The sequence below is a fragment of the Podarcis pityusensis genome (assembly GCF_964106645.2).
Source record: "Podarcis pityusensis genome assembly, chromosome: 6".
Lineage (NCBI taxonomy): Eukaryota > Metazoa > Chordata > Lepidosauria > Squamata > Lacertidae > Podarcis > Podarcis pityusensis.
This window is the reverse complement of record NC_138030.1, coordinates 47,946,129-48,063,781: the sequence shown is the minus strand read 5'-3', so window position 1 is coordinate 48,063,781 and position 117,653 is coordinate 47,946,129. Positions and strand designations below refer to the sequence as shown.

Genomic DNA, 117,653 nt, shown 5'->3' with positions numbered 1-117,653 from the left:
CGGTGGGTTCTGGCAAGATCTCGAAGGAGCACTGCAGGTACCCCACCTACCCACTGCTGCTACTGCAGAATTGCGAAGTGGCGGGTTTGGGGTTCCAGTGAGATCTCACAAACAGTCCTGTGAAATCTTGCCGGAACATGTAAGTCACTGTGCAACCCCAGTAAGCAAGGCTTCAGTGGCGTTGCGTGTGCAGGCTGGTCCTTCCCTTTTTCGTCTCTGACAATAAAATGGAATAGGCAACCCCTGTCTGTCTCTCTGGTTTCTAGCACTGCCTTTCCTGCCCTGGCTATGGATGGGAAAAGCAGAGGCAATGAGAAGACTGTCTTGCCACCTTATGCTTGGCTGTCCTTCACTCGAACAGCTACCCTGTTGGAGATATTGCAGTTCTCTTTCCCATGTGAACAGCCTGCAGTGTTTCATCTGCATTACAATTTCCCAGATAGTTCTAGAGGTTGGAAGGTGTGTGTGTTTGACCATTCAGCCCTGGGTATATCTCTAGGCTGTGCTTTTGAACCTTGCAGAGTTTCATTTTCCCTTACTCTACAACCTGTTTTAGTAAGATGATCTGCCATGAAATTATTTTCTTGGGCGTAAAGTAAAAGCTGCTGCTGACCATTTCAATGGCAAAGCTTTGGAATCTGTAGACTCTTCCACAGTAAGGGCTGGCAACATCGATTCAAAGCATAACTCCATGTTTTCCTACACAGATAGGAGGGCTAAGAAAAGACTCTGGTACTTTCTCTCCCCCCGCCCCAGACACCCACTTCCCACACCCAGCACAGGCACCTGTGAATTCCTGGCATCAGATGCACCTTAAGGGCATGGCATGCCCTTAATTTACCTCAAGACCCTAACCTATTTCTGCAGTAGCACAGCAGTTGCTTGTACTGTGCTAAGAATATGTTTGCTGGTATACAGAGTATTAAGAATGAATCAGAAAGTGGCAAATGAGGAACTGGGGACCTGGGCTGCTGCTTTTCAATGTAAAGAGAAGCAGTGGAGAAAGGGTGACACATCCTGGGGATATTGTTCATCTCCCCACCCCACCCAGTCAGGGTTCTTAGAGGTGTGCATGCCACAAATCAAGTACGTGGGGAAGATTTTTAATTCCTTCCGCAGCTGCTACTTTTCCCTTGCAAGTTAGGCCTCCCCAAGGATTCCAGACCCATATTTGCTGCTTAATGTCTTATCTCATTCTGAGGATCAAGCCACACAACCACTCGCCAGTCCCCACTTTTTATGTGCTGTTTTTGTTTTATTCTTGGCTCTGATTTTTCTTATCTCTCTGGTGTTCTTCCTCGCCACCCCCCCATCTTCATTTTGTGCTGTATGTACAAAATAGATATTTTTTGTGTGGCTGAAACTTAGACCTAATTTTTATTTATATTTATATCTGCCTGCCTATTATCTGTCTGTCTGTCTATGTATCTAAACTAAACTATGTATCTGTCTGTCTATGTATCTAAACTATATAGCACACACACACACCCTGCCTGGATAGTTTGTTTGAAACAAACTTGTACACTTCACTAGGAGAGTGAAGTTAGCATAACAAGTTTACCTTTGCTCAGAGCATGCCATGTGCGGGGGGGGGGGGGAGCAAAAGGTGTGAGCCTTGAAGACATCCGCTCTGAAACAACAACAGGCAGCAAGACCTTCATTAGCATCTCTCCAGTGGTTGGAACAGGCTGGGTCATGTCACGAGTTGCTTTCCACCTGCCAGCCCTCCAAGACATCTTTTGACTAATAATGTCAAAAACTGTGTGACTTGAAATATAATACAGAAATAGATCTACTTGAAAAATGGAAGAGTAATTTGAGAACGTCTCCTTTAAAATCTTGTGGCCCATGTGGGGTCAAGACTTGGGGACCCATCACAAGCATTCTCATAATCCTTTGACTGCACATGCACTGTAAATGTTTGATAGGCAAACATTTAAACAGAATACAGCTGGTCAGTGCTACTTTTCTAGAAAAAGAGGTGCTGGAACTCACCATGAACACCTCCCTTGTTCTCTTGTAATGGCAATGGGGGCCACCTGAGAGGTGCCGGAACTGAGTTCTGGCAAGTTCTGGCTGAAAAAAATGCTATGCAACTGGTCCATATTAAGGGGAGGGGAAAAGATTGAGCGGCTTTTTGCAATGCCTCTTCCATCCCCTAACTCACTCTTCTATTGCAACAGTGCAAGTTTGCTTCCTGCAATCTGCCTGTTGTTTTCCACTTTAAAAGGATGCCCTTTTCAGAGTTTCTTTTTATTCTAAAGGACAGAATATGGCACCAAAAGAATGAATGGGAAATTGCTCATGTGTACTGCAATGGATATGAGTTACGTCACACAGCCCTACCAATGACCTTCTTTTCCATAAGGAAAAATGAAGTACACCCCAAAGTATAGCACCTCTTTTTGCCACACACACTCCCCCCCCTTTAAAAGTGGACACTGTTGAATTAACAAATGCCAGATCCAAACTATAAGGATGAGCTCATTGGCTACACAGGATCAAGTGTGATTAAACCATTTGGGGGGCTCTAATCCCCAAACCCACATTGCCACTTGTTTTTCCAGTACTTTCTTGTGTTGTGAGTTGTTCTACGTAACCACTGCATTTCTGTACTATCCTGTACTAAGTTCTTCTGTACAAAGAACTAATGGCAGCTTACATGTGGTTATTCCATCAACTATATGTATATAAAAAAATATACATACCTGAAGGCTCTGAATTTAATATTTTTTCCAGCTACTTCCCCCATTCCTAGATGCCTTTAAATGCTTGGTGATGGTGCATGTCTGCTCAGCAGAAGCCCCTGAACCCTCGCCCTTTTATCAATCTGTTCCCAAAGGGATGGTCCCTAAACTAATTCTAATAGTAATAGTTCACTTTCAAGAAGTTAAGTTTTGCCAGCAGAGATGGAGGGGTAGAATGGCTCACTCCATCTTAGGTTGATTTCTGCTCCAATATGATAAGGCAAATGATTCTCTCTGAGTGAGCTGGCTGCCTTTGGTGCTCAGATGAAAGAGTGCTGATAGGCAGGTCTTCTTTAGTGGCAGCATCAGTAAGAGAGCATCCGAACCACTTGGGGTGTATGTGTTTGTGTACCTAAGTCAGTCTGCAGAGGTTCTGAAAAGAGACGGAAGACAAGGCAAAAGGAAAATGCTCCAGACTCCAGCGTAATTTACACATCCATTTGCTTTGTTCTCTAAGTGGTATCCGGTTCAGACATCAACAGTGAGGTATGATCCTTTGCTTCCACAGATCCTCTCATTGTTAAATCCTTAGTTTTAAAGTTTCCCTTCCGGATTGTTGAACTTGTCCCTCCATCCTAAACATGTTAAACAGTAGAGATCAGATGCATTGTTCACACTGGGCCATTTCATATGTGTCCTACAGAGGATGCATTTCTTTGTGGGAAAGAAAGAAGATGATCTCAACATGCTATTGGTGACACAGAAATGAATCTGATATATTATAAAAAAATCTGTTGGATTTGAAAATCTGTTGGACAGAGATTGGGTCCAGGTTCTTGCACTTTCAAAGTATGATGATGCAGGAGTCTGTTTTTGAAGGGGAGGGCAGTTATAATCTGAGCATTTTATATATTTATTTTTCACATTTCTATAGAATCCAGTAATGAAAGTCCTTTGCACACTTTACAATAAATTACAAAGATCTCAGTGAAACCCCCTGTTCTGTATCTTACTACATGGATAAAAATTCAAGTAAAGACTGTATGGAGGCTCTGTTGTGAAACTAAAGTCTCTTCTGAGAACTAGCCTTACAAGCTTCAGGCATAGCAAATAGCTCCTCTGTCCCTAGAATACACAGTCCTGGTATGTTTTGTTGAACCTGTATCTAGACTACTTCTTGTGATCCTTTCCTGCAAGACCCACATGATTCTTCATTTCACTTTTCATGTAAATTCTTTATGGGTGTATTTCCATGGAGGAAAGCACTTATACTGGGTCACTGCTAGCAATGCAGGTGTCTGGTGATCTAAAAGAAACTTGAGTAGGAGCTCATTTATCCATGTTTGTTATTCTGGCCCCTAAACCAGACCTTGGGGTGTGAATCCTAGTGCACTTTTCACTGCAGGCTATACACTGAAGTAGACGTGCACCATAGTCCTCCTAGGACACTGTCCTTTGCACAATCATAAATTCTGGGTTGTAGTTAAAGCCGCTTTTTCCCCCTTGTGCAATGGAAATAGCATCTTCCTGCACACACACAAAGTAATACAAAACAATCCTGAGACAACAACAACAACAACCCAAGAAAACCAATTAAATTTTACATTGGGGTGCTTTTTTGTCCTAGCCAATGTAACAGGATGGAGTAAAACATTTCCAGCAAAAACTGATCCACTGAAGTGGGCATATGTGCCAAGACAGAATTTTCTGTTTGAAAACAAACAAAAGAGCCTATGGAAAAATACACACCATGCAATCTATTGATTTATTTTGGTCCCTGTGGTACTTGTTTCTTTGTCCCATCTAATGTTAATGTATTGAAATTAAAAATGCTCTGTGCCTTGTTCAAACACAAAGGAAGCAGACTTAAATGCCCCTCTGACAAACAGAAACCCCGGGAGAAGCCCATTTGCTTGGGGGGGGGTGTGCTGTGGTCAGCTGTGCATGCTGCATGGTTTATATATTGCAGTGAATGCCTCCCTATGTGTAAAAGACACACAATACACATAACTTTGGAGGAGACAGACTGTGTGTGTGTGTGTGTGTGTGTGTGTGTGTGTATCCCTTTGGTCAAGTACAGTTGACAAGCAAGACTCCCACCATAAATCTGAACTCTGCTGAGCACTTTAAATAAGGAACACTGGGCAGAGACGAAGTACAAATGGAAAGACTCTGTTGGCACACACTGACATTCAAATAATTCATGCAGACTTTCTTCCTTCTTCCTGTGCAAGCCGTAAGTAGAAAGTCAGGTTTCTCCTATCACCTTCCTTGCCCCTTCCTCATTCTTAATAGTGCCGATTGCTTTGAACAAGACTATCATTTCCATGATTATCCCAAATGCTGCATTTCAGAGTGCATTGAAAGTCATATCTTTGTTTCCAGGGAACAGAAGAAAGACTGGCAGACTGCTAGAAAATTCTATGGCACAGACTAAATAAGTAACTGACACTACCATGGACTCCAATTCCAGTGCAGGGAATGTCACCAGCTCTGGCTTAAGCGACCTTTTCCTCCTTTATAGCAGAAATGTGTTTGCTGTCCTCTATGTCTTCCTCTTCCTCCTGGGCATGCCCGGAAACGGCTTGCTGCTCTGGATCCTTTTCCGAGGTCTCCAAAGAAAGAGCGGCAGCCACATCTCACGCCTGACGGAGCCTCTCTTCCTCAACATTGTGGTCCTGGACCTCCTCTTCCTCCTCTACAATGCCCCTGTGATGTTTGGCAACATCCTTTTCAGGGACTGGCGCCTGGGCCGCCTGCTGTGCGTCACCAACCACAGCTTCTCCATGTGGGTCTCCTTTGCTGCCTTCTACAGCATGCTGGCCACCGCGCTGCTTCGCTATACGGCGATCCTCCACCCCATGAGAGTGATGCCCATTTCCCAAAAGCAGATAGTTATCGCTTGCGGGCTCATCTGGGTGACCTGCCTTATATTCTCCACTCCGCTCTGGATTAATTATGAGATCATTCACGTGGAGGGGCAGACGTATTGCGTGAACCAAATGGCAAGGAAGGAAGTTAACCTTTACCTGCAGCTCCTGGGAGGGGTGGGCTTCCTGCCTCCCACACTGCTGATGGTTTTCTGCTACTTGAGGATCATCTGTACCCTCAAGGTTAGGAGAGGGCTCTCTATGCACACAGCCTCCAGCCTGCAAGTGAACTGGCGAGCTTCAGTGATGGCTTTGGTTACCATGGTGACCCTGGTGGTCATGTGGCTCCCCTATTGGCTGGTGATTTTCTTTATCAAGTACGACCAGTTGCTAACCACAGCCCCTATGTACTTGGCTTATCACCTGACTTCTCTCCTGGCCTTTGCCAACCGCTGCATTAACCCCATGATCTGCTTCTGCCTTTCTTTCCAGTTCCAGGCCAGGCTGAGGAACCTCTTTAGGAGGGTAGGAAAGGGAATTCGTCAAGTAGGTCCTATCCATTTGGGTAAGATAGAAGTGTTAGGTAGCACGTGACTAAGGTGTACAATACGCTTTGCTAAAGTTGTGTGGAACAAGAATTTATTATTTCCTGTCCTGTAGCCTGCCTGAGGGATCCCCGATTCCCTGTCCCTGCTTTATGTGACATACACAGAGCCCATAAGGAGAAAATCATATGTGGGAACTTAATTAGTTGCACTCGTTTAAAATATTTGAATCTACTTCTGGGGGAAAAATGGTAACCCCAGGAGAACTTTAGTTTATGTTAAATCCTGTCTAGGGGCTTCATTTCCTAAAATGCCTTATGAAGGCATTTTTGATGTTGCATTATTGATTCACATTATTGATCAGTTCCTTTCTGCCAATAATATATTGTAACTATAACTTGAAGCTGATACTCAGCTCGTATCCATGCAGAGAAGAGCTGCCTTCTGCTTGGACTACCAAACGACACCTTTGAATTGGTGATTTCTGACTTGTTTGTGCCTTTAATTGGACACAGATTCATTCCCAAGGAATACTGCATGTTCGTTTACCTGAAATGGTTCTAGTAGCAGCAACAGACAGGGGTCACTGGAGAGAACATTAATTGTGCTGAAGCTTCCGGGCTGGGAATTAAGAGTCCCTGAAATAACCTTTAATATTTGAGCTGAGAAATCTATTGACTTGTAGAATAGGCTAATGAGGTCTCGGTGAGAAACAAGAGTGTGGTTCATTTTTCCTCTACCATTAACAGCCAAATTATCCTATACAGCATAATTACCTGAAGCTCCCTAATGTGAAGAAGATATAGCTCTTTTTCTTCCCACACCAAGCTTCTCTTAAAACTTATCATTATTCTTTTTTCCATTGCCTTTATATCCCACCTTTTTCTTCGCAGAGAACAAGGTGGCATACATGGTTGTCCCAGGGGCTTTTTTCAGCCAAAACTCACTGGAACTCAGTTCCGACACCCCTCAGGTGGGTGCCATTGCCATTATACAAAGGAGGCATTTATGGTGAGTTCTGGCACCTCTTTTTCTAGAAAAAAACCACTGATTCTCCCCAACCTCATTGAATCCTTACAACAACCCTGTGAGGTAGGTTAGGCTCAGAGGCTGTGACTGGCCCAAGGTCAACCAGTGAGTTTCATGGCTGAGTGGGGATTAGAACCCTGGTCTCCAAGGTCCTAGTCCAACACTCTAACAACCACACCACACTACATTGTCTCTCTTCTGCACTATATGCCAGAATATGGCATATCCTATGACAATTCAACAATGATTGTCTTCTTGGTGTTACGGAGAAATTAAAAATGCCTGTACCCTATTCAATACAATACAAAGTAAAAAGGTAAAGGTACCCCTGCCCGTACGGGCCAGTCTTGCCAGACTCTAGGGTTGTGCGCCCATCTCACTTATGAGGCCGGGAGCCAGCGCTGTCCGCAGACACTTCCGGGTCACGTGGCCAGCGTGACGAAGCTGCATCTGGCGAGCCAGCACAGCACACGGAATGCCGTTTACCTTCCCGCTGGTAAGCGGTCCCTATTTATCTACTTGCACCCGGGGGTGCTTTCGAACTGCTAGGTTGGCAGGCGCTGGGACCGAACGACGGGAGCGCACCCCGCCGCGGGGATTCGAACCGCCGACCATGCGATCGGCAAGTCCTAGGCGCTGAGGTTTTACCCACAGCACCACCCGCGTCCCTTACAATACAAAGTATCAAATGGTTATACCTTCTATCCAAGCCTTCCTCAACCTGGTGCCCTCCAGATTTTGTTGGACTACAGTTCCCATTATCTCTAACCATTGGACGTGATGGGTGGAGCTGTAGTTCAACAACATCTGGAGGGCACCAGTTTGGGGAAGGCTGTTCTATGCTGTAATGGATTTCATGTATAGGCAGAGCTTGGAAAGAAATTGCTTGTGTGTGGGTAGACTACAATTTTGCATTTCAAACCTGTCATTGCTTCTAGCTATGAACTCTGGATACCTTGATTCTGTAAGGGCATAACAGGCATTTAAGGAAGATGATCGGCATCCTCACAAAGCAACAATCTGCACAATTAGTTTTACAATTCTTCTGTTAAAAATTCCAGACAAATGCAATAGTAAATACATCAATGAGAACTAACTAATCAGACTCTGAACTAACACAAAAGTCCTACAAAGGTTGCTAACCAATTCTATATTTCTCACAAAAAAATGGGGGAAAGGGAATCATGTTTTTAAAACATATTTCTGCTTGCTGTCTCTTAGGCAGATATGTTTCGATTGCATTCTTATACACACTTAACCAGGGAGTAATCCCCACTGAACTCGGTGAGACTTACTTTTGAGAAGACTGCCATAGAAGTTCTTCAGCTTGGAGCATAGAGCTGGTGTGGGCAGGAACCAAACTCAACACAATTGAAATTGCTGTTCATGGGACAAGTGAATAGCCATTTCTTTTCAGTGAGCTTCCCTGGAGAGAGGAACAACCCCTCTTCGTAAGATTTCATGCTGAAGTTTGTGGAAGAAGAGACCTCCCGGAATTATCTCAGAAGAGTATTGGGAGTTGTTAGGAAACCCCTCAAAGGACTGCATTTCCCAGCACCCTTAACTTCTTAAGTTCCCAGGATTCTTTGGGAGAAGCCGTGACTGCTAACGTGGTATAAGAGTTCTTTTAATATATGGTGTGTGTTGCAACCAAAAACTCTCTGATCATCACTTGACCCAAAAATTGTGTCTACACAATTTAATGGGGCTGTCAAACCCATTAAAGATATTTATATCTGATTATCTGCCTAGCTCTGTCCAATTATTTATCCAATGATGTATCATGTTCACATATCACAACATTGAATAAAAATGCTCTTTTGGAAGAGTCTTCAGTGGAATCGACAGTTTCTGTGAAGTATGAGGACTTTGAAAATCAAAGGCTGCAATCAAAGGAAGGGATAAGTTAATGTTTTCAGTTGATTCACTCCCACACTCTTTTGGTTTGCAAATTTAGCTAGTGGTTACTGCAACAAGTGAAATAGTCACTGCTGTAGTCTCCCAATCAGTCTCTGAGTCCTCCTACCCAGGACCAGCTCATGACATTTTGCTGCCTGAAGCACAGGACAGTATTTATTTATTTATATATCTCACCTTCCCTGTTTTAGCTTCACAACAACCCTGCAAGGCTGGTTAGGGTAAGAGATACTGACTTGCCCAAGGTCACCCAAGTGATATTCCTGGTTAAGTGGGCACTTGAAACCTGGTTTCCCAGTTCCTAGTCCGAAACTCTCTAACCACTACACCTGGCACTTCTCCCAATCCCATGTACAACAGCTACCCAGATCACCAGGTTTTTGTGTTTTTTACTTCAAAGCTAGTAACAGGAAAGCATCCTCCATTGCATCTGAGGGCAGAAGGCTAGGTTAGGGGACACAGAGCAGGCTGCATGGTACACACAGATCGGTCTGTTACCTCCTTCTGTCTAATGGTAGGGCCGGCCTTGCTTACCTAACATTGACAAAGCTGAGAGATGTGTATGCCTCTTTCACAGTGTAAGTACAAGATCATGAAGCACTCTTCCACATGCCTGGGATATGGCTTCCACATTCCTTTATTTGAGCACTTTATTATTATTCAAGATCTCCTTAAAGCAGGTTCAGTTCCTAGGTAACTTGTTTAGAGAGTACTCAGGTTAATTGCTATGATTCACTCACAATGTAAAAATCGTGTATCTGGGCGTTAGGGATGCCCTATTGTCAAGTGCTCTACTCTTAGGGTTTGTGGGGGGGGGGGGGAGAAACCCTGAGGGAACAAGAGTGCCCACAGGTGACATGTTAGTAACCCTTGTGTCCTCTAGATGTCATTGGACTGCAACTCCCATCATTCCTGACCATTGGCCATGTAGGCTGGGGCTGATGGAAGTTGTAGTGCAACACCATGTGGCGACCATTGACTACACTAGGGTCTACCTACAGCATTTCCACCACCCAGGAAGACCAGGGATAGTCACGGAACATGCAAACATATACTGTGGGTAAAGAGAAGTACAGGAGACCTACGCTTATCTCCTGAACGTGGGTTTGTCTTGGCTGTAGCTTTAATATCCACCTCCCTTGCAGACCATACCGGAGAGATATCTAAGGACCATGCATCTTCACAGGGGATAGATTTCTGTGTATTGCCGGAGAGCTTAAAATATCTTCGTTGTTTCCCTCCCTCTTTACCCATAGATCACCCACATGCTGCGACATGTGAATATTGTGTCTCTGTTCTGCAAGCCCCGCCTCCTTCTCCACAATGACTACAAGGGAGGGGGAGAGAGAACACATCTTATCCCCACAAGCCAGGCAAAGTAATATAAGTCACCATCTGCTGGGAACAGATATGGGGAATTGCAGAACTGATCTCTATCTCAACCCAGCTGCAATGATTTACAAGTGAATTGGTGCCCTCTCTGATGTCTGTCCATAAAACACAATGGCTTGGTAAGCTTTCACCCTTTAGCAATTGCAGCTGAATACTGTACCTAGAGCCTTGTTAAATGAACTGGGAGGAACATTTTACTCAAGGGGAAAGCTGTTTCCTTTTGCTTTGTGGTGGTAGTGGGGAGGGATTAATCTTTTGGTTCGGCAGTGACTGGTGTCAAAGCTAACTTTCTGCTGTCCCTTTGCAGTGCAAACCATGGGTTAAGCTGGTGAGTGGAGACATGTGGTGACCCTTATGATCACAATGGATTGTAGGAGATGTGCCCTTATGCTGGCTCATGTTTGGAAGGAAGTCTCTACCCTGTCCACACTCCCAACACTTCTTCTGAGATGCTCAGATTCAGCGGAGTATGGGGATGCTGACCCACTCAGGGGCATGAATGGAAAGCAGGGCTTGAACAGAGACTCATGGACTTGTAAGGGCACTTCATCTCATACAACTGCCTGCTCGGTGCAGAATCTAAAACATACATCTGAAAGCCTATCATTTTTGTTATTATTGCTGTGATTTGTGTTTAATGCATTAATATGGCAAATTTTAATATACATATACACATTACTCAGGGGCCAGGACAATGATATGTTGTTGTTGTTGTTGTTGTTGTTGTTGTTGTTGTTGTTGTTGATTCATATTTTCTCAGTTTCATCCTCACACTGGAATAATGGAGCTCACAACAACCAGCAAAGATTTCTTTCATGCTTCCAACAAGACTTTCAACGCCTCTTCTCATGGGACAGACGACAGCTTTGGTGGCCTGACAGTGACACAGCTGAGATACATATTTGCTTCTTTCTGTGGCCTCATCTTGTTGGTTGGCTTTGCTGGCAACCTCTTCATGCTGCTGGTCCTGATTGAGGGCTTCAGGAGCAGCAGGAGCACCAACTCCATCTCTGCCATGACCAACACTCTCATGGTCAACATCACCATCTCTGACCTGATCTTCCTCCTCTACAATGTCACCGTGCTGCTGCTCACATTTGTCTATGAGGACTGGGAGATGGGCTTGGCTGTCTGTGTCAGCAGCCAGAGCTTTTCCATGTGGACCATGTTCTGCAGCTTCTATAGCATGGTGGTCACCTCCATCCTGAGATACCTGGCAGTTGTTCATCCCACCTGCTCCTTCCCAGCAAATTGGCTCCAGAGGTTTCTTCTCTGCATGGTCATGTGGCTCATGGGCTTCACTGTGTCTGTCCCCAACTGGATACACCAAGGAGTCGTCGTGCTTGAAGATGCTCGATACTGTACGCTTTTGATGACGCCGAGGCAAACATACCTGTATTTTGTTCTCTTTGGTGGGGTTGCCTTCTTCCCCTTTGTGCTTCTCTTGGTCCTGTGCTATTCCAGAATCGTCCATTCCCTCTGGTTCAGGAAGATGGTGGTGGTCCACTCATCCTCAAGCATTCGGCTCAACAGGAAAGCAACTGTCATGATCCTGACCGTATTGGCGGTTTTCATCCTGATGTGGATACCATGCTCAGTGGTGATATACCTCTCGGCCACCCACAGCCTCCCGCAAACTCCTGCAGGATTTGTAGCCTCCGGCTTATCTAGCATTCTGGCTTATTCGAACTGCTCCGTAAGCCCCCTCATTTGCTTTTCCCTTTCAGATCAGTTTCAGGCTAGCCTGAAAAAGTTGCTTTGCCGACGAGGTCCCAGGTAACCCCAGGACCACGGGCAGAGTTGATTGGACCCAAATAACTACGTCAACAGCCTCTAAGAGGGAGCTAGAGGCAAACTTAGGCTACTCAATCAGACCAAGCACTTTGTCATTTCAAAACAAAACAAAACACCAATGTGGACTCACTGTGCTTTGAAGAACAGCACTGATGACATGCATTATATGCTACTCTGTAGAACAAGTATAAGAACCCTAATTGCAAATCATAGAATTGCAGAGTTGGAAGGGACCCAATGGCTTATCTAGCGCAACCCCTTGCAATACAAGAATCACAGCTCCAGAATCCATGACAGATGGCCATCCAACCTCTGCTTAAAAACCCCCAAGGAAGAAGAGGTGGTCTTTTCCACTGCTGAACAGCTCTTGCCATCAGAAAGTGCTTCCTAATGTTTAGTCAGAATCTCCTATGTAATCTTGCTTAGCTTTATCATCCATTATAATAGATCTGTAAAAACAACCAATAATAAACAAATAGCATAACATTTTATTATTATGGGACAGCCATACCGTTTGGTCCCTTAATAGGAATCGGCAGCAATCCACTGAGTCACCTGTTCGTGAGTCTCTACTGAAAGACCCACAGGGCTTTTGCGTGCTATCAGGGGTTCTCCCTGGGGCTGAAAAACATGGTGCTGAGTCAGTCTCTGTCCCGTAGATGTCGCTGTTGCATTTTTAAAATTCCTTCGCGAGCTCATTGCTGTAAATGGAAAACAGTTATGGAAATGCAGAGGAAGTCCAAGCACAAAGCAGCACTTTCACTGTAGATTTATTTTATTTTATCGCACCTCTTTCCAGTAGCTTTTCATCTTTTCCTGCTTTTAAATGGGCACAGGGCTGCTAGCATTTAAATATATAAATCCCCAGCCATGTTTTCCTTCCTTTCCGAAGCAGTGCTTTTTGCAACCTGCCCCAGGGGCTGCCTCAATACTCCTAATCACCAAGAGAATCTAATAATGAAGCAATAACTACAAAGCAATTTCTCCAGCAAGTTGAATTGTTCTGATCCAATCCCCATTGTTCGGCGTAAATAATAAATCAGAACGCCACAAAGCAGAGCAGCAGAGGGGCCATTTTTAAGAAACGCTGCAGGAATCTGCTTGACGTAAGCAAGCGGCACGCCAACATGATTTTGATTGACTTTTCATCATTTCCCATCTCGCTTCGGAAGGAAAGGAAAGGAAAGGCACATTTGCGCATTCAGTGATGCTTCTTGCACCACTCAGAACATAAGAGCCAAAGAGCTGTGACAATACTCTGCTGATATCATTTACTACCAGATTTAGCAAGATCAGAGTGGGTGGTGGCAGTGGTTGGATTGCTGTACCTCCAACACTTCTCAGATGAAAATAAGGATGTTTCTCACACCCTGCGACTGACCCTCCTCAACCCCCAATTTTTGGTCCTCCCCTCCTGCAGAAGGGCAAGTGCCACCACCAATGGGTCGCAGCACACATGCCCTCCACTGTCCTGAGAAAACCCCTTAATCCTTATTTGATTTTATTCTTTGGCAGATTTATAAAAAGAAAAGCACACATCAGTATTTTTTAAATATATATAGAAAGGGTCAAGATTAGATGCGGATGCACAAACCATAAAAAAAAGGACTGGGTGAAAAGCCATTGGAGCCTGCATTCTGGAAGTGGGTGTGGCCAGTCTCAAAAATAAGCATATTGGTGAGGGAGGAGGTGTGGCCTAGCTTGGCATCTGCTTCCACTGTCAGACTGCCAAGACTGCTGCCTGTTCTTCAGATGTGTCTTGGGCAGCCTGCATGTTCCCCTCTTCAGCTGGCAGATGGAGGCTGAGGTCAGAAAAATGTGACCCATCCTAGCATGTCCAGAGATTTAGTCTCTTTACATTAGATTTCTATGAAATAAGGACCCACCTTGTTCTGGGATTGTAAATACTGTTTTTTTAGCATTGTTTATAATGGTTGGGACCTCAGGATGAAGGGATGCTGACCCACTGTTGCGTCTTCTATGCTCAGGGAAGAGATATCTGTTTCCTGGGACTTGGAGGACATCCAGCTGAAGAGAAGAGTTTCTCCAAGCTACAATTCCTAACCAGCTCTCTTGGTTGTGGGCTCCTCTGTTAAGGACCACCATGTAGGTCGACTTTTAAAAAATCATCATCATCATTACTATCATATTAATCTTTACGCCTTTGAAAGCTGAGGATGGAACCAGCTTTATATAATCACAGTTGGTGAGATTAAGGCTGCAAACCTACACGCACTTTACTTGGGAGCCTGCCTCGCTGAAGTCAGTGGGGTTTGCTTTCAGCCGCACATCCACTTCACCTTGATTTTAAATGTTTCTGTTTATAGTGAAAGGCTTCAGCTCTGCCAGCCTTCTGTTGACCTACAATTTCAATGGGAACCAAACCTGGAAGAAGATGCCTGCAACATGTTGCTTAAGGCAAGGAAATCCTCGTTCTGTGAATCCACTCTAATTGGTCCTTCATTACTAAGGGACAACTATTTTCCTGCCACTTGGTTAAAGGCTGGGCTCTACTGAACTCTCTGATTTAGTTTTCTTCTGCAAGAGCTACTTACACAGCACTCCCTGAATTTTGGAGAAGTGGACTGCTTTTCTGGTGACGCACAGATGCACTAAGCTCCCCATGGAACCCCGTGGATTGGGACCAATTAAAGGGTCATGATGTTTCCAGCAGATCATACTTGATCTGGCACATAATGACATTATGCTGTGGTTGGAAGCAATCCTTGATCTTTCTGAATGCTCATTAAATAAATCATGCAAGACCTGAAATATTAAGTTCCTATTAGTATGTGTTTAGGAATCCCCAGTTCTCTACTGGGAGAAGAACAGTGGATGGTATTTTGAATGCCAAGAAAAGGACTTTGCTTCAGATATTAGCTGACAATGATTGCCCTTATCGATTGTTTCCTATCCTTTCCATGCTCCCATGGGCTGCAGGAGCTCAGCATCTTCCCTCCCAGTACTATAATGGGGTGTACACTTCTTATGGCATGAATTAGCATTCTGCAAAGACAGAACAGAGAGAAAAATAGATGACTTTTTATGCACGACAAGGAACAGTATTTGGAACACAACACTTTGCCAGCAGCCACAGGCCTTTTGAATGTTAATTACACATTTGCCTGTGTGAATTCAATATAGTGTCAGTTGTCTTAGGCATGCCACACTAATCACAAAAACCACCGATGGCTTTCAATTTCATAGTGAAAGACCCCAAAGCATTTAAATGCTTAGCTATAGTGTACAAACAAATTTGGTGCATCAATTTTTAAAGCAGTATGGTTCCACCATGTAAACTTTGCTTGGGGGTGGATGCCCAAAGCATTTCTATCGCCTCACCCTTTTCAGTTTATGAACCACTCTAAGTATCCATACTAGGATGAAGGGCAGGATTCCTCTCCACATATTTGCAGGTTATATTCCCACTTTTTGTCTGCATATGAAAAAGAATTCACCTATTGGTCAATTTTTGAAAATCAGTATGCTTATCACGAATAAGCATATATGAGCTGGAACAACTGACTAGCCTCACAACAGACATTTGGATTGTCTTCTGATGAATGAAGGAATCAAGTTTTTAAATTATTTTGAGCGCTTATGTTGCAACTTCTGTTTTCAGTTTGATAATTAGTGCACTAAGGAGCTGTGGTATTGTTGCATGACATCCATGGGCATAGCCAGGATTTTTGTTGGGGGTTGGGCAGAACCTCAGTTTGCTATGTATTTTTAGTGATTTTTATTGATTGGGGGGGTAGCTGCCCCTTCCTGCCCCCCCCCTGGCTACACCCATGACACCACCTCAATCTCTGATCTGTTCGAGTTTCCAAGGGCTCTAGGCACTTACCCAGAGTTCAGGTTTCCTCTGGAATAAGGGAGCGGTGATATCTTTATGATACATGATTTATTTGCACATACAACCTGAGCCTATGATGGAGCATGAAGGTCTTGCTTCCCCCATAGCCACAGCTTTGGATTCCAGCAGAAATCAGGCATGGCTGTCTCCCTCTGCTTTCCCAGCTTCCTGATTCTAGCTTCTAGCTTCCAGCTCAATTCTCCCCTCTCAACTCTGGCTTTTTTTTCTTTTTAAACTAACTACCAGTGAGTCAAGGGAGGGGACCCCATCCATTTGGTATCTGGCACAGAGCCACCTCCTTTGTTCCCTCAATGGTCTAGGCTATCGCCTCACTAGGAAGCAAGCCTAGCTATTCCAGGAATTTGAATCCTTGTTTAAAATTTGGCACCTTCCGGACCCAGAACGTAGAAGGGTCTCAGCATACAACCTACTTCCCTCCCCAAACTCATCACAGTATTGTGCAATTAAAAGGAGATGAGGACTTGAAAGGGTTTTTATTGTACTTTGCACACTTGGACTGACATGTGTACAATTTCACAGGCTGTTTCTGTAGTGAATGATAATAGAATCTGAAGTTTTTGTGATGATCAGATTTTTATAGCAAAGCTTCTCCCCCTTTTTTGTGTCTTCTATCTTCTCCACATTTTCTTAATCTTGAGAACTCTGCCAAAAGCAAGTTCTTGTAGGAAATTATTCTGGAATGCAATGAATTTGAAATTTAGATACCAAGGCTGCAATCCTAAGCACACAATCCTAAGTCCCAGTAGGATCTATTTCTGAGTAGACCTTCATAGGATGTTCATACTCAATGAAATCTGAGTAGGAAGGTGCTGGGACTGCTACATCTGTCTAAATCACGCCAGTAGTCCCTACCCCTTCTTGTGGTTCTTGTAAAAATGCTGCTAAGGGTTTTTTGATTTTAGGATTTTGATTCAAGATCTGCTTGAATGCACTTCTGTAATGATGTAGCCTGTACTTGCTTTTTGTAACCTTTATGTAGCTTAGTGCGTTTAATGAGTGCATGTATTTTGTACCAATTACTGCTAAGTTACAAGTTGTGTGGGTATATATATATAAATTATACAACCCAGTCACTCACATAGGGAAAGAGAATACAATGTTTCATCGGTAAAGATTTTGTTTCTAAAAGTTTCCATTACTTTATTCCTTTTTCAGCATATATGTAACAACATTACAGTCTACATTTCTCCGTCCTGAGAGTGATTTTTCCCCCCTAGGTTGTCCTCCTAATTTAGGGACATCAGATAATAGCCTGAATAAATCATTTGTGCCACGAGATAAAAGCTCACACAGTGCTTTAATAAAAGGAATCATTTATTTCAGTTTAAGGCAGTCCAATAGGAACTATATTACATCAGACATTCAACGCAGGAAACGGTAGCATAAAAGAGAGAAAGCCCATTGCCATGCAAATAAAAAACAGTCGTGAAGGGAGGAGGGGAAATGGAACATGCTGGATGGCTGTAAGAAACTCCAGAAGCCAGAGAAAATTTGGATTTGGGAATAGACTGTACATACAGCAGGCTTCAAACTAGGTCACCTGGAGAATTCCTGCTGTTTCCACCACCTAAGACCTAGTCAATGGGCCTGGGATTCAACAGGTATGCCCAACCCACTACCTGATCTTTAAATGTGTTTGTGCCCAAGATGTTCGCCAGCCCTTTCCATCCGTAGGCACACATTTGCAAGCTGTATATACATCGTGCTGATCCACTCATATAAACTTGGGAACAGGGCAGTTTCAGCGCCATGCTTCACCCAACGGGTGGGCAGAGATATGGTGCACAAATCCATAGCTTATGTAGCACTTCCCCAGTCACTCTTGGGATGATGTGACAATTTACAGACAGATGGGGTACAAATTAGCACAGGCAAACACTGCTCAGTGGTACCTCTGCTCCTGCAGAACTAGACAGCGTATTAGATGTGCCTCCCACTGTCTTCCGCTTCCGCTTCTGGGGTAAATGTATTAATACTGCTAAGACAAAAGAGGCAGAGAAACAGTATTCTCACTCGCTTACTTCTTTTGGAAATTGGAAGACAATACGCTCTTCGAGGTTGCAGTTTTAGAGTATAATCCACATCCCAAAGCAAAGGCAATGGCAAAGCTCCCATTGATCATCACCAGTGCAGGATTGCCCCGAGTCTGTGCTATTCATCATGTGGGAAAAGTAATTTAATACAGCAACGCCATCCCCAAAACTGATCATTTCTGGTTGAGTTATAGGTGATGCTGACCCTGCATTAGCACAGGATCTGTCCCAGAGAGGGAGACTAAGTGTCACTTACTAACAACTGGCAAAACTGAAGTTCCTCAAAGACCAACAGAAATCCACCACTGAGCTCTGGTGAGTATTATAAAACTTGCTGGCTGACTAGCTCTGTAACAGTTTACGAGCCAAGCCAGCCAACCAAGACTTCATCTTAAAAGTAGCTATAAGTGACCACTTAGACAGAATCCAATGTAGCTAAAGTGGTGAGGAAGAAGACGACAACTTTGTAGGGGTTGTATTTAGCTAAGTTTTACTCAGGCTAAACCCACTGAGGTCAATGGACCTAAGTTTGTCATGTTCATTAATTTCAATGGGCCTACTATGCATAGGACTATCACTGAGCACAACCCTAAGCCCCATGAAGTGTTTAAGGTGCCCTAAAGGTAAATAATGAATCATTCTTTGCTCTCATACATAAATTTATCCTTCCATTCCAGTCACCAAACTGACCTGAATCTTGTCCCAATTTTGCCTGATAGTTACAAAGGTGGGTTAGAGAGCCACTTGGAGGAAATACTATACTATACAGCACCTTGGTTTTTAAAAGTGTACTGCAGGATCCCAGTGGTGTGTCTGTTTAGAGTGGAAATTTTCCCCTTATTTCACTTGGAATATTTTCAACATGTGAGCCTAGGTTTGGCAAGCAGTCATTGACCAGCTGTCCAGAATCTTGTTGACTTATATTGTGTAGTCAGCTGTTAGTCTAGGAAAGGGGAAGGTGATAGGGAACATAAAATCTAAGGATCTCACATAAGCAATGTGCTTCCTTTCACATCATGCTACCGCCAGCATTTATCTATTCTAAATAAGAAGAATAATTTGGAAAGTGCTTAGGAAGTGCCTAGTATGCTCCCCAACAACTTAGAATCATAGAATCATAGAGTTGGAAGAGACCACAAGGGCCATCGAGTCCAACCCCCTGCCAAGCAGGAAACACCATCAGAGCACTCCTGACATATGGTTGTCAAGCCTCTGCTTAAAGACCTCCAAAGAAGGAGACTCCACCACACTCCTTGGCAGCAAATTCCACTGTCGAACAGCTCTTACAGTCAGGAAGTTCTTCCTAATGTTTAGGTGGAATCTTCTTTCTTGTAGTTTGGATCCATTGCTCCGTGTCCGCTTCTCTGGAGCAGCAGAAAACAACCTTTCTCCCTCCTCTATGTGACATCCTTTTATATATTTGAACATGGCTATCATATCACCCCTTAACCTCCTCTTCTCCAGGCTAAACATGCCCAGCTCCCTTAGCCGTTCCTCATAAGGCATCGTTTCCAGGCCTTTGACCATTTTGGTTGCCCTCCTCTAGACACGTTCCAGTTTGTCAGTGTCCTTCTTGAGTAGGGAGGGGAGAGTACTAGCTACGCTACTTCTAAGTGCATCTTTCATCATTATTCCAGTTAGCAAAAGAGCTGTCCAGCCCCAGAGCCCCAGAGCAGAGCAGATCCCTAATAGCTAAGAAAGGTTTGGGGATCTGGCTCCCTGTGAGTTAAGACATCCCTGGAACACCTCAAGCAACCAGCTAAAGGGGGGGGGGGAAGGTGGGAAAGCAGTTTGTGATTTTACAAATGCATGAAACCCGTGGTTAAAAAACCTTGCCAAATAAGGATTGAAACTTGAAAATGGAAGCTGGAGCATATTTTTGTTGGCCTACATAAAAAAAGCCCTTCGAATCCTTAAGAGCTTCAGCTTAATAAACAAGAACAGCTCAGTGAGTAGAGCATGAGGCTCTTAATCTCAGGTTTGTGGGTTTGAGCCCCACATTGGGCAAAAGATTCCTGCATTGCAGGGGGTTGGACTAGATGACCCTTGGGGTCCCTTTGAAGTCTACAGTTCTATGATTCAGCAGTTAGCCTTGGAAGCAGGATCTCACTGGCCATCAATCTTCTTCCCCAGCACCTTTCTTTCTCCAGAGGCAGGGAACCAGGGGGCCTCTAAATGGCCAGTGGTGAAGCACGATGGTAGCTGTAGCCTAACAACATCTGGAGGGCCACAGGTTCCCCATTTTTGCCCTCGAGATTTGTGAATAGCTTCCAGGAGCTCCTTACCTATCATCACATAGGGGTGGCAGCTACCTGACATACCCTTGAGAATCAGTGCTGCTCTGGAAGGTGGATATGCGAGAGAGAATGAAATACCCTGGTAGTACAGTTGGTTAGTGACTGGGGAAAGGGAATTGGATCTGGAATACTGAGAGACAATACAGGTGAAGGGGTGGTGGAATAAGAAGGAAGTGGCAAAGGGCAATAGGCCAGCAACACACTGATGACACACAGCTCTACTTCTCTTTGACGTCTGCAGGTGGGGCAGTTGATGGGCTGGACTAATATCTTGCCTTCGTGTGCCTCTTCCACATGAGGCCCAGAGTGTGGCAACACGAGAACCAGCTTTTCTGCAGTGGCTCCCCATTTATGGAATGCTCTCCCCAGGGAGGTTCTCCTGGTACCTTCATTATATACTTTAGGGCACCAGGCAAAAACATTTATCTTCAACCAGACCTTTGACTGATTGGTATTCTACAGCTTTTTAAATGTGTTAAATGGGAAAGGGGAAGCGTTATTTTGTTTTTGTTTTAATTATTTACTTGTATTTTTATTCTGCGACCTGCCCTGAGATCTTGTGGTGAAGGGAGGTATACAAATTAATTAAATAAATAAATTAAATAAATTAAAGAAAGAAAGCATGAATAAATAAATAAATAAATAAATAAATAAATGAGTGAGTGAGTGAGTGAGTGAGTGAGGGCTTCATTCATGAGTGAATCAGAAAAGGGCACTTGTCTAGAATTTCTGGTTTTAAAAGGGATATGATTGAAAGACCTGCTTGGCTTAATGAGAGGTACTTTTAAATTCAGCTAAATTGCCCTGAGTTGAGGACGGGGTATAAACTGAAATAAATATGTACAAAAACAATTTTTTAAATACACACAAAACTCCGCTAACCTTTCCAGGGGCTTTCCAGGGGAGAGTTTGGAAAATTCTAGGAGTCTGAGTATGGTTTTGTGTCAGAGCACAGCAGGAGACCTTGTGGTCCTCCAGATCATGTTGGACTCCAACTCCTGTCAGCCCCAGTCATCATGGTCAGGGATGATGGGAGCTGAGTCCAGCAACATCTGGTAGGTCACCACTGCTTTAGAACAGCCTCCCCCAACTTGCTGCCTGCCAGATGTTTTGAGTTACAAGCCTCATTGGGTGCTGCCTGGAGCTGATGGGAATTGCAGCTCAAAACATCTGGAGAGCGCCAGGTGGGGAGAGCCGCTTTCAGAGCTATATGCAGCTTTTCTGATCCATGCCAAGCTGGAGTTTTTATACAGCAGGTCCAAGTTCTGCAAAGGCTGAAATGAAGAAAGGACATACCGAAGTGCAACACAGGGAGAGTGGAAAGAGCTATGCCCATTCATACATAACCCTGGGAAGTAACTTTTCCTGTTACTCTATGAACACACTCTATGAAGCCCAAACTTCAAGATCATCCTGACTGAGGATACCACTTGTAAGTTATCACTCTGATGGGCAGAAGTGCGAAGAGGTCAAAAATAAGGCCCATTTATTCTCTCTCTCTCTCTCTCTCTCTCTCTCTCTCTCTCATGCCCTGCACAATAATACCTTCTCAGATATCAAATCTAGACAGCAATTTGCTGAAAACCAGGGGTTAAAAAATGCAAAAGGGACTTAACAGAGTCACAAAAACCAAACAAGCAAGGGAACAAACAATCCAGGCCTGCACAAATATTTGTCAAAGTAGATTTACAAAGAATAAGGGGGGGGGGGTGTTAAGCAATTTAGGGACTGGATGCAGTACAAAGAACAGCAGCAACACCAGCAGCATTAAGAGACGACATCACACGGTCACTTGATCACAATATTCAGCCTGCCAGGTCAATCCATAAGCTGAGCCATTACAAAGCGAGGAAGAAGTGTCAGAAGACTTGAGGTGGCAGCTGGACTATACATGGGCTTAAAAAAGAAGACCCCAAATCATTCAGCTGTAAGGGGTGGGGCAAGGGAAGATGCATGGAAAAAAGGGCTGCTTCATCACACAAACCATAGAGAAATGAATGATCTGTGCCTCCTTATGAGGCCTACCAAGACAGGCTGGCCTTCTCTCACCATGGTGATCTCCCCAAATAGGAAACGAGGAAACTTGCCAACAACAGGGCTTGTCCTTTAACAAAATGAAATTAAATTAAAACCCTTATTTCCCCCCAGGTTTCACGGCTGGTCCGTCCTTCCAACGATGCACATTGGTGTGCCAGAATGGCAGCAATAAACCAGCTCTCAGAGAGGATTATTATTATTTTTTTGCAGAAAAGAGTACACTGTAGATTTTCATTTTGTGGTGTGATCACTGCCCGGATGTCAGTCTGCCCGCAGAAAGTTGAGAGCTGATCCAAGAGAGTGGCCTGTGCTTTGTAGGCACCTGCCCTCAAGTGCCGCGTTCCTCTCCTGGCGTTCAGATTTCTGTCTGAAGGGTGTGGCCTGTGGGGGTGTATGGAGGTGGAGCTGGGCTGGGCTTGATGCCGCGTCCCTTCATGTAGGAGATGAACTGGTCGGGAATCTCAGCAAGAACGTCCTTAGCCAGCCGAGCCATGCTCAGGACGTGGTTTCCTGTGCGGTCAATGTAATCTCGGAATGGGACAAACTGGGAGAGAGAACAGTATATCGAAGGCATGAAAGGCAAATCATTCAAAAGGCAATATATAGCCTTACAACAGAGACTTCCCTGATCCAGGAAGGCTGGACCGCATTAGTATAGAAAGATCACAGGTGGCAAAACTCGAGCAGTTCGCCAGGCAGAGATCACGCCAAAACCTCCCCAGCTTTGACAGGGAAGCAAGTTTGCAGTGGAATTTGCTGCTCTCCGGTAAGTTAAAACTCTTCTGATAGGCTATGCCTTTTAATTGTTACTCACCTCAAATCTTCAGGATGGGGTGGGCTACAGAATTAAATACATATTAGAAAATATAGGAAGTTGCCTTGTATCTTTTTTTTTTTAAAAAAACCCCACACACGTTTATTTGATTTTACAAAAGTAAAGTTATAACAATACCAAATAGATCATCATATTTAGAGATTTATCTGAATCTCCAGACTTCCATGGGTCCTATTGTCAACATTTTCAAGTGCATATTATTTCATATATCTCTCTCTCCATATTGTCCATAGTGTTTGTTACATTATAAGTGTTATTAAAATCCTGCTAATGTTTTCATCTGCTTACAATGGTCTCCTAAATAAACTATAACCCCCCCCCCCATTCTTTCTTGAATGGGAAGTTTTTGTCTTCTTGGTTTCTGAGCTTTCTGAGCCATTTTGGCATAGTCCAACAGGAAGTTGCCTTGTATTAAGACTTGTATTATTGCATCTGGGCCAGTCTAAGCTGACTGGCAGCAGCTCTCTGGAGTATGTACCTGAGAGGTCTTTCATGCCACCTTGCTATCCTACCATCCTTTTAACTGAAGATGCCAAATATTGAGCTTGGCACGTTCTGCATGTGAGGACGTGCCCCGTCACTGAGCTGTTGCCCTGGCAATAGTTCTCACCCATCCCTGACAGCCTTGTTTTCTTTCTTCTACTCAGGTGCATATTCAGAGTGATGCAAGACAACTGGAGCTAGGGAACCATGTAACTCAGAGAACCCTGTCTTGGCGCATTCAGTTCAGTGCGGATCAGAAATGGTTTGCCTGGTGCAGTGGAACCATTATACTAGCTTGCCAGCAGGTGGGTTGCTCTTGCTTACTAGGATGGGCAGAGAAGTCAGTGCAGTGCAAAGATGCCAGACTGTCTCTGCTAGTGTGTTCACACCACACCAACCTCACCCTCCCAGCAAGCAATAGAGACCCATCTTGCTGGTAGTGGTGACTGGTGTCCCATTAGGACTCATGAGCCGGAAAGTAGGGGAGTGCAACAGTAGGTGCAGCCAGAGCCAACCACAGGCAGAGCCAACTTGCCCTGGTTTTGTCCCAGTTTTCCTCCTCCTGGTTGAGTTCTGGCAACCCTGAGACTAAGGAGGAAGCTGGCAGGCAGTGCCACTCCCTGGGTTGGTTGTAAGCAGTCAGGCAGGTGGGGGTGGGCTGAGGGCAGGTTCAAGGTTGGTGGGGCAGCACGCCATTCCTTCCACTGGACAAGTCTCCAATGCCTGCCAGGAAAGCAGAGTAACAGCTGCTGTTGGGTCTCCTGACACCCTGAAAGTGAGCTGAAAACCCCCACACTGACAAACACAAGTCAGCTTTGAAGCACGGAGGCTCTTCAGCTCTTGCCTGTTCTGCAACAAGACTGGCACACAAGGCAGATTGTGGTTTATTTTTAAAAAAATTAAAAAACATACCTGGACAATGTCACGTTCTGCAATCTTTCCACGGGACGAGATTCGAATGTCATCTCCATCCAGCTCCACCATGGCTGTCCATTGTGGGGAGGGATGAATGGAAGGAAGGAAGGAGGGTTAATCATACATAGCATGAATAAGGGTGCAAAGGAGTCAAAGACTGCAGGAGGCCCACAAAACTCCTCTATGCCATGACTGATAAGCTGTTCCATTATCTGAAAAAGGCAATTTGAGCAAAGAGCTCCACTATCTTCTTTCAGAGCAGGAAAACCACCTTCAATTTTCATTGCGCGTATTGTAATTTGCTCAACTGATGGCCCTATCAATGTCTGTTTCTCATTGCTCACTGCAAGATATAATTAATCTGTTATATTCTACCCGTTGATTTCACTATACAGCCTTTCAGCCTTTTGCACACACGCTTTTGGACGCTTCTGCAGCCAATCAGAAGCTGAGCTTTGGTTTCCAAATGTTTTGGAAGTTGGACAGAGTTCCGGAACGGATTCCATTCAACTGCCAAGGTACGACTGAATATCACACTGGGCTAATCATGCATCATTCAATGCCTATGGGAATATTTGCAAATCTATAGTGACTATAGTGGTGTGCACGGCTGCCCCTATCTGCCCCGTGTCATGGATGCAGGGGTCCCGAATCAGGGTCACGTGCCCTGAGCTAACCTGGGGACCACCTGTAGCCCTAAAGTAGTTTTAGGGAGGGGCTTTCCCCCTCAAGTAAACATTCAACCAGGAGCAGGGGGGTGGGGAGGAAATGTTGCTCTACGTCCCCCTGACCAAGAGAAGTGGAGTTAATTCTTCTGGCTCTCCTTTGCCCCCAAAGGAGCAACCTTTTTCTTTTCAAGTGGCTTTTCTGCATGGATGTTGCTTGCAAAGGAGCACCATGCAGGGGCGTAGCAAGGGTGGGTGCGGTAGGTGCGGCCCACCGCGGGTGCCCCCACTGAGGGGTGTGTGTGACAAAATGGCAGGCGGCACTCACAGCAGGGTCTGCAGTGCACATGAGCCATGCATCTCAGGCACCTGCAGGCTCCACAATGTCTGCCCGCTGCCTCCCCCCCAGCTGTAGGGCGCCCCTGTCCTGTCCTTCCCTAAGGGCACTGCATGCTCCGTCCCTACTAAGGGTGCTGCATGGCCGAATCACCCTGCCCCTGGTTGCACCACCCCAGGTGCCCGAGAGGCTTCCTCTGCCGCTGGCACCATGCCCACTTACTCTCTGCAGGTGGAGATGCAGTTGGGCCTAAAGGGGGCAGGCAGAGCACTGGGGCTTCAAAATATGCCACACAGCACTATGCAAGCACGAAAGCCAGGGCTTGCAAAGCACCGTGCCTTTGCCTGCATGGCTTGATTCAAAACCATGTGGGCAAAATTGGATTAACTGATGTCAGGTGACTGACAGGTGGGTGGCCCCACTCACCAGCCAAACTCAGCCAGATGGGGGAGAGAAGGATCTGGTTGGATGGTATCAATGCATTATTTACAATATATGTTTTTCGGCTTTCTGAGAATGGCTAATCCAGTGTAATCGCTGGTATGCAAAGCTGCAGTGGGTGGGTGATACCGTAGTTGCTATGGGCACTGCTATATTAGTGCCTATTGCTGGACATGGTTCTGTTGGTTTTGCTGCTGGGACTTCCTGATCAGAAGGTCGGCGGTTCAAATCCCCGCAACGGGGTGAGCTCCCGTTGCTTTGCTCCTGCCAACCTAGCAGTTTGAAAGCACGTCAAAGTGCAAGTAGATAAATAGGTACTGCTCCAGCGGGAAGGTAAACAGCATTTCTGTGCACTGCTCTGGTTCACCAGAAGGGGCTTAGTCATGCTGGCCACATGACCCAGAAGCTGTACGCCGGCTCCCTCGGCCAATAAAGTGAGATGAGCGCCGCAACCCCAGAGTCGACCACGACTGGACCTAATGGTCAGGGGTCCCTTTACCTTTACCTTTTAAGCATAGATTGCAACTATCTCATACTGGCCTTAACCCCTGGGATAGCAGCTGCCATTGTAGCAGGAGCATAGGATTCAGCCTTTCAGCCAAAGCATTTGAAAGTCATCATATTTCATGACTGTTTGCACAAAAGTTCTTACCGTCAAATTCAGCCTGTCCAACTCCTACAATGATTATGGACATTGGAAGCTTGGCAGCCTGAGAGTCAACAGGAAAGAAGGAAGAAAGATGTGTGTGGCAGAGGGTTGGGGTTGAGATGGGAAGGAGAGGAAGAGAGAAAAGAGCATGAATTCAAAACAGAAAGCTGCAAAGTGATGGGTCAGAAATCAGGACATAGATTGTGTGGGGCAGAGATGGGATGGGGAGTCTGTTGCAAGACTGTAACTCCCATCACCTCCAGGCAGCACAGCCAGTGGTCAGGCATGCAACAACATCTGGGTAGTCCGAGATTCCCTACACCTGGGCTAGCTTAAGCACTGCTTGGTTATGAATATTTGCATTAAAGGTAAATAATATTGGGAAGTGGGAAAAGAGCAGCTGTTGCTTGCCTTTGGCACAGAAATATAAGAAAGCTAGAACCAAAGCCAGTCCTAATTATAAGTGGAAGACTATGGTGATCTAGGCCTTTTAAAGACATATGCGTAATAATTTTGTAGTTATTCATTTGTATCAGGCAGGGGAACCTTTGGCCCTAAAGATGCTGCTGAGCTAGAACTTCCATCAGTCCAAGCAAGCATGGCCAATGGCCAAGAATGCGGGGAGTTGTAGTTCAGTGACATCTGGAGGGGAAAAGGTTTCCCCACATCTGATTTATATAATGACTGGTGGAATTTCAAATGCCCAGTGACATGTTCACATGTGGAACTTGAGTAGTGGGGTGTCCAGCAAGCCATGGCAGTGCAACTCTTAGGCATATTGAGAATGATCCTCATGTGCGATTCACAAAAATCAGTTTTTGTGATAACTGTGACATTAACATATGAGAGTGCTGGAGGTGAAATAGTTAAACAGGTTACCCAATCAGAACCCAGGAGGGTGGAGTCAGAGGGACTATAAAACCAGCTCTGGGAGGGGCGAAGGGGAGAGTTCGTTGGGAGGTTGGTTGGAGTGGGAGTGAATTGGGATAGTGTCTGTGGGGAGGTTGAGTTAGTGTAGCGAAATAAGCTGAGTCAGGAACAGTTAGGAGCTGGGAAGACAAGTAAAATCTGAGAGGTGGTTTAGTGAGTGAGAGCAGGCAGCGGAAGTTATAGGTCTGGATAGGCACCCCATGATTGTAATTGACTGAGACCGTTTATGAAACCAAACGCTTGTTAAACTGCGATAAATAGAAGTTTATGTTCCAATTTAACCCTGATTGGACTCAGTATTGTACCAGGTAGGGCCTGGGTAGTGGCAGCGAGAAATATAGTGTGGCACAGGGATCAATAGACGGTGAAACGTCCTGTGACCCTGTGTGATCGCCACAATAACTACACCAGGGGGAGCAGAACTTGGACTTTGAGTTCCCCCGCTCCCCATATTCCGTATGAACAATGAAGGGAGATTTGTCTTTTTAAATGCGTTGCTAAGTTTGATGCTGGTTGTAATGGCATATTGCCAGTCTAGCCCTACCCCCACTCCTTTGCAGCATATTTGTATATTTAACTCTGATCACACTTTATACGTGCAGACTTTGGACCTTTTAAAAAGCACAAAATGCCACTTCGTCCTTATATGGGTAGCAAAATATTTTGAGAATATTGCCATGGGGGAGATGGGGCGGGAGCCAATTCACACTCCACGGTGCTAAACTAACATAGTCATGGAATCAGAATTAACCCATTGTCACAACTGATTTAGCAAGGAACTGCTGCTACCATAGAAAAAGGGAGCAGATTCACCCACTTTATTTAGCCGCCTCTTCCAATTTTAATAAGCTAAGCCCTTCTGTTTGCTTATAGAAACAACCCTTTCTGAGACCTCTCCCTGACCCTAATGCTCTCCTGCTTGCTAATGGGCTTTGCCATTGTGTTATTTAAAGAAATCACAGTGATACGCTTTGTGCTTTCCGTTCTGCTTGCCTGCCAAACACCTTCAGGAACTCTTTTGTTGTTGTTGTTGTTGTTGTTGTTGTTGTTGTTAACACACACACACTCTGTCTTTTTATCCAATTATCAAGCTTCCTCCTCTTCCCCATCAGCAATCACTGATTGTATTTAGCTGTTAAAAACGCAGACGGTGTAATCATCAGTGTGTTCTTTGCTGGGGCTGATCTCTGGCTGGGCTGGAACAGTTTAATAATGAGCACCCCTCATCCACAACACAGCACATGGAAGTGTCAAAATGGCTGCATGGGTAGGAGGAGATAAAAGGAAAATTGCCCAGAGAAGTGATTGGATGCTTAAAGCAATTATGGTGCAAATAGGAAGCTGCTGTGAGTTCATCTGGTCCAGCTGATACTCAAAGTTGCCTGGGAGGCCTGAGTTCAAAGCCTGCCTGAGCAATGGGCAAATTAGTCTTGGGCAAGTCATTTTCTCTCACCCTTAATCTTTCATCAGCTGCCTTGATCAGACAGGAGATAACAGAGGATGGCACAGAGTGGTTAAAAGAGTGAGTTGGGAAGACCTAAGCTTTAGGCTTGCTGCTAGATTTGGTTATCCTCACCTTTAAAATAAGGGTCTACTTTATAGGCTTGTGCAGAGGTTACTACCGTATTTTTCGCTCCATAGGGCGCACCTGACCATAGGGCGCACCTAGTTTTTAGAGGAGGAAAACACACAAAAAAATATTCTGAATCAAATGTTGCACTAAACTATTTGAAGCAGCAAAGCGGGCGGCTCCTGTCCACTTTGCTGCTTTAAATCAAGCCTCAGAGGAGGGTAGGAAGGGGAACCATGGCTTATCTAAGTCCAGTTAATAATGCTGAGCCTGACTTACGGCCATCGAGATTAGCCTGGCCATCTCAGTGGAAATCTGGGGAGGCTGAGGTGGACTTTCCAGTGGGCAAAGTGTGGTTGTGTCTTCCTGCCCGGCATCTATTTCCTGCCCTCTTTCCCTCCTGCACCCCCGCACCCTGCTTCGAGGGAAGGAAGCGGAGCCATGGATCCTCTGCTCGCAACTGCAGTGGATTCCCTCCACTTTGAAGCAGGAAAGTGGGAGAGGAGCTGCTTACACGAGTGTAAGCTGCTCCCCTCCCACTTTGCTGCTTCAAAGGGAGCCCAGGAGGAGGGAATCCGCTGCAGCCACAAGCAGAGGATCCATGGTCCCCTTCCTTCCCTCTTCCGTGATTGCTTTGAAGCAGGAAGGTGGGAGATGAGCTGGTTACACGAGTGTAAGCTGCTCCCCTCCCACTTTGCTGATTCAAAGGGAGCCCGGGAGGAGGGAATCCGCTGCTGCCACGAGCAGCGGAGGATCCATGGTCCCCTTCTTTCTCTCCTCCGTGGTTGCTTTGAAGCAGGATGGTGGGAGAGGAGCTGGTTACATGAGTGTAAGCTGCTCCCCTCCCACTTTGCTGCTTCAAAGGGAGCCCAGGAGGAGGGAATCCGCTGCAGCCGCAAGCAGAGGATCCATGGTCCCCTTCCTTCCCTCTTCCGTGATTGCTTTGAAGCAGGAAAGTGGGAGAGGAGCTGCTTACACAAGTGTAAGCTGCTCCCCTCCCACTTTGCTGCTTCAAAGGGAGCCTGGGAGGAGGGAATTCGCTGCAGCCATGAGCAGCGGAGGATCCATGGTCCCCTTCTTTCTCTCCTCCGTGGTTGCTTTGAAGCAGGAAGGTGGGAGAGGAGCTGGTTACACGAGTGTAAGCTGCTCCCCTCCCACTTTGCTGCTTCAAAGGGAGCCCGGGAGGAGGGAATCTGCTGCATGGATCCCCTTCCTTCCCTCCTCCGTGGTTGCTTTGAAGCAGGAAGGTGGGAGAGGAGCTGCTTACACGAGTGTAAGCTGCTCCCCTCCCACTTTGCTGCTTCAAAGGGAGCCGGGGAGGAGGGAATCTGCTGCAGCTTCCCCCACCTCCCGGAGAGCCCGCAGAAGCCGCCAGCTCTTTAAAGGGGCTGCGCAGCTTCTCCTGGCTTTTCTGGGAGGTGGGGGGGATTCCCCCACCTCCCGCAAAACCGGCAGAAGCCGCCAGCTCTTTAAAGGGGCTGCGCGGCTTCTCCTGGCTTTTCTGGGAGGTGGGAGAAGGGACTGATGCAGCCAGTCAGTCCCTTCTCCCTCCTGGGGATAAGCCCGCAAGAGCGCACGAAGCTTGTGTGCGGCTCTTGGGGGCTTTTCCCGCCTGCCTCCTCCCTGCATTCGCTCCATAGGACGCACACACATTTCCCCTTGCTTTTTAGGAGGGAAAAAGTGTGTCCTATGGTGTGAAAAATACGGTAATTAAGTTAAGCACTATGTGAGTTCTAAATCTGATTAGAAGTGCTGTATCATTCATTTTGTTAACAAGAGGGGAGAAAATGGCTACAAGATAAAGAAGGAACAGCATTTTTTTAAAAATACTATTTAGTGCTCCTATGTGGAGTTCCTGTGAGGCTAGTGAATGTTTGACCTTTTGGCAGTGGGAAAACGGATCTGTGCTGTGGCTACATCTTCCCCCCGCTCTGTGGCTTGAAATAAATCCCAGGATCTTAACTCTCTAGCATATTACATTGCCTACCTGAAACTATTTTACTCCCCATCCTGGCAGGTGCAGTTACACTTTTGTTTGTTGGCAGATCTTAACTCCTGGGACAACACCCCCAACCTGTGCTACTCACGTTGACAATAGCTTCTTTTGTCTGGGCCATGTCCGATATCACGCCATCAGTGATGATGAGCAAAACGAAATACTGGGAACCATCCTGCACAGCTGCAGCGTACCTGAGTTTTGGGAGGAGATCATGAGAATTTAGGAAGAGAGCCAGGAGTGTTGTCAGGGTGGTCTGAATTCTGAACTAAACACTCCACATTCTGAAAGACATATGGTCTTGTAGTAAGGTTAAAGCTTACTGGGAAATCATATATAATGAATTGAAAAGGATGTTTAAAATAGCATGGTTATGAAGTAAGGAGAATTTTACCAACCCACATTTTCATTAGGCTATGCTGGTTATCTCGCTTCGTGGTTTGTAAGAAGCTACCAGAATGTCATCAGCCATCCAAATATGCCCAGAAGAATGGGAGTTGCATTCTCAGTACCTGCAGGTCATTTCCAACCACACCTAGCATTTGTCATGCTTTGTGACGATACCTTGCACTGATGAGACATACCTAGCCACGTGGTTAACCACCGGTGCAAAGTTAGTTGGACCATAGAGCTGGACGGTCTTGAGGCTCTGGTGATAGGCTTCAAGGATACCTTCTATTCCACTACAATGCGGATTGTCAACATTGCCATTCTGCAGAAGAGAAAGGGAGAGGCAAGTGAAAGTTCCCCAGGCAGAGTGGCTGATTCCTTGCCCTTTTGGGATTCCCCACCCCAGTGGTGGAGCTAGCTGCTCAGGCACCCGGGGGTGGGGCGATCCATCCATGGGGCGGGGTGATCTGCCCTGGGGGCGATCAGCGTGGCAGCAATATGCCCGGGGAGGATTTTGTCACCCCCTCCCCAGGGATGACACCTGGGGCGGACTGCCCCCACTGCCCCCCTTTCTCCGCCACTGTCCACCCCATTCTCAATGTTTAGCTCAGCTGATGGATGACCATTGGCAGAGATCAATACACTGGCTAGAGGAACTGCTAGCTAAGGGAGTGCAATAAATGTCACCAATCCGATATTACGCTGATGCAAAGGGAGCTGCCTCTTGGGATTTAGAGGGACAGCAACAGCAAATGAAAATGATGACTCTTCTTTGCATCTGAAGCTCATGTCAACTTTTCAAAGAGAGACAAAGAAACCAGCCCCAAACTTATCTAAGTCAGTCCCAGGACTCTCGGATGTTCCTTGCTAGGTAAGCCTTCAAGGATGAGACCATCACATGAGAAAGCAAAGGTGTTATAGTGCAAACCTATTCATGTTTGCTCAGAAGTAAGTCCTACTATGTTTAATGAGGCTTGCTCCCAAGCAAATGTGTATAGGATTTTAGTCTAAAAGATTTAAGGATTCTGCTATTGGTGAAAAGTTCCTGCTGAAGGAGAACATGGGGAATTTTCCTTCGTCAGGGAATGTTGGCAGATGGGTCCCGTTTGCCTGCCACTGGATTCAATTTGAGGCAAAGTATAAGAAGCTGTTTCTGAGGGCTGATTCCAAGGAAAGTGTCAGTACCAAGGGGAACTCATGAGACACACGCCCATCTGGAGGAATTTTGGCTCCAAACCCAAGTGCTGGGAACATTTTGTCACTGTCATAGTCCTGGATTATCTCGCCAACAGCCTTCAGTGCCATTGCATAGGCATTGAGCTGGTATGGATTCATGTAGTGAAGGGAAGTAGACTGAGAGGGATTCCCTGCCAAAGAGAGAGAGAGAGAGAATGAATAGTAGTTGGTTCACTGTCTGGTAGGCTGCAGTGTGGCATTCATGAGGTCTGCATGAAGCCTTAGGAACAGAGGAAGCTCCTAAGATGTATCCCACCTTCCAAGGTTGAAGATACAACACACTTACTCAGAGGTAAACTGCAGCGAAAGTGAAAAAACTTATTTCTGACTAGGCACATATGGTATTATGCCTCTAGGCTACAGTCCTACGCAGACGTACAACTAAACACAATGAACACTTTTGAGAAAACATGCTATAGATTGCACTGCAGATTTAACAACTTCAATAAAGACGTGCATCTCCAAAAAGAATTATTTAAACATTGGGAAATCAAGTGAACAAAAACTTAACAGCAGCTCTGCGAGACATCTGCTATAAAAAGCTTACCATTGGAAGCTGTGAAGTCAATGGCCACTGTGAAATTGATCTGCGTCCTGAAAAAATGTCACATCACATTACTTAGACTGATAAATCTATAAGCATTTTGATTAGCTCAGAACCTTTGAGTGGAATGACCAACCCAAGTGAATGTCTAGAACACCACTTATCCATCTCTTTCCTGGCTCCTTTCTCTTTCCATCTGTCTCCCACAAACCTTGCATTTTGTAATCATTCAGAGATGGATTTAGTTTTTGAATCTCTCTCTTTAGAGTCGAGAAAACATGCAAAAAGACAGTGTATGCTGCCATGTGCCTTCTACACACACTTGGCCACAGCAATTGTCAGATACTTTGTGAGCAACCAATGTTTCTATATTATTTATTTTATTCACGGATTCCACCTAATACCTCACACTGTCAGGTTGGGGTGGTCCCGAAGGCAACCTGGACAAAGTTCTTTATTAAAACAAGGAAACAGTTCAAAAGTAAAATCACAAGGTTTTAACCAACTAAGTTCCACTCAGAGAAGGCTCCCTGGAATTAATATACAAAAGTTAGTATTGCCCATTGATATAAATGGGTCTATTCTGAGCAGAACTAATACTGGATTCAACCCACATAACAGGCACACACAACAGATAGTGGCATCATATTCCTTGGGATCCTCAACAGCCTACGTAGACAATGTTTAGCTTTTTGCACTGTACTGGAGAGCAAAGCCTGCTGGACATAGTGGGGGCTTACTTCTGAGTAAACATACACAAGACTGGGTGTTAGAGTTCCTGCATGTTGGTACAGATTCCTGAGAAGAAGCATGTTTGACACGGCCATGTGGTGTCAGACATGTTTCTTCTCAGGAATCTGTGCCAACATGTGGTTTCTCTCAAATATATGTGAGAGCAGCAGCCTCTTGCCTTTGAAAATGTGTCATCACCACAAAACAGTAAAGTATCATTATAGGGATGGGGGGTGCTGAACCATCCATCCTCTTCCTATTCCTCCTAACCCTCCCACCCTCAGTTTTTTCCATAGCTGGGTTAATTTATAATATTGGAGCCTAGCTAGAGCTAGATGCAGTGGGGAGAAAGGCTATGGGGAGGAATGCAGCAGGCAAAGAAAGTGAGCATCCACTTATTGGCACCTGGGGGATTCATCCAGCACCCCCCCCCCATAACTACATCTGCTTGGGATTGCTCCCTAACCCTGTGGCTTTACTACTGTTCAGGTTGAAAAACAGAAGTTTGTTTCTTCATATATAATCCCATCTTTCCAGGGGGAAACAAAGGAGCTAATCTCATGGCAAGCTGTTCTCCACACTTCCATTTTATCAGTTCAGCAGAAGCCAAATGGGAATTTTTAAGATGTGGAGCCTCGATTCTTCTAGGCCACCCAGAGTAAGAGGATTGCACATTTCTCGGCTGCTTCCCTTCCTCCCAACTGCAACAGCTCCAAGTCCCAGAAACTTCTGATGCTGTGAGTAAAGCTACCATTGCTGGACAGTTTTTGGCTAATTAGGCCAATTTGACCAAATCCTGCCATCTTTTCAGCTGGCATTACAACACACATTTTATACCCCAAATGATAGACTACAAAACCATAACCAGGCAAACTGGGCTGCCTGGGTTCTCGTTGACTTGACCAAGGTTAAACAAAACTGAACTCTCTAAGTCCTCTGCTGGAGCCGCTGGACCTTGGCTAGAGTGCCATTGCTCTTGACATATGAGAAGGGAGGGTTGGTAAAATACCCCCAATTAATACACAGACCAAACATGCTGCTTTTCATTGCAGGATGTCAGTAGGCTGAGAGGCTCCCTTGTAACATCTTTCTTTTAATTCAATGATTCCCCAGAGCCTATTTGGAAACTAGGGCATGAATGCAGTACGCACCACAGCCCAGCCACTTTATCTTCTTCAGAGGCACAGCATAGTGCTGAAAAAGATGAAATTCTTCTTTTCCGGGTGATAGCTCACTGTTAAGGAACCTGTAGCCCAGATCCTCGCACATCAACATGGTTCTGTGTTCTGAGCGGAGGTGTACCTAGGCTCCCTTGTGCCCTTGGCAAGCAGCTGTATTGGTACCTCTTGACCCTTGCACTCTAGGCGAGGAGATGTGCCCAGCTGCCCAGAGCAGCGGAGGAGCAGCCCAGGGAACATGCAGATGGGCAAGCAGGCTCCTAGTTACTCAGGGCCAGAGTGGAGAGGTGTGATTTTGGAGGGCCCCTGGCCCTGTGCCATCGCTGGGTGCCAAACTCACCAATCCCTAGGTATGCCCCTGGAACCGAGTACTATGGGGCTTTAGGCTCCTAAGTGTATTCACCTAGGGTCACCAAGCTTTTTTTGGGGTGGGGGTGTGGACACATTTGCAAAATGGATATGTTTGTTGTGGGCACCACACCTCTCCCTTCCCCAATGTAACCTTCTTTGGATTCCACATAGGTTTGAAGTAACTGTTCTACTGGTTAAAGAAGGCTTCTTTCAAGCTCATTTTGTGGTGGGAGGCAGGTGGGGATGGTCACCAGGGAAAACCTTTGTTGACACTTCTGTACCTGTGGCTGCCATGTTGCTGGCCCATGGGGTACAGAAGGTCAGCAAACTTTTTCAGCAGGGGGCCGGTCCACTGTCCCTCAGACCTTGTGGGGGGCCGGACTATATTTTTTTTGGGGGGGGGGAAATGAACGGATTCCTATGCCCCACAAGTAACCCAGAGATGCATTTTAAATACAGTGATACCTCGGGATGTGAACGGGATCTTTTCCGGAGCCCCATTCGCATCCTGAAGCGAACGCAACCCGCATCTGCGCGTGTGCGGGTCGCGTTTTGCCGCTTCCGCGCATGCGCGTGATGCCATTTTGACTGTCTGTGCATGCGCGTGTGGCGAAACCCGGAAGTAACATACTTAAATACTTAACTTAAAGCACATTTATCCCGAGTTATGACTGCAAAAGCACAATTCTACTCATGTAAAATTACCAGGCAGTCCCCACAAATAACCCAGAAATGCATTTTAAATAAACGGACACATTCTACTCATGTAAAAACACGCTGATTCCCGGACCGTCTGCAGGCCGGATTTAGAAGGCAATTGTGCCGGATCCGGCCCCTGGGCCTTAGTTTGCCACGGTGTACAGAGTTGCCAGCTTAGGATTCCACCGTTGCTGCATTACATTGTCTTCAATAACTGATGATAAACCAATAGTTATAAATGTCAGGTGACTGTGTCAAGTGGCGTTGCTAACAGCACAGCACATCATTTATACATTATGTTTTCTTTGTCTTACTAGGACTGGTATGAAGCAAGTCCCATTTCTGGGCTCCATCCCAGTGGATGAAGAACAGTGGTTTAGAGGACAGCTAACATTAGTGCTGATAAAAGGGATGATTGAAAAAGCTGCCTGCAGACATTTCTCTGGCAGCCTTCTCAGATGAGATTCCAAGCCTGTCATCTCCTACCCTCAGTCAATATCAGCTGCTCCCATGACAGACCCTTCCTTCAGATGTTGTGCAACCACCGTAATGAAAGAATGCGGCTGTCAATGGAAGATAACATTTTAAACTTCTGGTTAGATAGGCAGAGACAAGGCCAGTGGGAAAGGACTTTTTGTTTTGCAGCTGAGATCCATTGGGGTACCAGAACTAGTGCAGATACATGGAGTGTGATCCTCATCTGCCACTATATATAATACACAGGCACACACACATACAGGCAACATGGGCATAAAAGGGTGTGTGTGTGTTTAAGAAGGTTGGAGTTAAATGGCAACGGTATGGTATTTCCTTGGAGATTTGAGGATAAGAACACAGGGACATAAGAACCCAGCTTTTGCAAGGCTCCATGTTGTCCATCGTCCTGTTTCCTACATTGTCTGTTAAGAAGTTACTGGGAAGTCCAAAAGCAGGACTTGAAGGCAACTTCTCCCACTGTTTCTCTGCATAAATACCTCTGAACCTGGCTCACAGGCATTGATAGACATATTGCTGGACCTAAGTGTAAATTCAATACTAATTAAAAAAAAATACCCTCTATCATTAAAGTATTGCAAAAGAAGTAATAAAGAAAATGAATCTTTGCCTAGCTGGCTAATGACTCTCCAGCACCAGTCTGTGAATGAAACAAGCTTAATTTATGGATCATGCCGAAATGGCAAAACTTACCAGAATAATAAGAAACTAGGATAACAAACTTTTTATAAAGGAATGGAAATATATTGAATATTTACACTCAAATTGCAAACAGATAAAAACACTGGCAGGACTATTGTAATAACCTGCAGTTTTTAAAATATAGATATATGAAAATAGATGAATAAAAGAAGGATTTAATATAACTTTATATATGTAGGGAATTATGATAAAAAATTTAATGAACTGCAGAAAGAGGAGGAAGTCGAGTTTTGAAATGTTTGATTTACTGTTAAACTACTACTGCAATGTATATAAAAATCATAAATATATATATATGAAACAAGCTTGGTAAAATAGTCCTGTTGGGAATCCCAGTTCACCCCCACTAAGTGGGAGGGCAGATAACTCAAGAAAGGAAAGGAATAATTAACAAGCTATTAAACTGGTGCATAATTAAATACCTTATTTTGAGATGAAATTGATGGAATTCCGGCCCATAAAAATGTTATGAGAGGAAACACATTTAATTCCTTGTTTGGGAGAGGTAATAGAGCTCTGGCCTTCAACGGATGGGAATGCCATGCTCTGTAATTCAAGGAACGTGTGTTTGCTTGCTGATGAACAATTCTGACTCTGCTTCGTTACGGAATAAACTGTAGAAATCTCTGTGACCTTTAAGCTTTTTCTTCTTTTTTAATCAAATCTAAATCTTGTTCTTTTAGGAATTCTTCTGACAAGTTAATAAAGGCCTAACAACCTGATTGTTGTTAAGTGCTCTGAATGAACTTGTATTGATTCCGAGAGTCTGTTGCCACTCAAGAGGAGCAAATTGATCTCTGGCAGAATCTTTTGTGACTGGACAGTGTTGCTTTCTCGCACGAGGAGGATGCTGAACTAGTGTACTCTGGGGTGGCTGGAACAGGCAAAGCCAACACAAATGCCCATATCTGAAGGTGAGCATCACGTCCAGTGCCTAATTTCTAAATAGAAACCAGTGCTCGGCTCTGCCTGGAAACCATAATCCCTAATACTCAAAATATGTGGGAACTTGTCAGGGATGGGCAAACAGAATTGTTGACAGGACAGACGGTCACCAGGAGTCTGACAGTGCTGTAAAATTGGTTCGAGATTTTTCTTTTCTTTTCATTCTGAGAGGCCTACGTCAAGCAGCCGCTTTTGGTGTAAGATGGTAAGTAGTTTGGCTCTATCCTCTAAGATGAAATCAGAAAATAGTACTGACCCAATCTCTGCTGATCTAATCATCAGCCATGCCTTCTACTCTTTAGTTGCTTGTGTCTTAAAGGTCTTTTCCAGACCAGGATGCCCTTCTTATTTGCAGCAAGTTTCCAGACTACCAACATGTTTAGGTAATGGGTGGCTGACTCTGTTTTTCTTTCTCATGCATCTTCCCAAGTACAGATACCTTCCCTCCCAGCACATTGATATTGTTAACCATCTTTAATTCTTCTCCATTACGGGATTTCGGCAGCAGTTGACTTTATTTTTGATGTGCTTTGGTTTCTCTATTACAGGCCACTCTGTTTCCCCCATAGAAGGTTGTCATCCCAGGAGATTAACATATTTCTTTTGGGAGATCAGTTGAATTTTATCTGTTAGCAAAGACTCCATCAGTGGAACTTTGTGATGCATTTTATATACTTCCTGGCTCTGCAGGCTGTGCACTTTCCTTTAGGTTTTTGGTCAAATCCCTAGAAGTTTCCACCTAATCTCATGAGAATATAAAATGCACCTGCTTGTAGAAGGGTTATTTACCTTTACTGGCATGAGACTAAAAGTTCACACTGCTGTTACAGAAGAAGATGTCACTGTGATGGCTCAGAGAGCCTGCTTTTTGTAGTGCTTAGAGTGTCAGTCTGGAACTGAGGAGAACTGGGTTCAAAACCTCACTGCGGTGAAGCTCGCTTGTGTTAGTTGCAATCTCTCAATTTAATTTATTTTTCATGGGAAGGAGGAGCTATAGTTCTTTATACCACTTCTATTTTGCCTTTCCACCAAGTCACTAAGGGTTGTGTACATTGTTTATCCTCCATTTTGACCTCTCTACAGCCCATTGAAACAGGTTACATTGGGAGAAATTTACACGTGGAAATAAATCAACAGCTAAAAATCTGTTTTCAGTTTGTGTACACTGCGTTTGGGTATCAGCAGCAAGACTTGTGTTTTAGTCAAAAAGTGGTTTGGGGAATTCAAATATAATTTCTCTGCTTTTGAGCACCAAATAGTCCAAAGAAGTGTATTTTTTTTAGTACATGAGCTTTTGTTCTTCAGAAAGAACAGACATATATTAAATTTTGTTAGGCTACAGTCCTATACATTGTTACTTGGGAGTAAAGCTCCACTGAAGTTGGTAGGACTTGCTTAGTGGTAGACATGCTCAGGATTGCTCTGCTTGTACAATTTGCTGGGTACTTTGATTCTAACGGAAACACTTCTGAGATAGAAATTTGAATTCACTTTAAAAATTCACAGCTCAAAATCGAGAGTCTGTGTTCTGAAAATCTGAAAGATTTATCATGACATTAAAGATCCTGAATAATACATAGTGTTCTGTCTTCAGTAGGACTAGAAGGACCTGTCAATTTCAGTTCTCTAAGCTTCTCATTTTTGGTATCTAAAATTTGGTTCACCATGTTTCTGCAGCAATTTGTTTTTTTCATTAAAAAAACACACTCAAAAATTCATCACTAATTGTTTATGACAATTTCTTGTAATAAACACATTTTATGTGCAGTAATGGCTAACATACACATTTTTGCAAGCAGACCCCCCCCAATATAATCCATTTCTGTATGTTATTTTCACTAGCGTATTGCTTTTTATGCACACTAGCTCCAAACATATAGCATTTATTATTATTTTTGTAAATATTGCTTGGCTGGAGAACTGCACCACAGCATTTGGAGAAGTGCAAATTTTAAAAGATAGCTGTGTTTCCCTTTGCCTATGGTTTCAGAAAGTGCAAATTTGATACATTCGCCTTCAAATGCAAACTGAATTGAATCTCTCCCTCATCCCCAGTCTGCTGTGTGCAAATAGTTTTACATCCTGCGGGTACAGCATCTCTAGAGTGAAACAGGACACTCAGACCTGACACTCCTCTTGAAGACACTCGGTTTTGTTCAGCGTAGAAACAGCCAGTGGCCCTCTGCTTGCACGTATCCCCTCCCAAACACCCAATGTGTGCAGAAAGAGAATCTACTCACCCTCCTTTGATATAGTCTAGAAACGTGTGCTCTGATTCTGTAGCAAATGAGAGCAATGTCACCTTGAAAGTAAAAAAATGGGGATGCTGTTATACAGGAAACAACAAAGTAGTTACAGGCAGGAGGGTGATACTGGTGAGCATGGGGCCACATCGCGAGTGCCTTGATTTTTCCAGCCCCAAACAACTCCCATTTCCAGGAGGATTCTGTAGCCTTATTTTCAAAAGTTTGAAACCAACGTTCACCACCCTTTGCCATGGGAAATCAATTTCTTAAATTCAGGGAGAACAAATCCCGTTTTTATAAAGTTGCCAGATCACTTGGAGAATTGTCTCACAGCTTTGAAAGTGTGCTGATGCTGAATTGGGAAACCATAGGCTCTCTCTCCTGCCTATTTCCTGTTCCACAGTTGCAATAGTAAGCTGGGGCGTTACATACAAGGCAGAGGAAGTTGGGTGTAGAAAGCTGCCTTGCACAAAGTCAGACTGTTGGTCCATCTTGCTCAGTATTATCTAGGTTGAATTGCAGGGGCTCTCCAGGGTTTTGGACAGGACTCTTTCTCGGTCTAAGCTGGAGATGCCAAAGACTAAACCTGGCAGAGTTGGCCCTGCAGTTAGGCAGAGTGAGACAGCTGCCTCAGGCAGCAGATCCCGGTAGGCTGTGAGTGGTAGAAGTGAGGTGTTGGAGGTCAGAGTTGTGTGTGGCTCGTGGTCTGATCTGTGCCCCCTAAGCTAACTTGATGCTCTCAGGTGTGGTGGAGGGTGCTTTCTTATAATCAGTGTTTAAATAAGAGTTAACTATCATAGAATCATAGAGCTGGAAGGGACAGCAAGGAACATCAAGCCCAACCCCCCGCAATGCAGGAGCCTTTTGCCCAACATGGGACTCGAACCCACAGCCCTGCCATTAGGAGTCTCTTGCTAATCTTGTACACAGTTTCTATACATTGAATGAGAGAGGGAAGTGTCATCTTGCTGCCTCAGGCAGCAATATCTTGGGTCAACCAAGGGCCTTCTATATTTTAAGCATTGCTCCACAACTGAGCTACAACCCTCAACAATGGGTGGGGCTGGCCCTGCTCTTAGGCAGAGAACTGGTGTGAATAAGGTATTATTCATTACAGTGGTACCTCTGGTTGCGAACAGGATCCGTTCCAGAGGCCCGTTCACAACATGAAAAGAGCGCAACCCGCAGCGGCACATCTGCGCATGCGCGGATTGCGATTTGCCACTTCTGCGCATGCGCGTGACGTCAGTTTGCGCGTCTGCGTATGTGCAAGTGGTGAAACCCGGAAGTAACCCTTTCTGGTACTTCCAGGTCGCCGCGGGATGTAACCTGAAAGAATGTAACATGAAGTGAACGTAACATGAGGTATGAGATTTCTATACCACCCTTCATCCGAGGAGCACAGGGAGGTTTACAATATAAAAACAAAAAAAATATGTAACATGGTGACAAACAAAAGTGATACCCACCACCGTTTAAAAGGCCATAGACTGTTTAATTTGCCTGGGAGAAGAGACATGTTTTTGCTTGGCGCCTAAAGATATGTGATATGTTTGCAACAAACATAGCCAGGACACAGGAGGCCCCACCCACAATCTATATTTAAAGAGCTATGCTACCACTTTAACAATCATAGCTTTCCCCAAATAATCCTGAGAACTGTAGTTTGTTAACAGTCGTGAGGGTTGTTCGGAGGCGCCTATTTCCCACACAAAGCTACAATTCCCAGAGTACTTTAGCAATCAACCCCTCTTCCCAGAGAACTCTGGAAATTGTAGCTCTATGCGGGAACAGGGGCTTCTAAGCAACTCTCCTTAACAAACAGCATTTCCCGGGGTTCTTCAGGGGAAGCCTAAACCTGTTCAGCTTTACATTTTTTTAGTGACATAAAGCCAAGATTAAAACAATGTTACTCACTGTTCCTGAGTTATTGTATTTCTTTTTCTTCATTTTCTTTTTGGGATTCACTACCTAAGAGAGTAAAAAGAAAAAGAAAAAAGACCAGTGAAGGCAAGGTTTGAAAGACAAAGGGCTCCTTCAGATGTTTATTGAGCATTCACCCCTTGATCTCCTTGCACAAAAACTTACGTGCAGGTTTGTAGAGATGGGGGGGGGGGGAGAGAAATTTGATTCTGTTAGCATTTAAAGGCAAACTTACCTAATTTGCAATTTCAGAAAGGAAATGTGAACCGAAACACAGCCATCCTTTGAAATTCGCATGTCTCCAAATTTTGCAATGCAATCTCCAGCCAAGTAATGTGTACAAAAATGCACACACTGGTGTAAAATGTGCACATGAATGTATGCATTAGTGAAAATAACACACAAACATGTTTTGGGAAAATTGTCTTATTAAAATGTGTATATTAGGCAAAGTCGCATACAAAAAATGTGCGTATTAGGAGAAATTCATACTAAAATGCTGATGAATTTTCATGAGGACCTTAAAAAATTCAAAAACAGATGTGGACCTGTGGAGAACTGAACTTAAGGGTGGAAAAGTAAGAAACAGGAACAGAAATTGACATTTTCTCCCATACCTAGAAATCAGACAGTGGGCTCTTCCAGACTGCAGCTATTTTCAGGTGGGATTCAATCCCATACTAGCAAATCCAGTTTGTGCAATTAAGACTGATTTAGCGCTATTGGGCAACAACCCCAGTAACTGAATCCAGTAGTAGACCTTGGGGTCTCAAATTTTAGTGGGGCCCTGTGCAACACCAAAATTTGGGGCCTCTGCGCCTCTTGATCTCCATTCTAAATAATAATTGTGCCACCCCTGGCAAGACTCTGCTTCCAGTGTAGCCGAACCGGTTGCACTCCCCTAAATCTGCCATTGTTGAATCTCCCTGCAAACAAATCAGGATGAATCACCAATAAACAGGTCATCTGGAAATGACTTGCCTCCAGTTTTCACTGGGCATTCATTCTGATTTGCTTGTGAGGTAGTTATATGACACTAAGCATTCATCGTGAGCTGCTTGCTTGCTGTTAACCATTCCTTTGTTCATTCCAAACCATTCAGCACATTTTACTGTCACTTTTCTGACTGCCATGTTGCCTTCTCCTCCTCCTCCTCCTCCTCCTCCTTCCTATTCCTATTTCTTTTCTAAGGGAATTTGTTGCATCAGAGTGACAAATGACTTTAATCTTCTTTAATTATGCAAACCTAAATCCCTATTTGTGTGCCTCCTGGACAATAGTGACAATCTGGAGGCCCCCTCAGACAGATGTTTGCAACCCACTGGACAGTAGTGTGTTGCTGAGTAGAGAGTGGTTTGAGGAAGTAGAAGCATTCATTTATATCAATGCCATCAATGTAGACAGCACTTTGCAGAGGAGGACCTCCTTCAAGGAATGAAGAATTATCCGAGAGGAAGAAGAGGGAAGGAAGAAAAGATGCACAGATATACGTAAACGAGGGAGATGGGCAAGTGCAGCTGCATGTCCTTTGGCTTTTGGGTTTGAGTTGCACCTCCTTAGGCTTTGTTTCAGTTGGGATAGGGAGCAGGGGGTTAAGTCAAAAGCTTCATGAAAAAAGCAGCTTTGGGGAGGGATTTGCAGGAGGATCTTCTTCATCCTTGCAACAACCATGCGGGAAAGGAAGCCGAGAGAGACATGCCGAGAGTGAGGCCAACCAGTGAGCTAAGATGTGAAACTGGGTCTCTTGGGGTCCAAAATCAGCTCTGTCCCAAGGATTTTTATAGAAACAGTAACAATCGTAGTGCAAATACTTTCCTTTCTGGTGTTCCAAATGTAAAATATGGGCTGATTCAGCTGCAACGTTGTGAATGCACGACAGCATCTGGATCCACTCAAGTTTTATTTCTCGGGTCTGCTTTCACCCAGTCCTGCACACATCCCACAACTGCTAGGCTCTGCAGGCCTGTTTCTGTGCCATGTGCTGGCTTTACACCATGAGCAGGACCTGATAAAGCCCACCAGGTCAGTAGCTCACCAAGCCTTGCATACCACCACCACCACCATTTATTATGTGTACCCCACCCATCTGACTGGGTTGCCCCCAGTCACTGCAGCTACTGCTACAGTCTGCTGCCAGCACAGTAATCTTGACACATGTTGCTATGCTGATGGTTTGCACCTTTGGCTGCTCTACTGATAGGGCTGCATCTATGCTGCAGTAAAGAATGTGGTTTCAAACACAGAATTCAGTGTCCTGAGCAGCTTGATCTTCATTCTTTCCCCCCCTTTTTTAAAAGAAGGGTTATATTCCTTATTATGGCATTGACAATATACTTGAAAGCATAGAGGCAATGTCTGTTGAAATCTCAAGAGCCAGCAGTGCTGTTGGATAAAATTGCCAATGCGTAGGGATGGGTATAGCCATGTGCTTGTCTTCATAGAATTGTAGAGTGGGGAGGGACCCCAAGGGTCATTTAATCCAACCCCCTGCAATGCAAATTTCGCCCAAATTGAGGCTCAAACCCACAACCCTAAGCTTCACCAGCTCATGACTAAGAGAACCAGAATAATTTCTGCAAAATAGTAAACAAGGCAATTACACAAAATAGGTGAGAGGCAGGTTTATGTAGGCTGCAGAATTCAGATTTTCCTGGTAAAGGGTTTAGATTGTCATGGTACAGAATTTTATTTTATTTTTAGCACAAGGTACACACAGCCCCCGTTTCAGTGTTGCACATTGTTGTACAGTGGTACCTCGGGTTAAGTACTTAATTTGTTCCGGAGGTCCGTACTTAACCTGAAACTGTTCTTAACCTGAAGCACCACTTTAGCTAATGGGGCCTCCTGCTGCCACCGTGCCGCCGCAGCCCAATTTCTGTTCTTAACCTGAAGCAAAGTTCTTAACCTGAAGCACTATTTTTGGCTTAGTGGAGTGTGTAACCTGAAGCGTATGTAACCTGAAGATTATGTAACCCAAGGTACCACTGTACTGCAACGGAGCAGCTGTCCTTATACCCCATTCTATACACCAGTCTGCTGATGCTGTGGATCACTGAGCCCTCAGAATTGTTATAGTGTAGGATGCTTTGAAGGAAGACCAAGAAGCCAAATGATCTGGATGTTTCTTTCTGTACCAGATCTGAGACATCCCCTGAGATATAATTGATGCAAATTCAAACATGAAGCAGGGAGTCGTTTAACTGTAGCGAGAAAGCATTGAAAATGCAAAGCAAACATTCTGTATATAATCATACTGTAAACAACCACAGCATGTGTACAGATTCATCTTCTATAAAAATAGAGCCCTCATGCTTCAACAATCTCATGGCCTGATGTTTCATAGGCAAAATAAAGCACTATTTCTGCATTGAGCTCAGATCCCAATGGCCAAGTTCTAAACAAGCCATTCTGCGTTATCAGAATTGGGAAGGGCCACAGTGCAATGCCCGAGCTCATGCTTTGAATGCCAAAGGTTCAGTTCCCAGAATCTCTAGTAAGGCTGAAGGAATGGGTTTCTGTGCAGTCAGTCTGAAATCCCCATTTTTCCTTCTCCAAGGGAGCATTTCTAAAATGCATTAACTTGAGCTCTTGAGCCAATGTATAAACAGAAACCCAGCTGTATAAACAAGTGCTCAAAGCCCTCTCCTTTATCAGTCCGTGATGGCAATGGATGGCCTTGCCAGTTCCGAGTGGAGCAGGGATGGCACGTCTGGGTCTTATCTTACATCCTGACCACACTGACACACAGACCTTGTCAGATCTGACAAGAGACCTGGGAACGGCGCCAGGAGTGCTCTTAGAGTTGGTGACCTTCTTGGTCCAAGATAAGAATATAGGAACAGGAACAACCTTTTATGGTCAAGAGTACCAGAACAGGAACATCTGTTTATGGTCATGGATGTCAACTTACGTGTATAAGCTGATGTGGTGGATTCCTGGGGAAGGGGGGAGAGGGTGCCTGGAGGATATATATACGGTATGCAATTTCTCTTGCTTTTGTGTTTGCGGTGAACCGATTCACGCAGTGTCTTCTGCTACCTGGAGAGCAGAATAAACTCTTTCTCTGAACCAAACCTCGGTGTCATTTGACTTCCTTCCTCCCGTCTGGGAGCAACGCAGACCCCACCAATCGGTAAAGTCTAATAAGGCTACAAGGCCACAGGGCTGTCCTTTGTCTGACACCCTGGAAAGTTGCATTGTCCATTGTGTAGACAATGGGTCTGACTCAGACAGTTTCCTCTCTTCCTAAATTCAAAGGTCTTGCTTTTCATCTAGGCTTGGTTCCCACAGGACCGTAGACAATAAACCATCATTGTCTCCCAACCCTATCTGCATCTCCAATAAACAGCAGCAGCATCCCTCCTTTCCATAACTTCTCTGAACTGCATATCTATATCTATATCTATATCTATATCTATATCTATATCTATATCTATATCTATATCTATATCTATATCTATCTATCTATCTATCTATCTATCTATCTATCTAATGTCTCCACTTCATAATTAGGCCCTGAAGCCTTCATCACACAGCACCAGCCACCTCTTGGCAGTGATGAAAGTGGGACAAACGTCTGGCAGGAGCTGCTGTGCTCAGAATTTGCTTCTGTTACTTTATTTTTTTAAAGAAGTGATGTACATGATAATCACAACTTAAAATTAATGTGAAAAAAGTGGAGGGGCTGATTCTGTATCAAGCTTTTAAATTGCCATGCCTTATGTCAGTGGGAAGGGTTATAGCTCAGTGGCAGAGAATCTGTTTTGCACGTAGACAATCCTAGGCATCTCCAGAGATGGATTATGACTGATGCCTGAGCAATACCAACGTCAAAGGTGGCTCCTCTGAGGTGCGGCTGGCCGGAACGAGGCTGATTCCTTTTCTTTTTTATTGGTGAATGGGTCAAGTATTAGAATGAGTCTGTTATATATATCAGCTTGTCCTTTCATTGTTGGCATACCCTCCAGCATTTCTCTGGTAAAAATAAAGACATCCTAAGGAAAAGCAGTACATTCCGGGGTCAAATCAGAAACCAGGATGGCTTCTCTAAGTCAAGGACGTCCCTGGAAAACAGGGACACTTGGAGGGCCTGTGTTGGTGAAAGGTGCGGGGGGAGAGAAGGAACACTCCCTGCATTTTGTGCTGGCTCTGCCCATTGGAACTGGTAAGGCAGAAGGCAGGGAGACAAACAGTAGGCACATAACCACAGACAGTGATACAGCCATCTAATTTTATCTCCATCCTCTCTACTGATTTCTGCAAGGGTGGCAATGAAGTTATGTAAATACTAGACCTCTAAAGCAGACTCAAAGTACATTTCCCAATAATAATGATGATAATAATAATAATAATAATAATAATAATAATAATAATAATATATTATTTCTACCCTGTCCATCTGGCTGGGTTTCCCCAGCCACTCTGGGCAGCTTTCAACAGAACCTTAAAAACAGAATAAAACTTCAAACATTAAAAACTTCCCTAAACAGGGCTGCCTTCAGATGTCTTCTAAAAATAGGATAGTTGTTTATTTGCTTGACATCTGGTAGGAGGGCGTTCCACAGGGCAGGCGCCACTACCGAGAAGGCCCTCTGCCTGGTTCCTTGTAACCTCACTTCTCGCAATGAGGGAACTGCCAGAAGGCGCTAGGAGCTGGACCTCAAAGAATTCTGGGGACTGTAGTTTGCCCCTCACAGAGTTATAATTCCCAGCAACCCTTAACAAACTACAGCATGCTTTGAGGGAAAGAACGTGCTTCGAATGTGCTTTAAAGGTACAGCATGTACACAGCCTGAAACAAAGGAGGAATCTGGCAGGCAGCGTAACCCCTTGGATTGATTGAAAGTAAGAAGACAGACCTGTGGGGGGAGAGATGAGAGCAGACTGAGTTTGGTGGGGCAGCACCCCATTTGCCCTCAGGAAAGAGCTGTCACTGGTCCTTCCAGTGCTTTGACAGAAGCCTTACTCTCGCTTTGCTTTGTTCCCAATGCAGCACTTCAGATTGTGCTATTTCAGTTCCCTTTTGCCAGCATCTCAAAAGGCTCTTCTTTTCCGATCCTCATTACGATAAATGGATAGGTTCCCTTTCCCAGGCAGTAAAATGATTTTTACCTCAGTCGCTGGAAAGCTCTCATTTTGAAATGCATCTCTCTCCCTTCTTATTCCCTCCACCCTGACTGTATGTGTGACTGTATTCTTATAAGATCTCAAGAATCCATCCAGAACAAAAGGCATTAATGATTTACACAGATTCTGCCTGAGCTTCTCTCCCTCCTCATGTTCCCCCATCTTTTCCTGCTGAGGGGAAAAGAAAAGCTCTGTGAGGGGATCCAGTTGTGTCTCAGTCAGGTCAATCATTTTAGAAAACCGGCCTAGAACTGTCACAATGGATAACATTAAAGTGGAGCCGCTGAACACTTAACACTACGGAGTGCAAAAAATGTTAGATAACGGGAGGGAGGAAACCCAGACATCGAAGCTAAGGGATGAGTGTGTGAGTGTGTCACTGGCGTGGTTTGTTTTCAGTTCCACATGGACTCTGCCATCTGCTCATGGGGCCAAATTCTCCATTTGAAGAGAGAGGTTCAGATCATCACTCTCACTGACGCCAAGTGCAACTCAGAAACAAAAAGGCTACGAAGTAAAATAAAATAAAGAACTTATTCCAAAGGTGGCACACATCAGAATTCTCTCCTTCCCCACTGGAATCGTGCTCACCTGAGTGACAAAACTGATAGGCACTCTCACCCATCACAGAAACCAGCCCAGCATTAGAGACACACTCAGGGTAACTAGAAGGGAAGCGGAAGAGCTCTCTTCACAACAATGTGTCAGAACATAGCAAGGGGGCGCGATGTGGAGAACTGAGCTCCTGTTGCCGAAAGAGTGACAGGAACATGAGCTACGAAAACACAAACCATCTAAGAGAGAAAGACCGTGTTTATTTGATTTATTTGCTTATTGTTATTTATAACATCCCCTCAGCTATCCTTCCTCAATTAGTTCCCAAGCTGTTGCACAATTCGGTCACATCTTTTAAACAATTGCCAAAACAAATCAGATCTTTATTTAGATTTGGCCTGTTGCATTGGCCTTCAGCTTATGAGCATCAATCAGCCACCCCCAACCCGATGCCCTCTGGATGTTGCTGGACTACAGTTCCCATTATCCATGACCACTGGCCATGTTAACTAGGGCTGATGGGAATTGGAGTCCAAAACATATGGGGTTGGGGGAAGCCTGGTTTAACTATTACCTTGGTGGATGAAATCAAGGTCTATCTAGTCCACCATATTATTTCCATCAGTGGCTGGCAAGATGCCCCATTGAAGCTCACAAGCAGAATGTGAGGCTTGATTTAACTGCTATGGCTATAGCTACTGATACTAGACCTATTCTCTTCAAATTTGCCTGATTTTTTTTTTTTTTTTTTTTAAAGCTGCTTTTGTGATAAAGAATTTCGTAAGTTAGAATCATAGAGTTGGAAGGGACCCTGATGGTCATTAAGTCCAGCCCCCTGCAATGCAACATAGGATTCAGAACAGAAGCATGTATTATGAGCTTTGCAAATAAATCTATACGACCCAGATGAGCTTTCTTGGTGCCAAGTGTGAGTGCCTCTGATGATACAAGGGGATATCATATCATGATTATATTACAACCATGATATAAGTCGTCTGTATGTCTTTTTAAAATTACAATTATTTATATCCCACTCTTCAGGATATAATCCTTTCAATTAAATTTCCTATTTTGCACAGCTGCTTTAACAGGCAGGTGTGTCCCAGATTTAGGACAGAAAAAGTTGGAGCATATGTCATTGCAGTGTCCCACAACATTTGCTTTGGGGGTGAGAGGAGCAACAACGCAGGGGAATTTGCTTCTTGAAAATAAACATGAAATATGTGTTGGAGAGGTGGAATGTACACACTTTAACAGAAAAAGTAAAAGAGTCCTTGGAGAAGGGAAGGGAGGGGAGCATTTCTAAAGAACTAAAATGTTCTAATCCCCCAAAACTGCATGAACAGTATGCATGCCATTGTTGTTTCTCTTGTTGTAACTATATCATACACACAGTAAACAGTATTTCTGGTTATGCTTGCCAGGGCAATTTTTAAAATTTTTATTTGGCAGCCAACCACAATAAATTTCTCCTGTAATGGGAGTGAAGGGGAAAGCAGACTTAGGGCAGCCTGTTGTTCATATAAGCCCCTTATCATGCCATCATCACTGTAAATTCCACTTCAATTAAAGTGAAACCATTCCTTCAAATTTGTTTGTTTTTTTGTTTGTTTAAACTAATAACTGCAGCTCTCTCTAATCACTCTAACTCACTCTAATCACGGTCACTTGTTTATTCTGCCAGCTACACGAGGCAAATTGTATATACTGCAAGTGACAGCAATAACAGAATGCACTACATAGTTTCTTTAAAAATAATAATACAGTTGGGGCATTGAGTGGTATCACCTGAATGGCATTGATGTAGTATTTGAACTCCAAAACCCCTTACTTGCAGATTTGCAGCTCCTAAGAACAAACAGAAAATAGTAACTCTCTGATTTGGAAAGTTGGGGAAATTTGGAAGATAAATGTTATTAGAAAGTAGGAAAATTAGTATTTAATATGCCAGGCAGAAATACAAGAACAAACTAATAAGCTGGAGACGTTATTTATACCAGTGCAGGACCCAAGGTGGCTCACAACACGAATTAAAAACAGATACAGCTAAAAAACAACAACCTCACACCAATCGTTTATATACATTTTTTTTAAAAAAATATACAACTAAATAAGTTACGGTATTTAAAACAGCACTGAATTAAAAAAGAACTTAAAACTATTTTAAAAGCACAAAGAGAGGAGAAGAAAAAATACAATGCCCACCAGCTAATCAACCCTACCTACAGAACAGGGGACACTTGACATTGAATATAGGAGCATAGCTTTGGTCCATCCAGCTCACAATCTGTCTACACTGAGTGGCAGCTGCTCTCCAGGATTCAGGCAGGGAGTCTCTCCCACCGGGGACTGATCCTGGGACTTTCTGCATGCAAAGCAGATGTTCTAGCACTGAGCTATAAAACATCCACATCACATTTAAGAATTGCTTTGAGCCAGAATGAGAGAATCTATCAAGCTGATCCGCACTTTTGCTTCCTAACACACATGATAAAAGAGGCACTCCCACTCCTGCTCCTCGCTATCTGGAGACAGAGGCAATAGGAACAGATAAGGTTACCTCAGGTACTTTAGATGTCAGCTGACAAAAGCGCTTAAATTATCCAATAAATCAAAGCTAAAAGGAAAACCCATAGTGGATTCACAAGAGTTACTGCCAAGTGCCTCCAGCTGAATTGGCGCTACAGATATCCAAGGGATTCTTGCAGTTGCCTTTCCCTAATAGAGATATTTGGCATGAAGATATAGCTTGACGGAAGTGAGTTTCTTTGAGGCCAAAGCTGCAATCCTATGAGCCCAGCTGAACTAAAAGAAACATACTTCCAAGTATGCATGCAGAGATTGCACAGTCAGTTGTCCACAGTGAGCAAGCACCACGATTCAATTAAAATTGTGATAGTGCACACAGTTTCATTTGCTGGTGAAGTGCAGTCCTATGCCTGACAAATGGGGCACAGCCATTGGGGCTCAATCCATTCCCCCCCCCACCCTCAGCCCTGGTCTTATTAACTGGTGCAGGGTTGCCAAGATACTGCAGGCATTGCTACCTTCCTACCCCACCAGAGTGATACCTCTGCACTACAGCAGGGGCACCAAGATTTTGTGACACAGCAGCATTAATATCTCCTGCTCTTGGCACTTGAGCAGAGTCAGGTTTAGCCCCATTCCTCAGTTGCTGAGGTCTCATGATGGGGTACTTTAAATGCTCCCACCTGCCCCTGAGCTTCGGCTGGGTTTTACCAGGGGCCAACTTTTTTGTGTGGCAGAACTTCTTGCCAAGAGAGGTTCAGCACAAGTCATCTCTGCTCGTTTTTAGATGACTGTAACAACTCGGACGGAAGGAAGACAAAGTCCCTACCAGAGAGGAATGGCAAGCTAAGCTGATGGACTATGCTGAAATGGAAAAGCTGACTGGAAAATTCAGGAACCAAGAGGACAAAAACTTTAAAAAAGAATGGGAAAAAATTATAATGTATCTAGGAGACCATTGCAAGCAGATGGAAACATCAGCAGGGTTTTAATCTCACTTGTAATGTAACAGATACCATGGATAATTTGGATTGACATAAAATATAGAGTATGGAATAATAGGCAGTTGTAAATGTTGATAAGGGACGCGGGTGGTGCTGTGGTCTAAACCACTGAGCCTAGGGCTTGCCGATCGGAAGATCAGCAGTTCGAATCCCCGCGATGGGGTGAGCTCCCATTGCTCGGTCCCAGCTCCTGCCAACCTAGCAGTTTGAAAGCACGTCAAAGTGCAAGTAGTGCAAAGTGCAAAGTACCCAGCGGGAAGGTAAACGACGTTTCCATGCACTGCTCTGGTTTCGCCAGAAGTGGCTTAGTCATGCTGGCCACATGACCTGGAAAAACTGTCTGCGGACAAACATCGGCTTCCTCGGCCAGTAAAGCGAGATGAGCGCCACAACCCTAGAGTCGTTCACGACCAGACTTAACTGTCAGGGCTCCTTTACCTTTACCTTTAAATGTTGATAACAGAACCCATGGAGGGGGTGGGGTGAAGTCGTGAGATTCAATCTCTATATATGTATATGCATTTGGATTGTTATAATTTTATATTTGTAAAATCAAATAAAAACTATTTTTTTAAAAAAATAGATTACTCTAACAACTGTATTTTTTCAGACAGGCCTTTCAAATCTGAGATTCTTGGCCAACAACATCTCACTGATGTGTCTGACATTTCTATTGCGATACTGTGGTTTTTTTTGTCTGTATACCACTTTGTGATATTTTATATAAAACTGTGGTTTACACAAAGTTTACACAAAGTTTAGTAATAATATCATTGGTGATGATGTAGCCTATTGGCATTCACCCAGCACAAGGTGAGATCCTGTGAGCTTTTTGCTGATCCAATAGGGCAAGGGGAGGGAACTTCAGGGCCATACACTAAATATAGCCCTCCAGGCTTTTCTATCTGGTCCTCAGGATCCTCTCAAGGTCACAAACTTTCATGAGCCACACACCTCACCAACCCTGCTTTGCATCCTCCTCAAGTTTTTTCACCTGGCCGGAAAGTGACCTTGAATTCTGATAATACCCCCTGTTTACCTGGATGGAGCATGGAGGGGGTGTGTGTAGAAATGAGCCTGCTGTCCAAAGGAAAAATTTACATTTCCTGTTCCACCCACCACTGGTAAAAGGGGAAAACCAAATTTTCAGAGGCAGGCCTTTTTGCACATAGTTATAGGCAGGGATAATTGCTCAAAAAAGAAAGGAAAAGGAAGAGAGGGAACATAACACGATCACTATAGTATAGGTTATTTCTCTAGAAGGCCGGTGCAGTAAGTTATTTACTGTACTGACGATTGATGGTGTCAGAAATAAAACAGACTCATTTTTACTGTTTGCAAGTAAAAGGGCACATTCCTAATAGTGCCATTTAGAGTATATTGGTTTTTTTTAATGGAAACGTCTTTATATAAAGGATGTTATATAATAATAACAACCTGAGCAATCTATACCCAAACTTCTGTTTCCAAGCTCCATTAAATAATGTGCATTCCATAACGGAAATCTGTAACTGCAGAGGAATAAAGGAAAGCAAGAGGCTGCATACAAATGTTCAGTTAAAAATAATCTCAGCCAAAAAAAGAAGGGGTGGGGGGGGGGAGAAAGGCTTTAAAAAGATTATTTCACAATGCATCCAGCAAAACTCAAAATCTTTGTGAAAGAGTTGGCAAGATGCTCCTCCTTTTCCTATTCTTTGCATGTGTGCCCTCTGATATAAGAGTAATGTTGGAAATAATTTCTTGAATCTTTTTTCTATTTATTTGGTATTAACTTGAAGTATTAACTATATACTTGAATCTATTGTGCTGAAGAAATTAAAGCTTATCTCCTAGTCTTCAGACACGACTCTCATTTGAGAGGTTGCAATGAGCAGCACTGTAACATATTCCCCCTTTTGCCATACCCTACAGAAGTACAAGTTGCTTGCAGAATTTTTGTTTATATGATGCAAACACAAAATCAACATTGCAGAAAAATGGGGGGAGGGGAAATATTTGCCTACCAATTCCAACCCCATTGGGTCATTTTATTTAGCGAAGTAGCAGTTGTAAGTCACTTAAAAGAAGAGACCCCTCCCCTGCTTCCCTTAAGGGGGTGATCTCACAGTCTCTATGAATAGCAACAATTTTCTCTGTTGAAATTCAACCTGCTACAGCAATGTAGTACCTGCTCCCTTTCTAATTTTTTTTTAGAGCTGATATAGAAAGAAAGAAAGAAAGAAAGAAAGGGTGAATTCAGGTGTGCAAAACTGACCTTTTTCTGTGTGTACAGTAGAGATCAACATACCTAAAAAAATTCCTTGCACAGCTATCTTTCCCCAAAACTCTACCTTCCATGGACATTAGTCAACAAATGATCACATTTAATTTGTTTAACTTGTATAATAGGCTACTAAAAACCAGTGATGTATTAATTCTTAGTAGCCTGAGACCCAGTCATTCAGTGCATACATCTTAATCAGATTTTCTGGGTCCAGTACTGTTAAGTATAATTGCTTAATTGTACATTGAAATGGAAAATGAGTCTGAATGTGTATTGCTAAAGGGGAATGGAAAATTCCACCAAAGCTAAGAAGAGCTCTCTGGGTACCTAAACAGGTTGATAATTAACTGTTGATGTATCTCTGCTGGCTGACTCACATGGTGTTTAACTTAAGATCACATGGGAGGTTATTCAGTTGCAAATCCCTATTTTGGGTGTGTGAGTTGTCTTTTCTCTCAAGTCACAGAAGACAAAGGTGTGCAAATGAGTCTCTTCTGGAGAGAAAACAGCCTCCAGGCGAATGGACTCTGTGGGAGAGAAAGAGGTCTGTTTGTCAGCTCTGATTGTAAATAGTATTCAATATTTGTAAGAAGCTGAACCTGTGCTTGGACAAGATGATATTATGCATCTATTTGGATATATCATTTATTACTTTAAATCAGTCTGAAAAAAGTTGTGTTAGTAAAGGTTTGAAACTATATTTTGGCTCTGGACAATATTTATTCCAAGAGGAGTCAGTTTTTATTCAACTTATTGCTTCAAGCTGTGCAATATTAATATCTGCAATATGTACACTGTGTGTGGATTGGGTCCTCTGTCCCACTTGCAAAAGAGAACACAAGTATTTGCAACACTTTGTGACACATGCAAATAAGTCTGACAAACAAAATTCTAACATGTGAAGCTTTTCCTGTAAATGTATTTCCACACTAGAAAAAGCTTAATTTGTTGGATTTCTGCCTGCCACACAGCTGCTAATGACACAAGAACCCTGCTCTCCCTTCAATGCCATTCCTAAACCATGCAAACAAGCGTTGTGAGTTGCAAACCAGTTATGTTACTGGTATAGGTCTTTCATCAAATGATCTTAGGCTGACAATACAATATTCAGAGCAAGACCAGGAAAGGTATTTCAGATGGCAATGTGTGTGTAAAGATATTTAAGGTTTACAGCAACCAGATGCCCACGCTTGGATAAATTCAATATAAAAATTGTTAAAAATAAAGCTTTGTATTCTAAGAGCATGTGTTGCGGTTATTTATTATTTATACCTCAGAATAACTACAGCAATGTTATCAGCACAGGTCAACCAACCCTTTTTGTTTTCTTGAGCAAAAAGCATATGAGTCTCTGTCATGAATATACCCATTTTAGTTTTATACCAGCAGCAACAACCCATCCCAAAGTATCCCACCATCATGGGTAAGAAAGCAGCTAATCACCACTGTGCCAAGCACATTTCCCTAAAAACGCACATACCAGAAGGCTAGATAGTGGACTACATTGCAGTACTACTACTCTCTCACACTCTGCCCCCTGTAATATTACTATAGCAACACTGGGCTACTTTGCAGGGGTGATGTAACCCACACTTTCTCTGCCACAATACCCACCCCTCTTGCAATATAGATATGTGATTGATTTCATGCTTACATACTCAAAAAACAAAATAGTTTGCATGAAATTAATCCTTGGTTAGGAAGAGCAATAAGCTCTTGTCTTTGCTGCTTCCCTTTGCTTTGGGGTGGACATGCTGTTGCCCATTTGCAACTATACTCAAATTCTGGATTTCTCTATTATTTTCTTATTGCAACAATCTCTTCTTTACCAGAGAAGATGGGAAAACAGCTTCAAAATAAGCACTTAGTCATTTCAAAATGAACCAGGAAGTCCTTTCTCTATTGTCTGAAGAAGGAACTTCCCTGAGCAATTTTGGGTCTTCCCTTGGGCTTGTATGACTCCAAATTTCTACCTAGCAATTATTACCTAATGAGTTACCTGGCCACTTTTTTGCTAAACACACTAAGGTGGGAACAGTCTCATATCTCACAAAGCAATTGTTTCAAATGGTGTCTGCACATTTTCTTTCATAACTTTTGTTCCAAAAGGGTTAGATACTTTTCACAAATGAAATTTAGAACCCGGATCTTGTTCTGGTTCTGGGCCCCATGAAGATGTATGGCCTGCAGACACCTCATCAGCTCTGACCTTCATCCTTCAAACTCCATCCCAAACAGAGTTTTTCTCCTGTCTCAATGGCTATCCAGATAGAGGGACTCATTCAAAGCTATCGTTTTATTGATACAATAGTAGTAGGATGGGATGTGAGCATCTCAGTTGCCATGGCTACAGGTACTACCTTAAGATATGCCAAATACAGCCCGCTATCTGTTATATGATCTCTAGGGTCACGGAATCATTCACAATAGCATCTAAATTGGCCTTCGCCAACCTGATGCCATCCAGATGTTTTGGCATACAACTCACATCAGCCCTGACAGCATGGCACCGGTTGGGTGAATGCTGGTCTAAACCCTTCATTAAGTGCCAAGTTCAGTAGAAAGGCTTAAGTACAATAGCGTGTTGAAATTCATGAACACAGTTATAGTTAACACAAACACACCACCAATCTCAAGTTAACACACACAATACTGGGGGCAGAAAATTGCTACTGAGCCTGTAGCACTAATAAAGTTAAAGGACACAATCCTTTGGGGAGTTCAACTGAGAAGGCCCAAGTGAAGTGAATGGGAGCTGCTTTTGCACAGCTTCCATTAATCTCAATGGGACTTACTTAGGAGAACAGCATAGTAGGTTGTGCCCCAATAAGCTCTGAGTGCCTGGAAGAGGCCCCTTTTCTCAAGAAGCTCTCTGGAGTCAGTGCCAAGAAGGCTTCTGCGCTGATATTTTGGGGACAGCTGAAGAAGTCACTCACCTCATAGACATTAAATTGGCTTTGTCCTCGTGCCAATTCACGGTAGCTGGTCGTAAACTCCCCAATGAAGTCGTGGCTGTTAAGTGGGAAAGAAATTGCTATGAACAACACTATAGAACAAAGGTTCGCCCATTCCATCACCTCCTCTACTTGACAGGCCTCTTTTTTTAACTGAATAATAATGATGATCCCAGCAAATAAGTGACAAGATCCCCTTCTCATCCCTGCCACACCCACCTTTCATTTTCCCAATGTGAATCTTACACATGTGGCCCTGGGATAAAAAATGTTGTTGTTTACATGATAGGGGGAAGAATGTACTCTGCCAGTACAATGCAGCCAACTGCATAAGCTAAATTCCTTTTTACTAAATGTGTTGATTAATGGGAGAGGGGTCGTATTTTGCATAAATTGTTTTGTTTCCTGGGGATCCTCAAAGAACCTCAAAGCATTTCACAGACCTGCAATACACAACACTGCTAAATTTCTTCTATCTAACTTTGGTTTCAGTCCAGCTCCTCCTAGCCAGAAAGAGTAAAAAAACACACCCCACCTGTCAGGGGTTCAGGAGCAGAGGCAAGGGCAAGGGAGGAAACAGAGAGCGAGGGAGAGGAGGCAGAAGAAAAGATGAGTGATGACGACGACCCGAGATCTCCGAGTCTTTCCAGTGAATCAGAAGATTCACAGAAAGGAGCACCAGTGGCCAGGGCAAGGGGGGAGCCTAGGGGGACACCCCAGGAAGATAGAGCCAGAGGGGACTCAGAGGGGAGCAGTTGGAAATCAGGACCAGCGTCACCGCCAGAGAGCAGGGAAGAGGAAGGGCGCCAGGGATCGAGCGCTGGCAGCTCACAACAGGGGGGAGGGCACGAGTCAGGAGTGGCCACACCTCCATCGGGGAGCGAAGAAACGGTCAGACGGAAGGTGGAAGGTTGGGCGCGCGCGCCAAGTTCAAATGCACAGGAAGGTGGCGCAGTAGGCAGCCCGGAAAGGGAGCCAGGTCCTAAAGCCCGCCGAAAGGAGGGAGAAGAGTCAGGGGGGTCAGCATCAGCGTCAGAGGAATCCCGGAAGGAAGAGACCCCGGGGGGCAGAGGGACCCAGAGAAGAACAGTCAGGCGGAAAAGGTGGAGCAAGGCTAGGATATTAAGTTGGTGTACAAGGGGCGGAGACTCAGATGGAGCTTCGCCGATCTAACCATTAGACGTAGGGTTGCACGCAGCAGCTTGAGAATGGAAACTGTAACTCAATAAAGACTTTTATTTAATGATCGCTGGCTAGCGTGATCCTCTGTGAGCTAGGATCTGGAAGCAACTCTGACAGTAAGCTCCATCTCATAAATTGTGGGCATCTACAGCCTCGCGGAGAGGAGAGAAAGCGGGTGCCTACTAGCGAGCTCACGAACGGCAGACAACATGACGGCCGAACAGCAGATAGCGGAACTCAGAGAAGCAGTGTCGCGACTGAATGCCGAGGCTCTTGCATCCAGGAAGAGGGAGGAGGACGCAGCTGCCGCCTACAGGGATCTCCAGGTCAGGTTGGAAGTGCTTACGAAGCAAGGGCAACTGACACCCAAACCGGAGGGGATTGGGTTGGGGAGACGAACAGGCGGTCTGGTCTCTCACTTCGATGGGAATTTGCAACAGTACCCCAACTTTAGAGCAGATGTAATGTGTGCACTGCAACTGCTGAACAAAGACTTTAGAGATGAGCAAGAGAAGGTGGGATTCATCATGTCCCATTTGCATGGAGATGCTAAAGCATGGCTGCGCAATTTGTGGAGAGATAAGGATCCGGCGCTCCAAAATGCGGATGCCTTTATTAAAGCGATGGATGGGTGCTTTTTATCAAGCATTGACGTGGATCTTGCTCGGCAGCAGATACATGGACTGAAGCAAGGGAGGGCCAGCGTAAGGCAGTACCATGCCCGCTTTTTCGCTTTGGTCAGTGCTCTGGAATGGGACAGAGATTCGGCTCCTGTAAGAGACCTGTTTTGGGAGGGATTGCACGGCTCGGTTAAAGATGAAATTGCGAGGGGGGAGAGACCCCGGACCACGCAGGAGATCGTTCAGAGGGCGCTGGCGGTGGGGGTGCGGCTGGAAGAACGTCCGTGGAGCAGTGGCGAAGGGCGTGGAGGGCGCGAACCAGCCAGGGGCTCCTCCTTCCTTCCCAGAGAAGCAGCGCGTGCGCAATCCACGCCTCCGCCAGGAGGAGGAGCGGAACCTATGGAGGTTGGAGGTGCAAGGGCTCAGTCAGCAGCCAGAGCCCTAGCACCGGCAGCAGTGAAAGCGAAGCCTCCTAGAGGGAACAGGAAGTGTTACATCTGCGATGATCCACAGCATATGGCGAAAGAGTGTCCCCAGAGGCTCCACAAGCACACTGCAGCCTCAGCAAAGGTAACTGCAGCAACGCAGCAAGGACAACCACAGCAGGGAAACGACGGAGTCTGGTTGGAGGAAGAGGCACTGGGGCCCAGCCAGACGTGTCAGTGAAGCAGTCCCCAGAGATTTTACAGCCCATGGACCCCCTCCCGCCCAAACCAGTAGTGAGGCTCACCGCGTCGCTCCAGCTGCCCAATGGAATCACCATGGACGTGCCAATCACCATTGACTCCGGAAGCAATGCGGACTTTATAGGGCAGGACTTTGTCGACCGGCACGCTATACAGTTGCTGCCTGCCACGCTGCCCCTGCAGGTTGTCACGGTGGATGGCAGGGAGCTGCTAGGGGGGCAAGTGGTGAAGCAGACGCCACCAATGGTGATGCGACTTGGGAATCACAGGGAAATCATCAGCTTCAATGTCACTCAACTATCGGACACTCCCATTGTATTGGGCATGAGTTGGCTGGACAAGCACAGCCCGACGCTGGCTTGGTACCAGAGGCAGCTGACCTTCGGCTCTTCCTTTTGCGCTGAACACTGCATCGTGCCCAGGCAGGAAGGAGAGGAAGAGGAGTCACAGCGGCAGCTAGGCACGCTGCAAGCGGTTCCCCACAAGTACGCAGAATTTTTGGAGGTTTTCTGCGAGAAGGAGGCAGACAGGCTACCCCCCCACAGACCATATGACTGCAAAATTGACCTGCTGCCGGGGGCGGCGCTGCCCAAAGGGAAGCTGTATTCCATGTCTGAGGACGAACTGCAGGAACTCAAGGAGTTCATAGATCATAATTTGGAGCGCGGTTTCATCCGAGAGTCCAAGGCAGCGGGGGGCAGTCCGGTATTCTTTGTTAAGAAGCGGGACACGCCCCAAAAAAGACTTGTAGTGGACTATCGCATCTTGAACAGTGTGACCAAGCCATCGGACTTCCCCATGCCCCGAATCGACGACCTCCTCGCAAAGGTACGGAAGGGCAGAGTGTTCACCAAGTTGGACCTGCGAGGGGCATACAACCTCATTCGCATGCGGGAAGGAGATGAGTGGAAGACAGCCATGTTCACGCCCCTGGGCACCTACGAATATAGAGTTATGCCTTTTGGATTGCAAAATGGCTCCCACGTTTTTCAAGCTTTCATGCATCACGTGTTGGCGGGGCTCCTCTACAAGACGTGCGTCTGTTTCTTGGATGACATCCTGATCTTTTCGGAATCGCAGCAGGAGCATGACAGACACGTCAAGGAAGTGCTGAGCAGGCTACAGCAACATAGGCTTTACGCCAAGCTGGAGAAGTGCCAATTCGACGTGACGGAGGTGGATTTCCTGGGCTACAAGTTGTCTGATAAAGGGCTCGCCATGGACAGCGCCAAGGTCCGAGCAGTGTTGGATTGGAAAAGCCCACGCAACCGGAAGGAGGTCCAACGGTTTGTCGGCTTCGCGAACTTCTATCGCAAGTTTATCAAAGGCTTTGCGATGCAGACAGCGGCCATCACGGACACGCTCAGCTCCAAGAAAAAGAAGTTCATCTGGACAGAGCAGGCGGAGCAGTCCTTTCAGGCACTCAAGCGTCTCTTCGCGTCGGAGGAGCCGTGGGAGCAGTCCTGCTGCAGAAAGACCCGCAGGGGGTTTGGAGGCCGGGAGCGTTTTACTCAAGGAAGCTCAGCAAGTCCGAACAGAACTACACCATCTGGGACAGGGAGTTGCTGGCCATTCATGCAGCGTTCAAAGCGTGGAGGCACTTCCTGATCGGCGCCAAGCACACGGTGCAGGTCTGCACGGACCACAAGAATCTAGAGCACTGGCGCACGGCACAGTTCCTGAACCAGAGGCAGATACGTTGGGCTGAGTTCTTTGCGAATTTCGACTTCCGAATAGAGTATGTCCCGGGGGACACCAACATCATGGCGGATGCTCTCTCCCGTAAGCCACAGTATCTGGAGGAGGCAACGCCAGCGGCCGCCATGCACATCTTCGCACCGACAGTGTGGGCGTGCGCGGCGGCAACAGTTGACCTGGATGCGGTGCGACGAGCGTTGCAGGATGACTCCTTCGCGCAAGCAAAGATGGCAGAGGTGCACAGGGGCACGGCAGCGACCGACGAGTTCCAGCTGCGAGATGGTTTGCTCATCCGTAAAGGGGCCATCTACGTGCCGGGAGACGAACTTCGCGCCAAGGTACTGCAGCAGCTGCACGACGCGCCCACTGCCGGGCACTTTGGCAAGGAGAAGACGGTGGAATTAGTAGCCAGAGACTTCTGGTGGCCCGGAATGAGAGGGGAAGTCGCGGACTACGTGGCGAGGTGTGACACCTGCCAGAGGGCCAAACCAGTGCACAGACCGCCGGCCGGACTGCTGGAACCGCTGCAAACTCCGTTCGAACCATGGGAGAGAGTGGCCCTGGACTTTGTCACGGATCTGCCCAGCTCGAGGGGCAAGACGGCTGTGCTGGTGGTGGTGGACTTGTTCTCCAAGATGGCACATTTCATTCCGTGTGCGAAGGTGGCCACGGCGGAACAAACCGCCAAACTGTTCATAGACCACGTGTTCAAGGTTCACGGTCTGCCGCGGTCTATTCTGTCCGACCGAGGGCGACAGTTCATCTCGAACTTCTGGCAGAGGCTGATGGGCTTCCTGAACGTCAAGATCAACCTGGCGTCGGCTAGACACCCGCAGACCAACGGGCAAGCGGAGCGGGTCAATGCCATCATGCAGCAGTACCTGAGATGTTATGCGAATCAACAGCCTGCGACGTGGGTGGATTACCTGCCTCTCGCCGAGTTCGCCTACAACAACACGAAGCACGTGTCCACGGGGGTCACGCCGTTCTTCGCCAACAACGGGAGGCACCCCAGAACCTTCCCGGGACTGGAAAGAATGGGGGAGGGGGAGCCGCAGACAGCAGATGCGTTCGCGTCGGAGTTGCAGGAGGTCCACGATCAGCTGCGGCGGCACCTGGAGCTGGCTAAACACGCATACAAGGTACAAGCGGACAAACACAGAAGGGTTGGCGAAGAGATCCATGTGGGAGACTGGGTCTGGTTAGCAGCCCACGCAGTGCCGGCCAGGTCGTTGGCGAAGAAGAAACTAGGGCATAAACAACTGGGGCCCTACCAAGTCGAAGAACAGGTCAACCCGGTGGCTTTCAGGCTGGCTCTTCCGGAGGGTTCCAGAATGCATCCGGTGTTCCACAGATCGGTGCTCACTCCCTACAAGGCACCTCACAGGTTTCAGGAACCAGGAACGGCACCGGGTCCGCTCCGAGAGAGAACCGGGCAAGGGGGAGTGGCACAGGAGGAGCGCTTCAACGAAGTCACGGAGATTTTGGACTCCAGATGGGGGGAAGAGGGGGTAGAATACCTTCTCGCCAAGGAGGGCACCCCGGCCAGTGCCAACAGCTGGGTGCCGGGCTACGCTTTAGACGAACCTCTGCTCAAAGAAGAGTTTCATGCCCTCTTCCCACATAGGCCAATGCCAGCAGACTTTTTCGACGACTGGCTTTTCACGCCCACGCTTTCAGCCAGCACGTTCCGGGGGTTCGACTCGGACGAGGAACCGACACGAGACGCCCGTTCCCCGGAGGGGTCACCCTCGGGATCTGCTTCAGAACCCTCGTATTGGTGGGATGATCGACCAGAGGAGCAGTTCCGCAGAAGGTGGCTGGAGGGTCCAGGACGAGCAACGTCTCCAGAAGGCAACGAGGGAGAGACGGACATGGACGTTTTCGGGGACGACCCGGGTTTCGAGCACGGCGGCACAGAGATGGAAGCGGAGGTGACCGTCGTCAACGAGAGCAGGGAGGAAGAACCGGAAGACTTCGGATGGCGGCCCGCCACGGGAAGCGAACTGTATCCGACATTCGTCCCCCTGACACGGCAGCACCCAGATCCCGCACCGGAAGGAGGGGAGGGGGGAAGAGGGGGCTTCGAGGGGGGGATGGATGTCAGGGGTTCAGGAGCAGAGGCAAGGGCAAGGGAGGAAACAGAGAGCGAGGGAGAGGAGGCAGAAGAAAAGATGAGTGATGACGACGACCCGAGATCTCCGAGTCTTTCCAGTGAATCAGAAGATTCACAGAAAGGAGCACCAGTGGCCAGGGCAAGGGGGGAGCCTAGGGGGACACCCCAGGAAGATAGAGCCAGAGGGGACTCAGAGGGGAGCAGTTGGAAATCAGGACCAGCGTCACCGCCAGAGAGCAGGGAAGAGGAAGGGCGCCAGGGATCAAGCGCTGGCAGCTCACAACAGGGGGGAGGGCACGAGTCAGGAGTGGCCACACCTCCATCGGGGAGCGAAGAAACGGTCAGACGGAAGGTGGAAGGTTGGGCGCGCGCGCCAAGTTCAAATGCACAGGAAGGTGGCGCAGTAGGCAGCCCGGAAAGGGAGCCAGGTCCTAAAGCCCGCCGAAAGGAGGGAGAAGAGTCAGGGGGGTCAGCATCAGCGTCAGAGGAATCCCGGAAGGAAGAGACCCCGGGGGGCAGAGGGACCCAGAGAAGAACAGTCAGGCGGAAAAGGTGGAGCAAGGCTAGGATATTAAGTTGGTGTACAAGGGGCGGAGACTCAGATGGAGCTTCGCCGATCTAACCATTAGACGTAGGGTTGCACGCAGCAGCTTGAGAATGGAAACTGTAACTCAATAAAGACTTTTATTTAATGATCGCTGGCTAGCGTGATCCTCTGTGAGCTAGGATCTGGAAGCAACTCTGACACCACCTTTTTAAACAAAGGAGTTATAAATGCCACTTACCTGCCATCTCGGTCCCAGTCATATACCTCCACCTTTATAGTTCTGGAAAAGATGACATTAATGGTCATTCCCAAAGCAAGCTGCCATCCCTATTGCTATCACTTCAGATTCTTTCTCTCTGTGGAATTCGTTGGCAAGAAAAATGTCAAGCTGTACACGAGAGATAAAAGTTATCCTTCGCAGAAAACCTGGGGGAAATGAGCCCCAGTGGGATTTTGGTGATATTAAAACCGCACTGCTTTCTTTCTGTGGCAGGGAGTTTCCTGTGTGGGTCCTGCAGTAGCACTTCTGAGCCATTTGGGAATGAGGTTTCTGTACATTCATATACTATAGTTCAGGCAAGTCCAACAGGTAGATTGTGATCTACCGGTAGATCACAGCACGTCTGCAGTAGATTACTGGTAGATCATTGGCTCCCCCCAAAGAAGCTGAACAACTGTGGCTCCCCTAAAAAAAGCTCAACATTTTACCTCCTCCCTGAAAAAACTCAACAACTTTGACCCGAACCCCCCACAAAAAGGGGGTAGATCACTGCCAGAGTAGATCTCAGTCTCTTGGGAGATTGCCACCCCTGCTATAGTTAAATGAGCATGTGTTTAAGCTGATGGGCTGTGTACACAGATACAGTATCTCCAAAGCACATTCAGAGCACATTCTTTCCCTCAAAGAATTCTGGGCACTGTAATTTGTCCCTCACAGAGTTACAACTCCTAGCAACCTTTAGAAAACAACAATGTCCAGAGGGGGGAAATGTGCTTTGAATGTGCTCAAAAGGTATAGTGTGTACACAGTCCTGGCTTTCAATGTGTTAGGCAATTTGTTGTCAGGGAGTGAGGTGGGCAAGATGCCCTTTCTTCTAAGCCCTTTCAGAATGCGTCCTGACAAGGAAAGGAGCCAGAGACCCCCATTTTTTCCATCCCCAGTAGCCTGTCCACCCATGAAAGAGAGTGAAGAAGCTGCCTCAGCCCCTGAGGTGGTGTCCCTACAGGCCCTCTCCCCCCTGCATTCATCACTGGCAGAGTGCAGCAACTGCATTAATGCCAATTTCTGGTGACATCTTACAGGATCTGGCTGAAATCTCACTTGTTTTCATGGAGAGTGACAGATCTCGTGAGACTTCGGTGAGATCTCACCAGAAACCCGTCCCGATGCCAGTGGTGCTGTCAGTGGTCCGACAGAGCAGGGTGGCACTCCCCATCTTGCCTCAAGTGGCGAAAAGGGGACAAACCACCCCTGGAGCCATACTTGGATAAGTGAAAAGTTGGGATATAAAAGATTCTGATAAATAAGCAAATAAACTGGCTTTGCTTTGTCTTTGAATAATGAAGAAACGTGATTGGATACTGCCAGATGAGCTCTCTAGGCTTTATTCAGTTGCACCAGGAAAGAGTTTCATCTTTGGTTAACAGATGGACCCACTGTGGCCAAGTTTGCAAACCCAGCGTCTAAAGACTATTTTGCTTACAACGACACCAGCTGTTCTCATTACTCCGAAGAAGGCAGTGGAGATGCTGGCCATAATCACTTTCCTCCTACTGTCCCCCTTCCTATGCTAAGTCCCTAGCCACTGGGTTGTTGTCAAGAAATGCCCTTGGCTAGCCAGCTTCTTAAACTCCTGTTAGAAGAGTGACAGTGATTAATTCACCCGTGGCTCCATGCATGTTGACAGGTGACAGGTGAAGTCTCACGGGCATTGGGGAGAGCGGAGAAGTCAGATTACTCTTTCAACTCCAGTTGGAGTTCATTTGCAGAGAATGTGCTATGTCCCCCCAGTGACTTTTGCAATTGCTGCCTAAATATTTTCACTCCCTCTTGAAGCTTGCCAGTCTGCAAGCTGAACGGCTGCACTAGCCAGCAAGTTATAGAAAAGGAATGAGTGGTAAAATATACAGCAAAGCCAGTCTTTCATCAACGAATAAATAAGAATTCCTAAAAGGCCATGAAAAGTGGTAGACAGCAAATAACAATAAACATACCCATGAAGATGAAAGAATGTCTGATTCCTGTTGTGTGGGGACTAATGGATAGCCAATGAATGTGAGTTCTATGAATCCTTATGTTGGCTAAGAGACTGCAAGGTTGGGAGGACACACCTGCCATCTTTTGCCCAGTGGTTTGAAGATCTCACTCCCTTTTCTGTATATGATCATACAGTGGTACCTCCGGTTATGAACTTAATTCGTTCCAGAGGTCCATTCTTAACCCGAAACCATTCATAACCTGAGGTGCGCTTTTGCTAATGGGGTTTCCTGCTGCCGGCTTGCCATGGGTATGCGACTTCCACTCGTATCCCAGGGCAAAGTTTGTTGGGAAACGCCCTGGGGATGCCCCTGCAGTCCTGAACTCCAAGCTCCGTCCAGTATGCGCAGCTCTCGAAAAGGCATTTCCCTTCTTCTCCAGTGAGCTTCAGTGACATATATCAAATGATATATGCACACTAATCTTCTAGCATGACACAGCAAGAAGCGTGAGACATCGTAGAGCTAATCTACGCACAGTGGTACCTTGGGTTAAGAACTTAATTTGTTCTGGAGGTCCATTCTTAACCTGAAACTGTTCTTAACCTGAGATACTACTTTAGATAATGGGGCCTCCTGCTGCCACAGCGTGATTTCTGTTCTCATCCTGAAGCAAAGTTCTTAACCCGAGGTACTATTTCTGGGTTAGCACAGTCTGTATCCTGAAGCGTCTGTGACCCGAGGTACCACTATATTTATTTACATACTTTGTACAGACAAAGGAATCATGGTGCTCGCTCTCTCCAGCTCCGAGAGGAAACAAGAACAAGTAAAAGCAAAAGTACAGTACAATAGTACCTACAGTGGAAGAGATAAGACTGTCTTCCGCTCCCACACTCCCCAGACAGGCATGTGATCTACACCAATCTCAACTGCAGCATCGGAGATGTGAAATACTAACAAAGTTTGCTACAGGAGCATCTACTTCTGGGTTAGTGGAGCTCGTAACCCGAAGTGTTTGTAAGGAGGACATAACCCGAGGTTCCACTGCATGGCTTATAACCCCCAGTTTTGTTTAGATACCTACCTGAACTGCCTACCATGTTTAAATCAGAACTGATAAAATATTCTTTTTGTGCTAATGTCAGCTGGCTGGCAATATTTCTTTTAAATTATCACTAGTTTGATTTTCTCTTCTTTCTTTCTGCTATATTCACAAAATCTTTTGCGAAAACCATTTTTCTAAAAAGTTGAAAGAATCTTCACAAAAATATTCACGAACTTAAGGATGGCAGCAAATGAGAGATGCTGTTATCTCTTGGCGAGCTGGGAGCAGAGCGCAGAAAGCAATCAAGGCAGCCAGTGGTCTGCTACATTCCTATCTCAAATCACTCCAAAGCTCTGCTGAAGGACAATATAGAAATCTTTTCAATAATAAAAGTATCAGAGGTAGGGAACCTTTGTACAGCAGGCTACATTCCATTCACGTAGAGCTTTCTACAAACACCTATATATGTCCATAGAATCAGAGAATTGTAGAGCTAGGAGGGACCTCAAGGGTCATCTACTTCAACCCCCTGTAGGATCTCAGCTAAAGCATCCATGACAGGTGGCCATCCAACCTCTGCTTTAAACCCTCCAAGGAAGAAGAGTCCACAACCTCCTGTTCCACAGTCAAACAGCTCCTACCGTCTTATCCCCAACCCAGTCAAGCAAAAAGCATTATAACAGTTCAAACTTCAAACTGGAGATTTCTCGCCTAACCAATGATGAGGGCTGTCTATGGGTTGCAAAGTCCAATGGGACAGCACTGATAATCACCTCTTCTTGGGTTGAGAAGTGCTGCTCTGTAAAGGTAAAGGACTCCTGGACGGTTAAGTCCAGTCAAAGGTGACTAGGGGGTTGCGACGCTCATCTCGCTTTCAGGCCGAGGGAGCCAGCGTTTGTCCACAGACAGCTTTCTGGGTCATGTGGCCAGCATGACTGAACTGCTTCTGGAGCAATGGAACACTGTGATGGAAACCAGAGCAGCGCACGGAAATGCTGTTTACCTTCCTGCCGCAGCGGTACCTATTTATCTACTTGTACTGGCATGCTTTCGAACTGCTAGGTTGGCAGGAGCAGGGACAGAGCTCACTCCATCACATTCCTTCACTCTGATGTGTATCGCTACTTGGACAGTTAATCTGTGTTTATAGTACCCAGAATGGAAAACGGCAGTTTAAGCCCTAAAAAACAGGCAGATACTCAATTTAAAGCTTGCCAATTGGTAACATCAGGACACACATTCTCTTTCTTGGGTCTCTATGTGCATTTGCTATTCCCTTCTACAAATGAATTCCTTTCAGTCTCTCAGATTTTAGAATTTCACAAATTTCTTAGAACAGAAGCACACACTATTTTTTAATGTGGTAAACCCATGAGCTTATATTGTCTTATCAGTTTAATACCCTCTAAATATTTCACATTTCAAAAGAGCGACACTCGGGTGTATTTATTAACACCCCTATTCTCACACCAAAGATCGCTGCTAGACATCCCTCCCTACACAATTATACCTTGTTGAAGGCTCTTCTCCACCTGACAGGAGCTGTGTTCTGCAAAAGCCTGATTTTTATTTTTTTGCACTGATTTAGATGCATGCTCTTCGGATTATATGGTGGAAAAAAACATGATGGTCTTATAGAGCTTTGTTCCATTCTGGTTGGTGGAAATTGCAGCATTGCGTCTCAAGCAAACAGTATTTTCTGCCATCTTTAACTTGTTCATCTGCTTCTGAGCAAGTCCAAACAAATTATTAAAATGACTCCCACCCTCTTATCCTTGCAATTCCTGCATTGGATCTTTAATTAGTTTGTTTCGACTGCTGCGTGGGCCTTCCCCACCCCCACCCCTCATTTTTAGGTGGTATATTTTTAGCTTTAGTTGCCATGGAAACATATGACACTGGGACCAAGCTAGTCACCGATCAAGACAACAAATGCAATCTTCTCCTCATTCTGTTTCCTGATTGAAAGTGTGCTTTCAAATATTAACCTTTTATTCTTCCAGTGGTTGGAAATGACAGCAGGTGTTGGCTGCAAATCCTGGCTACTTACAGGGTAGGTGTTTGTATAGAAAGTCACTACCAATAGCTGTATTTAGAGCTCTCTCATATCTGCTGTCCCCTTGATTCCTGTTTTTATGATCATCATCCATGTGTGGGACTGGAACTGCCCAGCTGATAGGAACAGGCTTACGGTACATCCGTACTTGCAGAAGTACAATCGAATGTAGTGGAAGAAACCCTAAAGAAAAGTGAGGGAAGGCAGTTCGATGAAGACTGAGCTGCTCCTGACTGTTGTGGGGCAGGGGTGGAAAGTTGGAGGTGGAATGTCTTATCTTGGAAAATGCCATGGCTAGCTGACTCAGATCCTGAGCAGGAGCATACTGAAACCTTCTGTTGCAGGTCTCTTCTTGTTGCCTTCCAATCTTCATTAGCAATAGCTTCTGCAGCTCTCTACCCATCCTCCTCTACATCAGACTCAAGCTGACAAAATGTGCTTCAACTCCATATATTTTATTCTCTGTGGGAAGCAGATTGGTGAAATGGGTGCAGTCAGCATATCTCAAAGACCTCCACTGGCTCCCAGTATGTTTCCGAGCACAATTCAAAGTGTTGGTGCTGACCTTTAAAGCCCTAAATGGCCTCGGCCCCATATACCTGAAGGAGCGTCTCCACCCCCATTGTTCAGCCCAGACACTGAGGTCCAGCGCTGAGAGCCTTCTGGCGGTTCCCTCAGTGCAAGAAGTGAAGTTACAGGGAACCAGGCAGAGGGCCTTCTCGGTAGTGGTGCCTGCCCTGTGGCACGCCCTCCCATCAGATGTCAAGCAAATAAACAGCTATCCTATTTTTAGATGACATCTGAAGGCAGCCCTGTTTAGGGAAGTTTTTAATGTTTGAAGTTTTATTCTGTTTTTAAGGTTCTGTTGAAAGCCGCCCAGAGTGGCTGGGGAACCCAGCCAGATGGACAGGGTAGAAATAATATATTATTATTATTATTATTATTATTATTATTATTATTATCATCATCATCATCAGGAAATGTACTTTGAATATGCATTAGAGGTCTAGTATTTACATAACTTCATTGCCACCCTAGCAGAACTCAGATACCCAAACCATCTGAAGGCAGCCATGTTTAGGGAAAATGCTATTTCTTTTTCAATCAATACCAGTCATCCTGAAAGATGAATGCTTTAAAAAATGGCAGAAAGAGATTTTAAGATTTATCTGGGGGGGCAAAAGGCCAAGGATAAAACATAAAATACTTACAGATGTAAAAGACAGAGGTGGGTTTGCCCTCCCAGACCTTAAATTGTATTACGAATCTGCTTGTTTGGTATGGATCAGGGACTGGATGAGATTGGACAAGCAAGAGGCATTAGAACTAGAAGGACATGACAACAGATTTGGGCGACTTCCGGGGTTAGCGCCATCGGTTATGGCGGAATTCCTCTAAATCAGAGGAACCCCCTCCGTGGAAATTGGGTCTGGTCGCCGCGGCGAAGGCGGAGACCCTTCAAAAATCACAGGCGGGTGAAGCCTGCGAACGTGGGATTCGGCAGGCACCATCAGTGCCTCCCCTACTCGTGGGGAAACCCGTTTTCGGGGATCTGGAGCGAAGTGGGGTGAGTGGCACGGTGCTTTGAATCGACTGCTACCTCCACGGAGTGAAGCCGCACAGCCGTTGCCGGAGAGCGCTGACTTTTTCCTGTTGACAATTGGATCTAAAAGCAACTACCCGTGAGTAAAGCGAAGAATTGGAGTTTCAAAAGTCGAATTTGGCAACGAACGGGGGGAGGTTTAAAACAGGAAGTCCGCCTCCCTTCTTTGTAAATAGTCGGAAGCAAATAGGCTTAAGCTAAAGCCTTGGAAAGTTTACTTCAAACGTCTAAATTACCAGCACTAAAAATAGCGAACCCCCCTTTGGAAGCAGGAGAAGGGGGGGGGGGGAGTTTTTGGACAATATTTGCCTGCTAAAAGAGAGGGAAAGAAGCTAAATTTCCATCGCTCAGAACCTGGGAATGGGCTACCATTAGCAGTTTTGATATTTGTGGACGCGGAGAAAGCTTTTGACAACATTTCCTGGAGCTTTATGAAGAATAATTTATTGGGGATGGGGGTGGGTCAAGGTTTTGGAAACGGTATAGGTGCAATTTATTCAGAATAGAAGGCCAAATTAATTGTGAACAATGTAGTGACGGAAGAATTTAAGATTGAGAAAGGAACACGACAAGGTTGCCCAATCTCTCCATTGCTTTTTATATCGGTCTTGGAGGTTTTGTTAAATATGATTAGAAGGGACCAACTGGTAAAAGGTATACAAGTGGGAGCCAAACAGTACAAATTGAAAGCATTTGCTGACGATTTAGTATTGACTTTACAGGAGCCAGAATCCAGCACTAAAAGAGTATTAGAACTAATTCAAGAATTTGGTCAGGTAGCAGGTTTTAAGTTGAATAAGACGAAAACTAAGGTTTTAGAGAAGAATCTAACAGAGATTGAGAGAGATAAGTTTCAGAAGGAGACAGGATTGACACTGGCTAAGAAAGTGAAATATTTAGGGGTTAACATGACTGCTAAGAATGTGAATTTATTTAAGGATAACTATGAAAAATGTTGGACTGAAGTGAAAAAAGATTTAGAAATATGGTCAAATTTGAAACTATCGTTGTTAGGCTGAATTGCTGTGATAAAAATGAATGTATTGCCAAGAATGCTGTTTTTGTTTCAAACACTGCAAATTTTGGACAAAATGGACTGTTTCAAGAAGTGGCAGAGAGATATCTCTAGATTTGTCTGGCAGGGCAAGAAGCCTCGTATAAAATTTAAGATATTAACTGACGCTAAAGAAAGAGGTGGATTTGCCCTGCCCGACTTAAAACTTTATTATGAATCAGCCGCTTTTTGCTGGCTGAGAGAATGGATGCTTCTTGAAAACACGGATGTTTTGGATTTGGAAGGTTTCAATAATGCATTTGGTTGGCATGCTTATTTGTGGTATGACAAGGTTAAAGCACACAAAGCGTTCAAAAACCATATTGTAAGAAAAGCACTGTTTAATGTTTGGATAAGATATAAGGATTTGTTAGAAAATAAAACCCCAAGATGGTTGTCACCAATGGAAGCAAAGGCTCAGAAAAAACTCAATATGGAGGCCAAATGGCCGAAGTATTGGGAAATTTTGGAACAAGAGGGTGACAGATTAAAACTGCAGAGCTTTGAAAAATTAAAAAACAGAGTACGAGATTGGCTCCATTATTATCAAATAATGGAGGCATATAACTTGGATAAAAAACTAGGCTTCCAGGTGTAAAAATCAAAATTGGAAACAGAATTGTTAGACCCTAAAGTTAAGAATTTGTCAAGAATGTATAACTTGCTGTTGAAATGGAATACTCAAGATGAAATGGTTAAATCTGCTATGATTAAATGGGCACAAGATGTTGGACATAATATTATGATGGCTGACTGGGAACAGTTATGGACTACGGCATGTAATGCCTTAAAAGAGAATTTAATGAAAATGATTTACAGGTGGTACATAACACCAGTCAAGCTCGCAAAAATCTATCATCTGCCCGATAATAAATGTTGGAAATGTAATGAAACTGAAGGTATATTCTTTCACCTTTGGTGGACATGCCCAAAGATTAAGGCATTCTGGGAGATGATCAATAATGAAATGAAAAAGGTATTTAAATATACCTTCCTGAAGAAACCAGAGGCCTTTCTCCTGGGCATGGTCGGCCAATTGGTGCCAAAGAAGGATAGAACTTTCTTTATGTATGCTACAACAGCAGCAAGAATACTTATCGCAAAGCATTGGAAGACACAAGATCTACCCACCAGGGAAGAATGGCAGATGAAGCTGATGGACTACATGGAACTGGTGGAAATGACTGGCAGAATCCGAGACCAGGGAGAAGAGTCGGTGGAAGAAGATTGGAAAAAATTTAAAGTATATTTACAGAAACATTGTAAAATTAATGAGTGTTAGAAGGATGCTGGAATGAAGTTATATGGTTTTAGTAGAAATGTAACAAAGAATTAAGTAAAAGCTGATTGATAATGGGCCAAAACGAAAAAATTTAAGGTTAGACCGTTAAGATAAATTATAGAACAAAAATTGAGAAAGATGGAAAGAATTTGCTGAAATAGTGAATTGAACTAGAATACAAAAAAGGGAGGTGTGAGGAGGTCGATGAAACAAGTAAAGGAAAGGTAAAGATATGGAATATTGGATGTGTGTTTTAGTCTTTTTGTTTCTTTTTATTGTATTGTTGTATCGCTTCTCTATGTTTTTCTTTTTTATGTATTGTAAGGTACGTTCTGGAATATTTTTTTTTTATTGTTGTCTTCTTTTCTTTTTTCTGTAATCTTTAAACTTCTAATAAATATCATTTTTTTAAAAAAAAGACAACAGATTTGGTTGGCATGCATACTTCTGGTACGGGAAAGGGAAGATTCATAGAAGCTTTTACAACCATATAATCAGGAAATCATAAATGAGAGTATGGGAGAGATATAAAGACTTATTGGAACAAAAGACTCCGAGGTGGCTTTCACCACATGGAGCATTACTGCTCAAACCACTTGGAAAGAAAGGAAAATGGCTCACATATGCTGATTTATTAAAGGAACATGATGAAAAATGGAAATTAAGAGATTATGATGAGATCAAAGACCACTTTCAGAGTTGGTTGCATTATCGACAACTGCATGAAACATATAAAGAAGACTGTAAGAAAGGATTTAGTTATACTAGATCTAGGTTTCAAACGGAAGTGATAGAAGGGAAAGTGAAACTACTGAAGGTCGCATATAGCATACTATTAGAATGGGAGACGAAAGATGAAGAGGTAAAAGCAGTTATGATTAAATGGGCACAAGATGTAGGTCACAACATTATGATGGAGGATTGGGTTAAATTATGGAAAACTGACTTAAAATTTACAGATTGTTTCCTATTGAAGGAGAACTACATGAAGATGATGTACAGATGGCACACAACACCAGTGCAGTTAGGGAAAATGTAAAAAACTAGTTCAAATATATGTTGGAAGTGTAAGGAAAAGGAGGGAACATTTTATCATATGTGGTGGGATTGTAAAATAATTTAAAATTTTTGGGAAATGATATACAATGAATTGAAGAAAATGTTCCATTTAACATTTGTTAAAAAACCCGAGGCATTTTTGTTGGGGATTGTAGGGAAAGACCTGCCAAAAAAGTTGAAAAACATCTTCATGTATGTGACAACGGCGCGAGAGTTCTGATAGCACAAGGATGGAAGACTGAAGAAATCCCAACTAAAGAATCATGGCAAGAAAAACTGATGGATTATGCAGAACTGGCAAAATTGACACATAAGCTACGGGACAAGGATAACTGTGACTTTAAGGATGAATGGAAACCTTTCACAAAGTATTTGAAGATGCAACAAAGTGAACTGGACTCCTTGGCAGGTTTTGAATAAACATCCACAATTTGGCAGGTTTTGAATAAACATCCACAATTTTTTTACTGATAATAATTAGCTAAACAGTTGGAGGATCTATACAACTCTGTAACATGCAGAAAATAGCATTATTGGAGAAACCAAAGACTGGAACTGAGGGAAGTCGGGGGGTGGGGTGGGGGATGGGTTTTTTGGGGGGAGGGGGGAGGGAAAATGGGGGGGGAAATAAGGATATGTTTTTGGAAAATATGTTTTGTTATAACTTTGAATTAAAAAAAATTATAGGGACTTTTTAATGTTAGATGTTTCTTCTTCTTCTTCTTCTTCTTCTTCTTCTTCTTCTTCTTCTTCTTCTTCTCATTAATAATAATATTCTGTTGGGAGCTGCCCAGAGTGGCTGGGGAAACCCAGCCAGATGGGCAGGGTTTAAATAATAAATTCATTATTATTATTATTATTATTGGCTCAGTATTTCTGCTGATTATTATTATTTTTAAAATTATCAAAAATAAATGTGAGAACAGAGATCTATCACTCACTTTTGATTATCATGAGTTAACATGTTTTTTTTAAAAAAGTTATTATAAAAATTCAGCAGCATTTAGCATTTTAGTGCTAATCTCTCCTTATATACACATTACAGTATGCTGTTTGTCCTAATGCACATGCATTTTTGTGAGTAATTTTCCTTAATAAAATGTATTTTTGCATGTTGTTTATATGAATATATGTATTTCACTGCACACTTTGCCCTAATATTCTATCTCTATCTCTTTATGACCTTTTTCTTTTGCTACTGTTTGCTTTAAACTGACTGTAATTCTGTGTTTTGTAAATTGCTATAAGCAGCCAGTGTGGTGAAGGGTGAGTAAAGAAACCAAAAAACCAAAAATGGAATGCAAAATATTTGGTTGGAAGGCTGCAACACAAAATTCAGAGAAGCTCCAATTTGGAAGAGTAGCTGCCTTTTGGTTTGTGTATTGTTCTGGGAAATGAGAATTAGGCAGGTTCACATTAAAATGTGAACTGCATCTCTTTCCATCCCCAGTTCCCTGTCACAGATAGGTTTAGCCTTTTCATTTTACCCAGGTAAAATGCAGTGGCAGCCAGAATCATATTTCACATAAATTAAGCCACCTCTAGAGGAGAAAAGTGATAGCAAAATTAGAATAATTTAGAAAATGAAACAAATACTGTTAAGTGGGGGAGTTTGAAGGGTGGGGGAGAAACACTGAGAACCAACCCTGAAGAAACATATCCAGCCCTTTGCCTGTCTGCTCTGAGGGTCAAATAACTCACAGGGTGCGTAATTTTTTTATTTAAAAGCAAGAATTCAACCATCTGTGTTGCTGTGAGAAGAGCACTCTTGGCTGGAGGAGAGAGACCTGTTCCTTTTCAAAGCAAAGAAAATGGAAGGTAGGTGATAATGCAGTGAGTTTTCAGTTTTGCAAGAAGCAAAAGGCCAGAATTATTTTGACCCTTCCTTTGATAATCTCCAAACTGAGGCCCTGGTACGGCAAGGTCAAGAACTGAATACATCTCAACCTGTCTGGTTGCTATTCTGATTGATGCGCCAGGTCTAAATGTGGTTCCCAAGAGGAGGATTGTAACGTGTTCTAGGGCATTGCCAGATCTAATTGTTTATTAGTCTCTTCTAGTATAGAGTCTTCACCAGAATAGCATTTTTGAACAAAGTTCTGACCCCCACCAATGCAGCCCCTGACATAAATTAGCAAGCCGTGATGAATTCTGACTGGCTCCAAGAGACACAGACATAAACATCTAGAGGGATTTGTATTAGAGGGATGGTGACAATAATTAAAGCTGATGGCAGGCCTTCATGGCAATATATAGGGCTCCCATGTGTACTCTAAGCAGAGTAAGATGGATCTTGGGCACTGCCAAGAATTGCCTTCATAAAATATTCTGCAAACTTTATAGTAGCATCATTGCAGACCCAGCATTTGGGTGGAAAACCTTCACCCTGAAAAACTTAATGGCAAGGTTTCTATACATGCAAAAGTCTTTTTCCTTGGATCTGCCTATGACTGGATCTCCAGTGATTCTACTATAGTAGCATCATAGACACAAGACATTTTCTCTTCCATTCAATATAGTTCTCTTCAAGAAGGAAGACAAGGGAGAGAAATGAGAAATCCGCTCCACTTCCCAGTGGGGAGGAGCTGCAGTGGACCATTTGGCCACCCACTCCTCTCTGGGGGCGGGGGACAAAGTCCCACATCTCCCAGAGGTTCCTGGCCACGTCATTCATCTGCCAGCCAATCTGCTGGCTGGGGGTGTGTGGCCAGGCCCCACTTAAATTGAGGCATGAGCCATTTGGCCATTTGGTTTTCGCCTACCTCATAGCAATTGTCACAACTCTGTAAGGTTTGGTGGTTAGACATTGGTTGATCTTATGATGGGGGAGGGTAGGTGTGGCCATCACCTGCCCCTCCAAGCTTAAGGGTATTCCATTAAAGGAATCCGGGGGTGTGGGTCTTGTCTGAAGTCCAGGGCTGGGCTAGGGTCATGCCACGACCCCACCGGGAACCCAGGGGGAGCTCGAGTTGGTTTGCATCAACGGGGCTCCCCCTACCGGTGGTTGACCCTTACTGGACTCCCTGTGTGATGGGCAGGAGTCAGACATAGTCGGGTCAATTCCAATGCCTAAGCCAATACTGCTCACATTCTGTAACCAATAAAGTTGTGGCCTAAATTTGCCCAAATAACATTAACCTAATATCCATTTCCTTGTGTCTTAGTCATCAACCTCGGGGTCTCGACACACAACTACTGCCCAGTTTGTATGCTGGATGTATGTATGCATGTATGCATGTATGTATTATCACCTCAGGTTTCTTCTGGAGAAGCTAAAAAAATAATAAAAATGGGTAGAGTTAAAAGGCTCCAGAAAGGATGCTCAACAACTGAGAAGCAGTTATGAGTCTGTCAGTTCAACAGTACCATCAGACTGATCCATTATTTCCCCAAGCTTATTCACTTTGTTCCATTGGTGTACTGAACCTGGCTTCTCTATGGGCAAATCCAACACTCTAGCCAAGCCAATGCCAACCTGGGCTCCTCCAGATGTTTTAGGCTACTCTGGGGCCGATGGGAGTTGTAGGGTGAAATATATGAAAGACTCCAGGTTGGCAAAGGCTGCTCTCATCCACAACTGAACATCTGATTTCTGGGCCAATGGAATTATATGCGGGTCCCAATGGAAATCATTCCTCTAATATTATCCTTGTAACAGGCACTTAGAAAATCCATTCTATTGGCAAATAAAAAGACATGGACCTCTCAGTGCGGATGTGTGGCTAATTCAAATAACTGTAAAATGAAGCCCAGTGGGCACAATCTAGCAATGCCAGGAACCTTAAACAGTGCGATGCTATGGCTGCATACACACCTACTTGGGAGTAAGCTCCACAAAATTCATTGAGGCTTTCTATTGAATAGACACATACAGGATTGCACCAAACATTCCATTGCCTTCAAGCTGCTTAATGTAATTCTGATCCCAGTCAGAATTTCTAAGCAATAATTGCAGCACTCAAGTTTCATATTGCTTGCATAACCAGCAATATTGCATCACTAAGTATATCAATCTGGATGTATTTAGCTGTTCGGAAATGAAAAAGAAAATCTGTAAATAAAATTAAATTAACAGTATCACTGGATTCAAATCACTCCCATATCAGCAACCATCAAACTTGAAAATTTATGAAGACGGGGGCGGAGGGAACCAAAAAGCACTTGAAAACCCATTCACATAAATAGAACTATGTCATTAGATATGTGGCTAGCATCCAAAAACTTGAGTGCATCCCAGGTCTTATTAGGCCAGTAGTCACTTTCTATAAGAACAGAATGTGTCAGTGCAGAATACCCTGAAGGAAATGTCTGCCACCTCATTGGGTTGTAGTAATTTGTCGTGAATGCTAGTTTGGGCAAAATTAAAGTCACAGTTGAGCACACTGCATCCTTGTAGAATGGGCAAGGCTAAAAAAAAAGGCAATCCAGAGCACATACGGTATATTTGGAAGCACGTGTGGCATAATTTCACACTTACTAGAAAGCAAGCCCCACTGAACTCAGTGGTATTTAGTTCTGAGCAAACACACATAAGACTGCTCTGAACAGCTACAAGAACTAGAGGGCTATTATGGGCTCTGATTCCTGAACGCTCTTTACCATTCCTTTTTCCCCTTTGTGAAATGGAGCTCCAGTGACATGGTTGCTTGTGAGGATTAATAAGATAACCATAGTAAAACCCTTCACACGCCTAAATGGTTATAATAATGCACTGTCAGATTATCAACGTAAGTGATGGAGTGTTCTCAGCTATATATTTTTATGGATATATAGCAACCTGGAGTCCTTCAGAAAATGATGCATTGTGGTTTTTCTTCCATTTTAGCAGGATAGCCATATGATATGAAGCCAAGAAGTTGCAGCCAACTGGGTCATTTTTGCACCTAAGAAAATATGCCTTGTGGGAGTCAACATTCTTATAGATTCTTCTCTTTATTTACTTCGTTTCAGGAGGAATTTTATTTGAATCATTTGCTTTTAAATCTCAGAAGTCTTAGCAAAGCAAAGCAAAAAAGTTAAAGGGAATTGTATTAAAGGATATGAAAGCAAATCATTTAGGAAAATGCAGTGAGCTGTCAGCCCATTTCTGGAGAATGACTGAGCAAAATAGGTATGAGGTACTATATCTTACTGATTTAAGATTCCAAGTTACACAGAACTCTTTATCATGAAACAGAATGAATGAATAGGTCCTAATATAGTGTCTTACACTTGCTTACCTGGGAGACAACCCCACGAAGCTTACGTCTGAGGAGATGTATTAGGATTGCATTCTCAGTCACTTTTTTTTGCTTTTCTGCCAAGAAATGATATCCCTCCACAATGAAGGGGTGGGGAAGATGTTTTGTTCATTTGATGTACACTTTGTCCAGTATAAAGCTGGGCTTTATCACCAGGAACCACTGGCATGGAAAACAGCTTTGTAAATGTACCTCAGGGCTGAGCTTCTAATCAATGGTAAACATTGTAGGTTTCATGGTAGTAAGAGCTGCAATTAAAGCACAGCTCTCAAGCTTGCAAGTGTAAACACACGGATGCTGAGAGTGAATTCTATTGTGTTTTATGACAACCGCAAGCTGAGTGAAGAATATATTGCACTGGGTAATGGGCCCAATCATTCTTCATGTAATTGGCATTCCTATGTACAAGGCTCCCTTATTACACTGATTAACATGACTGTCAATCCCCTCCCAGCAAGACTATCTCTCCTGAATTGCTACTGACCTTTTCTGTGGTTTTAGGCATAGGAATGGTAGCTGCTTTTGCAAATGAAACAGATAATCCATCTCCAGGACATCTTCAATCACACCTTTCCCAGGCCTTTTAGTTCATTTCCATCCATCAATCACCCATTAAGTACATCTCTGTTCCAAGCAGCCTTCTCTAGGGAGTCTCTCTCTTCACACCACCTCCACTTTTGCCTTTTCAGTTATGTTGACAGAACCTGAGCCATCTAATTTGGAACAGATCAGAGCCCCAGGTTTTTAGATTCTCTTAAGTCCCCAGGGAAGAGAAAACACTCACATCACTTTGTTACTGGATGTGACAATTTCTACAGTATACAGTGCATAGCCAGTTGGGTTACAGAAATCATAAGCCATAGCTGACCTTGGTTATTGAACATACCATTATTTAAACTAACCAGAGTTTGGACATAAACACGGAACTCTGGTAAGTTTAAAAGCAAGTCCGACCTCATCTTCATGTGTGCATATAATGCTAAAAAATAGTTTAGTGATATATCAGGAAAGGGTCAATATGAAGCAGGGGTATCTCCTACTCCACTGCTCCAATGGTCCACTCATCTTCCCTTCTTTCACCCACAGTGAAGGCCAGTCCATTCAGGCAAATGGGACACTGCCCCAACAACCTGTCAGCTCCCTCTTTCTTGGCCTCAGTGTGGCCCTTATAGAACTTAGCAGGGAGGCAAACAGGAAGGAAACTAGAATTAGCTGGCCTTGCCTCTCCTCGGCTTTGGCTCCACCTACTGTTTGGGCTCCCTCTCCCTGCAGTCTGCCCTTCCAGTCCCAATGGACACCAGTCACCACTGATCCCTCACTCTCAGCTCAGTTTAAATCCTACTCACTGCAGCATGTGGGTAGTGAATGAATTGACTGAGTACTGGTGGTGGTAGCACAGTTAATGCATATTACCAGATCTCACTGTACAGCTCTGAAAGTTGCAGGAGGCTCTCAGGGTCTGGCCCTGAAAGCCTTAATCCTCAAAGGGCTTGTGATCCCTATGAAGTCATAGAATCAGTGCAGTTGCTAATACAATAGGAAGAGGTGAAATGGACAGTTACTGTTTGCAGAGGCAAAAGGGAGCTGTTGTCAATTGCTGCATGCTTTTCTTATTTTGAACCTAAGAGGAAACGAAAGAGCCTGCTCAACCAGATCAAGGGACCATGGAGTCCAGCTTCCTATTTTTCCAGCCGTGACCACCCAAGGGCTTCCAGAAAGCCCACAAGTGAAGCTTGAAGGCAAGAGCGCCCCCCCCACAGAGCTTGAAAGCAACAGCACCCCTGCATTGCTTATCCCCAGCATCTAGTATTTAGAGCGCAATTTTGGGGGCATCTGTGACATTATGTTGGACCCAAGCCTCCCTCAGTGTTGCTTTCCTGTAAGACCTCCTGATCCTTTCCTCTAACAAACCAACACACACAGTTGTCAAAACGGCATCTTATTCCATGGGGTCTGTACCTGTCATAGTCTCCATTGCACAGGGCCCGCACCGGGATAGCAAAGGACTGCCATACAGGGTTCAAAGTGTTCTTCACCACTTCGGTTTTGTGGCAGATGGTAAATCTGGCAGGATACAAATAAGGCCAGTTGAGTTAGGGTAGACAGGGAAAAATAAATAATGCTCCCCTAATGTCAGGCAGTCATGGACAGGGGCAAATTAGCACAAGGTTGGACCATGACCAAAATGGATTACTTGCTTTTAAAAATGTAACAACTCTCTAACAAAGCACCATCTTGGTAAAAGGTGTCTGGATCTTCCTCAGTGAACCTGGTTTTTTGGATGAGCCTAAATAGAACTGCATACAACCAAAGGGCAGCATCACAGGCCTTCAGTGCCAGCAGATCAAAATTTTGAAGCCAGGGGTTGGGAACCTGTAGCTCTCCAGATAGTTTTGGACATGCAACTTCCATCAACTCCAGGTTTAAAAAACAAACCTGTGCTTCCTTGGCAACTGAATGAATGAAATGGCCTTATACTGAGATCAGCTGGTAGTAGCTGTCTGAAATCCTCAGCAGAGTCTCCCCTATCTTGGGAGGGTGGAAAACACCAATGAAAATGGAAAAGGAAGCAGAATCTGCTGTGATTTGCATGCTTGTCTGTGGTCAGGAATGGAAATCTGTCAAGCAAATTCAATTGGTGTCCACCAATATCATTGTTATTATTAAGTCTGCAGATGATACGTAATGACATAAGAAGAGCCTGTTCTATCAGGCCAGGGGCCCATCTAGTCAAGCTTTGTATTCTCATACTAGCCAACGAGATGCAGGACCTGAACACAATTGCAATCTCCCCTGTTGTGGTTTCCAGTAGCCCTTGCCAATTCATGCAGTGAATCTGGAGGGGGGCATCAGACTCTGGATCAAACTGGGGACCCTCACCCTGGATCCAGTCCCAAATAAGTTTGGGGTGGGGATTATATTTAATTAGGCCTTTAAAACCCCAATTAAACACCTAGCTGAAAGATGGGCATGGGAAGGAGACCATGTATAGTTCTATTCTAACCCCATTTAACTAATATGTAATTAATTTCCCCCTCTTTTTTACAGCATTTTGATGCTGCCTTTACAATGAAATGTGAATGTAAGTTATGTAAACAGTTATGTACCGTATGTTACATAAGTTAGGTAACTTCTCTTAAATACGGGACATGAAATGTATAAGGTAGTATTTGGCAGAAACCAAACTGCAGCAACACAGAAGCAGAGCTGATTTTGATTAACACAGGTTGGGACAGAAACTGTTGCCAGTTCAACCCTAATCCTAGCCCTGCTATCTGATGGAGATGCCATGTTCTCTACTCCATTGGAAATTCAACTATGACTAAGCGTCCCTTTTATTTAGAACTGTCAAGAGGAGGACAATGTTGGTCATCTGTAGACTACCAATGCCTCTTCTAGGCTTATTAACGGCTATCTTTATCTGTTTTAAATTAAGCATATAATTTACGGTAATCTCTAACTGGCTCTGCATACAACCCAAGCAGTATTCATAAGCATTTTTTTAAAATGGCCTTGAGAATCACTACATGCAGGCAGCTTGATTCCTTTTTGTCCCATATCAAGAAGCAGGTTTAAAATCTCAGCCAAAGGACATCCTTACCTCGCTGATTTGAAATGATTTTGAGAGAACCATTTCTTAGTGACCTTGCGTAAGTGTAAGTAGACCCACTAGGAAGTCACATCAGAACAGGTGTCAGTCAATTTTTGAGGACTACTAACATTGCAAAACAGGCTTCGTAAAGATGGATTAATTTCTCCCAGAACAGTGCATAACGCTCAGTGCATAACATTTATAAACATGAGAATGCTTAAAAGAGTTTCCCTATCTTGCCTGGGGGGACATTGCACTGCAGACACTGGGTTGTTTAGATCCAGTTTTTCTGTGTCTGCAGTTGGTATGTGTGCGTCCATATACTCTGTTTTCCATCTTAAGTTTTCCATAGTTGTTCAACTGTTGTTACCTAGTTTCTAAGCCGAGTCCCTTGTTTGGAGCAGGAGGATGGGTTTATAATACTTCTATTGTTAGAAAAGGAGAGCAGCTGCACCATGAATGTGGTGCCCAATACATTTTGAACAAACTCATTATCAAGGGAAATGTTTTATGCTTCTTGGCGGGGGGAAGGGGGAGTGCTTGGGACAACATTTTGCTACAGGTCACCTAAGCAAGCTCTGCTACAATCTGAATAATTATCCTGCCCCCAAAGCAAAAGCACTTTGACTTACGTCCCATCCTCGTTACTCCTATAGAATACCATGAACGGGTCGGATTTTCCAAAGAAATCTTTCTTGTCCAGCTTGTTGGCACAGAACTGCATTGTGGCCACATCCTTGGAATGGGGAACAGAAAATATATCTATAAACTATTTGTTTGTTTCTGAAAATATTTATATACTCCCTAATTTGCACACATCTCAAGATCAGACTGGGCTTCCTGTACCTGCAATTTGCCTGTAAGACACCATCCGTGCAATTGCTAATTGTGTATTTGTTGTCTTTTTAAATTTGGCCCAGAGATCCTGAGTGCTGCACTACACTTTCTTGGTAGTAGGCAGGTATGAGAGGGAGCCAGAGTATCCAACCTTACATGTTGTTTGTGAATTCAACTCAGTGCGCAATTCTTCTTCCATTCGCCTGCCAAACTCTCAGCTAATGATGCTACAGGCTGTGATCCTCTGACCCTCTTCAGTTGGAAATGAGTGACTCACCGTGTGAATGGTGTAAGCATTTAATCTTACAAAGGATACCATTGTAGGGGAATGAATAGGAGGAGCACATCTTCAAGAGGGGAGCAGATTTAGGGCAGTTGGGATGTCATAACTCTGTCCCAGGTGTGTCACTATTGCCTTGTCATGTGCCCCTCCTCCTCCTCTTGTTCCCAGTGATCTGTCTTGGCATCATGGTTTGTTAATAAGTACCCAATACTTTTTGAGAGTGGGGACAAGGCAGCAAAAATCCAGGGTAGAGAGACAGGCCAACTCTACCAAGAATTAAATGGCTGCCTTGTCCCTACTCAATGTGCACATTCTCATGCTTCCTAAAGAAAGTTTGGAAAGCATTGCTTTCTAAGCTAGGACCTGTGGGAGGTGATACATAGATAGCAGTAAAGTACAACATTCCTTGTTTTCCTAGAGTGAACTTGCAAGGGAATGTTTGGTCCAGTCAGTAGAAAACTTCCTCTTTCCTACTGACTGGGACATACTTCCTCTTGCATGTGGCTAGAGGTTGGCTTGACCTTACCTGTCCAGGTAACACAAAAGGACATAGCATGCTGCACACTCCCTCTCTCTCACTTCCTCTCGTTATAGGACCAGCAGCTTTTTAGAGATGCTCTGTTGGCCAACAGAGGACAAAGGGACCATTTCCATATGGGATAGATTCCACATGTATATGCTCTGTAACTAAGTTTGCCTTCAGGGATCCATCTGTGAACTGAATGTGTGAGTAAACTTATTTTATATACTTTACACAAGATTGTGCCATGTCTATTCTTTTAAGAGGGAGATAAAAGGGAAATTACCAGGAATCTATATTGAGAAGCTTAAACAAGCTTGCAACCAGCTACCTGCTGTGTGTTTAAGAGGGGAATGTAAAACTCTGCTAAGTTATAGAACTTGCTAGCACAAGTTAGGAAGGATATTATTAAACAATATATCCTCTCCTGCCTCCCTGAACATTCCCACAGGATCAACATCACTAGTGCTTGTAGCAGCAAAGCAGATGGTGGGATAAGGAAACCCACGAGGTGGTGCATTGTGCTGATAAGAGTAGGGAGTGGAATGTTTTAAGGAACCCCTGATCTCAAGCCATTTTCCAACAATGGTCTAATGGCTTTACTGGTTTAGGGGAGAGAATCTTCACCACAGTCCTAGAAGTTGCCTCCTGAGATGGTCAAGAGCAAACTATCCTTGAGGACCATGGTAGATACTCTAGGGCAGAAGATGCTCAAAAGGCTCTCAGGTGATGCAGGATGCTTAGCCAGAGGTCACCTGCTCCTTTTTGCAGCTTTAATCCTTGGCAGCACTGCTCCCTGATCAAGCCAAAAACAGCACACAAGAATCAAGCAAACTGCTCCTGATCTGGGGACAAAGTCAAAATGGAACAGTGCAGAGGTCTTGGGGCATGTCATCACTTCCCATGGGGTGTCCACCAGATAATGTATGGTGTCCTGCATGCTGCTTCTGGAGCAGAGAGCGAAAGCTGGGTTGTCCAGGAAGAAACAGCATGCAGGTACATTCCTTCTGCCTTGGCAGGCACCACTCACAATGGGATGGCCGATCCACACATCCATAACTTCTGGGAATGAGGGGCAATGATCTCATGGCTCAGAGGTGTGACCCTCTAATTGTAGCTTAGCTAGGTAAAGGTAAAGGTACCCCTGCCCGTACGGGCCAGTCTTGACAGACTCTAGGGTTGTGCGCTCATCTCACTCTATAGGCCAGGAGCCAGCGCTGTCCGCAGACACTTCCGGGTCACGTGGCCAGCGTGACAAGCTGCATCTGGCGAGCCAGCACAGCACACGGAACGCCGTTTACCTTCCCGCTGGTAAGCGGTCCCTATTTATCTACTTGCACCCGGGGGTGCTTTCGAACTGCTAGGTTGGCAGGCGCTGGGACCGAACGACGGGAGCGCACCCCGCCGTGGGGATTCGAACCGCCGACCATGTGATCGGCAAGTCCTAGGCGCTGAGGTTTTACCCACAGCGCCACCCGCGTCCCACAGCGCCACCTGCATTCCAGTAGCTTAGCTAGGCAAGGTCTAATAACTGTTCTCCCAGCTGGGGTTAAGAAATTGGCCATTGATCACTTACAGTATGTTGAAATAGTAATTGTTTGGAGAAGTGGGATGTGCTCAGGCAGTACGGTACTTCGGTTGCTGCACTCCCCAAACCATAGAAATGAGGGAGTATGCAGGTTTGATTTTCTCTTATCAGTGTGACTTCCCATTATCAGCATTCAGGATAAGATAGGGAGGGAGGCAAGAAAGTGCTGGGTGGGTTAAGACAAGGCTCCTTGGGGTGATGGTGCAGAAACTGCCAAGGAACAATGTCACTGGGTGGAAGCACAGTTAATCCCATATGATGCATTCCCATACTATCCTCAGCACAGAGGGAAAAGTTAAACCAGATTCTAGCGCAGGCTGCAGAACGGCTCATGCAGAGCTAATTGGTTCTGTCTCGGTTCTTTCAGATCGAAATGAGTATTAAATTCTCTTTATGGCACAACAGATGGTATGCTGCTTTGGATGCATTCAAGCACATTCCCGAAATTCTGAACGGACATCAGTGTCACAAACGGCCTGCGTTAACCAGACAGTGCATGTCTCGTGAGCTGGATGGGTCTGTGTGCTGTATGTTTATGAGCAAAAAGTGTGAAGCACTTCGTGTTGTTTGAATATAAGTATTTGGTGTGGTGCATCCATCTGCACAAGTCTGCCTACAGAAAGACAAATCCACAAATGAACATGTGAGAAAGAGTTGGTCTGTATGTCTTTTTTTAGCTGTGCAAGTTCAACATAGGTGTGTGAAGAGGGGGGTTAAAAAATATATTGTAATTGTCTGTGTAGGAGAAAAAATAGGATTTCCTTCCCTCTTGCAGACGTCAGCTGTGTGGGCGAGAGAAGGTGACAAAAATGTAGTGATACTGTTTGTGTTCATTTCTGTATGTGGGAGAGAAAGGGAATGAAAGAATCTGTCTTTGCTGATGTTTAGTCTCTAGGCAGTCCTGTCTTTCTCTTAAAAGTTATACACCAACTGTGCTGTTTTGTTCTGTTCAACACCAGCAGCAAGCAAGTGGACAAATTCTGATGCTTGTCAGGGGCTGATACTTGACTCTTGTGTACCTGGCAGTCGGGTTCAACCAGGCATAGGCTTGCAACTTGCCCATTCTCCTCTTGTCTCCCCTTCACAAAACAAATTTGTGACCGAGAATGCTAGGAAGAACCTCGATCCAGATGTGGTAAGATTTTCCTCTGGAAGAAACCTGATTTTACTTCATTAACCTCTTCAGGACAGATAATCCAGAAAATTTTCTGTGGCCATTTCCTCTGATGGAGCTGGCTGGGGAAAGGAGCCTTACAAAAGGAGGAAAACATTTTAGCAAACAGGCATGCCCAGTGGCAGGTTTGTATGGCAGGTCAACCCAGTTTTGAACAGCTTTGTGCCTTGGAATGTGATGGGGCTGGGGCAGAGATTCAGATTTGTGCTGGAAGCCCAATGAGTCAGCCATTGATTCATTACATTTTTATCTTGCTCTTCCTTTGAGGAATTCCAAATATTATTGCACATGGGTTTCTCTCTTTTATCCTCACAGCAACCCTTTGAGGTAGATCAGACTGAGAGAATGTGTGACTGGCTGGAGATCACCCAGTAATGTTGAGTGAGTGTGTATTGACTCTGACAAGTTTTGCTTTGTTGCATTTCTGCAGGTTCCAGCTTTAATGGTTTATTTTTACTTTGTATTTCAATGGGTTTTTTACTTATTCACTGTAAACTGCCAGGCAACTTCGTACTATTAGGCAGCATACAAATGCCACGCAGACACAGACAAACACTCCATCCACACAACGCTGTGCAGATATTCATTTGTGTTCTGACACCCACCTACCTCTACCCAGAAACTACATCCCTAATGGTTAAGGCATCAGATGCATTTCTCTGCACAGCAAATCTTTCCACACACTTATTATTTCTTAGTTGCTGCCCTTGTTTGTCCTTTAGTACACAATCTGAACTCTTAACTTCCAGCTGTGACCACACTTTAGCCATTGACGTTGGCTGTAATCTCGGTTCTTGCTCTGAGAGCTGTTGAGAGGAGTGTTTGTCCAGAAACTGCAGCAGACAGTGAGCTTACATGGTAGTCTCCCCACTCCCACCCCCACCACAAGCGATAAAGAGCTGAAGGGAGTAGAATCTCTCATTGCAACCTTATGACTCTCCAGAGCTGCACATTTTCTATTTCCACATTACAACTATTCTGGTCTCTGCTGAGAATTTACTGAACAGTTTGTCCAATTGCACAACACGTTGTTCCACCAAGGCTCTACAGTACATGCACATACATATATATATACATGTAGCATGTGTCCAACACCTCATTTCAGTGTTCTCAGAGGAGTAACATGGGCAGGGCAGGGGGGGCATTGCCCCGGGTACAGTTTTCTTTGGGGTGCATTCCTCATGACGCCCTGCCAGCCCATGGGTTGATGGATACAAGGCAGAATTGGCATGAGAGCATACCATCTGCAAGGTTGAGAGATTTTGTGTGCCAACGCTGCAAATGTACAACCAGCATGCATTGCAGGAGCACTCAAATGAGATGAACAGCATGGAATATTTGTCAGCGTATCTACTTTGTCTGTGTCTCAGCCTCTCTCACCATACTCTGCATTATTATACAGCTGATCTTCACGAGCCATGAAGTATGGTAAGGACTTAGAGAAGAAAACACCTTGTTATATATAATTATCCCGAGAGCTCTTTGGCTTTTTGAACTCAAGACACCAGCAGACAGGAGCTTCCCTTGCTCCCTCAGGAGCAGAGGCCTGACCAGAAGCTCAAAGAGCAGAGAATTACTTACTCGGCAGTTACCCAGTTCCTCAGCTGACAGGATAATGGTGCCACACTTCTTCCCTGGAATCCCCCTGCAAGAAGAAAGAAAATGGTTCAGCAGCTGGGAAGAAGATGAAGAAAGAGCAAGCAACTGATCGATGCTGCCAGCAAGTCCCCTGGTATTGGCTGCACTATAGGCTGATTGGCAACTGCAGTGAGCCCCTGTGAAGGCATGCTGTCAGCATCAATCAGTTGTTTAGTGCTCACACGGCAACTTCAAAGAAGCTTGTTGAAACTGCTCAATAACGATTACAGTGAGCCCTTCTGAAGTCTTATTTGCAGGTGTAAGTAGTTTTCCAGCTTTTTCTGGCTGGAAAAAGTCTAACTTCCCAAAGATCATGCAGAAAGCTTAGATGGGAATGTGGGCTAGGGCTTCCCATGTTCAAAGACTAGCATTTTGCTACGGTGGTTTTCAGACCTGGGATCTATCCTCAGCCCCAGCTTGAAACATGAGGCCCTGCTGCATTAGGGCTGTGATTCTGTTGCTTAATTTATTTGGTTGCTGTTGGTTTTTATTTTTTGTCTGGGAAGTTTTGCTGGAGGCTGAAACATTAAACTATTATAAATAAATGAAAGAGTCCAACTGAACAGCCACTTTCAGCCAATCCTGTGCATGCTTACTCAGAAGTAAGTCCCACTGTGTTCATTGGGACTCACTCCTGATAAGTGTACTTTGAATTGCATCCGCAAACATTTCTGAAGGTGGCAAAATAAAGGAGAAGCCAAGAAGGGTTTTTTCCTCCCCAGATGAAAAGATGAAGCTTTTGGTCGATTTGTGCTACTAGTTCTGCAGCTTGAGACAAACTGAAATATTTATTTTGAGTGCACAAGTAAGTAGGACATTGAGAGACACAACTCACCATGGAGCAAAACTAAGAAAAGAGGTTTACTTCAACACCCCCACCCTCCTTTTTACTGCCAGCATCTTTGAATAGAACAATTTTGGCCAGCTTTGTGATTTACAATCATTCTGTCCATTCAATTCCACAAGAGCAGGAAGCCCTGCTGGGTAATGATCACTCAAAACGAATTCATCCTGCAGGCCAGATGACAAGTTTATTTGTTTGAAGGGGTTTGGAAATTAGGAGTAAGACAGTAAGCAACTGATGTGACCTTTTCCCAGACGTCAAATTTTTGTAAAATAAATTCCAAAAACGACATTACCCATGGGCTACCTTAATTATGGTTTCAGTTCTTGACCAACTTCTTGCACAAGAGGAAAAAGTAGGTATTCAAGCACAATGTTTGTTGCATGTGTAGCAAATTGGTCATCTGAACAATTTCCCATGAACACAAGTTGCAATTTTGAGCACCACCACTCATGCTAGGAGTAGGGCATGAAGTCCTAATTTGTGGCGGTGACAATTAGGGGTGGTGGATAAATTTGATTTACTTTGCATTTAAAGTTGAATCTGCCTAATCCACACTTTCAGAAACAATATAGGACCTGAAACACAGTCATCCTTTGAAATTTGCACTTCTCTGAATTTTGCAATGTAGTTCTCCAGGCCAATAATGTATACAGAAATGCAGAATAAAGTGTTCGTAAAAGGGAATGTATCTGTGAAAATGGCATACAAAAATGACTGCATTAGGGAAATTTACTTTGGGAAATGTGTATATTAGACAGAACTGCAAAGAAATGTGTACATATTTGGAGAAATTCAGACTAAAACACTGGTTTTTCATGAGGACTTAAAAAACATTTCAAACATGTGAAAATGTGGAGAACTGAAATCAAGGTTGGCAAAATGAGAAACCAAGAGAAACTAAAGTTTACAGATTTGCCCATCCCTTGGGACAATAGAGTCAGACCACTGATTTGCCACATGTCTGGAGCAATCTGGATTTTAAAATAAGTGTCCAGTATCATGCAAATTAATTGCATTATGCAGACTGGTGCTCCTTGACTCTTTCTGTACAAGAAGAAATCCCAGTTGTCTTTTCTACAATTGTGATTCATATCGCTTACAAACTGCCCTCTTTCACTATGTGCCCCACATCTCATTTCCCTTTTTTTGGGGGGGGGGTCATTTGCATACATTGGGATCATGCCAGATTAACTAGGCTCCCTCAGGCTAGACAGGCAGAGTGTGAAAATCTGTGCCTTGCTTGGTGTACACACTAACTCTATTAAAAAGAAATATGACAGTAGTGCAGTTTTGCACATGTGTGTGGCCTTGGGACAAATTTCTTCAGGGTTATAAATATGTGAGAAATAAAAGGAACAAATATGATGAAGACTGGCTCTACTGGGGAAATTGCAGCACCTTACTGGGAGGGACCCTACTACATGCGACAGCAGTGATGGAATATGTAGGAGACATGGTTATATAATTTTCAGTTCTATCCTACCTTTCCACTGCCAGAAAGGAAGGAAGAGAAACTGGGCTGGGGAAGTTTTTTGACCCAATGGGCCATTCATTTATCTCCCCTACCCCCACCCAGGCCATCTGTCAGTCATCTAGCATCACAATGGTGCCATGTGATTGATAGGTGGGTTGTCCCACCCACCTGTCAAACTTGGCCCAAAGAGGTGGTGGGTGACACTGACCAAGTGCAATTGAACTCCCTGCACATCAGCTAATGTGTGGGCCAGTGTCAATCCTGCTTACTGAAGGGTATTGCCAGCCAGTTTGCAACAGGAACTCACTGGCTGGCCTGTAGCAAGCAGGATCAAACTCCACACCCACCAGCTGATGCATGTGTGTGTGTGTGTGTGTGTGTGTGTGTGTGTGCGTGTGTGTGTTTTCAATCCTGCTTTCAGCAGCCATGTCTCTACTTGGCCCATTCCTGACATCACATGTAAGCATAAGCATGCCCCATAACTAGGCAGCAGTAAGATCACAATTAGGTTAGCGTGCTGTTAAGAAGCGAGTGTTTGCCTGCACCCTTTCACCGCTTTTTATCGGTAATTTTAAATGTTTTATACTTTTGTCAATTGCATAAGAAGTTTTCTTGCTATGAAAAGTTTGATAAATAAATGCATTTAGATATAAATTATCCAAGTTTTTTTTAAAAAAATCCCTGCTCAATCCAGTGTATTTTAATCTGTTTTTAGTGTACTGCTGATTTAATTTTTTAATGTTTTAAATAGTTGTTTTTCATTGCTTTTACCAAAAAAATAAAAATAAAATCTAATTGTAAACCACGTTGAGTTTAGAAATACACAATTGCTTTGAGGTCCTCTCCCCTAGCATGGAAGACGAAGAGCAGACTCCATTTGAGGATCTCTCCCTCATTACAGTCAATCAGGTATATGAAGACGAGCAGCAAAGTCAGTCCTCAGGGAATGTGCAGGCGACCTTGGAACGGACAGGAAGAACCCCGACCAAACCTAAGAGGAGGCGGGTAGTGGTGATAGGGGATTCCCTACTGAGGGGAACAGAAGCAGTGATCTGTGGGCCTGACAAGATGTCTCGGGAAGTGTGCTGTCTCCCCGGGGCTAAGATCCAAGATGTAACTGAACGACTGCAAGGAATCATAAAACCCACTGACAAATACCCCTTCCTCTTGGTTCATGTGGGAACCAATGACACTGCAAGCAATAGCCTCCAGAAGATCAAAAGAGACTACGAAGCTCTGGGGAGGAAATTGAAGCAATTAAATGCACAAATTGTCATCTCATCTGTCCTCCCAGTTGAACGACGTGGCCCAGGGAGAGAGGGAAAAATAGTGGAAGTGAACAGCTGGCTTCGCAAATGGTGTAAACAGGAACAGTTTGGATTCTTAGATCATGGACTGCAGTTTCTTGAAGATGGACTTCTGGCAAGCGATGGGCTGCACCTCACAACGGTTGGGAGAAATGTTTTTGCCAAAAATCTCAGAAACCTCATCAGGAGGGCTTTAAACTGACTAATGTGGGGGAGGGAGACAGTGCTCCTGAAGGTAGGAGTCTATCAATTGATGAAGATGATCATCCAAATGTCATAGACTAAATGGAGCAAACAGCACGCAGACCTAGTGGTGGGAGGAAAAAATCCTTAAATAAGAGACACGGGGGAATGATTAATGGACTTCAATGTCTGTACACTAATGCGCAAAGCATGGGAAATAAACAAGATGAGCTTGAGCTCTTGGTACAGCAAACTAAATATGACATAATAGGCATCACTGAAACCTGGTGGGATAAGTCCCACGATTGGAATGTAATAATGGGGGGATACAATCTATTTCAGAGAAACAGACCAGACAAGAAAGGAGGAGGAGTGGCGTTATATGTCAGGGATGTGTATACCTGTGAAGAGATCCAAGATTTAGAACCTCAAAGCCAAAGTGAGAGCATTTGGGTCAAAATTAAGGGAGAGAAGAATAACAGTGACCTCATTGTGGGAGTTTACTATAGATCCCCAAGCCAAACGGAGGACATAGATGATGCCTTCCTGGAACAGATGGCCAAGCATGCAAAAGGAAGGGAGATAGTAGTAATGGGGGACTTCAATTACCCGGATATTTGTTGGATGTCAAACTCAGCAAAGAGCATAAGGTCAAACAGATTCCTCACTGGCCTTGCAGACAACTTCATTGTCCAGAAAGTGGGAGAAGCAACAAGAGGAACAGCCATTTTAGATCTGGTCCTAACCAATGTTGATGACCTGGTTAGTGGGGTAGAAGTGGAAGGATCATTAGGCGCGAGTGATCATGCTCTTCTGAAGTTTACTATACAGCGGAAAGGAGCAGCCAAGCATACTAGGACTCAATTTCTTGACTTTAAGAAAGCCGACTTCATAAAACTTAAGGAAGTGCTGGGTGAGATCCCATGGACAGTAATACTAAAAGGAAAGGGAGTTCATGATGGCTGGGAGTTTGTTAAGAGGGAGATACTAAAAGCACAACGTCAGGCAATACCAGTGAGACGGAAACATGGAAGGTGCCTAAAGAAGCCAGGGTGGCTATCTAAAGAACTTTTAACTGAGTTAAGATTAAAAAAGGATGTGTACAAAAAATGGAAAAAGGGGGAAACCACCAAAGAGGAATTCAAACAAATAGCCAGCACGTGTAGACACAAAGTCAGAAAAGCTAAAGCACAGAATGAACTCAGGCTTGCTAGAGAGGTTAAAAGCAACAAAAAAGGCTTTTATGGGTAGGTTCGTAGCAAAAGGAAGAACAAAGAAACAGTGGGGTCACTCAGAGGAGAAGATGGTGAAATGCAAACAGGGGACACAGAAAGGGCTGAACTCCTCAATGCCTTCTTTGCCTCAGTCTTCTCCGATAAAGAAAACAATGCCTGACCTGAAGAATTTGGAGCAAATGATTCAGCAAAGGAAACACAGCCCAGAATAACGAAGGAGATAGTACAAGAATACTTGGCTAGTTTAGATGTATTCAAGTCTCCAGGGCCAGATGAACTGCATCCAAGAGTATTAAGAGAACTGGCAGATGTGATCTCAGAACCATTGGCAGTCGTCTTTGAGAATTCCTGGAGAACAGGCGAAGTCCCGGCAGACTGGAGGAGGGCAAATGTTGTCCCTATTTTCAAAAAGGGGAAAAGAGAGGACCCAAATAATTACCGCCCAGTCAGTCTGACATCAATACCAGGGAAGATTCTGGAGCAGATCATTAAGCAAACAGTCTGTGAGCACCTAGAAAGGAATGCTGTGATCACCAATAGTCAGCATGGATTTCTGAAAAATAAGTCATGTCAGACTAACCTGATCTCATTTTTTGACAGAATTACAAGCCTGGTAGATGAAGGGAACGCAGTGGATGTAGCCTACCTTGATTTCAGCAAGGCATTTGACAAGGTGCCCCATGATATTCTTGTAAAGAAGCTGGTAAAATGCGGTCTTGACTATGCTACCACTCAGTGGATTTGTAACTGGCTGACTGACCGAACCCAAAGGGTGCTCATCAATGGTTCCTCTTCATCCTGGAGAAGAGTGACTAGTGGGGTGCCACAGGGTTCTGTCTTGGGCCCAGTCTTATTCAACATCTTTATCAACGACTTGGATGATGGACTCAAGGGCATCCTGATCAAATTTGCAGATGACACCAAACTGGGAGGGGTGGCTAACACCCCAGAGGACAGGATCACACTTCAAAACGACCTTGACAGATTAGAGAACTGGGCCAAAACAAACAAGATGAATTTTAACAGGGAGAAATGTAAAGTATTGCACTTGGGCAAAAAAAATGAGAGGCACAAATACAAGATGGGTGACACCTGGCTTGAGAGCAGTACATGTGAAAAGGATCTAGGAGTCTTGGTTGACCACAAACTTGACATGAGCCAACAGTGTGACGCGGCAGCTAAAAAAGCCAATGCAATTCTGGGCTGCATCAATAGGAGTATAGTATCTAGATCAAGGGAAGTAATAGTGCCACTGTATTCTGCTCTGGTCAGACCTCACCTGGAGTACTGTGTCCAGTTCTAGGCACCACAGTTCAAGAAGGACACTGACAAACTGGAACGTGTCCAGAGGAGGGCACCCAAAATGGTCAAAGGCCTGGAAACGATGCCTTATGAGGAACGGCTAAGGGAGCTGGGCATGTTTAGCCTGGAGAAGAGGAGGTTAAGGGCTGATATGATAGCCATGTTCAAATATATAAAAGGATGTCACATAGAGGAGGGAGAAAGGTTGTTTTCTGCTGCTCCAGAGAAGCGGACACGGAGCAATGGATCCAAACTACAAGAAAGAAGATTCCACCTAAACATTAGGAAGAACTTCCTGACAGTAAGAGCTGTTCGACAGTGGAATTTGCTGCCAAGGAGTGTGGTGGAGTCTCCTTCTTTGGAGGTCTTTAAGCAGAGGCTTGACAACCATATGTCAGGAGTGCTCTGATGGTGTTTCCTGCTTGGCAGGGGGTTGGACTCGATGGCCCTTGTGGTCTCTTCCAGCTCTATGATTCTATAATTCTATGAGTTTTGTTTTTGGGTTGTTGTTTTTTTGCAATCTCAAGGTGCATAAAAATTATGAAATAAAATGCCTACATAAAATAATAAGGCACAAATCTACCTCTGAGCCTATGGCTGATTCTGTGATGTATCAAGGACAAAGAAGAATCTGGAGTGCCACTTTTTGCACCGTCCATGTATGGCAGTACCTGCTTTGAATGTTACACATCTCCTCTCTCTTCTTCCTCTATTACCGAGAGTCAGCCATATGTGCTGTGCTCTTATGAGGATTGATGACATAAGCATTGCTAACACTGAAAATAGTGTTAGAAACAATGGGCTGGTCTCAGTTGTGTGTAAACCCAATGGAAATATCATCTGAACAGGGGTGGGGATGATAGCACTAACGTATTTCTCTCCAGCAATGTGGAATCCCATCCGCAAAGTGAAAAATCTACTCCAGCCCACAGTGTCATGCTCAGAATGGCGTAGGACAACCATGCGGAGATACCACCATTGGGTATGAAAGACTAGTGTTCTTTGTGCAAATTACACTTATATTTAGCAGTGGGTGAAATGTGCTAGGGCAGTGCTGGAATTAACAGCCTTTCTCCTCCCACTTTCTCCTCTAGCACTTGGTTCCTTAATATATGCCTACATGCCAAGCTATGGTAAAAAATAACAGGGTTATTTCTAGGGTAGGAGAATAAGAGGCTTCGGTATGACTTACCCATTGGAGACAGATGGCATAGGCTTCCCGGTTTTGGAATGTAATGTAAAGGCTCCCATCCTGGAAAAGGGGAAAGGAAAGAAAGACACCTAATTCCTACTGATTCCATACTTCTGTGTGCGTGCTCTCTGTGTGCATCATTTCCTGTTCATCCAATGCAACAGTATAGACTGGAATTGGTTCTGATGTCCTGTCCTAAATATGGTGGTTACTAGCTTCAAAGCTCTGTGTAGCTTTGGACCAGGACACTTAAGGGATCATAGACTTCAATACAAACATTCAATACATTTAGTTAGGTTAACTGCCTGAGGCGAAACAGAAAGGCGTCCCCATTCTCCCTTGCCAAAGCCTCACTTACCAGGATCATGAGGCAGTTGCGACTTCCAGTGAGATCTTGTGAAACTCTTGCGAGATCTTGCACAGCACTCACAAGATCTTACCAGAAGCCACTGCTTCTCCTCTCTTCTCTGGTGGTGATGGCATGGGTGGGTGGGAGCCCCGTGTGGGTGCTGCCCCACAGAAATCCACCACCATATACAGCTGCCTCAGTGAACCTCATGGGCAGACCAGCTCTGTGTGGAGGCTCTTCTGTACATCCTATAATCAGCTGGAGTGGGAAAAGCTGGAAAGGCCTTTTTGAAACATACCAGATGCTAGTGAGTGAAAGCTGCAGTCTAGTCTCATGTTGAGTTTCCTATGTGTTTGTTTGTTCCTTGCTTGGTTCCTGCTACATCAAGCAACTACTTACATGATCAAAACTATGCTTGCAGATCAAATATTAGAAAGGCAGGGCTTTCATATCACTTCACACGTCAGCTCAAATAGCAACCTTTTGAGTTCATGGTAAGTAACTGTGCAAAAAGATATACTGAGAAATTACATGCATGTGTGTGACTCAGACCTCAACCTAATAAAATAATGGCAAATGACTCAAGATATCCTCCCAGTGAAGCTACTGAACAGTGAATCAGCCCCCTGGTGCAAAATGGAAATTCCAATATGGTCCTTGCTCTCCCTGAGCTCACAATGGGACCCTCTTGGATCCCATGTCAAAATCACTGAGCTCAGAGACGTCTAGCAGTGAAGTTGCCTTATTAGCTTACAAATAGCCTCTCATTAACAGCAGGCAATAGGCTGCTGTATTGGGGAGAAACTTCTGGCTGTGTTTCTCTAGAACCCTGCTTTTTGTCCGTAAGCACTCACCCCACAAAAATTCTCACTTCTTGAAAACCCACTACAGACTCTGAGGGAAATTGCATTCAGAGAGATAACATCATGACAGAATCTGCACGCTTGCCAATGATCAAGCATGCCGTGACCTTGACAAAAGTTCGACCCGGGCTCTGGAATTCAACTTAGCAACTTAGTGTTTGTGCGTAAGTTGGAGACACATTGCTGCCATGACGAGGTTGAGCTCACTGCTCCAACCTCTCCCAGGCTGCTAAGAACAGTTAAACCTTTGGACGTCCCCTGTATTCCTTGGTTTGGGGGCCACAGCTACAGAGACTGTGATCAAGTCCCCTCCTTTACTGATGCAGCTTCCTTGATAACTTTTATAGAACCTGACTCTAATATTCCTTCCTCCTCTCCCCGAATGCTCAGGAAGAGCCATGGCTCAGAGACGCATCTGGAAAGCAGCAATTTCTAATCATTTTGGGTTTCCTTCCACCCTGCAAGGACAAGAGACTGCCCTGTATTTCACAGGTATGAAGAAGGGTAGACACAGGATTGTTTCATCATAAGCAAATGATGATCTCATTGAATCAGTCTGAGTCAAAATGATCTGATATGGAACAGCAGAGGCCAAAGTGATAGTATTTTGGGGACCAGTGGCAACATCTTTCTGAAGAGTGATAACTTCTGCCAGGATTTGGGATTTTTCAGCTATCAGCTGGCTTTTTGCCCAAGACCAAGGACATTCACAGGTAGTGTACTCAAGCATCACTGTTGCCCATTTAGTACATAATCCTAAACCATAGTTTAGTATATGGGAACAAGCCTTAGTTAGCTCCAGGCACACATGCTTCCCCCTCTCCTCTTCTCTAATATGGGTGCAAAGAGGAAGCAAGAAGCAATGTTACTGCTTTTAAATTAAGCAGAGTTCCTTGTGTCTTGGGAAAACTCTACGGTGAGTTTAAATCAGCCTTCCTCAACCTGATGCCCCCAGATGTTGTTGGACTAAAATACAGTGGTACCTCAGGTTACAGACGCTTCAGGTTACAGACTCATTTAACCCAGAAATAGTACCTCAGGTTAAGAACTTTACTTCAGGATGAGAACAGAAATAGTGTGGCAGCAGCAGGAGGCCCCATTAGCTAAAGTGGTACCTCAGGTTAAGAACAGTTGCAGGTTAAGAATGGACCTCCAGAACGAATTAAGTTCTTAACCCAAGGTACCACTGTACCCATAAGGCCCAGCTACTAAGGACAGCTGAAGGGCACCAGGTTTGAATGCTGTTTTGTTCAAACAAGCCAGGATCAAACTGTGGCATGCAGTCTGCTTCCATGTCATTTTTACCTCATACCCTTTCCTATTTAAAGAGGGCTCCAAGTGGGTTACACATTATTATATACCTATCCTCTTTGCTGCTCTTTTTGTGATGTCAGCAGCACAGGAAAAGAGGGGGAAATGCCCTGCTTCTACTGTGAAACTCTGCCAGTTCCTGCTCCAACTGGAGGGCTGAGATTACATTCTGAGGCTCAGCAAGGCTTTTTTTTGTCTATCCACCACCAGCCTCACGTTCAGGCTTTGGTCACCATGCAGTCAGAGTGATGGTAGGTGGCAAAGGAGTAGAGATGACGGATCATCGCAGCTGCAGCTACTGACAGTGAAGTGAGGCAACCTCTCTCCCTACCAGCTGGAGAGAGCAATGATTAAGAAAATTGCAGAGTCCGAGGACATGGATTTGCCTGCTGCTGTTTCTCCCAGAAGAAGAGGGGAATTTATCCTGCACTTGCCTTCAGTGAGCAAGAGTCAGCCTGATCAGCTTCCAGCAGCACCGGTGTGGCTATTAATATAATGTATTTTGCTCTATTGAACACCCACTCTGAGCCCCAATACCTACATGGTGATCAACTCTCCATCAAAGGACAGAGGCAAGAGAGGGTCTGGCCCTAAAACACAAAGAAGAAGAAGAGGAGGAGGAGGAGTTTGGATTTGATATCCTGCTTTATCACTACCCTAAGGAGTCCCAAAGCGGCTAACAATCTCCTTTCCCTTCCTCCGCCACAACAAACACTCTGTGAGGTGAGTGAGGTTGAGAGACTTCAGAGAAGCGTGGCTAGTCCAAGGTCACCCAGCAGCTACATGTGGAGGAGCGGGGAAGTGAACCCGGTTCACCAGATTACGAGTCCACTGCTCTTAACCACTAGACCACGCTGGAGGGAGGGAAATAGGCAGGACTAAGAAGAAATTTAGGATCAGCAGCAGGTTCAAGGTAAAGGATCACAGAAGATACAGGACAAATAGAAACAGGTAGTCAAGTCAGGGGTGATATAATTTAATGTGAAATGATGTTGTGCAGAAATGGTTAGTCAGCTTACTACATCCAGTATTTTCCTGCGTCTCTTTCAGGGGCTGTGGGGAAGATGAATCCAAGAATGGCAAGGCAGCCAAGTCAGTCTCAGTTTGCCTCTTTATGGGTCAGTAGGGCAAGGCCAAGCTTCCCAACAACACCCTGGCTGTCTTCCAAGGTCAGGTCAATCCATATAACCATGTTTTGGGTTGCTGAACATTAGCATTATGCAATATGCAACCAAACCATCGGTACTGAGAGGAGACCGCTGAGAATACGAGCGTCAATGCTGTTGCAAAATATGCACATATCCAGGAGTGTCAAGCTGTCTCACACAACAATATTCCATTTTAATGACACTTTGACCACTTGCCCTGTTTTCTGCCATGCCATTTATGTGAGATCCAGGTTGAATGAAGCGGGAATTATGATAAAAATTGATATATAAGAAAATATGGGGAATATGATAAGATGCAGTTTGAAAATAATATCTGGGGAAACCACAGAGAGGTGGAGGGAAGTCCGAGGATTCCGAGAATCCTACTTGTAAAATGATTAAGATTTGTGTATGATGACAAATGTTAAAAGTGAAAATGCATAAACAAAATTGTAAAAAAATATATGTGTGAGATCCAGATTGAGGGGCACAGCGAGGCCACATCCTATCCAATGGCTCAGCAGATTGCCATTGGATTTCAGAGCTGACTTGCTCACTGCCTTCACGATGAAGAAAATGCACAAAGTCAAGCCCACGGCTGTGCATGTTCGAGAAGTCAGTACAGATGGCAAGAACTGGAGATCCCTCTCCATGCTTGTCACAACAATCAGCTGCAGCTTCCAGGCATGCCTATGAAAGCTGGGCTAGTGCAGAACATCCACACGCACAATGGAAAGCTCCAGAGGCAGTTATTTGCTTCCTTCTGACTTGTACTGCTTGCATGGGTGAGCAGGTGGGTGATGTGGCAATGGGTGGCAAGTGGGGATTGCTCCCAGGTGGCTTCAGAGTCACTGCCTCATCTGCCCATCCATCTAAGCAGCACCCATGAGAAGGATGCGTGGAAATTATTCTCCCACTTTGCTACTTCCCTAGAGCTATTATCACTTTGCTCAGTCCTGGCACGGTTCCCACAAGCGACAGCTGAGGATCACTCCCCCTGATACCTTGCTACCTCCAGTGGGGGAAGTGGAGCCCCCAGCCAATTGCATTTATCTCTAGAGCAAGCAGAGTCTTCTCCTTCACATTCTGTGTATCTGAACAGGAGGAGCTAGCTTGATTCTATGCATCCCCTCATTAGGAAAGCACATCAGCTACCTGACTGAGTAGCTTCTACTTAACTCTCCCATTGCCTGAGATGTACTGAACTTGCCCTTTGGAAGATGCATAGCATGATTTACTTGTGCACTAACATCTCTCAAAGCAAAGGGGTGCACCCAATGTGCCAAACACATTTGGAATTGTGAAGAATGACTTCTGTAATAGAAATCGAGATTCAAGTGACAAGTGACTGTCATGCATGGAAACCGTGCTGAATCCAGGATGTGGGAGCGGGGTGGGGGGGAGGAGGAAGGATAATGAATCATTTATCCTTGGTTTAAAAAGTCAAAAACTCTCAAAGCACAGGCATCATATGAGGAGAGGAGAAACAATCTTGAATTAGCTTAGCTGGAAACTGTGCTTAAGAAATCTGCTGCTATTTTACTAGCATGGGATTTCAGAATCAGCAATGAGGAGAGGCCCACAATTGTGACTGGAAAGGTCAGAAAAGCTCTCCAGCATGCTGTTCCCACTGCCTACATTTCCCAGACCTTTGCTGGAGGAGGACATCCTGGCTGTGAAAAAAGCCAATTAGAGCTAGAGGCCGACTGCAATAAGTGGCTGCAAACTCATGTCAATGGCCAGCAAGGTGTGTTGGAAATGCAGAATCTGCCCATGCCTTCCATGCTGTTGGACTTTGTCAAGGCACATCTTCTGATGAGGCGAAAACACTAAATGGGGAGCAGTAGAAAGTCCAGAGCAGTTCAGTATTAAGACCTGAGACATTCCTGTCCCTTACCATAAGTTGCCTTGAGGCCTTGTTGTGGGTGATTAATAAATTGAATAAATATAAAACAGTACTTTGTAAATTACCAGTGGTTTAATAGTTAAATGCTGATCACAGAAGTTGACCATAAATCTAACTGTGTATTTGTGCATCCAGGGTGGGGTAGCAGGTAGAGTTTAGATTTTCTACTTCACACACCAAAATTTATTATGTTTTATTGTGTTGTTATGTGTGCTGGAAGCTGCCCAGGGAGCAGGGGTAACCCAGCTGGGTGGGTTTATTATTATTATTATTATATTATTATTATTATTATTAGCTGCCCCCCTGGGTATGCTGAGGATGGGTCTGTGGATTAATAATACCGGACTTCCGGGTTGGCGCCATCGCCGAATGGCGGACTCCCTCCGAGCTCCGGAGGGAGCCTGCTCGGCAGGGGCTGGGTCCTACCGCACCGGCGATGCGGGGACCCTTAAAAACCACGGCCACGAGGGCCGTGGACATGGAGACTCGGCTGGCACCGTCAGCGCCCTCCCGACTCGTGAAGGAGCCTTTTTAAAGGCTACGGATCGGGTGCCGGGGAGAAGCGTGGTGCTTTGAGTCCTCTGCTATCCCTGCCGAGCGCAGCCGCATGCCATCCGGCGGAGAGCGCTGACTTCTTCCATTGAAAATTCGGACTTTTTAACAACAACCCGTGAGTAATTTGGAAACTGGGTTTAAAAGGAGGAAAAAAAAAAGAATTTCCTTTCGATTTGGACACGAGCGGGGGGGGATCCAAAAAGGAAGTCAGTCCCCCCCCCTATTGTAAACCTTCTAAGACAAGGACGGGGAAACCAAGGTCCAAAAAGATTTGTATTGCTGATAAAACCTAAGAATTCCACGATGGGAAATTATAAGAACTGTGCTGGAGGACGAATTGAGGGAGAAGAAACGTAACCCCCCCCCTGGGAACCGGGGTGATTGAAGAGAGAGCCTGGTGAAAAGAGTCGGAGATTTTGACAGCTGTCAAAGTAGCTGTCAAAGTCGGAAAGCAGAGAGGATTTTATTATGAGAACTTTGCTGGCTAAATTTGTTACAATTTGCTACAACTTTTTAAAACTTGGATACAAAATGGCGAAAACATGGATAACAATCGGACTTTTGGACTAGAGAAAACAAAGTTACAATAATCCCCCTAGAGGAGTTTCGGGACATTACAAAGATGGTTGTAAGTGGAAAAATACCATTGGAATTTTATAGAACTGGTTATCTTCTGGGAAAGCTGCAAAACGGAAATAATATTTTGTCTACAGGGTGTACAGTTAAAGGAGACAATAGAATTTTCTATTGAAGAAAGGAAGGGACTGAACGCAAGTTTTTGTTCCTGAATAACAATAATCCCTGCAGACTTACTAAGCTTCTGAATTAGAACGTTTCAGCAGCGGAACAAGAGGAAACTGGACTACAATTTGGAAAGAACAATGGGGGGAGCTTTATTAAAGATCTGAAGCTAAGTGCTTTAAAAAATAAATTATGTAAGGGGAAAAAAAAAAAAAAAAAAAAACCAGCAAGGAGTTGGGGGGAAATAGGTGATTTATGGATTGTAAGAATTCCAGGCGGATAACATGGTTTGGTGGTCAGGGGGAAATTAAACCGGGGACAGAGGGGGAGAACTAAAATCCAAAGGCTTGTCAATTTCTTTCTTTGAACTGGTTTTGTTTCATCTATTCTATCTTTTATTTCTTATTTCTGATATTTTTATTATGTGGGGAGTCTTTATTATTAAAAAAAAAAGGGAAATTGTGGAATAAAAATGGGGTGGGCCCTGGGAAAGAAACTTTTGGCTTTTTATTAAGGGTATTGATGAGGAGTGTAGAAATTTTAAATTCGAACAATGGTCTAAACAAATTAAGTTTTTAATCAGAATTGAGAGCTTGTGGAGCCAACAATATGAAACAGGAATATGATAGGGGTGGGGGAAGGGGGGAGTCCCAGAAAGTGGATATATGAAAATAAGGTTCTGAATGTATTTTAACTTTTTACTTTCTGTATTTTTGAAAATTTTAATAAACATTATTAAAAAAAAAAAAAAAGGATTAATAATACCAAACGCTTCATTCTGTGTTCCATTATCACTTTCACTGAAGCAACTCTCTAACTTAGTAGGCTGCACACAGATGTTCAAAACACAGAGGCCAATTACGTTCTGTCTCCCAGGAGTTGGCTGTTCCCAGGCCACCCTCTCCTTCGTACTATTAGCACCAAATCACAGACTAGGAGATGAAAAGGCAAAGTGCTGTGTCAGCAGCTCCTGCATCTTCTGTCAAAAATATGCCTGGTACCTGGAGGGAGAGGGAGGAAGAGACACACGCCAAAACATGGGTTCTGTAGCTGTGCTTGAAAGGCCTGCTCACACCTCCTGGAGATCCAAGCAGAACGGAGATTGTGCTGATGTAGAGGTACATCTTCTGCTCCCCTCTGTGTTTGTTATTAAATCAGTGCAGTTGCTGGTTTGCCGTGAGCTCCCTGACAGCTCGCCAGCTCTGCCTGTTGCCGTGCAATCAGTCTGTCCACGCTAAACACAAAATGATTCTGCACTGTGGCCTAGGAAGGGTTGCTGTTTTCATGGAGGATAAGATTATATTTTACATGTCTAAATACTAATTGATAAGGAACGTGAGCAGAGCACGTGTTCATGTCCTGCTTGTGGGGGCTTCCCATAGCATACCCTCCAATACGGCATGGCCCAAATCTGGGACACCATCTTCCAGGTCTGAAATCCTGTGTGAGTCACATGGCACACTGTGCGAGATCGCATACCCAGCACTGTGCGAGATCGCATACCCAGCACTGTGCGAGATCGCATACCCAGCACTGTGCGAGATCGCATACCCAGCAAATGCTTTTTTCAGGGCGAGATCTCAGCCTGAAATTGTGCGAGAACAAGGGGTCCAAAATGGCCTCCCTACTCTAGCAGGGGAAAATGGGATGTCCCTGTTTTTCCGGGGCAGTTGATGGGTATGCCATAAGGATTTGGTTGGCTATTGTGGGAGCAGAATGATAGGCCTGTGGTTTGATCCAACAAGGCTCTTCTTATGCTGTTCACCTGTTTACAATATACATTTCGTTTATTAGAGTGCATCCATAAGTTGCACAATGCTTGGAGCCTTTAGCAGCCATAAGTTAAAGTCGGTCAGTGCTGATTCCAGTTTGCCTCCAGGAGCTGAGCTAGCTTTGTTCATGCTGATATCAAGACCTTTTGCAAGGAATGAAGGATGCATAGCTGTCAACTTTTCCCGTGAGGAACCCAATTCAGAATAATGGAATTTCCCTTTTAAAATGGGAAATGTTGATAGCTATGGAAGGGTGTGGTCTTCCATCCTCTAATACAAATTGATGTTTCCATCTCTGGTGTCCTCAGGCAAGTCACAGGCTTGGATCCTAATAAACAGGAGTGTAAGTCTATTTTGAAGGGCTGTCAGGAGACAGTCCTCTTTCAAAGGTGTCCTCTGTTTGCTTTAAAGATAAAGAACCATAAAAATGGAGAGCAGGAAGTCCCTTGGAATTGCACATTGGCAGTCTGCGCAGGCTGTCACAGCAGTCACAGGTGCCCTTCCTATTATGTCAAGATGTATTTATTGTAATTATTTCTAAATTTGCATCTATATACATAAATCACCATATGTAGTATCTTATTTTGCCATATTCGTATCTTATTTTGCCTTCTTTACTACCTTATTTTCTCCCCACCACTGAAAAACATTGCAGGGGAGTTGGAGAATCCCCTTTAACAGTGTGGAAAGAGCCACAGGAGGCTGCTGGGGAAGGAGGAGGTGGAGTCGTAAGTTTGGTGTGGGCACCTTGCACAACTTTCCCAACAGACATTTCAGGAAGTGCAGTATGTGTGTGGGGTGGGGAGATAAAGTCCTTTCCCCACACAGTTCTTTCTGCTGACAGGTCTCAGGATCCAAGTCACTATGCCCCAGTCTTTATTCCCCTGCCTATAGAATGGGAATAACAATGACCTATATTACAGGGTTCCTGTGAGGCAGAAACAAATGAGAATTGGGAGTGCATTTTTTTACACATGAGAAGAGCAGTGCAAGGATTAAATAATGATTTGGAAATCTGCTTCCCTTTATTGTTTCTTTATATCCAGTCAGGGTCGGCACTTTGTACCTGCTGCTTCTCTAAGGAGAAAGCATGGGGTTCTGACTTATTTCCAGCAGTAATGATAATTAATTCCACAGTGGGTTTCCATAATGCCCCCCACCCACTAGGAAGGACTGCCTTGCTCCTTGCAGTCACCCTCCCGTGGTGCTTTTGAATTAAAAAGCAGCTTCTCAAAAGACAGAAAAAGTGAATCTTTCCCCCCCACTGTATGAATCTTCATTTCCAATTATGTCTGGCAATTGGAAGTGGTCCCTTAGCTAGGGTTGCCATATTTTTAAAAGTAAAATTCCTGACACCCACAAAGTTGCTGATTTTTTTTTTTAGGAGACCACCAAAATTGTTGAGTTTTTCTTTAGAAACCCACCAAAATTGTTGAGCTTTTTTAGTTTTGGGGAGACCTCCCCCCCATAGTAATTTCAAGCTTTTGGAGCTGCCATACATCCGGGTTTTCCCTGACATTTTGCCAGTTCGGGAAAATCCCCCCCCCCCCGAAAACCAGGACATGTCAGGAATTTTCTTGACCCGTGGCAAGCCTACCCTTGGCACCTGCTGCCTTCCTGGGGCTCTGGAGGGAATGGAAAACTACACTTGTATGACTGTATTGTCAGAGTTTTGCGCTCCCAACAGTTGCTTCCCATTGTGAGTTCAGAAGGGAGGGTCAACTGCAGGACACTGTCTGCATCCCCATGCTTTTCCTAAAAAACACCAGGGCTTATCCAACATAAGATTTTGCTAGGCTGATATCCTGAAAGTTTTCCTAAAGCTGCTTTGGCACTGGTGGAGGAAGGGGGTTCAGTAGGTGCAGTCCACCTGAGGTGTCATCCCTGAGGGGGGTGACACTGCCGCCCCGCCCCCACGGGCAGCTAGCCCTGCCCCCAGGTGCATAGCCAGAAGCTGGAGCAGCTAGCTCCGCCTCTGTGCTTTGGCCAACCTAGTGTCCTCTAGCTGTTTTGGACAATCACTCCCAACAGCCCCAAACCAGCTTCCCCATGCAGAATGGGGTTGATGAGAACTGCAGCCCAAAAACTTCTGGAGGGCAACAGGTTGGCATTCTAAAATTTAAAAGCTACTACTGCTAGAAGGAAAAATGCCATTGAGGGAGAAGACTGGTCGGGGGGGGGGGTTTCGGAAGCTGAAGAGGTAACAGGGCATAGTGAGCTGGGAGAGTCTGAGGCAGAGAAGTCCAGAATCAGAGGCAGAAGCAGGAGAGGAGAGACCAAGAGGCAGAGATAAGTCAGGCTGGTGAGGAGTCATGAGTGTCTCCCTCTCCTGCTGCGACAGCAGCGGCGCAGGGTGAGTTGTCCATGGGGGCAGGACGAGCCAGGCAGGGTGCTCTTGGTGGAGCCTGCGAGGAGTCCACTTCCCCCTCTCAGCCACCCTCCAGCTGAGGGGGAGGCAGTGGGCTGACGTGAGCCCCATGCCGCCATTTTGAATAGCGCAGTGGCTGTAGGAGTCTGCCCGCCTCCTCTCCCTCAGCTGCAGCGGGTGGATATGAGCTTCATGCCACCCAAAAAGGTGGCACAGTGGCTGCAGGTGCCTGAGCCACCGCATCACTCCCAGGAGAGATGCATGGCTCGGGCGCATTGCAGGCCCCATGGCAAGTGCCGCCCCTTGAGTGAGTGGCGCCCAGTGCGCCTCACCCCCTCTAGCTACGCTGCTGTAAGACAGGCTTTCCTGCCCCCTGGTCTCCCAGAACCAGAAGAGGCATGAAAAGGGCAGAGGAGAGGTGGGTTTTACATAGGCACTGTCTCTGATTGCTTGGGGAAAACCCTGGGGAGGCAAGGACTTTCAGTCTTGGCAACTGATCCATGGGGCCAAACTCTGCTAAGTCCGTGCAGATCATGTTCTTGCTAATAAAGAGTTAACTCCAACTTGAACAGTGCAATATACTGCCAGCTTGCTTCTGTCAATTGGCCAGCAAAGGGGGGGGGGAGAGATAACTATGTGGCCCAGCCCATTGGGTAGATCCACTTCTCCACCCGTGCTTTAGAGTGCTCAAAACCTCATATCCTTACTTCTTTATTTACTATAGTTACAGGCCACCCCTTAGCCATAATGGCTGCTAAAGAAGAATTCATGGTTAAAGGCAATTCAAGTCCAGGTAATTAATCCAAAATGTAACACAAGAGAAGGATCAGCAGGGCAATCAAAACAGAGCATCGAAATAAGTAAAATAGAACAGCAAAAAGGATTTGCTTAGTGTCAAACTAGATGGGACTTTACACATATTTTTAAGCAGTTGCTTAAGACTAGCCATGTTTCAAAAAGCAGCCCTGGGACCCCTGATACAAAATGGGATCATGGCACAGCTGCTATTGATTGTTTTTGAAACAATATGCTACTTTATTAAATGACTATGTACAAATCACAGTTTCCTGTGTCTGGAAAAAATGGGAAACTGCAGCTTGCTTCAAATCACGAGCAGAAGTTTCCATTTTTCTCTTTCATAAAATCTAAGGAGAGAGCATAAGCCTGAGACTGGCCACAGTGTGTCATCCTAAAATGGGTTCAGCATTACTTTTCAAAGAGATAGATGGCATGTTAAAAATGAAAAATAAAAATAAATAAATGTAGGGCTGGAGGTAGTTGGAAATGCATTGGTTTACAGAATCTGCACCGAAAGTAATTTTGAGAAACTGGAGAACGGGACCAAAAATAATAACTTGAAATTCAATAAAGACATATGTAAAAGCATTATACCCGGGGAGGAGGGAGGAATCCTCAAAAATTATATTTGTTTTTCTAGAAATATGAAAGAAAACTAACCAAGATAGGCATTTCCAATACAAGCTAATGCAGATTGCAAATTAAATAAGAGGCAGATGCCACTGTGGGATGCATTAAGGAGTCCAGAGAATAGAAAGAAATGTGATAAATGATGTGGATTATATATATTAGCCAAGAAAAAAGGTTCAAGGAGCTGGATGTTATCTGTGGCACACATATACATATATTCAAGTTTATTGGAGAAAACTATATATTTAGCATTCCTAGCTCTCCATTCCCCTGCCTCCACATCAACATATTTGCTCAAAAATATTGTTGATTTCAGTGGAACTGATTTCCTAGTAAACGTGTTTAGCATTTAAGACACTGCGCGAAACCAAACATTAGATGTCTCCCTCTGTAAATGCTAGCAGAACTTATGTCATGTGGTTATGATTTCCAGAGGAATAGCATAATGGCATTAGCTGTCACAGACTAAAGCCCACTTCTTCAGATGCATGAGGTAAAATCTAAAGGATCATTCTCAGCACCCTCGCCAAACCTGTAATTCCCAGAAGGCTGCAGGCTGCATCATGCATTAGCAGCAACGCTAGCTCACATTTTTATCTACTCAACTATGAATCAGTCAGGAAACCTGTACAGCAGCCTTCAGCTGCCTGGTGCTCTCCAGATGTTTGGGACTACAACTCCCATCAGCCATTGCTGTGCTGGCTGGAGCAGATGGGAGTTGTGGTCCAAAACATCCTGTAGGAACCAGGTAGACAAAGGTTACACCAAAGGATCTCAAATAGGAATAAGACTTGTGTGATTTCATCCACTATTGGTTTGTAATGGCTACAGCTTTCTGCCTAACTTTATAACTTTGTAGACTAAAAAACAACAACAACAACCCATCAAGCCCCCAGCAGATGTAGGGAGTGAGCACTCACATCAATGGCTTCTCCAGGCGGCTTCCTGGTGACCCAACAATCTCACCCAGTGTGCAGAATGTCTGGCCAAGGAAATCCTGATGAAGGAAATCAATATAATCATTATGAAACAGCACAGGTCCATTGGAGCTATTTCCCTCTGTCCAGGGATCCCTGGAAACTGAAGATGAGAAGATGGCCTGGTAAAACCCTTATCTATTCGTGGAAGAATCTAGTCAACAAATTCAACATTCCTGTGGGGATTTTTTCATTTCACTTAAATATGGAAGAAAAAGACCATGCACATCAATATTTCCTGCCTGATACAACATATCAATATATTATTTTGCAAGAGGAAGAGCTGACTTGTTTTTTTAAGGATGGTTCAATTTCCCCAAAGCTGCAGGAGAATTAAATCAGCCTTTCAGCCAACCCGCATGGCTCCTTGCAACAGACGTTACTGGAGCAACGGGAAACTGAACTAAGAAGAAGTGGCTTCCTTACCACACCAATAATCCCTGAACTGGGCCCATGGCATGCTGCTCTAATCCTACAACACAGGAGAGGCAGCTGTTTCAGATCTAGTCCAGGGAGGGTGGGATACCAGTGCCAGAGTCTGGGTCTGATTGGCTTCTATCCATGCACACAGATGGGTGCATGTCCTGCTTGGTCCTGTTTTGCAGTGAAGTTGAGATGAATTTGCCTGTCCTACCTTAAACAACTCCAGGCTGTACTGGCAACACAGAGGCTGGAGGAGACAGGTGGTAGGCTGGCCAGGAGTTTTTGTCTGACATAGCTCCTCAAACCTACTTTGCCTGCTTATTCCAGGACTTTTGCTTCTGCTTGATTTCCATCCTCTGTGAATCTCTGCTTTGGGCCTGCCCTGAATTCCTTCCCAGTCTTGACTCTTTGTCTGCCCCTTGGAAGCATCCGTGCCTTGTGCATGGCTTTGACCCCAACCTGCTTCTGCCCTGAACCTGCTGGACCAGATCTGGCCAAGGTTAACTGGGTCTTGTGGCACTAGAGTCATTGTGACTTACCAGAAGGGAGAAGTGGTGGGGAGATGGATGCGGTGCTCCACTAGGGTGCCAACTCTCTGTAGCTTCATAGCTCTGCCTCCCAGTAAGACACAGCGATGCCAGTGCCAGGAGACCAGATTAGCACTGCCCCTCCTCACTGGTTGCTCCTGGCCCTATATGGTCCCTTGTCTATTAGGGTGGCCACATGCAACAGAGGACAATGGTCCTATCTTCAATAGCTGTGTGTCTTTTTGCACGTCTATTTTCTCAAACAGAGGCATCAGCATCTGCTGAAATTTCCTCTTCTGACCAGTTATTAAAAGGTACAATAATCCTGCCCGCCTTTTCACGTGGTCACCTTACTTCTATGGGCAACAGAAAAACAGTAAGTAAATAATGTTCTGGGATGATGGAAGTTGTAGTCCAACAACATCTGGAGGTCTAGAGTCGTCCCCCCCCTCCATTCCCTGATGTAGGGAAATTAGAGATAGAAGAACTGGAGGATGAATCAACAGAACAAGTAAAGGAACCTTAAACTAAATGAGGAAAAGGAAACGATAACCAGCTAAAAGAAATTAAAAGTGGAGAAATTATTATCATAATCATGCATGCAGACAAGATAAGGGAGGTGTCAGAATACTAAACAGAAACCGAAGCTGGGAACAGGGAAGACTGATTAAAAAGAGAATTGCAATAATCCAACAAGGACAAAAAGAAAGAGAGAATGAACCAAAGTATAGACAGAATCAGCAGAAAGAAAAGACTGGATTTTAACTGGGTTTTACAACATAGGGGAGGGACCATTGTACAAAGCACATGATGATTTGCATGCAGATAGTCCAGGGTTAAATCCCTGGCATCTCCAGTTAAGAAATGTTCTGCTAGCAAAGGACGGAGAAGACGATCTCTGCCTGAAACGGAGGGGAGCTGCTGCCAATCAGAGTGGGCAATATTGGGCTAGACAGGCAAATATTCTGACGCAGGATAGGACAGTTTTCTATATTCCTAGCAATGGAATTGTAAGGGGGGGAAAGGAAGACAAGGATGAATGGGTAAGTATCTCAGAATGGATATGAAAGGATCGCACAAAGAAGCAGAGAATGTGCCCTTAACTTACGTGTTTTGACAGGTCGGGGCTCTTGGAGTCCACATCATAGCTGCACAGAAAGAGAAGCAAAAACCATATGTCACATTCCAGCCATGTCCTGCCCTGGCATTTTGTACTTTGCAAAGCCTATGCAGCAAATAAGAGCATGGCAGCTAGGAGACTGCAAATATCTGTGGAGAAGGAAACAGCTGCAATGGTTTTTAAGGCCAGGCAAGCAAGCCCACTACTTTCCTTATGTGGCTTCGTATGCTTTGCATCTTGAGAGAGGACTTGAATTGTCTCCTTTATCCATTACTTAAAGCAACCTTCCCTTTCCTAACCTGTGGCCCTCCATATATTTTGGACATGTGCTCCCATTAGCCCTAACCAGCAGGTCTGTGTTGGCTGGGACTGATGGGAGTTGTAGTACAAAACCTCGGGAGGGCCGCCAGTTGTGGAAGGCTGTGTTAAAGTGACAGTGGGGATTTGCAGGAGTAGCTGCCAGGGAGGGAAGAGTTAACCCTCCCCACCCTCTGTCCGACCAGGAGCTGTCCCAAAATCCTTGCTGCCCTCTCCTCCCCACATAGCAACTAGGTTTTAAAACACCTAAAAGACCTATTGGCACAAATGGGAGTTTTCTTTCTTAAGCCTAACTGTCCTGCAGAGTTGTTGATACAGGAAAAACAATTATTTGGATAGTATCTGTTCTGTGCTGGAGAATGGCTTGTAGGGGATAAAATGGCAAAGAATAATTATGAGGAAGAAATTTGTGTCAGCATGACTTTCTGCTCCTTAAGGGGTTTTTCCCCATGCCAAGGGCCTTTGGCAATATTGCTCAATAAAGTACAGATCTCCTAAATAAGGAGGAACTTTGGAGAAGCCAATTTCAGGGCAGAACAGTGTAAGAATTCCAAAGGAGAACTGACAAAGCCTGGCTCGATAAGGCAATAATCCTGAGATTAATTGGAATTATTGCTGCCCTTGAAGCTCTGAATAAAAAGAAGTCTGCTGAATTTCAATGCACTTGGGGCTCCTTTCTGTCTTTGCAAATCCTAGCAAGGGAAATGCGCATGCTTTCTCTTTCCAATATTGTCTCACCAAGCCATCAGATGTTACCCAACCAGAAATGTTATTGATAGGCATTGGGCATCTCCAGACTGCCTGCCTGCCTGTTTTTTTGCAGTTGTACAGTGGTACCTTGGGTTACATACGCTTCAGGTTACAGACTCCGCTAACCCAGAAATAGTACCTCGGGTTAAGAAGAGAAGAAGAAGAAGAGTTTGGATTTGATATAACACTTTATCACTACCCGAAGGAGTCTCAAAGCGGCTAACATTCTCCTTTCCCTTCCTCCCCCACAACAAACACTCTGTGAGGTGAGTGGGGCTGAGAGACTTCAAAGATGTTTGACTAACACAAGGTCACCCAGCAGCTGCATGCGGAAGAGCGGAGACGCAAACCCGGTTCACCAGATTACGAGTCTACCGCTCTTAACCACTACACCACAGAAATCGTGCTCCAGCAGTGTGGCAGCAGCAGGAGGCCCCATTAGCTAAAGTGGTGCTTCAGGTTAAGAACAGTTTCAGGTTAAGAATGGACCTCCGGAACGAATTAAGTACTTAACCCGAGGTACCACTGTATTCTGCAATGTGTCATTGACACAGTACTAGTGGATCAGTGTGTGGATTTACACTGGGCCATCCACACATCAGTCCGTTCTATTCATTGTTCTGTGGTGCTTCCTCAGTGTCGCTACCGCATTGCCATCTGGAGAAGCACTCTTGCGCTATAGCAAAGCAACAGTGAGAGGGTGCGGAATATACTAGAACATTTGTGGTATAAGAAATCACAGCATTTCAGCAGGGACCGGCACTGACTAGAAATAAAGCAATATGTCTACCCAAAAACATTTGCAGGCTCAAATGGCATTGAAGGCGGGATCGCATATAACTGCCCCGATGCCATAATGAGCACAAATTGTCATGAATGCACCATAAAAAGGACACATGGAGGGGCCATTGAAATTCTCTTTGCACCTTCTCCTCGCCCACACTCAGAATGCCCCGAGTGATGTCACTCACAGATCAAAACGTAAATTCTGCTTCTCTTCAAAAAAGTAATCGAGGATGAACTTGCGCACGAAGTCAGGGTTCAAGGTGTTGTCAATGACTTCGGTCCTGCCAAACTGTGAAGGAAAGGAAGACAAATGAGATACAGTGGTACCTTGGGTTACAAACACTTCGGGTTACAGACTCCACTAACCCAGAAGTAGTACCTCGGGTTAAGAACTTTACCTCAGGATGAGAACAGAAATCGCGCGCTGGTGGTGTGGCAGCAGTGGAAGGCCCCATTAGCTAAAGTGGTACCTCAGGTTAAGAACGGTTTCAGGTAAAGAATGGACCTCTGGAACGAATTATGTGCGTAACCAGAGGTACCACTGTACAATGATGCATACAGTGGCAGGTGGAAACCCCCAACCTCATATATATATACTGCTGAGGCCTGAGTTGATAGGGACTGACCAGGAAATGGGCTTGTGGAGAGTCGTTTCATTCAAACTTCAACCCAATATGTGGTGCTATGAAAAAGATGAACTCCAGTTAGAGGGTCATGAGGAAAAGTACTGAAAATGAACCTGCCAATATCAGAATGCCTTTATATAGATTGGTTGACAAAAGCATGAGGCAGGCAGTCTGCTGGTTACATTATTTTTTTGTTACATTTATATCTCACCTTTCCCCCAAGGAGCTCAAGGCACACGGGTCTTTCCCTCTCCATTTTATCCTCACAACAACCCTGTGAGGAAGGTTAGGTTGAGAGATAGTGGCTTGCCCAAGCTTCATGGCTGTGTGGGGATTTGAACCCTGGTCTCCCAGGCCCTAGTCCAACACTCTAACCACTGCAGCGAATTGGGAATGCTCAGTCATTGGGTGCAAACTAGTTGTGTGTTGCAGCAACTGGTGCACATGGTGCATCCTATGTAACTCAGCCTACTAAATAGACACTGCTGAAGGATATGCGAGTGGTTTGACCTTTCCAGAGATAGAGAAGGGTGTGTGCGAAAAGAAAATGTTCAAACTGAGGAAATGCAGCAGTGAAAACAGAAAGGGGGTGGACAAGAGAGTCTGTAAAGACAGGAATCTCTTAGATCTGAAACTGCCAATTTCTTGTTTGCATTGTAAGTATGGTAGCAAAGGGCAGCTGTCTTTGCACAAAGCTAGCCTAGCAAGAGTTCATAAAGGCTGTGTGATTAAGTCTCTCTAGGTGCATCAATTAAACGGATGTTAATTATACATCATCAGTCCTCAGGGGGTCACAGAATAGCGGGGTGGACTTACGGAGCCTTCCTGTCTGCTAACAATTAATATCTTTAGGGGATAAATTAATCCTATGACACAATCATGGTTCTCTCTCTCTCTCTCTCTCTCTCTCTCTCTCTCTCTCTCTCTCTCTGTCTGTATTCCAAATGGCAATGGGTGGCTTCTGATGGGAGATACTTCCAAGACCATGGAGAAAGGAATCTGCCCTTGAATAAATTCAACTTTTGGCTGTTGTACACCCTGAGAGGTCGGAGAGCCCTGTTGTCCCTTGTGAACTGAAGGACAGAAAGGTAAAGCTATAGAGCAGGACCTGATCATCTCTGTAAAAGTGCTGAATTTGTCAGCTGACCACTTGATGGAACTCATTTCAATTGCTGTTTGTAAAGCAGCAAAGCACAGACTGGAACAAACCTAGGAACCTTGGCAGTTGCCTTATATCAAGTCAGACCATTGGTCCACCTAGCTCAGCACTGTCTACACTAACTGGCAGTCACTCTCCAGGGTATCAGGCAGACACCTATCTCAGCCCTACCTGCAGATGCCTGGGACTGAACCTAGGATCTTCTGCATGCGCTTTGCCATGACTGTGAGTTTGCACTGGTGTGGTAGAAGCACTGTGGGTTCAGTCTCTTTCCCAACATGTATATGCCATGCATGGGGAAGAGCCATGGCTCGGTGATAGAGCATCTGCAGGAGGTCGCAGGTTCAATCCCCAGCATCTCCCAGTAGGGCAGGGAGAGAGAGATTCCTTCCTGAAACCCAGGAAAGCCACTGCCAGTCAGTGTAAACAAAACTGAAGTAGATGGACCTGTGGTCTGATCTGGTACAAGGCAGCTTCCTGTGATCCTACATATTTTAAGAGCAGAGAATAAAAGGAAGTATTCTTAACAGGACTGTGGTTGTGAAAGAACAGCTCACTGAAACTCCTGTAGGGAATCAAGGCTTCTAGATTTCCCCTATCTCTGCCTTAGAGATCATAAGATACCCAAAATGGTTGGGTGAGTTAATTCATCTTCTTTTGCAAAGGCCTTTAGAGAAAAGCAACACATCAGACCGCTGCAAATTTGTCAGATTTGTCAGAAATCGGACAGCATAAAGAGTGTTACTTCATTTCACTTTCACAGCAGCTATGAGGGAGATTAGAATAAGAGAAAGTG

General features: G+C 44.7%; 3 protein-coding genes across 3 annotated transcripts; 2 read left to right on the top strand and 1 right to left on the bottom strand.

Annotated features, from left to right (window-relative positions):
* Window positions 1-5,143: 5,143 nt before the first annotated feature.
* Window positions 5,144-6,214, top strand: LOC308479742 (galanin receptor 2a-like; the record flags this gene model as incomplete). The annotated part of the gene is made up of 1 exon (XM_081010576.1): window positions 5,144-6,214. The coding sequence occupies one exon, from the start codon at window positions 5,144-5,146 to the stop codon at window positions 6,149-6,151; it is 1,008 nt and encodes a 335-aa protein (XP_080866702.1). The 3' UTR covers window positions 6,152-6,214.
* Window positions 6,215-11,395: 5,181 nt separating this feature from the next.
* Window positions 11,396-12,220, top strand: LOC308479531 (allatostatin-A receptor-like; the record flags this gene model as incomplete). The annotated part of the gene is made up of 1 exon (XM_081010238.1): window positions 11,396-12,220. The coding sequence occupies one exon, from the start codon at window positions 11,396-11,398 to the stop codon at window positions 12,218-12,220; it is 825 nt and encodes a 274-aa protein (XP_080866364.1).
* A 5,187-nt stretch (window positions 12,221-17,407) lies between these two features.
* On the bottom strand, window positions 17,408-115,272 carry LOC308479723 (copine-5). The gene is made up of 18 exons (XM_081010544.1): window positions 115,258-115,272; window positions 113,207-113,246; window positions 111,092-111,168; window positions 97,731-97,790; window positions 90,134-90,197; window positions 84,783-84,886; window positions 82,518-82,622; window positions 65,259-65,300; window positions 58,154-58,229; window positions 42,735-42,788; window positions 40,812-40,873; window positions 33,473-33,519; window positions 32,875-33,056; window positions 31,884-32,011; window positions 31,391-31,493; window positions 26,807-26,864; window positions 24,709-24,782; window positions 17,408-23,022 (listed from the first exon to the last, which is right to left on the bottom strand). Coding segments are annotated over exons 3-18 (1,350 nt in total). The 5' UTR covers window positions 111,094-111,168; window positions 113,207-113,246; window positions 115,258-115,272; the 3' UTR covers window positions 17,408-22,833.
* Window positions 115,273-117,653: the final 2,381 nt, after the last annotated feature.

Excerpts from the sequence above, each read along its gene's own strand:
- LOC308479723 (XM_081010544.1), bottom strand. Across the intron at positions 90,198-97,730 it reads ATGCCATCTGTCTCCAATGG|GGGGATTCCAGGGAAGAAGT; the intron begins GTAAGTCATACC and ends TTCTTCTTGCAG. Across the intron at positions 24,783-26,806 it reads TGGACAGGCTGAATTTGACG|CCATGGTGGAGCTGGATGGA; the intron begins GTAAGAACTTTT and ends CACAATGGACAG.